This window comes from Microtus pennsylvanicus, chromosome 2, assembly GCF_037038515.1.
Source record: "Microtus pennsylvanicus isolate mMicPen1 chromosome 2, mMicPen1.hap1, whole genome shotgun sequence".
Classification (NCBI taxonomy): Eukaryota; Metazoa; Chordata; class Mammalia; order Rodentia; family Cricetidae; genus Microtus; species Microtus pennsylvanicus.
The window spans coordinates 28,084,158-28,226,358 of NC_134580.1; the positions used below are offsets into that span (position 1 = coordinate 28,084,158).

At 46.8% G+C, this 142,201-nt stretch overlaps 3 protein-coding genes and 2 pseudogenes across 10 annotated transcripts; 3 read left to right on the forward strand and 2 right to left on the reverse strand.

The window, feature by feature from the left end:
* Positions 1-4,125: 4,125 nt before the first annotated feature.
* Positions 4,126-5,657, forward strand: LOC142843357 (poly(rC)-binding protein 2 pseudogene; annotated as a pseudogene).
* A 7,089-nt stretch (positions 5,658-12,746) lies between these two features.
* Positions 12,747-12,847, forward strand: LOC142845278 (U6 spliceosomal RNA; annotated as a pseudogene).
* A 9,810-nt stretch (positions 12,848-22,657) lies between these two features.
* On the forward strand, positions 22,658-42,941 carry Tmbim6 (transmembrane BAX inhibitor motif containing 6). Of its 4 annotated transcripts, none has more exons than XM_075960623.1 (10): positions 22,658-22,779; positions 33,963-34,045; positions 34,418-34,526; positions 36,744-36,864; positions 38,140-38,188; positions 38,273-38,370; positions 38,538-38,617; positions 39,338-39,438; positions 40,403-40,478; positions 41,287-42,941. In XM_075960623.1, exons 2-10 carry the CDS (start codon positions 33,990-33,992, stop codon positions 41,308-41,310), a joined length of 714 nt encoding a protein of 237 aa, XP_075816738.1. In that variant the 5' UTR covers positions 22,658-22,779; positions 33,963-33,989; the 3' UTR covers positions 41,311-42,941. The 4 variants fall into 4 exon arrangements, with proteins under 4 accessions (XP_075816738.1, XP_075816739.1, XP_075816740.1 ...); XM_075960624.1 differs by having other exon boundaries at positions 22,668-22,779; positions 33,966-34,045; XM_075960625.1 differs by lacking the exon at positions 22,658-22,779 and adding an exon at positions 22,993-23,461.
* Positions 42,942-55,482: 12,541 nt separating this feature from the next.
* Positions 55,483-92,265, reverse strand: Nckap5l (NCK associated protein 5 like). Of its 5 annotated transcripts, none has more exons than XM_075960628.1 (14): positions 92,022-92,161; positions 72,895-72,963; positions 69,052-69,112; positions 67,531-67,657; positions 67,135-67,203; positions 67,013-67,051; positions 66,271-66,390; positions 62,297-62,410; positions 58,836-61,450; positions 57,587-57,749; positions 57,349-57,430; positions 56,773-57,081; positions 56,545-56,687; positions 55,483-56,349 (listed from the first exon to the last, which is right to left on the reverse strand). In XM_075960628.1, exons 4-14 carry the CDS (start codon positions 67,639-67,641, stop codon positions 56,140-56,142), a joined length of 3,975 nt encoding a protein of 1,324 aa, XP_075816743.1. In that variant the 5' UTR covers positions 67,642-67,657; positions 69,052-69,112; positions 72,895-72,963; positions 92,022-92,161; the 3' UTR covers positions 55,483-56,139. The 5 variants fall into 5 exon arrangements, with proteins under 5 accessions (XP_075816743.1, XP_075816742.1, XP_075816745.1 ...); XM_075960631.1 differs by having other exon boundaries at positions 55,484-56,349; positions 56,861-57,081; XM_075960627.1 differs by lacking the exon at positions 72,895-72,963 and having other exon boundaries at positions 92,022-92,265.
* An 11,526-nt stretch (positions 92,266-103,791) lies between these two features.
* Positions 103,792-110,194, reverse strand: Bcdin3d (BCDIN3 domain containing RNA methyltransferase). Its single transcript, XM_075960632.1, has 2 exons — positions 109,934-110,194; positions 103,792-106,604 (listed from the first exon to the last, which is right to left on the reverse strand). Exons 1-2 carry the CDS (start codon positions 110,174-110,176, stop codon positions 106,017-106,019), a joined length of 831 nt encoding a protein of 276 aa, XP_075816747.1. The 5' UTR covers positions 110,177-110,194; the 3' UTR covers positions 103,792-106,016.
* Positions 110,195-142,201: the final 32,007 nt, after the last annotated feature.

The window sequence follows — 142,201 nt, forward strand, 5'->3', positions numbered from 1 at the left end:
ACATTGCTCTTTTTTCAGGAGTGCAAAGCCCCTGAGGTCTCCACTGATGGCTTGGCTTAAGAACATAGACTGCAGCTACATTCCAGGGATCCTGCTGCTATATCAGGACGCTGCCACTGCTGATTCTGACGGAACCGGTTCGCTCTGCTTGTGAAATAGTCAAATGATCAGGATGGTATCCTTTGTGCCACTTCTGAATCTGACCAAGTATGTGACACTGGAAACTAGGTATTCACAAATCTGAGCCTCTGGGAACATTCTCATTCAAACCACCACATTGGCTCAAAAACAACTGTAACTCCAGTTCCAAAGGATCCAAAACCCTCTTCTGACCCCAAGCACATGCAACACACATGTGACACACATGCAGGTGAAACACGCTCACTCAAAAGTAAAAGAAATATTTTTACAAACTAAAATCTTTCATGTGATTACAGTCATTCATTTTTGTTTTGTTTTATATTTACCCAAATGAAACATACATATACCCAAAGATTTGTAATAGGAAATAATTTGAATCCCAGTAGTTGGACACAGAAGCAGACTGATCTCTCAGCCTGCTCTACAGAATCAGTTTCAGGCCAGCCAGAACGTGATGGTGAGACTCTGTCTCAAAACAAAGAAAACACCTGGGAATGATCCACAAGCCTGTCAATAGGTGAACAGATAGATATCTTACGGTAATCTGTACAGCAGAATGCCTCTCAGGAAAGAAGAAGTAATGGACTATACTATATATAGTTATACTATAATATGGCCAAACCTTAAAATACTACTGCCAAGTGAAAGAGGCCAAACCAAAAAGAAAGTACGTGTTGCATCATTCCATGTATGTAAAATTTGAAAAAGCCCAGATTAATCTATCATGATCAAAGCAGACCAGTGATTGTGCGGGGATAGAGGAGGATGAAGGGAGGAGTGTAACTCGAATTCTAATTGATATTAATAATAAAACCCGGAGTCAGATATTAGGGGGTGAAAGTTGAAGGCTCAGAGAAGCAGTGTGGCCAGCACTAGAGAGACCTTTTACCTCTCCCGATGCTCAGACCGAAGGGGCGATCCTGCCCTCAGACTGTCTCCTCAGACTGCAGCTATCTCCAATAAACCTCAGACTGCAATAAGCTCTTGTCTCCTCCTGGGATTAAAGGTGTGAGCCACCACTGCCTGGATTCTAGTGGTTTAGCTCTGCACTCTGATCTTCTGGCAGCTTTATTTGTTAAAACACAAACAAAATCTCACTACATCGGAGTAATTCCAAAGAGGCTTGAGGAAATGGAGTTATGATCATGGTTTCCTGTCAAAACTCACAAAATTGAAGTTGACATATATTTTTACCATTTGCTATATGTCCATTATGCCTAGATAAAACTATTTTTGAAAGGAAGACATACAGAAGCCAGGCAGTGGTGACACACACCTTTAATCCCAGGACTCAAAAGGCAGACAGAGGCCAGCCTGATCTACAAAGCATGCTCCAGAACAGCCAGGGCTGTTACACAGAGAAACCCTGTCTCTAAAAACAAAATAAAACAAAAGGCAGACATAGGCTTTGACTTCTTCCTTATGTGATTGTTCTACATTTGTTTTCCCCACTAAAGTGGAAACTTGGTAAGGTTTGGACCATGCTTATTTGCACAAGGCCATATCTAATATTTAATACTGCATCTGGTGCACAAGAGAGACGTGGCAAATATTTGTTGAAGAGAAGAGAGCTGGGAACAATTCCAGTCTGACCGTGGAGGGAAGGGAGAGTGTGTTGCTGTTAACAGAAAGAGACTCAATGTGAGGAGCCAGAGAAACAGTAGTTGCATGGTAGAGAAAGCTTAGAAATGACGTTGTTTTGGTATTCAGCAGTTAGAAGCACTGGTGACTGAAAGCAATAAAAATAAAATTCCAACAGAAAACAGGCTGTTTATTTCCCCCGCATACAGCATCCATTTTCTTGGCTCCCTTTGCCTTTTGCCAGTCTCACCCAAGCAAGCTCTTTCTCGTTCCCATAGTGGTCCTGTCTCTGGTACCACTCTTGTTCCCATTTGCCACAGATTAACTTGACTGGCTGCTTCAAAGCCATTCCCGGTCACAGGCCTAGTGTTCAAGTTAGAGTCTGGAATATTCTTCACTGGTTCATGGTTCACTGCTTTTGAATGTTGTCGAGCGCTTAGTGGGTGGAGCCTGGCTGGCAGAAGCAGGCTGCTAGGAGTGGGCCTTTTGAAAGTTATGCCTGCTTTTGCTTCCAGCCCGTGTTCTCTGCTTCCTGGGGGACATGATGGAGGAGGCTCTACCATGCCCACATAGCTTCTGTTGCCATGAACTTGGCTGTGCATTCCCTGCCAGGACAGACTGAAATCTTTCGGTAAACATGAACCTAAGTAAGTACACTCCCCTGCCCCACCCCTGTTCTGTAGCTGTTTCTGTTCTATATTGTGCCACAGTGATATGTAAAGTAACCTGTTCACTTCTTCTATGCTAGCCCCTGTCATTTAGTTCTCTTTACTCCAAAGGGTGGCACCTGTAATGTGTTCAAGTTTTGTTACACTAACAAGTTTAGTTACATTACAAAGGAAGTTAAGTAATAATATGAATCTTTATTTCTCAGAGGCTTGAAACAAATAAACACAAACAAAACTTTTCTGTTGTAGTTTCTGAGTCAAGAATCTGCAAAAGGCTTGGCTACCAGCTTCTGGCTGAGGATTTCCTGTAAGACAGCAATAAAGGCATTGGCTGATGCAAGCTGAAGTCTTTTAAAAAGATTATTTGTTCATGTGTATGCATGTGTGCATGTATGTGCACTTGAGGGCAGATGTCTGTGAAGGTCATAACAGAACATCAGATCCTCTGAAGCTGGGGTAACAGCCTATTTTAAGATGCCTGTCATGGTACTAGAAACCAAGCTCAGGTCCTCTGTAAAAACAGCAAGTGTCCTTAACTTTCTTTTTTTGTTGTTTTGTTTAAATATTTTTATGGTTTATTTAACTTTATTTCATGTGCATTGGTGTGAAGTGTCAGATCTTAGAGTTACAGACAGTTGTGAGCTGCCATGTGGGTGCTGGGAACCGAACCCGGGTCCTCTGGAAGAGCAGTCAGTGCTCCCAACCACTGAGTCATCTCTCCAGCCCCTGTCCTTAACTTTCAAGCCATCTCTTCAGCTCTTTCTTGACCACCCATAGATGTCTCACTTGGGCTGACAATATAGAACAGTGGTAGAATCAATCCCCACCCCCCTCCTGCCCCCCCCCACAGATGGCTGTCAATAGGATGCCCCAGTTCCTTGCAAGGTGTTGACCAACATGTGTTTGCTTACCACCCTGTCCTTTCCACGAGGCTGCTGGAAAGTCTTCCTGACACAGCAGATGTCCAGGGATGACCCAAGGGAGAGGGGAGGAGAGAGAACACTGCAGGCCTTCCACAGTCCAGTCTCAGAAGTCATACCCCATCACTTCCACTGTTCATTAAAAGCAAGTCTCTAGCTGGGCATGGCGGCACACACCTTTAATCCCAGCACTCTGGAGGCAGAGACAGGCGGATCTCTGTGAGTTCGAGGCCAGCCTGGTCTACAAGAGCTAGTGCCAGGACAGGAACCAAAAGCTACGGAGAAACCCTGTCTCGAAAAAAAAAAAAAAAAGAATGCAGAAGAGATTTAGAAGCTAGATCATGACTAATGCTAGGGGTTAATGCAGGGAACAGTGGTCACACACACGCACCATCTGGTCTACCTGCCAAACATGCCGTTTGTTTGGAATGTGAAAATGGTGACAAAGCCTGGGAGATGGCTGAGAGTTAAGAGCCCAGCCTGCTCCTCCAGAGGACCCGGGTTTGATTCCCAGTTCCCACATGGCAGCTCACAAACATCATGTTCCAGGGGATCAAGCACCCTCTTCTGGCCTCTGAGGACTTGATGTACATGGTGCATAGAACTTCCAAATATTGCCCAGACCAGCAGAGGCAGCAGCCCGAGCAGCCACAGCCTGCGCCCCCTCCCGCCGCCTTCCCGCCCTCCGCCGTCCTCCACCCGCCCCGGGGTCTCTTTCCCCTTCCTCCTCCTCCACCCCCCTCCTCCGCCTGCCAGCGGGGGGGGGGGGCCCTCGCCTTCCCGCCCGCCCCTATTGTTCCACACCCCCCCCCCCCGCCTCCCGCCCTTCCCCTTCCCGCCCGCTCCCCTTTTCCCCTCAGTCGACTCGCGCCTCCAGTTTTGGCATTCACTCCCACCCATGACCAAAGACTTGACCACTCAAAAGTCCAGCTCCCTGTAACTACTAGACATGGACACCGGTGTGATTGAAGGTGGATTAAATGTCACTCTTACTATCAGGCTACTTATGCATGGAAAGGAAGTTGGCAGTATCATCAGAAAGAAAGAAGAATCTGTTAAGAAGATGCGCGAGGAGAGTGGTGCAACATCTCAGAAGGGAATTGTCCTGAGAGAATTATCACTTTGGCTGGACCGACTAATGCCATCTTCAAAGCCTTTGCTATGATCATTGATAAACTGGAAGAGGACATAAGCAGCTCTATGACCAATAGCACAGCTGCCAGCAGACCCCCAGTTACCTTACAGCTCGTGGTCCCTGCTAGTCAGTGTGGCTCTCTCATTGGAAAAGGTAGTTGCAAGATCAAGGAAATAAGAGAGAGTACAGGGGCTCAGGTCCAGGTGGCAGGGGATATGCTCCCCAACTCAACCGAGCGGGCAATCACTATTGCTGGCATTCCGCAATCCACCATTGAGTGTGTCAAACAGATCTGCATGGTCATGTTGGAGTCCCCCCCGCCCCCCGAAGGGTGTGACCATCCTGTACCGGCCCAAACCCTCCAGTTCTCCAGTCATCTTTGCAGGTGGTCAGGCCTATACCATTCAAGGACAGTATGCCATTCCACAGCCAGATTTGACCAAGCTGCACCAATTGGCAATGCAACAGTCTCATTTTCCCATGACCCATGGCAACACCGGATTCAGTGGCATTGAATCCAGCTCTCCAGAGGTGAAAGGCTATTGGGGTTTGGATGCATCTGCTCAAACTACTTCTCAGGAACTCACCATTCCAAATGATTTGATTGGCTGCATAATTGGGCGTCAGGGCGCCAAAATCAATGAGATCCGTCAGATGTCTGGGGCGCAGATCAAAATTGCAAACCCAGTGAAAGGATCTACTGATAGGCAGGTCACCATCACTGGGTCTGCTGCCAGCATCAGCCTGGCTCAGTATCTAATCAATGTCAGGCTTTCCTCGGAGACAGGTGGCATGGGGAGCAGCTAGAACAGTGCAGATTCACCCATAATCCCTTTCTGCTGTTCACCACCACCCATGATCCATCTGTGTAGTTTCTGAACAGTCAGCAATTCCAGGTTTTAAATAGTTTGTAAATTTTCAGTTTCTACACACTTTATCATCCACTCATGATTTTTTAATTAAAAGCGTTTTAATTCTTTCTCTGTTCAGCAGTTATGCTGAGATATCCATGTTTAGTTTTATAAGCTTCTCCCCCCCCTTTTCCTTTTTTGGGGGTTTTTTTGGCTCATGAATTTTTGTTTGTCATGGAAATGTAAGAGTGGAATATTAATACATTTCAGTTTAGTTCTGTAATGTCAGGAATTTTTCAAAAAAAATTAAAAGATGGACTGGAGCTTTTTCTTTGTGAATAGAAACTGGATGCCACAGTGACTTATGTGGGTGTTATTCCTGTCTTGATGTTATTTTTATACCTTTAAACCTTCACAGAGCCCTGGCTGGGTTTGAATAGAATTAAGATTTTCTTCTGTTTTACCAAAAAAAAAAAAAAAAAACCTTCCATATATTTAAAAAAATGGTACTAGATGTGTTGGGGAATATTCTTTGAAGGTGTGTGACTTTTGTTTATGCTGTGCAACATTTGTTTAATGATGTAAAGATACGTTGCTTTTGTTTATGTTGTATTTGTTTAACTGTGTGAAGTTGTGTTACTTTGCCTGTCTAAAACACCTGATGGACTAATAAGGAGCTGAATGGCCAATAGCGAGGCAGGAGCAAGGATAAGCGGGGCTGGCAGGCAGAGAGGATAAATAGAAGGAGAACCAAGAAAGAGAGGAGCAATGAAGGAACAAGGAGAAGATACTAGGGGTCAGCCACCCTACCCAGTCAGCCATGAAGTCGGAGTGAAAGTAAGATATACAGAAGAAAAGGGAAAAGCCCAGAGGCAAAAGATAGTCGGGATAATTTAAGATAAGGAAAGCTGGCAAGAAACAAGCCAAGCTAAGGCCAGGCATTCATAACTAAGAATAAGCCTCCGTGTGTGATTTATTAGGAGCTGGGTGGTAGGCTTCCCAAAAGCCCAAAGAGTAAAATAGACAACAACATAGAAGAGTACAAATGCAGAGATCTTGGAAACGCTGAAGGAGCGGATCTGAAGTTCCACAAGACACAGGAAGAGCGCGTTTCTCATGAGAACGAAAACTCCTGCCTTTACCTCTCAAATACCAGGACTGCAGGCATACATCACTGTGCCCAGTTTACACACTGCTTGGTGTAGTGTTCTTTTTTTTTTTTTGGTCTTTTGAGACAGGGTTTCTCTGTGGCTTTGGAGCCTGTCCTGGAACTAGCTCTTGTAGACCAGGCTGGTCTCGAACTCACAGAGATCCCCTGCCTCTGCCTCCCGAGTGCCGGGATTAAAGGCGTGCGCCACCACCGCCTGGCAGGTGTAGTGTTCTTTGCACATGCTGGACAAGTGTTTCACCAAGGGTGATAGCCTTTCCCTGGGCATTTCTCCTATAGAATCACAATGCCCTTGGACCATTTCCTAAGCATGTTTTCATGATTTCTGAAAAAAAAAAAACCTTCCAGGTTCTGGTGGGAAATGGCATATATAATTTAGCTTGATATTAGTAGTTAGAATAGGAGCCCAAAAGGAGGCAATGGAATACAAAAACAAAGAATGGAGACTTAGGAATACCGTGAGGTGTTTATTTTTATTATATGTATTTATTTATTTTGTGTGTGCATGTGTATGTGCATGTTCTTATATCCCTTGGTTTGAGAATAGAGGTCAGAGGACAACCAGCAGGAGCCAGTTCTCTCCTTCCACCATTTGGGTTCCAGGGACTAAACCAGATTACGTTGCTTGGTGGCTGAGCTATCTTGCTGATAAAAACTATAGAAAGATCTAGAATAGAGTGCCTATATTAGCAGTAGCTGAATACTTTAAATGGCATTTTAAAATACTTGCCTTAGGCTGAAAGATGGCTCATCAGTTAAGAGCACTGCTAGTCTTTCAAGGGACACTTGGGTTTTATTCTTAGCACCCACACGGTGGCTCACAACTGTCCCTAACTCCAGCTCCAAGAGATCTGAGACTGTTTTCTGGACTCTACAGGCACAAAACATACATCTAACACACAGATGTACATGTAAGCAAAACACTCAAACATATAAAGTAACAAAATAGAAAATTTAAAAGAGGGTGCTTGCCCTTGTCTGTCTCTTCTCTTTTCCCTAGCAAACAGTTGCCTTCCTACTGAGTGCCTCAATGTTATTCTTTTCTAAAGATATAAGGGGGAGGAGGCTGGTCCCACGAGGGGCGAGGGGCGGCAGTCCCAGGAGGGGTAGCAGCTGGTGACCTAAGGCCTCAACAAATCCCGAGGCCTTTCCTGACCACCTTGGTGGGTGGAAGACTGCAGAGGGTGAGAGATCACCAGATAGATCATGCAGAGAGAGAGTTTGGGTAGAGTTTATTTAGTGGGTTATGAAGGGGAAAGAGGGAAGAAGAGAATGGGGAAGAAGAGGGAGAGGCACAGAGAGAGGGAGAGAAGGGGGAAGAAAGACAGAGAGAGAAAGAGAGAGAGCAGAAGTTACCTCTTCGGGAGAGAGACAGAAAGAGAGAGCTCAGGCTAGAGAAGGTGGGATATCTGCTTCCCTCAGTGGAAGGGGAGGGATTGGGAGAGAGTGGGGCTTGTCTCTTACAGGGATAGTGCAAGTCAGTAACAGGTCATAACATTCCTGAATCTCTTTCTTATAATAAAAAGGCAGGAAGTTAGGCACAACAGGTTAATGGAATTGGGACGGCAGATTGTCAAGACGGCTTCTTGCTTATTTGTGGGCATCATCTTGGGGGGGGGAACCTGAGAAAGCTGGGTGCTGGTCACATCCTGGGGTAGCTGGTCTCTTTATTCCTGTCCAGGGTTTGTGGTATAGAAATGTCTGAAGTCTCTTAGACCTGTTTAAGGTATTGGCAGAACAGAGGACAAAGTTAAGTTTAGGAAAAAAAATTGTTTTAGGACCAGGGAATTGAGAGGGGTGTACCTGACCTGTTTAAGGAGGATCCTTTAATTCAGCTCCCTGGAACTGACAAGAATGTTTTGGGTTTGTAAAAACATAAGTTTTAAACAGCAGCATATTTTTGCCAGAATGCCTGACAGATATTTTGCATAATGAAAAATATCTTTAAGACCATGAAAGGCAGCATGAAAGAGAATTTTGTTAATTTGTATCTTATAGAAATTTGTTCCGTGAGGCTGTCCTTTTAAACCACAAAACCTCTCAGCTGTCAAACTACATCAGAGATCTTTGAGAAGGATAAAATTTTACTTGAGTAATTGATTAAGAATGACAGAAAACTTACTTGGTTGGCACCTGGAGCTACTCCTCAGAGTCCTCCATGGTCGCTGAGGGTCGTATTTGCCTTTTGCTGTTTAGCACAGAGCCTGCCAGGCTCCAGAAGATCCTGTGGGCTAAGACATCTGTAGGAAGACAAGCTTACCTTGATCTGAGCAGCTAGGCTGTCGATTCTGGTGATTCTGTCCATGTCTGGAGATCTTCAGTTTATATGAAAGGCAGTTTTTCCCAGTGGTCAGCGCTTGGCAGTTGAAGCAAATTGCAGATGGACTTGTTCTGTGCCCATCTGTCTTCTGTCTTTTTAGGAGGAAGTAGAATGCTGCTGCTAGGAGTCTCTTTTGTTATGAAAAGTTTTTAATAATTAAGCAGTTAAACGTCATATTTCCCAGATCTCTGAGCAGTTGAGGGCTGTTTACCAGGTATAGATGAGTTATAACTACAGTATAGAATCTGCCTGGAGAGCTGGGTCCGAGCTTGACTGTACTGGCTCTCAACTTAACAGGTAAATTTATACTTGTAAAAGACAGAAAGAAGAAAAAACTGTTTATAATAGAAGCTAATGGTAGAACTGACAATAGTAGAGAACAGCTTAATATATTTTAAAGCAGGGTTGAATGAAGTATACTGTATTTTTTGTAAGAGACTTAAAAGTACATACCAATTTAAAACATGAGACATTGTTTTTAAATTTAGGAATGAGATACAATGAACAGACAATTATAACATTTAACAGTAAACATACGTGCATTTACACCCAGTTGAATTTAAGTTTTATACACATAGAGTTAAATAAAAAGTGAGCAAAAGGAATTGGCTAGAGGAGGGACCCCATGTGGAGAGCCTACTGCTGGAGTTCTTTGGTTAGGGGCAGAACCTCTGGCTCCTCCCTTTGTTAAGCTCAAAGAAAATGGCGGCAGCCATGGTTGTCCACATGATTTAGCCGTCTGCTGGTAGAAGTTAGAAATGTGGTTGGTTTTCCATAGCTGAAGATGTGAGAAAGGTGAAAATGGCACAAGCCCCAGGGCAGCTAGCAAGATGTCTCCAGGCCAGCATGGGGGTTGATAATAAAGTCAAGGTGATTCCTGGCCTGTTGACTCAGGAGCCAGGGGCTAGGACTGCTTGGAGCAGTCCTTATAGCAGTGAGGATCATTTATGAGAAGTCTGAAAAGAAAAAACAAAACAACACACGCGCGCGCACACACACACACTCAATTCCAAACAGCACGAGGCCCACTCCAAGTGGTCTGCTCACGTTTTTAGCTATGGGAAGCAATGAGGCAGAAAAATATCCGAGGGGCCCCGGGCCCCCAAAATGAATGCACTGCTCAATGAGTGCTTTGGGTCCCAGGATCCCTTGGATGTTTTTCTTTCTTTTGGACTGCTTGGAAGTGGTCCCCACTGTGAGAGACCGCCTGGGGCAGCCTCTAGCCTCTGGCTTCCGAGTTGCCCAGATCAGAGCCAGGCAGGCTACATTATCATTCTACCTATAGAGAGAAGACATTCCTCTACAGGCCTTGAGGTGTTCTCTCTGTCCCTGCCTAATTCTGGTATATGATTCAACCCTTTTTGCTGGATCTTGTATCCTATTCCAAGCATTTAAAGCTGCTTGGTGACATAGACACAGTACTTCATCGTCATAAAGAGCTTGGACCTGTGGATCAGCATATTCTCCTGCACCAAGAATTTGATCTTGGGAAACCTCAATACCTTTTGCTCTTCCTTGCTGTTTCATATGTTTGGATTCTTCTCTGAAATAAATTCCAAACATCAAGGAAGGTCCATTATCTAAAACTGCAGACACTAATTGATGGAAATCATGGGGGGTAGCTCTAGCATTAGAAGCTCAAGTCCTTATCATTTCCTTTACATATGCATTGTGCAAGCCAAAATTAACAACAGCTTGCTTAATTTCTTTCAGATCATTCATTGCTATTGGCGTCCATCTAGCGTCTCTGACTCCCTTTGAGCCTTTAGAAGTTGATGCTTTGGGGGCTGGAGAGGTGGCTCAGCGGTTAAGAGAACTGACTGTTCTTCCTGAGGACCCGGGTTCAATTTTCAGCACCCACATGGCAGCTCACAACTGTCTGAAGATCCAGTTCCAGGGGATCTGACACCTTCACACCAATGCACATAAAATAAAGTTAAATAAACCATAAAAAATGTAAAAAAAAAAAAGAAGTTGACGCTTTGTCAGAATTAAGTATAGGGTATGTTGTTAGAACCCTGGGTAAGCCAGTTCTAATAGCTGGTGGAGGCATTGTATCCTGTCTTTGTGCCTCCTTACTCTGTTCACCAGCTGCAATAATTTCTCCAATCTTTTCAAATCTTTTTATCATTGTCTCTCTTAAATCCTGAATCTCCTGACCTGTATATATTTCCAGTGATTTCACTGAGGTATCAATTTTTTGGTCCCCATTCTGCACCTGTGATTCCAAAGTTTTAATTTTTTCCTTCAAAGATAACATGTCCTCCTTAAACTTTTCTTGTATATCATGTAGATTCCCATCTTGGAGGTACATTCTGTCTGTTACCTTATCAAAACTTTGTGATAAAGTCTGAAGGTCAAATTCAACAGCCTGAACCCTTTCAGGTAACTTTCTAATACTCTTGGATATGGAGTCAATTTTGTCTGTCATAGTATCCACTTGTTCAGATAACCTCTGATTTTCAATAATTTTAATCCTGTCAATTAGTTGTTCATTATTAGTTCGTAAAGATTCTATCGTTCTTAGGAGTGCCATATTCTTCTGTTCATTATTAGTTTGTAAAGATTCAATCGTTCTTAGGAGTGCCATATTCTTCCTTAATGATAGAATATGGAAAAGAAAACTGAAGCCTAGTAACAAGCAAATTAAGGTATCCCCATAATCATATAAACCTTGTATGATGTAATCCATTGTATTAGTAAATATAAATTTACTAATCCATTGTATTAGTGAAAACAAAGCAGTAAAATTTGCGTTAGAAATGAAAACTGCCATATTACCTATTATCCAGCAGGTGGTGTTGTTGCCAAGTCACGATGAAAAACGGGGTCCTGTTTCAGTGCCTTAGTAGATGTTAAAAACTGGAAAATGCAAGTTTCTCAACAAAGTAAATGTAATTAAATCAATTCCAGAGACGGAACCAGAAGCCCAGAATCCAGGGGTAGAGAAGAGCAACCTGGAAGCTGCTTATGCCTCCACGTGACAGAGTCACCCTGAGCGGTTGCAGCTTTCAGCAATCGTGTGCTCTGGTTCGTACCACTTAAGAGCTGTGCTTGCAAGAGAGATTTAAAAAAGACTCAGAAAAGAGCAAACCACACAGGCAGAGACTACGCAGGCCTGTGAGGTTTAAATCCACGTGGGGAGGCAGATGATAGGGTACGTGGGGACTGGAAGTCAATCTGAGGTGTCTAAAGAGAAAATATAAAGAACTGCAGCAAGAAAAGCCAGTGTGTGATGATTTATATTAAGCTGCTGGCTCCACGCACAAGGCACAGGCCACAAGGCTGCCGCAAACAAGGTCGCCGCCACAAGGCCCAGGCCGCAGCTGAGGAAGGGAGGCTCGCGCCAAGCCGAACTTGTGGCCGGCAGCCGAGTGGGGGAAGGAGAGGTCCTAACACCAAACGTTGGGTGCCAACTGAAGGTGTAAGTCACAAACAATGCCACACCAGTTTGGAATTATGATTAATAGGGTGGTATTTATTTAAAGGGGAAAAAACTTGCAGATCTCCGTCCCAGACAACAGCCCTCTACGCAACCAGGAAGGGAGTCTAGTTGCCGGCGGAGCAGGAAGTGAAGAGAGAGAGGAGAGGGAAGTGGCCACTTTTTTAAAGGGAGAGAGACCACGCCCCAATGGGCTGGTATCTCAGCAGCTATAGGCTGGAGGAGTGGGAGGACCTCCCGCAACGAGAGAGAGAGAGACAGAGAGAGAGAGAGAGAGAGAGAGAGAGAGAGAGAGAGAGAGAGAGAGAGAAGGGGTCAAAGGGGAAAGTGAAAAGAAAGGGGGGAAGGGAGAGGCAATGGTTGCCTCTTCAGAAGAAGGACGGACAGAGAGAGTGCTGAGATGGAGGGAAGGCACAAAATCAGCTTGCCTGATGGTGGGAACGGGGAATAATTGGGGGTGGGGGTGGGTGGAGCTTGTCTCTTAAAGGGACAGGTACCCAGGTGACAGACGGCCAGAAGAATGGTAACAGACAGCACATATACTAAAATCAGAACAATACAGAGATCAGCACGGCCCCTGTACAGGATGACACGCAAACTCATGAAGCGTTGTATAAAAAAAAAAGTAGAAAATTCCCACAGAGCAGTGGTCCTAATGCTGTGACCCTCTAATACAGTTTCATGCTGCAGGACCACCAACCATAAAATTATGTTGTTGCTACTGCATAACTCTAATTTTGCTACTGTTGTGAATTGTAATGGAAATATCTGATATGCAGGATATCTGATACGTAACCCCCGTGAAAAGGTCGATCTACCCCAAGGGGTTGCGACCTACAGGTTGAGAACCACTGCCATAAAAAGATGGTGCTGGGTCACAATAAACTGCTTCCTGCAACAAAGCTCCCATTTCTCTGATAAGAAGGCCACAATGCTGGCTGGGCAGTGGTATACACCTTTAATGCCAACAGGGAAGGCAGAGGCAGGTGGATCTCTGTGAGTCTGAGGCCAGCTTGTCTACAGAGTGAGTTCCAGGACAGTCAGAGCTACACAGAGAAATCCTGCCTCAAAAAACAAAACAACAAACAAACAAACAAAAAGACAAGGGCCTACAATAGCTGAGTTTTGAGTGCACCTGGACCTTTCTTGGTCCAGTTTTTTTAAATATTTATTTATTTATTATGTATACAATATTCTTTCTGTGTGTATGTCTAAAGGCCAGAAGAGGGAACCGGACCTCATTACAAATGGTTGTGAGCCACCATGTTGATGGAGGAAGGTCATTGGCTAATAAAGGAACTGCCTTGGCCCTTTTTTATTGGTTAGGACATAGGTAGGTGGAATAAACAGAACAGAATGCCGGGAGGAAGAGGAAGTGAGGTCAGACTCGACAGCTCTCCTCTCCAGAGCAGACGCCTCAGAGAGAGACGCCATGCCCCGCTCCCAGGCAGACACACGCGATGAAGCTCTGAACTAGAATCTTCCCAGTAAGACCGGTGCTCACAGATTGTTAGAGATGGGTTGATCGGGATATCAGAATTAGCCAGTAAGGGTTAGGGCTAAAGGGCCAAGCAATGATTAAATGAATACAGTTTGTGTGTTGTTATTTCGGGCATAAGCTAGCTGAGCAGGCGGCCGGGGTGCTTAGGACACAGCCCCGCCGCTCCTTATTTCTACAAATGGCGCCCAACGTGGGGCTCGAACCCACGACCCTGAGATTAAGAGTCTCATGCTCTATCGACTGAGCTACCCGCCGCCGCTCCTTATTACTACACCATGTGGTTGCTGGGAATTGAACTCAGGACTTTTGGAAGGGCAGGCAATGCTCTTAACCACTGAGCCATCTCTCCAGCCCTCTGGTCCAGTTTTTAAAGCCAAGGACCTAGGGTGGCAAATACTCACAGCAAACAAAGATCTATCTGGGACAGTGGCTTCTGATTCATTGTCTCACACCAACAAAGTTAAAGATGCAGACTCTTTGGGAAGCAATGTGGAATGCAAGCTTTATTAAGAGCATTAAGGAGGTGCTGGAGAGATGACTCAGTGGTTAAGTTAACTGACTGCTCTTCCAGAGGACCCAGGTTCGATTCCTAGCACCCACCTGGCACCTCACTACTATCTGTAACTCTAGTTCCAGGGAATCTGAAACTTTCTGGCCTCTGGTGGCACTGCATGCAAGTGGTTCACAGACATACATGCAGGCAAAACACCCATACACACACAAAAAAATAGTAATAATAATAAATATAAGAGGTATTTAAGGAAAAGTGGCAAATTAAGGGAAATTGAGATGTTAAAGAGAGACGCTCCTGGGACAGGTTTCCAAGGGAGGAAAAAGCTGTTGAGCATCCCTGTCTAGGGGTTTTACAGAGCTGTAGAAGAAACTGGACAAAGGCTTTATAATAACCATGAAATTGGTTCATTCTCTAGGTTCACTGCTGGCTGATCCCTTGGTGGATTGGTGTATTCTTGGTGTGTTCTCCTGTTGTCCACTCAGCTAGTGATGGATGAAGCAGGTTAGACATTTAGAGACTTCCCCAGAACTATGGACTTGATGGACTAGGTCTTTGTTTTCATTTTGTCAGGTTTACATGCTTATTGTGGCCTGAATGGTACTTTCATCATGGAGTCAGCTGTGCTAAGGTCTGGGTCCCTGTGGCAATGGGTAAAGCACAGTGGCATGGTGGCTCCACAGGGGCAGGAGTATGTGGCTAAGACTTCCTCACAACATAGGAGAATAAGGACTGGGGAGTGGGGGAGAGAGGGTGAGAGGGCTAGAAGTAGGGTCTAGTTAGAGTACCTAAGACAACCCACTTCCTGTATCTAGGCCTCACCTCCTAAAAGTTCTGCTGTAGCTTCCCCAAACAGCATCACCAGCTTGGAACCAAGTGTTCAAACAGATGAACCTTTGAGGAACATTTTTCAGTAAAACCATAACACCAGCCTGTAGAAGATACACTGTAATTCCCCACTCCTCAGTTGTGGAAACAAGATTACAGTTTTGTTTTTAAAAGGTTTATTTATTTTTACTTGTGTGCACATGTATAGGTGTTTTGCCTACACGTATGTGTGTGTATTTTATGAGAGGGCAGGGAGACAGACAAGGGCCATGACAGGTCCTGCTAGTAGCCCTCCCAGAGACCAGTTTCAGTTTACTGGATCCAACTGGAGGAGAGCAAGCAGTTCTTGGGAAAGCTGCAACCCAGGGCAGCCAATCAGAGGGTGCCCCACAGCTTGTGCAAGCTTAAGATAACTAAAGATAGCTTCTCCCGCCCTGCAGCTGAATTAAGTCACCAACCAATTCTATAGCAACCCATGAGCTTTTTATTTAAACCTACCAATCAGCCCCAGACTAACTTCACCTCCATAGAATTCCCCTAATCTTCCTTGAAAGGAGCCTGCAGGCTTCTTTCATCATCGCCATGTTGGAATTTTAATAAAACGCTCTTGCTGATTGCATACGTGAATGGCAGTCTTCTATGGGACTTCTCACAGATCCTAACATTATGCTTATACACTACCTACCAGGACTAGAAGAGGGTATTGAATCCTTTCAAACTGGAGTTGTAGCCCATTGTAGCAACCAAGTGGGTGTTGGGAATAAAGTCAAGGTCCTCTGGATTAGCAGAGAGCTTTTAACCAGAGTCATCTCTCCATCCTCCCAAACAGGGTTTTGTTTAAGGTATGTGAGGCTTCAGGAAAATGATTTGTGAACCCAATCTATATAAATATTTTTAATTAAAATGCATTTTCATTCTTATACATGTCATATAAAGCTATCAAAGAAAAAATAGATTATATCAAAATTAAACTTCTTGCATTGATGAACCATCAGCAAGAAAAAAACCCATAAAATTGGAGATAATACCTGCAAACCATATATCTGACAAGTACCCAGACTATATAAAGAACATTTGCATGACTGGGGATCTGGGGCAGTGGGAAGGGTGCTTGCCTAGCATGTTTGAGGCCCTGGGTGTGATCTCCAGCTTGGCAAAATTCTAGTGCTTAAGAAGCAAAAGTTCCAGTTCATCTTTGAACATAGTAATTTCAAAGCCAGCCTGGAATACATGATATCCTGTTTTCCACAAAGAAAGACCATTTTCAACTCAATCATAAAAAGGGTAAATGAGTTACTATTAAAATGAGAAAAGGATTTGAATAGGCATTTATCCCAATAAAATATTCAATGAGCAGTAAGAATATAAAGAGATATTCAACATAATTAATCATTAGCAAAATAAGCCATAGTAAGATATCATTCACAAGTCAGGTGGTGGTGGCACATACCTTTAAACTCATCAGTTGGGAGGGAGAGGCAGACCTCTGAGTCCTGTCTTGAAAAACCAAAATAAAATAGCAGCTCATATCATGTCTTAAGGTTTTTATTACTTGTAAAGAGACACAATGACCGTGGTAACTCTTATAAAGAAAACATTTAATTGGGACTGGTTTACAGTTTCAGAGGTTCAAGCAATTATTATCATGGCAGGAAGCATAGTGGCATGCAGGCAGACGTGGTGCTAGAGCAGTAGCTGAGAGTCCACATCTTTCAGGCAACAGGAAGTCAACTGAGACACTGGGAGTATCCTGAGCATAGGAAACCTCAAAACCTGCCCCCACAGTGACACACTTACTCCAATAAGACCATACTCCAACAAAACCGCACCTCCTAATAGTATCACTACTGCAGCCAGATGGTGGTGGTACACACCTTTAATCTCAGCACTCGGGAGGCAGAGGCAGGCTGATCTCTGTGAATTCGAGGCCAGCCCTGTCTACAAGAGCTAGTTCCAGGACAGGCTCCAAAGCTACAGAGAAACCCTGTCTCGAAAAACCAAAAAAAAAAAAGTATTACTACCAATAAGATTATGGGGGCCAATGACATTCAAACCACCACAATCTACTCCCTGGATCCCATAAGCTTGTAACAGTAACATAATGCAAAGTTAATTTAATCCACTTTCAAAAGTTCTCATAGTCTATCACAGTCTCAAACTTGTTTCAAAGTCCAAAGTCTTTTCTGAGACTCATGGCAGTCTCTTATCTGTAATCCCCTCGGAAAAGCAAAAGCAAAAAGCAGATCATAGGCACAGGATATACACTGTTGTGGTAGTTTGAATAGTGTCTCTTTATAGCAATAGATGCCCTAGCTAAGATAATTACTGTTTCAAAACACAGGGAAGGGACCATTGTGTGGAAATACTGGACCAAAGCAAGACTGAAAACCAGCTGGGCAAACCCCAAACTCTGTATCTCAATGTCTGATGTCAAAGTGCTCGTCAGATCTTCAACTCTATTCAGCTTTGTTGACTGCAACACACTTCTTTCTCAAGCTGGTTCCATTCCCTGTTGGCAGCTCTCCTTGACAGGTATCCCACAACTCTGGCACCTTTAATGTCTTGGGTTCTCCAAGGCAATCCAGGCTTCAACTTCACAGCTTCATGCAATGGCCCCTCTGCTAGACCTCCATTCAGGGACACCCTTGACAGGTGCCTGGTCTCACCGGCTTTCTTTAGGCACAGGGCAAATTCCATAACTCCTTTCTTCTATTCTTTTTTTTTTAAAAAAAAAAAGATTTACTTATTAATTATATATACAGCATTCTACTTACATGTGTCCCTGCAGGCCATAAGAGGGCACCAGATCTCATTGCAGATGGTTGTGAGCCATCATGTGGTTGCTGGGATTGAACTCAGAACCTCTGGAAGAACAGTCAGTTCTCTTAACCTCTGAGCCATCTCTCCAGCCCTTCTATTCTTAACTCTAAAGCAGGAACCCCAATGGACTGTCTCACTTTGCCATTACAAGGCAAACAGATCTTCAAATTTCCTGCTTTGTGGAAAAGTCTGCTGGATACTATGGGCCTGCAGGCAAAAGAATGATGCTCCAATGTTATAAAAAAAAAACTATGTGTGACTGTCCAGGCAGCAAGATATCTCTGTCATTTCTAGAGTTTTGGAAGTTGCTTACAATGCACTTCCTGTTAACTTAGAAAATACTGTATCTTTCTGGGGTCTTTGATGGAGTTAAAGAATAGATAGTTATAGTTTTCTTTAGTTATGATAAAAGATGAAGTAGATATAAATATTGTAACTAATTCTTGCTTGATACCTGTTTTGTTATATGTAATTTTACTATGTTAAAATTAAAACCTTCCTTTTTATTTAAACAGAAAAGGGGAAATGGTGTGGGAAGTCCTTCTGTATATATGTTACTTTTATTGGTTAAAAAATAAAGCTGCTTTTGGCCAATTGTTTAACAGAGTAAAGCCAGGTGAAAAACAGAGATGTAGAGAAAGGAGAGAGGAGGCAGAGTAAAAGAGAAGCCATGTAGCCACTGCAGGAGACAGATGCCCCGAGCTCACTGAAACTTTTCCAGTAGGGCCATGACCTTGCGGTGATGCACAGATTAATAAAGATGGGTTAATTTAAGATATAAGAGCTAGCTAAAGTTCCAGGACAGGCTCCAAAATCTACAGAGAAATCCTGTCTTAGAAAACAAAAACACACAAACAAAAAAGAGCTAGCTAAAAATATGCTTAAGCTATTGGCCAATAATTGCAAATAATATCGTTTCTATGTGATTATTTCAGGTCTGAACAGCCAGGAATGAACATCTACAAGTATGAACACTAGTAACCACATGACAGAATCTATACTGTTTTGAGATTTCTTCTGCCAAGGGAATTAATCCAAAATTCTCCACTTTTAGCCTCAAGTAGACTCTTCGGACAAGGATAAAAGGCAGCCACTTTCTTCACCACAATATCACAAGAATGATCTCTAGGCAACATATTAAAATTCTTCTCCTGTGAAACCTCCTGAGCCGGGCCCTCACAGTTTATCAGGTCACACTTAGCAACCACTGTCTTCCACTCTTCTACTTGTGACCCACTAAGTGTGTAAAGCATGATGCTGCTTTCACAACCACAGTACCAAAGTCCAAATTCCTCCGAACATAAACATGGGCAGGCCTGGCACAGAAATACCTCAGTCCCTGGTACCAACTTCTGTCTAGTTAGGGTTTATATTGCTATGAAGAGACACCATGACCACAGCAACTCTTATAAAGAAAACATTTAATTGGGGTGGCTGGCTTACAGTTTCAGAGATTCAGTCCAATTATCATGATGGGAGCATGGTGGCTTACAGACAGGCATGGTGCTGGAGTAGTAGCTGAGAGTCCTATATCTCCCAGGCAATAAGAAGTCAAATGAGACACTGGATGGTATCCTGAGCATAGGAAACCTTAAAGTCCACCCTTCCAGGGACACACTTCCTCCAAGAAGGCCATACCCGTCCTAACAAAATCATACCCCTTAATGCCACTTCCTATGAGATTATGGAACCAATTTCATTCAAACTACCACATATCTGTTAAAACAGCAATAAATCAAAATGCTTGGCAATAAATGTTGGCAATGATATAGAGAAATTGGAACCTTCATGTACTTCTGGTAAGAAAGTAAAGTGACTCTCTCTCAAACAAATACATGTAAATAATGAAGTTATAGCCAAGCAATTGAACTTTCAATTGGTTTAGTTCCTTCTGTGATATTATAGCAAAATAATAAAAGCTTTTATGAGGAAAAGATGTTTATTTAGTGCAGAGCTGTTCAAGGGCTCACATCTGGTGATAGTTTTCTAGAGCGCATTGTAGTGGCATTGTTCATAGTAAATTGCCAGGGAATAGAAAGTACCCAAAGGTTGATCAACAGGTGAGTAGATGTGGGGCATAGTGGCACTCACCTTTAATTCCAGCAAAACAAACAAACAAACAAAACACACATTAATGGTTTTTTAGTATAGTGTTGGCTACTTTTAAGTCAGCTTGACACAAGCTAGAGTCATTTGGAAGCAGGAACTGAGAAAATGCTCTCACTACATTGGCCTGTAGGCAAGCCTGTGATGCATTTTCTTGACTGATGATTGATGTGGAAGAACCCAGCCAACCTCTACCCCTGCCTTTCTGCCTGCTGCCTGTTGTGGAATATTCCTTTACACTGTATAAATATATGCCGTCATGATTGGTTTAATAAACAAGTTGACTATTCGAGAGCCACTGTCAGCCCAGGAAAACTCTGCCTACAGCCTATGATCCGAATGTGAAGCTCTTAACTACTGCTCCAGCATCATGCCTGTCTGCTTCCTGCTATGATGATCATGACTAACCCTCTAAAACTGTAAGCAATCCCTTAATTAAATGCTTTCTTTTCTAAGAATTGCCTTGGACATAGTGTCTCTTCACAGCAATCAAACAGTATCTAGGACACTAAAGCTAACCTTGAACTCATAATGGAGCCAAGGTTTGGGCTTACTACCACACTTGGCCTTCAAGATTTTTTATGGCTATATAATATTTTATAGTATGAACTATACCATATTTTGTTTGTCTGTTCACCTGGGGTTTGTTTGTTTGTTTTTTTAAGACAGAATTTCTCTGTATAGCCCTGGCTGTCCTGGAATTTACTCTGTAGACCAGGCTTGCCTTGAACTCACAGAGATTCACCTGCCTCTGCCTCCTGAGTGCTGGGATTAAAGGCATGTGCTACATGCCTGGTCTGAAATATGTAGTTTTGAAAGATGTACTTGCTCTAGCTCAGTGTTTGCAACATGCAGTTAAGCAGGTCTCAAAAGCACCCAGATGTAGGGTTTGTAATCCCAGTACTAGGAAGGTGAGAAAGGCTGATTCAAGGCTAACCTGAGCTACTCACTGAATTTGTGACTAGCCTGAGCTACACAGTGAGATTCTATATCCTTAGAAAGAAAAAAATCTTTCTTGTTTTGTTATGGAGGTTGAGACGCCTAGGAAAAGCCCATAGACTCAATCCGATTATAGTTAAAATCATTAAGTACTAGCAGGACGATCAGTCGTGGATCTGAATTTGAGACTGCTGTGAAGGAGAGGGGCATGGGGAAGTGCTGGGGGAGGCTGCTACCTCATTTTCCAGCTGCCCTGACTCGAAATAATCACACAGAAATCTGTATTAATTGCATTGGCCAATAGCTTAAGTGTATTTCTGCCTTTTTTTTTTTCAAGACAGGGTTTCTCTGTAGCTTTGGTTCCTGTCCTGGAACTCGCTCTGTAGACCGGGCTGGTCTCAAATTCACAGAGATCAGCCTGCCTCTGCCTCCTGAGTGCTGGGATTAAAGGCATGCGCCACCACCACCCAGCTTCTGCCTAACTCTTATATCTTCAATGAACCCATTTCTATTAATCTGTGTATCGCCACTTGACTGTGGCTTACCGGCAAGGTTCTGGCATGCCTGTCTCCGGCAGCAGCTACAGGGCTCCTCACTGACTCCACCTATTCTCTCTCTATATCTTTTCCAGTCTGTCTGTATTCTGTTAAGCTACTTTGTTAATAAATAAAGTAGCTTCTTTATTCATTAACCAATAAAAGCAACACATATACAAAAGGACTTCCCACATCAGGGAAGGACTTTCAAAGGGGAAAACCACATGGAGACCTTCACTATCTATGCAACTAAATAAAAACTGTTCCGTTCTGCCAATCTAAGTGATTAAGGCAACTCAAAACAATCTTTGAGTGTCTGCTTAAGCAAGTTACAGAAGCAAAAAATAAATTAAAAAAATAAAGCAGTTGCCTTATCGTAACAAGTAGATAGTCACGGCTGTACATTTTTGGGAGACAAACTACTGGTGATTACCAAGATGGAGGCCTAGCATAAAATGGAGCTTCTTTAGCCCTAACAGTTTAATCCAACAGAGAACATTCTGCTGTGTAATCAATGCTGGCTAAGAACTGGTTGTGTTCCGGCTAGAGACACGCCTTAAAGAACAGGCCTGCTCTTTGACCTCCCTTGGCCAGGTCTCCAAAGAGCTGGTTAGGACTGCAAGACCAGTCTTTGCTGCCCGGTTCACACCTGACTTGCAGAGCCCTTGGTAATTATAAAGAACCACCCATTGTCAAGGAGGTTAATAGGAAAGCTGTCGTCATAGCCTGTTTGCCTGGGGCTCCAGGACCACCACGTGGCCTTACAGAGTGACCTCCAGGCTGGGGTCCTAGGGTTCTGGTGGGCTGGACTGTATTCACTGTTAAAGGTCCCAGGGAGGCAGTTTTTCTGGGCAGCCTCCGTTTTCTCTCTCTACTATCCCACGAGAAGCCTAAAAGCAGCATCTCTGGACTTTTTAGCGCTGTGGTCGTTAAGTGTCACGGGGTCTCACTAGGCAGCGGCCTCAGGACTGACACACCCCACTTCACTGCCTCTCCCGATCGGGCGTCAGACAGACAGCCTTCCTAGGGGAAAGAGGGCGGAGGCCTCTGGCCACCGAGCCGGTTGGTGGCCACAGCCTTGATTGACAGAGCATTAGCCGATGACGCTGACGTAACAGCTGCTGTTTATGAACGTACAGCCAACGGAAAGGCGGTAGTGCAACCAAGGACCAATAAGAACTTGCCTGGCCGGGATAGAGGCGGGGCTTCCCGGGGGGCGGGCGTGGGTAGAGCTCCAGAGCCACCGCCGGGAGACTCAGAGCACATCCGGTTTTAGCCGAGCTGGGGAGCTCCTGAGTCGCGGACCGAGAAGGTACGTGCGAAGCTAGGAGTAGGCAGACCCGGGTGAGGGGTGCGAGGGAGCAAGACCGGGCTGCGTAGGAGCTTCCGTTTCCCGACCGCCCAGTTCCTCGGAAGCAAGGCCGGCTCTGAGTCGAGATCGCAGCCGGACCGGCAGGGTCGCGGAGGAACTAGTGCCGCGCATGCGCAGCAGCGCCGGCGGGGGCGGGGCGGGTGGGGCGGGGGCGAGTCTGCGGGGTCTCCCGGGCGTTTGGGGGCCTGGTTTTGTGGCGAAGGCCTCGTAGGGACCTCGCTTGCGTCCCTTTCAATTTCCACCGTCTTCCCCTCAGCCGAGTTCAGGGCTTGAATTCGAGACAGGTCCCCCCACTCCTGACTTTGAGGAAAACGAAAGGGAAAGCTGTGTTGTTTGTGTCACTCCCGCCCCACTCGACGATCGCTGCTGGGCAGCGCCTTCTCAGGTTCGCTCAGCCTGGCCTGGCTGAGCTGCCGGGGTCGGGGACTCGGGTTAGGCCTGGGTAGGCAGACCGCCCTGTCACGGCGGGCCGGGTGATGTCACACTTCTCTGTGACACGCGAGATTCCTTAGTTACTTGGAAGCCAACGGTAGAGGCTGGAGGTGAGAGGACCCGGGCTTGGCCTGGCTTCCTGGCTCGACGGAGCGGCCCCGCTCTGATCTGCTAGATTACCTCTGGACAGGTGAGGCGGTGGTGATTGCTCCCACAGGTCCCGAACCAAAGTCTGGTCCGGAAGGGTGGCGATGGGCGGGTTTTCCCTTGGACCCACTGCTGAACCTGTGATAAGCAGGCTTTGACGTTTCTTTTTCCTCCTTGTTTTTCTTTTTCTTTCTTTTTTAAACAACAAGAACAGGCTATCTCGTTGCCAGACCAGGTTGCATTTCCTGTCCAATCAGGCTTCTGTTGACCAAACCACAACAAAACCACTTTGAACTCGAGACTCGAGTTACACAAACACTTGTGAATATGTAACACTTTAGAAGAGCTGACTGCCTGAAACACAGACAAGGAACTCAAGGTTAAAGGTTAATGGCAGAATTTCTAGTTACTTATTGATATTTGTGAATAATTTATCTTGGGGCTGTGTGGGTAGTTTAAGAGATATGATTCAAGAAAGATTTCCCTGGCTTGCATAATCCCGTTTTCAGCGCTTCTGCAAACACTTAAAGTCTGTAGTGGTTGCATTTATTTTCTTCAGTGTTTCTTCATTGTCTAGAATTGTTTCTGTTCTAACCTGGAGAATAAGTTGACATTTAGAATCCCGTCGGTTTTTCTCCAGTAGAGAGAGGCTTGAGCCCTTAAGAAATGATGTTCATTATTCATGTGGAAATACAGTTTCACAGCCTTCTTCTCTCCATTGATCTGAATGAAGCCTTGCTTTCCCAATGACTAGGAAAAGGAAAAATTGAATGTTTTGCATTTCCTGTTTTCTTCCTCGTTACACATACAGTTTCATGTACTGGGTGAAAGTGCTAAAAAATACACGAGTGTGGTAGGAATCAACATATGCTTTGGAGAGTTATGAAATTGCCTTTTTGAAAGCTTACTTTTCTATTGTGGGTGTCAGGAGACCTGAGGCTTTCTGATGTTGGTCAAGTCAGTACTAATGTCGGTTTGGTGCCTTACCAAAAAATACACACTTACCATTTATTTATTTATTTGTTTGTTTATTTATTTATTTATTTTTGAGACAGGATTTGTCTATGTAGCCTATGTAGAACTTGCTGTGTGGACCATACTGGCCTCAAACCCAGAGACCTGCCTGCCTCTGCCTCCTGAGTGCTGCTGGGATTAAAGGCATGAGCCACCATCACCTAGCATACATATTTTTCTAATTGAGAGTCGGTAGAAGTGGTATTAATCATATGTGTGTTGCAGTTGAAGAGGAGATTGGATTAAGTAAGATTTTCTTCTAGAAGTTATGTGGTAGAAAGGGTAGGATCTGTAACTATAGATCTATCTGGTTCTCTCTAAACAACTTTAATGTGGGGCTGTTTCCTTTTTTCATGGACTAATTGTGAGGATAATAGGGGTTGTTCTTAAGTGTATACAATTTAACAACTAAAGTAACACGTCAAACACTTTCACATATTTAATTAAATATTAGATTGTAAACTACATGTCAGTCTGCCCCCCCTCCTTGTTAATTCAACCATCTTGGAGTCTGTTCCTGCACATTAGAAGGAATAAAATTGATACTTATTATCATTGGAGATAATGTACTGACTTGAAGAGTTTCATTTTATTTCATAAACTACCCATGGGTATTAATCTCCTTTGGGGAAACCACTCACAGTGTTCTCACGTCTTAAGATTTTCTTTGCTACTTTGACTTGGCTATATGATCTGGTACAAATGTCTTCTTTTTCATCCAGTTTTGTTCCCCTAAAGTTTGTAACCAAATTTCAAGGTAGCACAGATTCCCCAAAAATGGTATTCAAGACCAGAGAGAGGCTGTGGAGATTGGATTGCATTTGAGTAGGTTCCGCTCTGAGTGGCTAGCTAAGGAATGTTGCAGTTGTAGGACTCTTATACTTGTTTTTTTTAATAATTCATTTATTTTTATGTGCATTGGTGTTGTTCCTGCATGTATGCTTGTGTGAAGGTGTCAGATCTTGGAGTTAATGACAGCTGTGATCTGCCATTGGGTGCTGTGAATTGAGTCTGGGACCTCTGAGAGAACAGCCACTGAGCCATCTCCCCAGCCCCTATGCTTTTTCTTTTTGGGGGAGACAAACAAGGTATTAGTGGGGGAGAGACTACTGGTTTCTAATGGAAGATGACGTGTTTAGGACATTGAAACGTCTTGGGTTTCACTTCTGTCAAAGAGGTATGGCTTTAGAAAGGGAGATTCAATCGTTTCAGATTTGGTTACAAAAAAAGAAATTTGAGCCAAGTGTAGTAGTGTACAGGTTTAATCCCAGCCCTCAGGAGGCAGAGGCAGCCAGATCTCAGTGAGTTTAAGGCTAGCTTGGTCTACATAGCATTTCAGAATGACCAGGGATACCCTGTCTGAAAAGAATTGACAGTGGAAGGCATTCCTTTAGAAGGCTGAGCCAGCCCTCTCGAGAGATAAGTGCTGTGCTAGTTTAGCCCAGGGATTTGGGGTCAAGTTAAGAGAGCTCTGGAGCTTCCGGTCTCTTTATGATGTTGGCCCAGCCCTCACTTGAAACTGAGCTGACCAGCTCCTAGAGCAGCACAAGTATCCAGCTAATAATGAAGGTGACTTGAACAAACTCTGCCATGGTGGCCTATCAGTAGGCTCTGTAAGCACCTCGTGGCCCTCTGGGCAGGAGGTGCAGTGAGTGTTAGAGGGAAGGTACGCCGGCTTTATCAGGATCCTTTTTAGACGTCCTCCTTACCTGTTTACCTTCACTTTTTTTTTTTTGAGACAGGGTTTCTCTGTGGCTTTGGAGCCTGTCCTGGAACTAGCTCTGTAGACCAGGCTGGTCTCGAACTCACAGAGATCTGCCTGCCTCTGCCTCCCGAGTGCTGGGATTAAAGGCGTGCGCCACCATCGCCCGGCCTTACCTTCACTTTCTCCATAGAGAAGTGTTAAGCCTTTGTGATGCAGTTGCTCAGAGTTACAGTTGTTGGTTTTTGGTTTTTGGTTTGTTTTGGTTTTTCGAGACAGGGTTTTTCTGTGTTGCAGCCCTGGCTGTCCTAGAACTAGCTCTTGTTGACAGGCTGGCCTTGAACTCAGAAAGATCTGCCTGTTTCAGCCTCCCTAGATTAATGGCGTGCACCACCACTGCCTTGTAAGTTATGTATTTTTTAAACAATTCACATGATCACTTTTTGGTGAACATGCAGTGAGCTGCACTGCCCCACTTAACAGTCAACCCCGTGAAGTAAAGAGTGTTGTAGTTCCTGTGTGGGAAATGGTGAGACTGAAGCAGAGCGAAGTCTAGTGCCAGAAGCTTGCTGTGGTTTTGTGGGGTGCTTTGGCTTGCTTAGAGCTACACCTGCAGATACGGAGGCTGAAAACTCGTCGGAAGAAAACAGTCTTGCCCCACCCTTTAAATTCTATCTACTGGGAGCTGGAGAGATGGTTCATGCATTAAAAGCACTGACTGTTCTTCAGAAGATCTGGGTTCAATTCCCAGCACCTACTTGGCCCCTCACAACTGTCTGCAACTCCAGTTTTAGGGGATCTGATACCCTCACACCAATTCACATAAATAAATTTTTAAAAAATTACATTTACTGTGGGGATGGGGGGAGAGTGTATAGAGGTCAGAGTACAGCATTCAGGGGTTGATTCTCTCTTACATGTGGATCCAGGGAGTCAAACTCAGTTTGTCTGGTGTGGCAGTAAGCACATTTAATCAGTCGTCAGCCCTGGGTTCTTGTTTTTCCTTTACTTACTTACCAATTTGGTCCCCTATGGAGGTACAGGGAGAGCAATCAAGCTAGTTGAAGGTTTACAGGATAGCTAGTTTATAGGAGGGTAAAACAGAGTAGTTCACTATCTAGTGTCTAATGTGTATCTAAATAGCGTTTGTCATTCATGTTAGCTTGTGTACCTTGAGGCAGCTCCTGTAGTTTTCAGCTGTGATACTTTCTGGAGTAGATTTAGAAGCTTCTGCATATTTCATTTGTACTGTATTTACTATATGTATTGAAATAAAAATTACAGTTTTTTTTTCAGTGATGGGTAGGACCTTTTACGTGTTATGAAAACATTCTATCACTGAGCTGTTCCCAGTGCTTGTTGGTTTTGTGTGTGTGCGTGCACGCTTTGAAGGCATGACCACTATTAGATAATAACCTTTTGTTTCAGGATGAGAGTAAGAAGGGTCCCTGGAACGGAAACGGGATTTAATAAGACAGGCTAGACTTTATCCTGCCAAGCTAAAGGTGGTCATGGTGAAACTATGCAGTAAATTTGGGAGTTTTTGTTGTGCATGCGTGTGCTTGTGTGTGTTTGTATGAGTCCTGAGGATTGAACGCAGGGCCTTGATCAACTCAGCAAGTGCTTTGTCACTGAACTGTGAAAGGCGGGGCTGCCACACTCCCGCCCTGTTTCACCTCCCTTCTGTGCTGGGATGAGTTGTGTTCTCTCAGCTCCTGGTTTTTGTTTTGTAACTTGGGGTGGCTCTAGCGGAGGAAGCTACCCCTGTCACTTCAACCAAACTAGCAATATGTGCATAACAAATTTTGATAGGTTCTGTTAATATTTGGAGTTCCGTTAATATTTGGAGTTCCTGCTGCCTTAAAGGTAGGCCATATAATGAGGTGCAGAATCAAAGGATTTTGGTTGTAACGAAAACATGAGCATTTTTTTCTTTTATACATGCAGTCTGAGCAGATTCCCCAATGCTCTGGAAGGCACTGCCATTTAATTTTGTGTGAATAATTCCTCAACTCTTTCACAGTTGAGTGTTTCTATTACTAGGAATCTGTTTCTAAGTTTCTGTATGAACTAGAGTTTATGATGAGATAGACCAAATGATTTTCTCTTTAAGATCATGCTTCATTAGATAAGTTAAATTTATCCTGAGAAGTCTTGAGATTATAGAGGTGTGCCACCATGCCTGATTTGTTGACTTTTGTAATAGTCTTAGTTATGTGTCAGATAAATCACAGTGAATTTTGGAGCAATTTGGACCCCCCCATATACACTGGAATGATGCTTATTTTTGTAGTGTCTGAGATTGACTTCACTTGTGCTAGGCAAGTGTTCTATTACTGAACTATATCTCCAGTCCAATATTTCTTTTTTCCCCATGGCAAAAAAACATAAAGCACTGCATCTTTAAAAACAAAAATCCAAGACCATGATGGGAATACCCACTGAAACAGCTTACCTTGAACTAATGGGAGCTCAGCGACTCCGGCATGACAATGGGGGAACTGCCATAGGACCAGACTAGGCCCTCTGAAAGTGGGTGACAGTTGCTTGGCTGGGGCAGACTGTGGGCCACTGGCAGTGAGACTAGGATTTATCCCTACTGCTTGTACTGGCTTTTTGGAACCCATTCTCTTTATAGGGATACCTTGCTCAGCCTAAATATGGGGGGGGGGCGGTCCTGCCTCAAAGTAATGTGCTAGACTTTGTTGACTTCCCATGGGAAGCCTTACCCTCTCTCAGAAGTGGATGGTGGGTGGGGTGTGATGGGAGCTGGAGGAGGGGAGGGAGTGGGAACTGGGATTGGTATGTAAAGTGAGAAAATTTTTTTTTTTTTTTGGTTTTTCGAGACAGAGTTTCTCTGTGGTTTTGGAGCCTGTCCTGGAAGTAGCTCTTGTAGACCAGGCTGGTCTCGAACTCACAGAGATCCGCCTGCCTCTGCCTCCCTAGTGCTGGGATTAAAGGCGTGCGCCACCACCGCCCGGCAAGATTTTTTTTTTTAATTAAAAAAATTCTAACACATTGCTCAATGCAGAGGAGGTCTGGTGCTGAATAAAACATCCTTTTTTTTTTTTAATGTATATGTCAGGGCCAGGCACAGCGGCACACACCTTTAATGCTAGCACTTGGGAGTCAAAAGCAGGTGGATTTCTTTGGTGAATTTCAGGCCAGCCAGGGCTGCATAGTGAGACCCCTGTCTCAAAAAGAAAAAGGGAGAAAAAAGAACCTTGGGGGGAGCACTTTATCTCTATTTCTACCCCCATTCTCCCCAGTTTGGACAACTCTAGAGCAGAGCTACATTTCCTTCCATCCAAGACCTGCTTCCCCTTACATTTTACCTTTTCCAAAATGAAATATGGCATATACTTTAAGTATATACATTACTACTTTTTAAAAAGAAAAGTTGGACATTTGTATTACTTTGTGTCTGTGTGTGATGGGTGTGACCATGGGTGTGTCACAGTGTGACACAGCAGTGTTTGGAGCCAGAGGACAGCGCTGAGAGCGCGAGTCAGCTCCGTTTTCACTGGGAATGGATCTGCTTTAGTATCAGCCATCTCGTGGACCCCTCTTACTAACAGTACAAAAATTGCTTTAATTAGCATATTTCACTTAAAATTTGAAATAGACTGGGCGTGGTGGCACAGGCTTTTAATCCCAGCACTCCGTAGGCAGAGGCAGGCAGATCTCTGAGTTCAAGGCCAGCCTGATCAACAGAGTGAGTCCAGGGCTGCACAGGGAAACCCTCCCCCCCCTTTTAATTGAAATAGGTAGTGAAATAAACAAACATATATATGGAAGTTTTAACTGATGTAACACATGCAATCCCAGTACTTGGGACACAAGGATTGAAGGTTTCACTTGCATAGTGAGACTGTATTTCACAACAGTGTATATTTTAGTGTTTTAAACTGGAAGTTACTTATAGGTCAAGGAAAATCTAAGTATTTGATATCCTCATTCTTGTTTTTTGGGTTTTTTGTTTTGTTTTGTTTTTTTGGGTTTTTTTTCGAGACAGGGTTTCTCTGTAGCTTTGGTGCCTGTCCCGGAACTAGCTCTTGTAGACCAGGCTGGCCTTGAACTCCTCATTCTTACACAAACTGTCTTAACTTTTCTTCATAAGATTAAGTGTTTTACATGCAAATATGTCTATGCACCACATCTGTGCCTGGTGCTCTCAGTTCAAAGGAGAGCGCTCCATCCCCTGGAGCTGGAGTTAGCTGCCTTGTGGGTGGTAGGATTGAACCTGGTCCTGTGAAAGAGCAGCTAGTGGTCTTAGCTGCTGAGCCCTCTCCAACCCCTATCTTTGTGTATCAACTGAAAGCTCCAGAAGGAAGCAGTCAGTATCTTCTGGAACACGTCAAGGAGCAAACTGGGAAAGAGTTCTGTCATTGTGCTCTCACAGTTTTTCCTCAGAGGGTCTGGTTACATGAGTATTGCCCCTTTCTGACTAATAACCCCCTGGGTATTTAAGGCCCCCTCCCCCTATTGCTGATTGAAATTGGAAGCAAGAGGTAGTATAGCACTTCCACTGTGAGTGCTGAGAAACCTGGCTGTGGAGGTTGCAAGTGCTCTCTGGGGACATCATTAGGAGTGTTAATGGACGCCTTAAAGACACTTTCCAGTTGCTGGATGGTACCGTCCTGTAAGTGTGCTCTCTGGAGAATGCATCATCATGGTTGTGGAAGACTGTTTGGCCTTGCAACAGCCTGCAATAGTTGCACCATCTAGACCAAGCGGGCGCAGAAACCAGTGACTGGAGAGGAGAGCAGCAGTTCCGGTAGGGTCTGCACTTCTCATCAGATCTGTGCTCGAACTGAACTGATAAGAGTCAGGGTAAGTAGGGGTGAGGAAGGAGGCGGCTTGAGAAGGCCAGCCTATACCCAGACTGCATCTTTGTGACTTTAGGATTGTAACTTTGATTGCAGGCTAATGGTTGTTTGCCCATCCCCTTTTGTAGATTGGGAATAGAGTGGGCATTGTGTGTTTAGTAAGACTGGTGTGTGTGTGTGTGTGTGTGTATTTAGGAAAGCTGACCGCTCTTGATCAGATCTTAGTTCTTAGACTAGATGTGTTTATTTGGGATTGCACGTGAGATAGAAGAAACTGGATATGGTTTCCTTGGGTTTTGTGTTTGCTTTTAATTTCTGTGGTGGGAGGAGTTGCACTGCCCGTATATTAGGCTCGTGAGGGTCACAGTGGAAAGGGGGTGGTACATGTCCTGCTTTGGTTCCAAAATGCTGTCTGACATTTTGGAACTGTTGGGAAAATCCGAATAAGGTCTGTATCATAATCCTCTCTTTTTGATGAGTGTTTTCCAGCTATACACACTTAAGTATTAGAGCATTGTCTACACAGTTTAAGAAAAAGATTTTAAATCTTTATATTAAATATTGTTATATGTGGAGGAGGGAAAAGGCAGATACTAATATTTAAGAAATCTAAGAGGAGAATATCAAGTAGGTGGTGAGACAGCTCAGTGGGTAATATGCTTCCCATGAAAACGTTAAGGCCCCGAACCTCAGAACCCACGTAAAAGCCAGGCACGGTGGCTCCCATATTTGATCCCAGTGCTCTAGAGGGAGATAGGAGGCAGAAACAATAGAATCCCTAGCAGCCCACAAGCCAGCTAGCCTGACATGCACAGTAATGAATAACTATTGACTGTCTCAGGTGGAAGGTGAGGACCAATACCCAAGCACATCCTCTGACCTCAGCATGCATGCTGTGGCGAGCACATATCCACAATTGAGAGAGCACACATACACGTATACATTCAGATTTTGAAAAGAATATAGAAGGCCAGGTGGTGGTGGCGCACACCTTTAATCCCAGCACTTGGGAGGCAGAGGCAGGTGGATCTCTGAGAGTTTGAGGCCAGCCTGGTCTACAGAATGAGTTCCGGGACAGGCTCCAAAGCTACTGAGAAACCCTGTCTTGGGACAAAAAAAAAAAAAAAGAATACAGAGGGAATATTTATATGATTACAATCTTTATATAGGAAGGCTTCCGTGGGAGCCTAAGCATGGTGGCACACGCCTTTAATCCCAGCACTTGGGAGGCAGAGACAGGCGGATCTCTTAAATTCGAGGCCAGCCAGCCTGGTTTATATAATGAGATCCAGTCTAGTCAGAGCCTCTAGTAAGTCCAAGTCTTAGAAAAATGATTCGGAGGGAGCTGGAGAAGTGACTCAGCAATTAAAAGCACTTAAGAGCAGCTCTTAAAGAGGATCTGTTTGGTTCCCAGCATCTATATCAGGTGACTCACAATTTCCTACAACTACAGTTCCAGGTAATCAGATCTCCTCTTGTGGCCTCCTTGGACTACATGCATGTGATGCTCAGATGTATATGCGCACACACATACCCATAAAGAAAACAGTAACATTTTTAAAGTTCTAATAGTATAAAAACAATAAAATTCTTGTGTACTTTATGTTCATGGAGATAAATTTTTTAAATTGTGACTTTCCATTGAGTTTTTCAACTGTGTTACTGTAAATTGCTCTAGAACAAGGATTGACTCCATTCCTGGGTGGTGCCGCACTTTCGCCCCAGGAGATTGCTGTGGAAAGGAATAAATAAATGGCCTTTTTTTTTTTTTAATCTTTGAGGTAGTTTTTTTCTTTCTTTTGATTTTTTTTGAGACAGGCCTTCTCTTAGCTTTGGAGCCTGTCCTGGAACTAGCTCTTGTAGACCAGGCTGGCCTCGAACTCAAAGAGATCCACCTGCCTCTGCCACCTAAGTGCTGGGAATAAAGACATGCCACCACCACCTGGCTGAGGTACTTTTTCTGAGAGAATTGATTAGTATCTTGAAGCAGTGACATAATTGTTCCAAGGTAGATGAAGCCCTTGCTATGCAAACCTTGAGTTCAACTCCAGCGCCGAGTACCATCTGTGGAAGGTGAGAACTAACTCCACCACATAACAGTTGTCTTATCCACACGTTCAATACAGACAAACAAAACTCGATGAGTTCTTTGAATTCTTCTGTAAACTATCTTTTGGTAGGGGAGGGGTGTTCAAAGTAGGGTTTCTCGGGCTGGAGAGATGGCTCAGCCGTTAAAGGCTAGGCTCACAACCAAAGTAGGGTTTCTCTGTAGCTTTGGAACTTGCTCTGTAAACCAGACTGGCCTCAAACTCATAGGCCTGCCTCTGCCTCCCAAGTGCTGGAATTATAAAGGCGTGCACCGCCATTGCCTGGTGTAAACTATCTTTTCAAAGATAAATCTGCCCTTTAAAAATTGTAAGTAGGGCTGGAGAGATGGCTCAGTGGTTGAGAACACTGGCTGTGCTTCCAGAGGACCTGGGTTCAATTCCCAGCACCCACATGACAGCTAACAACTGTCTGTAACTCCAGTTTCTGGGGATCTGATACCTTCACACCAATCCACATAAAATAAAAAAGTTAAATAAATTATAAAAAAAAATAAAAAATAAATAAAAATTGTAAGTACTGCCAGGCAGTGGTAGCACATGCCTTTAATCCCAGCACTCAGACAGAGGCAGGTGGATCTCTGTGAGTTCAAGACTAGCCTGGTCTACAAGAGCTAGTTCCAGGACAGGCTCCAAAGCTACAGAGAAACCCTGTCTCGAAAAACCCAAAATAAATAAATAAAATAAAAAATTGTAAGTATTCTTTAAAATAATTGAAATCAAATGATAGTAGTTTTGGAGAGAAGAGGAGATGGTTTTATGTCTTTTGTCTTTTTTAAAGGAGTTGATGGGGACTTTTAATTTTCCAAAGCTTGTATACTGCCCCCCCCCCTTTTAAATATACCTGTGCTCTTAAGTGTCCCGGTGTCTATAAAATAATCTTTTCCTTCTTAGCAGGTGTGCTGAGCAGACTTCGGAACCATGAACATATTTGATCGGAAGATCAACTTTGATGCCCTCTTAAAATTTTCCCATATGTAAGTGATCTAACCTTGACCATTGTCCTTTGCTGCATTTCTTTTCACACCTAGTTTCTTTTCTTAGTTGGGTAACTTTTCTTGGTGACAGTAAACAGATTGGCTAGATTGTGAAGCCTAGCAGAAGCAGCGAAATCAGGGCTACTGTGTAGTCACTGCGACTCATCTGTTCCAGTTGGGCACTGATTGCACATATGTTTGGGATTTGGGTTCTTCTCTAGCAGGTTCTCTTAACCCATTTTCCAAACATTCTTTTTTATTATAGTATGTTCTTCCCAAAGTATCTCAGACTCTTCATAACTTTTTACAGAGAAATGATTTGTAGCTTAGAGATACGTCCAGACATGATGTGCTGTGAACACTCTTTTCTAGAACTCCCTCGACACAGCAGCACCTAAAGAAGGTCTATGCCAGCTTTGCACTCTGTATGTTTGTGGCGGCGGCAGGGGCCTACGTCCATGTGGTCACACATTTCATTCAGGTAAGAACACGTTTCTCTGGGGTCAGTGGCACAGACTCCATTAGGAAGAAAACAGCTTAACAGGGTAACCTATTTCTATGCGCTTTCTAATATTCTCATCAGTAGTTTGATATCAGAATTCAGCTAGACATCATTAAAACATACAAGACCCCGTCCTCAGACGTGAGCCAGGTGCTGGCACTCATGGCATGGTGCCTGCCCCACCTTTTCTTCTTTGTTGCCTCATTGACTGTGGAATGCTTAGAGCAAAATACCAGTTATATAATTAATTGTCAGATTAGGCAGGGTTGGGACGTGTACAGATTTGATCCATTTCATTATGTTCATGCCTAGGAGAAGCCCTCAGCAACTTACTGGTCTGGGGAGGAAAGTTTGGGTTTGACTGACAGAAGTAGAAGGTTCATTTTTTATTTTTATTTAAAGAATAACCAAAAAGTTTGAAATTTCCCTAGTCGCCAAACTCCAGAGCGGCTGTTTTTAGCATAAACACAGAGGTGTATTTGTGTTGACATTTGCCACTGTGATTAACTGTCCTTTTGTTCAGGCCTCTCCTCCCAAGAGTTGTATGAAAAATTGCTTTTGGCACTCAGAAGGGCAAGGCTGATCCTTGAGTTCAAAGCAGGTTCTGGGTCTTTTTTTCTGGTTTTGTGTTATTTTTGCATTTTTTTTAAATTAATTAATTTATTTATTTATTTATTATGTATACAATATTCTGTCTGTATGCCTGAAGGCCAGAAGAGGGCACCAGACCTCTTTACAGATGGATTGTGAGCAACCATGTGGTTGCTGGGAATCGAACTCAGGACCTTTGGAAGAGCAGGCAATGCTCCCAACCACTGAGCCATCTCTCCAGCCCTATTTTTGCATTTTTGTTGTTTGTTTGAGATAATGTAAAATGCACTTAGTTCTCAGTGCAAACTGACCTTAGTTCTCAGTGCAAACTGACCTTTTCATTTGGGGGTTCAACTACTCAGCAATCACTGCTTAGTACTTTTTGTAAGCATGTAAATAGTGAATACTTAGATTCATCTTTTACAACTTGCATGCCCCGTGGAAGTTAGGATCCTGCTTCACTGACATGTTACTTCCTCAGGCCCAATGCCACCTTTGTGCTTTTTTGTGTGCCAGGGATTGAACCCAGATTCATATATGCTTCTTACCACTTTTAGCTAGGCCTTTACATAGATCTGGCTGGACGTTCTGCCTGTGCTGCATTGCAGTTAAAGGTGTACACCATTGCAACCTACCCTGTTCTGTGTTTTTGTTCCTGATTTTGTCAAAAAACGGCATGGTGCTTAAGTGTACTGTCTTAATACGGTGGTTGATTTACTTCAGAGAGAAAATGTGCTTGTCTTAGCGGCTCTGTGAATCAACAGTGTATGTCAGATAAGTGCCTTAAAAAGCAACAAATAAAGTAAGGTTGTGTGTTCGTCATTTTGTGAAAATGTGACCAGAGAGGTGCAGAAACCTCTCTATATCCCCCTAGGAACACTCAGTAATTCCACATCCAGTTAATAACTGTGTAACCTTTTAACTGCTCTCAGTGGTAAGAATGGAACTGTACCTTTCTTTAACAGCAGGAACTTCAGTGCCCGTGTTTAGCCTCAGTAATTTCCTCCTAACACTTGTGGGTGGGTTTTCCCCTAAAAATTTTTATTTTTATTAGAAAAGTAATGTTACTGTAGGAAATTCAAAAATAGCTGAGTGATGTTAAAGCTCTAGAAGCCAGATAACATTGTGTGTGTCTGTACTGCCAGCACGGCAACAGGCGGCAGGATCCGAGTACAAGCCTCTGTAAACACCCTCCCCCCGCCTTCCACAACAGAGGCGGCAGGATCCGAGTACAAGCCTCTATAAACACCCTCCCCCAGCCTTCCACAGCCCTGTGTGCCTGTGCTCATGGGTGAGCCTGGGTGTACCACAGTGCACATGTTGCTTTCTTTAACCACATGGGTCCTTAGGTCAACTGGTATTTTTTGTTTGGGTTTTGTATTTCTCTGTCCTACAGATACAGTGCTTCTAGCACTTTTCTGTCTGCCTTAGTAGTTCTGTAATTGAAGCCCCCACCTCCAGGCCTCTGGTTTCTCTCCCCCCTTCTCTCTGAGAACATACTACCTTCTCCTCTGCCTCTGGATTAAAAAACAAATGTTAGAAATTTCAGATGAGTATTTGAACCGTAAACATGAACTTTGAAATGTTTGTGACTGGCTCTCACAGGCTGGCCTGCTCTCTGCCTTGGGCTCCCTGGGCTTGATGATCTGGCTGATGGCAACACCTCATAGTCATGAAACGGAGCAAAAAAGATTGGGACTTCTTGCTGGCTTTGCTTTCCTCACAGGTATGTGAAGAGGTTGTTGGGGACAGAAGAGGTTTTTTGTTCGTTTGTTTGTTTTTGTCTGTGTACAATTCTTTCAAAACAGTTTTTTGTAGAGTTTCCCTAAATTCTGTCACACTGCTGTGATATCTCTTTTCTGGTCTCCTTGCTCTGTACCCACCAGTCAGTCACACATATTTGAGCATTTTTGTTTTGCTTTGTCCTCCTTCCTTGTTGCATATAGACTGTTCCTGTCTTGCATATAGAGTTAAGCACTATCTAACTAGTACTTGATAGCTAGCAACTATGACCTAAAAATGGGTGTGGCTCGGGTGAGGTCCATGACTTTTTAAATGGTAGACATGAACTAAGAGTCAGGTTAAAAGTTCATTTCTTGCTGGGTGTGGATGCGCACACCTTTAATCCTAGCACTTGGGAGGCAGAGGCAGGCAGATGTCTGAATTTAAGGCCAGCCTGGTCTACAGAGGGAGTTCCAGGACAACCAGGGCTACACAGAAACCCTGTCTCCAAAAAAAAAAAAAAAAAAAAAAAAAGTTAATCTCTTTTAGAATTCTCATTGAAGAAAACAGATTGGAGCTATATAATAAAGTACTTTAAAATGCATGGGTTTCTTCTGTACAGTGTTAAGGAAATTTTAGAAAGGAAGAGATTTAGGATTTAAGACTTGGCTCAGGGAACACTAATTATTGGAGGTGTTGGGGGATTATCAGGGAGGAAATAGCCAGAGTAGAAAAAATGCTGGGTTGCTTGCCAGTCACCGTGTGATTACCCCGGAAGACTGGTCTGGCTGCCTTCATTGCAGGCCGCAGGTCACTGGCTACCAGGCTCTGTTCTGTCCTCCTACCGTGCCTGATGCACATTACAATCTCAAGGACACATGACATTTGACATTTCTGCTTTTGTGTTGTTTTCATTTTTATTCTTTCTTAAAACATCCATGGTTTTCTGCTAAGAGGACTGATATACCTTGAATTAACTCAGTTATATATTCTCTTGAAAATAAGGAAAGGGTTAAGTAAAAGAATTGCTTTGGTTTCTTTGTTTGTTTGTTTTTCTTTTTCTTTTTCGAGACAATTTCTCTGTGGCTCTGGAGCCTGTCCTGGAACTAGCTTATAGACCAGGCTAGCCTCAAACTCACAGAGATCCACCTGCCTCTGCCTCCCAGGTGCTGGGATTAAAGGTGTGCACCATTACTGCTCAGATTACTTTTTCTTTAAAATAAGAATGCATGCCTGTGATCAGAATCAATGGTAATTGGTTCTGGGGTTTGTTTTGTAGGGATTGGCCTGGGCCCTGCTTTGGAGCTGTGCATTGCTATCAATCCCAGGTAACTGTTTTACTGTGTTTATGAATATGCCTTCTAAACAGACCGCATAGTTGGAGCTCTCCCTCATGGCCTTTTCTTTCACAGCATCCTCCCCACTGCCTTCATGGGCACGGCCATGATCTTCACCTGCTTCAGCTTGAGCGCGCTCTACGCCAGGCGCCGGAGTTACCTGTTTTTGGGAGGTATGGACTGGAAAGCAAGCCCTGGGCTCTGTTCTGGTAGAGCTGTTAGTAGACCGCCTTTTCTACCTCGAGTCTTCATTTGGGGAGACAGCTAGAAATGACCTTAATGGGGTTGTCTCTGCCCAGCTTTGGCTTTTCTCGTGACAAGGTTTGCCCTCTCTTGCTAGGCATCTTGATGTCAGCCATGAGCCTCATGTTCTTGTCCTCCCTGGGGAACCTTTTCTTTGGATCCATTTGGCTGTTCCAGGTGAGATTTTATACAGTTTCCAGGAGTCATTTGTTCCATTTTTCTCACCTAATTCTAAGTCAAAGAGGTGACTCCTTGGCTTAGAGGGATGGCTCAGAGGTTAAGAGCACTGGCTGCTCTTTCAGAGGTCCTGAGTTCAATTCCCAGCAGCCACATGGTAGCTCACAACCATCTGTAGTGGGATCTGGTGCCTTCCTCTGGCATTTAGGCTACACACAGGCAGAACATTGTATGCATAATAAATAAATCTTTAGAAAAGAAAAGGAGCCAGGCATGGTGGCACACACCATAATTCCAAGACAGAGGCAGGCAGATATGTTAGTGTGAGGCCAACCTGGTCTACAGAGCATGTTCCAGGACAGGCTTCAAAGCTACACAGAGAAACCCTGTCTCCAAAATCCAAAAACCAAACAAATAAAGGTGTCTTCTCTAGAACCCTCACTTTCTTTGGGCAGTGCCCTACAGACTTGAGGACCTTCAGAGGACATGGCCTCCCACCATGGTTAGACACTGCTGAGGAGAATCGACTTGCTCAGAGACTGTTTCTCTCAGTCCAGATTAGTGAGCTGGAGTGAAGACAGAATTGTCTCTAGAAGTAATATGGACTTCACTGTCTTCTGAGTTAGCATGTGATATGTTTTCAAAGGGTAAGAGGCAGGAAGTAGACTGTTCTTCCACTACTATATCTACCACATGTAACTGTCTCTTTTCTTTTCTCAGGCAAACCTGTACATGGGGCTGCTGGTCATGTGTGGCTTTGTCCTTTTTGATACTCAGCTCATTATTGAGAAGGCTGAAAACGGAGATAAGGATTACATCTGGTGAGTGAGAACTGGTCCACATTGAAGGTTGACACAAACTGTTCCATTCCATGGCTCGACATACATATGAAAGTTTGTTCATTTTTTCTAAGAGGCAAGGTCTTAGCCCAGGCTGGCCTTGAACTCACTATGTAACAGAGGATGACCTTGAACTTGTGATCCTTTACTTCCTGAGTGCTGGGATTATAGGCTTGGTATAAACCAGCTAGCTGGGAATTAGATACAGGGCTCTAGCAGTGCTGGGGAAGCACTCCAGACAAGCTGTATCACTGGAGCCAAGCTTGGGACTCCAGCATGGCACAGCTTTAACATCTTCCACCTGCAGGCATCCAGGAGTAAAGGTGCTTTCTCTTTTACTCTGTTTTTAGTGGTAACAATGAGAGGATCTCCTCACCACTGGTCACTGGTACTTAGAAGTTCCAGGTTCCGACTTGGTCTCTGTTTAGTACAAAGCCTGGTCTCCTGGTCCTCATGGATTTGTGTATTTGGAGGAGGCTGTTTGTTCGTCCTGGCCGCCCAGAACCAAAATAACTACACAGAAACTGTATTAATTAAATCACTGCTTGACCCATTAGCTCTAGCTTCTTATTGGCTCTTGCATATTAATTTAACCCATTTTTATTCATCTGTGCATCAACACGAGGTTGTGACCTACCAGCAAAGTTTCAGCATATCTGTCTCCAGCGGCAGCTCCATGGTGTCTCTCTCTCCACCTTCCTTCTGCCAGCATTCAGTCCAGTTTTCCCTGCCTACCTAAATTCTGCCCTATCAATAGGCCAAGGCGGTTTCTTTATTCATTAACCAATAAAACCAACACATAGACAGAAGGACCTCCCACACCAGATTTGTTGAGTTGACTGTTTCTTGGGGGGTGGGTGTTGGAGGGAGTGACTCACAGGTGGGCACTTGGGCTTCCTGGGGAAGGAAGTGAAGGTACTGTGAGTGACTAGTTCTTCTCTTTCAGGCACTGCGTTGACCTCTTCTTAGATTTTGTTACACTCTTCAGGAAGCTCATGCTGATCCTTGCTTTGAATGAGAAGGTTAGTGAGTCCACAGCCTGCACATGAGAGGGTGGCTCGTGCTCATGTCTGTGGATGTGAGACTTTGAAAAGTTGGTCATTCACTGTGTAGGGCAAAAATACGTGAAAGGCAGGCAGGTCCCTCAAGCAAGAGGGGAACCGAAGTCTATGCTATCGGGAAAAAAAAGACCAAGTGGAAACAATTTCCTTACATCTTAACTAATCCTGGAGATGAATTTCAAATGGCAGACAGCTGTGGTGACTGCACTTACAGAGAGTAAGGCTGCAGGGATCGTGAGGACTCAGAAAGGGCTGGGGAAGACAATGTATACATGTACATTGACTGCATTGGGTCCCCTGGAACTGCAGTTACAGTTATCCCAGAAGACAGTTCTGAGCCACAGTGTGGGTGCTGGCAATCAAACCCAGGTCCTCTGCAGGAGCAGCCAATGCTCTTAACTGCTGAGCATCTCTCCAGTCCCATCCATTTGTTAATCTTAATTTTTCCTCAAAAAAGAATCAGTCTAGTCTAGCAGCAGAGAAGCCATGAACCTATGAGTTTTCCTTTATAAGTCTGACTCAGGAGTACAAGTGAGTGGGGGGGGCAGTGACAGGGTAGGATTGTGGTTCTGTTTGGGCCGTACCACAGTTGTTCCTCTCAGCTGCTGAGCTCTGTTCCTTTTCTGTTTGGGGCTTGCGCCTAATAGAAAGGACTCGGCTCACGCAGGTTTCTCATCCTTCATTGTCCGGATTCCCTCACACCCTTTGCCAGCACTCGCTCCTTTGGATTTGCATGTCAAGTACTTAGGTGGTTCTTCTTCATTTGTAGGACAAGAAGAAAGAAAAGAAGTGATTTGGGCCTCGGCCTCGCAGCTCGACTCCTCTCCCACCCTTCATTTCTCTGCACACATTACAGGTGTCGTGTTCTATGATAATGAAAAGCATCAGAAAAGCTTTTGTACTTTGTGGTTTTCTCTATTTTGAATTTTTTGATCAAAAAACTGATTAGTGAATATAGTTTGGAGTTTGGCTTCACGTTCCTGAGGTTTCCACACTCCCTTTTCTGTCAACCTATCCATAGCCTATTGCTCTGCTCAGGCAGCCAGTGCACCAAGATGAGGAGCGAGGAGTAGATGTCTTCCTGCCAAGCCTCCGCAGATGGACCCTCCTGGACTCTTGCTGGAGCCTCTTTGGCCCTTGTGTTTGGTTTTCACAGTCCAGTGATACTGGGTAGCGTGTTTTCCTTGAGAAGGAGCTCACCTGTCCTGTCAACCTGACACCTCCTCTGCCTGACTTGGTCTGGCAAATGCCTTTCCACCTTGCCATGATGAGAATGTGGATTTGTGGGTGTTCCCTTTCCACCCGAGTGACCTGCTTTCCATCTGTGGGGTGGGAAGGGCGGCTGTTGTCAGGTACCTGTGAAGCGCTCTGAGCATGTATGGCAAGGGAGAGGTCACAATTTTCAAGTATCCCTATTGGATTTTGTTGTTGGTTTTTAAAATTATTACCTTTGTTACTGATTGGCTTCCACTAGGTGACTGGTTAAATCTTGGGGGAAGGATAGGAAAGAGGAATGATTGAGCCTCAGGGCTAATTGTACTAAATCTTTTTAGAAAAACCTCTGTAAGGACTGCAGCAAGGGACAAGTCTCCACCAGCCGAGCACTTCCTTTCAGGGAGTCTTGACTGCTACTGAAGGTAGCAGTCCTAACAGCTCTTCGGTGCATTTGTGTCTGTCTGCTTGGACACTGTCAGGGAGTCAGGCCAGAGATTTGAGGCAGTAGGTCATGTTCACCTACAGATGCACTTTAGTTTGTTTTGTTGACCTGTTTGAAGAAATTTGTTGGTCTAGGCAGAAGCCAGGTGACCAAACTATGGGCCACCAGTCTGCACAGAAGGGTTCCATCAAAAGCTGCCGTGGCCTTGGCTACTTGTGGTTTCTATTCAAAAGAACCAAACCACTGAGAGCCCATTACCAGCAGGATGGCGCTTTTGACTTTCTCTGCTCACAGCAGTACAGTTGAACACAGTGGCTCGTGGTTTACTGTGCCATGACACTGCTTCTGCAGTGGTGTGCCCCAGAGTGGCTCAGCGCCACTGGGGTGCTGCCCTGTTTGCCTGTTGCCCTCTGCCCTGGCTTGGACACCAGCCACTCTCCAGAACAGTGATTCTCTGCAAGCCCTACGGAGCTGACGTAGTTCCACCTCTTGAAGCCAGACTCCACCTCTTGTGCTTTCTTGCTTGGGATAAAGGAATTTTTCTTTAGAAACAGTGCCAAGAATGATAAGATATAAACTACTTTTAAAGACAATGCCTAACAGGTTTAATACAGTGTCGCGTCATTTCCGCTCTGTCCTAGCTCTTTGGTTTTCCAGCTCAGGCTGCATTCTCTAACTCATACTGTGAAGACAAAGGTGTTTTTGATTAAAAAAATATATCTACATAGTCTTAATTTGTAAAAAATAAAGAAAATTCCTTAACCTTTCCTGTTGTCTAAGTGCGTTAAATCAAGGGCTTGCTGGTAGGGGGCTGGGGTACCGTTTGGGATATTGCTGGTGGGAGCTGGAAGTTAACTGTATGCTCCTCATAGAGACAGAAACAAGGACCAAACTTAGGCCTCCCATTCTGGAAGCCCAGCATGCCCAGCCTCCAGAGCCCTCTCCTCACCCTGGCCTTTGCTGGTGGTAGTAGCCAACACAGTTAAGCTGTGGGCCAGCTTCTGGATCGGGAATGAAGATCACTTATCCTGCAAATACTCAAGTTCACTCTCTGGCCAGGCCCTGTTCCAGGTGCATCAATGAATAAGTCCTTGTAAGTGTGCTTGTGAGATGGGCTCAGTCTGCTCTGATCACCCTGGCTAGCCAAACTCTTAGATTTAGCTACACAGGAGGATGTTGTTGCTCCTACCCATCCAGGGTGCTTACAGTAGATCTGTTTGAACCCCATAAACCACCATCTGCATTAGTTACTTTGCTGTACTGTGATAAAACACCATGACCATGTCAGCATGGAGAAGGAAGGGTTTATTTGTGCTTACAGTTACTGGAAATGGTGAAAATATTTTAACTGGCAAAGCCTACCTCCAATAACATAACTCTCCTAACAAGGCCACGCCTCCCAAACAGTTCTACCCCTGAGGACCTGGGGAACATATCAGACCACCATACACTGTCCCCGCTAAACAGCCACTTTTCTCAACTTGAGACAGTTCCTCTCGTACTCCTGGAAGAAGGCTCATCCTAAGGACTTTAAGGCCTAGCTTTATTCTCATAGGGAAGGGAGGCACAGGTACACTGTATTTCAAAATAGGAGTCCCTGGAGCTGAAATTACAGACAGTTGTAACTGCTTGATGTGGGTTCTGGGGTTTGAACTAGAGTCCTGCAAGAACAGTACGTGCCCTTAACCTCAGCATCCTCCCCTGGCACAAGCACGCCGGATTTGACTGCCGACAGATGCCAAGCCTCAGGACAGATGCCATGTCCTGAGACGGTTTTATTTTAAACATTTCTTTCGTTTTCAACATTTTTAGTTTATTATTGGGGATGGGTTGTGGCATGTTTGGAGATGAGAGGGTCACTTTGTAGAGTGGGGTTCTCTTCACCTTTGTATGGGCTCCAGGGATTGTGTCTAGGTCTCCTTTACCGATTAAACCATCTCACTGACCCTGTTTTATTGTCTTAATAGCCAAAGAAGGTGATACATTTACTACACGGGCTCAGTTATTTCCAAGGTCACACCATCAGGTAGTAGTAAATTGTCTGCTCAGAAAGGAAAAAGAGGCAGTTGATGCCGGAGCCCCTAATGTCTAATGTGTGCAGGAGAGTTCTGGAGCATTGCCGTTCTTTGTGTCCTGAGCTGAGTGTCGCCCTTCAAGTCAGAGGGAACGTACATCAATCTCACCAAAATCTCTTCACCTCAGATCTTTGCAACCAGTATAAACTGCAAGCACAAACGCCCTTTTTATCTTCCCTGACTGAACTGAGCAGCACTAATGGTAAAGGGAACTTCATCTGAGCAGAACCAGAGCGAGGAAGACGTGGGCTGCAGCAGTGGATGCTTCTGCCCTGGAAGAGGAGCTTCCCTTTTGTGGTTTGGATGTCATGGCCCCCATAACCTCAAGGAGTGCCACTATTAGGTGTGGCTTTGTTGGAGTGGGTATGGTCTTGGTGGAGGGAGTGTGTCACTGTGGTGACGTCTGTTGCCTACAAGATATAGGAGACAGCTACTTCAGACCATGTCTGCCTGCACACTGCCATGTCCCACCATGAGAATGGACTGAACCTCTGAGCTGTACGTGAGCCACCCCGATTAAACGTTTTCCTTCGTAGGAGTTACCATGGTCATGGTAACCCTAAGACACTCCGAACAAGTGTGGATTAGGGGTGTTTATTCCCCCAATGTTTTGATCTATTACGATGATTCCCCATTTTGGCAAGTCATTGTCCACTAGCACAAGAGAGCTACTTGTAAATTTCTCACGTTTAGGAGGCTCAATATCAGCACGTGGAGTGCAAGCTGGCTGGACTTCAGGCCCTCCAAAGGAGCTAGTTCCAGGACAGCTAAGACTCGCAGAGAAACCTGCGCAGCTCCTGGGCGGCAGAGCTGGAATCGCCTGGACAAGTTGCCTGGGTGGCAGTGCAAGCTTCGTAGAGTGAAGAGCAGTTGAGGAAGACAGCTGACTTCAGGCCTCCACATGTACACACAAAACTGCATGTTTGCAGGTTACCACTGTGGGGTTGCAGTGAGCGACAGTCCTGCTGGGTCGGGATGCTCAGGAGTGCTCTTTGGAGAGGACCAAAGCTGAGTCCTGAAGGTTGAGTTAAAGTGAGAGGAAATGAAGAGAGATTAGGCACAGGCGTGGCTCGGTGTGGAGAGCACAGGTTTTGGTGGGTCAAGGAAACCAAAATGGGAATTAGGCTTGTCAATAAGTAGAGCAGCAGTTACCAAGGACTTCAGTAGGAGGCACTACGGAGTTGACGGCCCTGAGGGCACTTAGCGAGCAAGAGAGGGTAGACTTGATTTCACACCCTGCCGATTTGAGATTAGCAGGCAAAGGTCTTTTCCGGTCTAATTCTAGCCCTGGTACCAGCTCGAATGAACTAGTCTGCCTAAGGCACTGGCTGAGAGGTCTGTGACAAGGAAAGAGCGTGAGATGATGCTCTGTCCAAAGCAAGCTTAGCTGAGCCCCACCACCTGGTCTGGGGTTAGGGGTCAGCCTAGGCTACATAGTAAACTCGGTTAAAGGCAGCTCGCACCAGACTCCAAGGCAAAAACCTAAGGAAGATGCTGAGAGCTCAACATGGAACAATTTAGGCATCAGTAAGAATTGTAACTAAACTAAAAAGACAACTTTTTGCTTTTATTTATTCATTTTGATTTTTTGAGACATGGTTTTGCTATGTAGCCCAGGCTGGCCTTGACCTAATTATCCTCCTGCGTCAACCTCACACCTCACAGATGCTAGAATTAGGACATCATGCCTGTTTGTTTTTAACTGAGTTTTTTGTTGTTGTTGTTGTTGTTTTGTTTTTTTGTTTTTTTTGATTTTCGAGACAAGGTTTCTCCGTAGCTTTTTTGGTTCCTGACCTGGAACTAGCTCTTCTAGACCAGGCTGGCCTCGAACTCACAGAGATCTGCCTGCCTCTGCCTCCCGAGTGCTGGGATTAAAGGCGTGCACCGCCGCCGCCCAGCCCAAGAAATATTCCAATAAGGGATGAAGGGATTACATTGTTAATGTGTCCCTGATGTGAAGCCCTGTGCTGTATGAAGGCAGGAGATGACAGCCTTCACTAGTGACTTGTTAACAGAAGCAGTGAGACATTACAATACTACCAATAAAGTATTTTAAAAAATGCTTATTTATTATGTATACAATATTCTGTCTGTGTGTATGCCTGCAGGCCAGAAGAGGGCACCAGACCCCATTACAGATGGTTGTGAGCCACCATGTGGTTGCTGGGAATTGAACTCAGGACCTTTGGAAGAGCAGGCAATGCTCTTAACCTCTGAGCCATCTCTCCAGCCCCCCAATAAAGTTTTTTTAAATAGCACTTAAATCAGAATCATAGGGAGTTCTAGATCTAAGTACCATTTATAAGAAAGACATTGCATGAACATTAAACCACCACCCAGGAGGTCTGAGGAGGGGGTGCTGCTGGAGAGCTGGCTCAGCAGCTACTAGCATTTCCTGCTCCTCCAGAGGACCCAAGCTCCCAACACCCATGTCCCATAGATCTGACGCCCTCTTGAGGCCTCTGTGGGCGGGCACTGTACTCCTGCGCATACCCACACACAGATGTACACATATACATATAATTAAAAGTAAAATAATTAAAATTTTAATTAAAAGCACTAAGTGGTAAACTAAGAAAAATAGAGCATTGAACACATAGTTGGATGGCAGACAGTTGCCTGTTATGCCTAGGATGAGACCAGAGGTTTTGTGATTTTGTTCTACAATGTATATAGACGTCATTATATAATTTATTTGTCAATTAAAATTAATTTTAGGGTTGCCTAGCATGTGTGATGCCCTGAGTTCAATCTTGAATTTTAAAAAAATTAAAGTTTTAGCCCAATGTAACTCAGGCTGGTAATCAAAGTATTCAGGAAGATAATTTGGGAGAACTGCCAGGGGTTTGGGGCTATCCTGAACTATACAGAAAGTTCTAGGCTAGCCTGAGCTGTAAATCCAGCACTTGGGAGGTGGAGGGAGGCCAGATATCAGGAGCAAGGTCAATCCAGATGTCATGGCAAATTAGCTCATCAAACATTGGGGAGATCCAAATTAAAGCAGGCATGAACTATAGCTAATATGTATGTATGTATATATGTGTGTGAATGTTTGTGTACATATATGTAGGCATTGATAAACTGAGTGCTGTTGAAAGTGTGCAGCAACGGGCACTGGTGTATGTGGGGGGAAGGATGCAGTCTCTTATAAAATCAAACAAATTAGACCTCGAACTCAGAACCTCTACACTATGAGACTGATTGGTGTGCTGTCTGTTTGCTCCATGGCCATTTAGAGGCCTCTAGAGAAGTGGTTATGAGTTTAAGAACTTTTATTGCTCTTGCAGAGGATCTGAGTTCCTTCCCAGCACCTGAGCCATGCAGCTCACAACCCAGCTCCAGAGGATTTCTTTGTTTTTTAAGGCTCTTACTATTCAACCCAGCATTTGCTGGATATCCTAGAGAAAAAGAGAAAAAGAAATTACATTCTCATAGATGCTGCACCCTATACCGAGAGAGAGAGAGAGAGAGAGAGAGAGAGAGAGAGAGAGAGCGCGCGTAGGTTTGAGTTATCACATCCAGTTGTTGTGTTACCAAACTCAATCCTCTGCACGAACAGTGTGTTCTTACAACTGCTGAACTGTCTGTCTCTCCAGCTACCTTTCATTTCGGGACAAGGTCTCATAAGATCCAGGCTAGCCTCAAACTCACTATGAAGCTAAGGGGGACTTTAAACCCCTAACCTTCCTGCCTCCACCTCTAAGTCCTAGAATTACAGGTGCTTGCCACCAGATCTTGCTTTATGCAGAGCTGGGAACTGAACCCGGGTCAGGCTTTGTGCATTTAGACAAGAGTCCTACCAAATGAACTACATCCCCAACTCCAGCTTTTCTAATAACCCCAAACTGGCAACGATCCAGTTATTCTTCCCTTTTGACTGAATAAACAAACGGTACATCCTTGGGATGGAGATGAATCATGGCATACGCAACAGCTTAGATGCGTTTCCAGAAAGCTGAGAACGTGAGGACTCTTGGGAGGGGAAGGCAGAGGGACAGATTTGGTGGCTGTGCTGGGGCTTTCATGGCACCCTGGCCTACAATGCTGCTCCATTCAGTGATCACCTATGACTGCCCAGTGCTTTCCACCTACTGGGTGCCCAGTGAGCATCTGTTGCAGATGTAACAGGACTGGATTTTTTTTAAAAAAAAAAAAAAAGAAGAAGAAGAAGAAGAAGAAGAAGAAGAAGAAGAAGAAGAAGAAGAAGAAGAAAAGAAGAAGAAGAAGAAGAAGAAGAAGAAGAAGAAGAAGAAGAAGAAGAAGAAGAAGAAGAAGAAGAAGAAGAAGAAGAAGAAGAAGAAGAAGAAGAAGAAGAAAAGAAGAAGAAGAAGAAGAAGAAGAGATGAAAGGATAGGTATGGCATGGAAGTTCACCAGCAGAATGTCCTGACCTCACGAGGGTTGTCCAGCTGCTTTGCCAGCCTCGTCTACATTGAGACTGGCTGCAGGAAATGTGTCTCCTGTGATGCAAGGCTGGTAGAGAACTGGCAGGGATAGTTCCAGCCCTGTGAGATGGACAGGGACAAGTTTCTTCTTTTCATGCTCCCTGTGCTTTGTCCAAAACCTGTATTTCCGCTTATAACCACAGGGTGGCAGTGCAGCCCCGCAAACCATGAAGCTGCCGCCGTTGCACCATCTACTGGTAGCATTCTCTCCATTGCCAAGAAAGGACTGTTTTATTGTTGCTTAGAGAATGAGAGCCTCGTGTGGTGGCCCTACACTTTGAGGCCTGGAGAGGCCACCGCAGGGGCAAGAAGATTGTCATGAATTCGTGGCCAGCCTGGGCTACATAGTGAGCTCTTGTCTTCAAAAAAAGAAAGAAAGATAAGTAATATGGGATGCCCCCCCCCATGCTGTGATTACTGTTAATGAATAAAGAAAGCTGGCTTGTGAGGGCAGAACAGAGGTAGGTGGGGAACACTAAACTGAATGCTGGGAGAAAGAAGGCAAAGTCAGGAGATGCCATGTAGCTGCCTCTGGGAACAGACGAGCAGGAACCTTGCCTTGCTGGTAAGCCACAGCCACGGGGCGGCCATATACAGATTAATAGAACTGGGTTAAATTAGATGTAAGAGTGAGCTAGAAATATGCATAAGCTAATAGGCGAGGCAGTATTGTAATTAATACAGTTTTTGTGTCATTATTTTGGGGCTGAGAGGCCGGGAACAAACAAGCAGCCTCCTACAACAGATAAATAAAATAAATGTACTCCAAGGAGTTCTCCTACCTTAGAGAAACACCCTACTCAGGCAGTCTCATGCTACCTGCTTGGCTTCCACTAGGCAAGGACTGAAATTTAATTTCCTGATGGCTCTTGCACCGTAAGACCCTAGTTGCCTTCTTCCTGCCCACGCACTTGCCGCTTCACCTCTGGGTTTCCTCTGGCAGTTTTCACCTCTGTCTCATGTCAGCAGCATGAGCTGGGAAAACGACATCCCTCTGGTTCACCGCCCCTTCTCTTCTCACCCATACTCCGCTTGCTTCAGGAACCCAGCCCAAGTTTTCTTCTCTTCCCCTCCTTCATCTTTCAGCATTAGGGATCAAGCTCAGGGCATTGTTGCTAAGCAAGCGTCATACCTCTGAGTGACAACCCACATGTGTATGTGCATGTACATGTGTATATATGTGTGTGTGTATATGTGTATATATATGTGCATGTATATGTGTATATATATAGATATATAAATTATTTTGCATATGTGTATGTAGGGGGAGGGATTGCACGTCAGTGTAGATGCCTGGAGAGGCCAGAGACAGCAGATCCCTCTAGAGCCAGAGTTACAGGTGGTTGTGAGCCATCCAGTGTAGGTACCAAAGTTGGTCTTCTGGAAGAGCCTTGTTCAATCTTCTCCACTGATCCATCTCTCCAACCCCAGGGCAGGGTCTGGCTTTGGTTTTGTAGTTCAGGCTGGCTTGGAACTCTCCATCCTCCCCTCAGCCTCCTGAGTGTTAATCGGTTGTAGTCTTGATGTTCTCTGGAGTCAGAGTGTCTGGGCTTAAATCACAGCTCTTCTACAGACAGGCTTTAACCTTTCGTGTTCCAGTCTTTATCAAACCAGGGTAACAGGATCACCCACATAAAGAGATTGCATCTAAGGACAGCCAAGTAGCCACATGCGCAGCTGAGGTAGTGCTTGGCCTATCATAAACGGTGTGTGTGTGTTTGCTCTTCTTTAGCATCTGTGAAGGAGAGGTCGCCTCCACTGGCCCTTAGTTCTCTCCTCAGCAACACTTTTCTAGTCCTGAAACCAGGTGTCTGCACCTACTGAGAGAAGCAGCCCCACTCCCTAAAACCATTTCCCCAGCAGCTGGGTGCCAGAGACTCCTAGTCCCCACCCTCCACTGGCTCCAGCTTCCTGTGAAGACCCTGGGAAGTCCTTAGTCTATATCTTTGGTGATTTCTCCCTGTCTTTACCACTTTCCCTCTCCACAAGGTATGAAATCAAAGGCTCAGGCAGTGCCTGTCGGGCAAACTGTGAACACGGCTGCCATGTTTGGTACTCCTCTAGGGACATGTGACGACTCCCACGACCTGGTCCTCCTATTGCCCTGCACCTTCCTCGTCTGCTGTTTCCTGAGAGCTGCCTCTGAGCCTTCTAGTCTCAGGCCCTTTATGGCTCTCCTCCCAGTGACTAAGCTTGTGTGTGTGTGTATGTGTGTGTGTGCACGTGCGAGCGAGCAAGCATCCTGTATTCACCAACTCTGCTGTCCTGCTCTGGTGTCGATGCCGGACTTCTTACAAAGACCAGACTCTGTTCCCTAAATTTCCTCAGCTTTGAGTGTCAAGTCCTTGGTCTACGCCACTTACTAGGCCTCCCTTTCCACTCATCTACCTCCTTGCATTTCTTATTTTTTTTAATCTTTTATTTTTGAGATTGTAATTACATCATTTCCTCCTTCCCTTTCCTTCCTCCTAGACTTCCTATGCTCTTTCAAATTCATGGCCCGTTTCTTTCATTGTTCTTATACACACACACACACACACACACACACACACACACACACACACACACATATATATATACCCCTGATTCAAGTGGACCCTCCTGGGCCTTCTCTAGTTGAGCCTTTGTTTTTGAGACAGTGTCTGCTATCCTAGGCAGGCCTCGACCAGCTTCTGCCTCCAGCGCTGGCGTGCTGGGACTCCGGGTGTGCGGTACCATGCTCAGATCTGCTGCTGCTAGATGCACTCCCAAGGCCTCATGCATGCCTGCTGGGCACTTAGCAGCTGAGCTCTACTCCCAGCCTTCTGCTTGCTTTTACTATGAGCATGGCTATACCTGTGGTGTGTGTGCTGTGCAGGCCACAGTGTGTGTGGTAGTCAGAGGGGAACGTTCAGAGGGTGGTGCTCTCCTTGCACTGTAAACCTGGGTCCTGAGCTCACGCTGGGCTTGCACAATAAGCACTTTTACCCACTGGGCCATCTTATCAGCTTTCCAGACACTGGGTTGTTTTTTTGTTTTGTTTTGTTTTTGGCTTTTCAAAACAGGGTTTCTCTGTGTAACAGTCCTGACTGTCCTGGAACTTGCTTTGTAGACCAGGCTGTCCTCAAACAGAGATTCGCCTGCCTCTGCTTCCCAAGTGCTGGGATTAAAGGTGTGCACCACCACTGCCAGACTCCAGTCATGTTTTTAAACTAGATGACTAACTCCCAGTGTCCCCTCTCCTCTCAAACTAGGAACTCATCGTTTCTTTTAGTAGAACTTCAAAACCATTTTATTACATTGATTAAATAACTAATTAGCTAACTTAGTGATGTTGTTGTAGAGAGGTCAGAGACAATTTGCAGGAATCTGTCTCCTGCTACCACGTGGGTTCCAGGGATTGAACTCAGGTCATGAGGCTTGGTGGCAAGCGCCTTTACCCAGTGAGCTATCTTGCAGGCTTGTTTATTCAGGACATTGGCCTAGTATGTGACTTGGGATCAAATGATTTTCCTGCTTTAGCCTCTTGACTGGCTAGTGCTATATAGTGCGTGACCTAAGCCAGGCCGGGGGGAAGGGGTCTGCCCAATATTAACTCCTGATGTAGATGGAGTCTTGGTGTACTTATCAAAGTGTCCTTGTTTGTAGGAAGTAAGCACCATGGTGTCTGAGGTGGTGCAGCAACAAGCTGGCGACCCATTTGCAAGTAGTTTGGGAGAGAAAAAGCTCTCTGCACCACATGTGAAATGCCCATGCACGCCGTCACTTCAACTTAATAATGTGTGTACCTTACTGTAAGTCTCACTCTGGTGAGGCAGAGGCAGGATTTCAAAGTTGAGGCAAGCCTCTGTTTCAAAAAACAAGTAAAAAAACCCTACAAACAAGTCTTAAAGCTCTTAAGATCAAATTTCTTTCTTTTCACTTTTGAGACAGGGTTTCTATGTTTAACAGCTCAGTCTGTCCTGGAATTTATAGACCAGGCTGGCCTCGAACCCAGGGATCCACCTGCCTCTGCCTCCCAAGTGCTGGGATAAAAGGTGTGTGCCACCACGGCCTGGCCTGTTTGCCTTTAATTAGAAAATTTTAAGAAAAGGTTTCCTAAAATCACAGACTTGCCAAAAAGTACTTACCATGAACTTGTGTCTTTAAGAGATTATATACTGGAAGAACCTCAGAGAGGGAGGAGGATGTCTAGAGGAAGGAGAGCGTCCAGAGGGAGGAGAGCATCTAGAGGAAGGAGGGCATCTGGGGGAGGAGGGGATCTGGGGGGAGGAGGGCATCTGGAGGGAGAGGGGATCTGGGGGGAAGAGGGCATCTGGGGGGAGGAGGGGATCTAGGGGGAGAAGGGGATCTAGGGGGAGGAGAAGATCTAGGGGGAGGAGGGGATCTAGGGGGAGGAGGGGATCTAGGGGGAGGAAGGGATCTGGGGGAGGAGGGGATCTGGGGGGAGGAGGGGATCTAGGGGGAGGAGAGCAACTGGGGGGAGGAGGGGATCTTGGGGGAGGAGGGCATCTGGGAGAGGAGGGAATCTAGGGGGAGGAGGGAATCTAGGGGGAGGAGGGAATCTAGGGGGAGGAGGGGATCTAGGGGGAGGAGGGCATCTGGGAGGAGGAGGGGATCTGGGGGGAGGAGGGAATCTGGGGGAGGAGGGGATCTAGGGAGAGGAGGGGATCTAGGGGGAGGAGAGCATCTGGGTGGAGGAGGGGATCTAGGGGGAGGAGGGAATCTAGGGGGAGGAGGGGATCTGGGGGGAGGAGGGCATCTGGGGGGAGGAGGGCATCTGGGGGGAGGAGGGGATCTGGGGGGAGGGGAGTATCTGGGGGGAGGAGGGGATCTAGGAGGAAGAGGGGATCTAGGGGGAGGAGGAGATCTAGGAGGAGGAGGGGATCTAGGGGGAGGAGGGGATCTAGGGGGAGGAGGGCATTTTGGGGAAGGAGGGCATCTGGGGGGAGGAGGGCATCTGGGGGAGGAGGGGATCTAGGGGGAGGAGGGGATCTAGGGGGAGGAGAGCATATTGGGGAGGAGGGGATCTAGGGGGAGGAGCAGATCTGGGGGAGGAGGGGATCTAGGGGGGAAGGGGATCTAGGGGGAGGAGAGGGTCTAGGGGGAGGAGGGCATTTTGGGGAAGGAGGGCATCTGGGGGGAGGAGAGCATCTGGGGGAGGAGGGGATCTAAGGGAGGAGGGAATCTAAGGGGAGGAGAACATCTAAGGGAGGAGGGCATCTGGGGGGAGCAGGGCATCTAGAATTTGCTGCTGAGCCTTACTTTCTTTTTTTAACTTTTTTTTTTTTTTTTTTTTGGTAATGGAAAGAAAACATACTATTTGTGGGGGGAAAAAAGCTAGGTATAGGAAAAGAAAATAAAACCACTGCAGCCCTGAGAAAAAGTTCAGTCCACACTTTTGGGACGACCTGCAAAGGAAGCACAGCAGTGAGCATGTCTTTCTTCAGGCCTTTGCTAAGGCCTGCTGGTCAGGGGCAGGGCAGGTGTCTGGCATCAGAGCTTCCTGTGTTGGGCTGAGCCAGCCAAGGATTTGCACTATGGGAAGGTGAACATTTGCCCATTGTTCTTGAGTTAGGAATGAGGTCACACTCAATTTACGAGCAGCTGTTGCACACTGAGATACCAAGTGTTCTGCCCCAGCCAGGATCAAGGAGGTTTTTAGCCAAGGCCTTCCTTGAAGTCCCAGAAACTGGATTCCCTGGAGTATCAATAACCGCACCCACACACCCATCCCCAAACTGTTTCAGTTGGAACCGGGCCTTCATCGGGGGCGGCCATAGTAGAGCCGTGGGCTGCAGCTGTTCAGTGCAGAAGCCTGCAGAGGATCAGGGAGGAGAGCCATGGCGGGAAGGGCTGCCTCTGGGCATCGTCAGCTCACCCTGGTCCAGGGAGCGAGAACAAAGCCCAGGAGCAAACTGACTGGACCCTGGTGAGAACGTGGATGGATCCTTTGAAGGGAAAAAGATGAGACGCAAGCCCACCATGCCAAACTGCTTTCCAGAAAGGAATGGCCACTTGAAGGCCAGGGTAGTTCTAACAGGAAATGATGTAATACATCAAGCTTAAGGCAATAATAGGCCCAGAGACAAGTCAGGAGGCTGCAGACTTCCTTCAGCCCACTTATGAAGAGGCAGGGACATAAAGGCTGGCAAACTTAAACAAAACTGTTAGCATCGCCCTGTTCTGGCTCTTGTTAATGTCTTCAGTGATGGGATAGGCCAGACATGGATGGACTGCAGGACGGTCAGGAGGACGTAGCTGACGGGACTACCTGGCTTAGCACAATCTAATAGACAGGTGAGGAAGACCGAAGTTTGTAGTGATTCAGCTTTCAGAACGATCCTTGACTTCTGGTCTAGCACTCTGCAGCCGTAGGGGACGGTTTGCAAGCCACGAGGGCGGGAAGACGGCAAGGTTAGCATTCCCACCAGGCTCATCCCCTCTCTGCCTGGGCAGTCACTAACTTTCCCTCTGTGCAAAGCCAGTGAGGCTGCTCATCACCTGGCCTGTCCCCCAGCTGGCACACAGAGGGGCTTGAGTGCACGATCAGTCTTCTTCCCCATCTCTCTCCAAGGCTGCCCAGCCTTGTGCCTCCCCTGGCCTTGGGGGCAGCCTCAAACCTCAGATCTAAGCAGGGCCTCGTTCACAAAACCCTAAGTCACCTCCTAGAGGACTAGCCACATTCTCTGGGTGGAAGGCAGGCACAGAGCCTCGTAAGAGCATCTGGGATCCCCTCGACCTGCCCCCCTGTCCACCTCGGGGTTATGTACAGAGAAGCTAGCAAGGCTAGATAAAGGGAGACGCTGTCACAATAGTCACAGTGGGGAGAGGCCGCCACGTTTTATTAGGGTACCGCAGAAGCAGAGGCTGGAAGCAGAGCAGCCGCTTTAAACATCAGATAAATTAACCGCAGTGGGGCTGGGCCAGGCGCTTTTATATGTGTGTGTATATAAAAACAAAGATGAAGACAGACCAACAGACCCCAAAGACATGGGGAGGGGACGCAGCACCATTCAGACAGCAGGGAGGACCAGGGCAGAGAGAGAAGGCAATTTGTCCCCCTCACCCCAAGCTCCACAAGCCTAGGGCTTCCAAAATTGGCCCCATGGGGCTTCTGGGGCAGGGTTGCAGCCAGGTTGGGCAGAAATGGCGGGCAGGAAGCCCAGCACCACAAGATGGCTCCGTCCAAGGTGGGAGCTGGGACAAGCAGTCGGGGCCCCCAGTCCCTCAGAGAAGAGCCCGACTCTGGTGAGTTAAGGGACCAGGGGTGAGGTCTCTCCCTGAGCTGAGCTTGGTTGTCTCATCCACAGCAGCAGTGGGGTATGCCAGGGACCCCAGTCACTTCTTATCCACCTTCTCCTTGGTCCCTTTACATGGAGCCTCACTGGCTCCGAGGCAGGGAGCATGAAAGCAGGCCCAGTCTGGGGTCCCCAGCTCTGGAGGAACTGGAGTGGGTGCCGTCCTTCAGCCCTGACTCCCACAGGACGACAGCGAGTCATAGAGTGAGTCACTTAGGGACTCGGAGGTCTCCAGCCCGGGAGCTCCCCCACTGGCCACTCTGCCTTCCTCGCCCATGTCCGACGTGCTGGGGGTACGACTGCCCCCAAATGCTGGGCCCTGAGGCGTAGCTGTGCGGCTAGGCTCCAGGCTCTGCTTCCGGTCCACGGGCAGGGCCTAAAGAAGAAGGACCTGCTGAGAGGGCCACAGAGGCAGACTGGCGTTCTGACTATACACAGTCCTTCCAAGGTTCTGGGGAGCAAGGAAGCCCTCTCCCAAAATGGGCCCTCACTCCTGGATGGGCAGGCTGTAAGTACCTTACCAGGCACGTCTGTTTCCCGGTGTCACTCCCTCCTGACCCCAGACCCTTACCATGGTGGTCCTAGGCAGGCCCTCCAGTTGTCGGGGTGGGCACAGGAAGGGGTCGCTGGAGCTGCCTGCTGCTCTGGTGTTGGGGAAGGTCCAGTTCTTGGCCAGCTGGACAGGTGGGGGAGGGCCTGGATCTTCACAGGGATCTGCCCAAGAGAAGGGGAAAGTGGCTGCATCTGCCCAGCGCTAAGCATCCTCTCGACGATGTCCACTGCCTGCTAGGACACTCACCATCAGGACAGGTCTGATGGCTTCGGTGTCCTGAAGGAGCAGTGAGCAGTCCAGGAAAGGCTGGCATGCTGGGGTGCCGCCCACTCACCAGCAGCTCTTCAATGCCTGGCACCTCCCGCTCCAGTGTGTGGGCACGACGAGGGACTTTGGTGAGGGCTGGAGGCCGAGCTGGGGGTGCCCCTGGCGGAGGCTCTAGCCGCAATGACTTGGTCTTGGGGAGATTCTTGCTGGGGGTTCCACTGCTGCCATGATCTGGCGGGGGGAAGGTCCCAATGCCACTGTCCAGGGTTCGAGTCAAGGAGCCACAGGCTGTGGAGAGAGTACACGAGCATGAGGCTCGGGCTCAGCCCTTCGCTCTCTCCCAGCTCCAGGCCACCCCACCCAGTCTTCTCGGCCCCAAAGGATGGTCTCACAGAACTCACCCCCACCTCTGCCACTCTCTCAGCTTGACACAGGTGCCCCTAGGGCAGGGAGAATTATCCCTATGCAGCCACTGAGATCTACATCTCCAGCAGCTATGGCTCTGCTGGCTCCGCTGCAGTGGCGGGCAGTGAGGAGGGAAGGGACTCTGCTGACCTGTGAAGTGTGCGGTGGAAACTGGCTCCGCCAGGCTGTCCTCCGAGGGCATCTCTTCCCGCCTACCTGGCTCATTGCTGGGCTGTGTGGGTACAGAAGATATGGGTGTCCATTCCAGTGACTCCCAAGTCTCCCACAGTGCCTCTAGGGGTACAGGAGGCTGGGTGGTCGGCCCTATGCAGACTTCCAGGTGCCCAGGAAGCCAGGCCCTTGATGCAGCCCCTGCCTAAGAACTTACCTTTCCAGAAGGTTTTCCGCAGCCCTCAAGTGGCCCTACCAGGCCATTCCGGGGTCCACAGGCAGGCCAGGGACTCTTGGGGTCAGTGGACGCTGGCTGGAAATCCCCATACTCAGGCTTGGGCTCCCGCCAGCTCTTGGGGGGCAGCTCCTTGCCATCCACCCTAGGAACAGCACAACGGACGTGAGGGAAATTGGTGTTTCCCAAGACTTGAGGCGTTGAAAGGCATCGTTCCTAACGAGGTATTAAGATGGAAATGCTGGCCAGGTGGCAGTGCTGGCGCACACGTTTAATAGGCAGATGCATCTCTGTAAGTTCAAGGCCGGTCTGATCTACAGAGTGACTTCCAGGATAGCTGGGCTACACAGAGAAACCCTATTTTAAACCCCATGCAAAAAGATGGAAACGTGGTCAGGCACGGTGCTGCACACCTTAATTCCAGTACCAGGCGGAGGCAGGTGGAGCTCTGAATTTGAGGCCAGTCTGGGCTACACAGGGAGTTTCAGGACAGTCTACATATTGAGACTCTGTTTCAAACAGACAGACAAAAGATGAAGATGCTTCCAGAGGCAGGACCTTTCGGCAAATAGCAGTACCAGGTATGGCCATTAGGGTGCAGTCCGGAGACTGCCAGACACCAACAGGGCCACGTGTGCACACTTTGGGATTCTCTGGAAGCAGAAGGCAATCACCAAATATGACCCATGGATCTCTAGAACCATGGTCCAAAATGAAACTCTTTATAAGAGTAGTTTGTCTTAGATACGCATTTAATTAGTGATACAAAATATCTAATATATCAGCCACGGAACCCTCCAACAGAGCTAGTCCTAGAGAGGAGAGGTACTTTCTGCCATCCATCCTGGGGAGACAGCCATATGGATGACCCCTCCTCCTGAAGCTTATGATGGGCAGGGTGGGGGAGGGGAAGCAGGGAAATAAGGAGGGGCAGGAAAAAATGTGTGTGGGGGGGGCAGCTTCAAGTCCTCCCAGGATCGTCATGCCCTAGCGCAGTGGCAGGCCAGTTTACATACGGGACTGGATACAACAGTCCCGGCCTGCTGCCCTGGGAGGTGGGTCAAAAGTCTGAGTCTGACACTAGTCAGCATGGAGGGAGATAGGGATGGAAACCCCACACTTCTGGATCCTAACCCTCCTCCTTGGTCAGGGCACCAGCGCAGAGCTGCATTGCCTTGACCTCTGGGAAGCCCCAGCACTCTGAGCACTCCCACCTGGCCCAGGCCCTCACCTGTTCAGGAGCTGCTGCATGAAGGTGTCTGCACCCTGATACATGCCGGCAAGCTGGCCTTGCACTTGCCCCAGACCTGTGCCAGGCATGGTGGCTGGGCCTGCAGGCCGCGGCCGGGCTCTGCTGCTCAGGTAGGCCTTCTCTTCCTCGAGTGCTCGGCGCAGGTCCTCTGCCTTGGCCATCAGTTTGGAGATGTTGAGACTCTCAGCCTCCAGCTTCCGGGCGTCTGTCTTGACTTCTTTCCGGAGTGGGGAGCCCCCACCAGCCCCTTCCTTGCTCTTGGTAGCCTCTGTGCGGCGGTTCAGAGCCGGCAGTTTGCTCTTTTTAAGGCCAAACCAGCTGGCAATGCTGCTGGTGTTGCGGTGCTTGACTTCGGAGCCTGGCGTCCGTTCCTGACCTTGAAGTCGCAAGACGTTCTCCTCGATGCCCTTCATCACCTTCTCCTCGATGGCTGAGTGTGGGGCTGGCCCTTCTGGACCCTGGCTTGGATCCGTGGGGCCAGGTACTGGGGACGTAGGCTGGCCAACGGTGCTGCCGCAGTCCGCCCAAGGAGGGCCCTTCCCTTTGTCAGGCTTGGAGGGCTCCTTGGTGGCTAAGGGTGCCACAGGTCGGGGTGCCATCTTGGTGGGTGACTTGGAGGGTAGCTTTGTTGGGCTGCTGTGAGGGCTCTTGGGCTTGTTCAGGCTAGGGGCTGGGGTTGGCACTTTTGCAGGGGTGCGTGGCACCTGGGGACACAGAGCCCCTGCCAGCCTACTTTTAGCTAGCTCCACTTTGGTGAGGCAGCTCCTTGGTGAGATGGGCTCCAGGTCCACTCGAGCACCCATGGAATGGGAGGAGTAGACCCGGGCCCCAGGATCTGTCAGTCCCAGTTCCTGCTGCTTCAGGCTGCTTGTGCCTAAGGCGACTGCTCCCCTCAGGACGCCCTTAGCTTCTGGCTGTTCAAGAGGCCTCGTGGAGGGAGGCACGTCTCCAGTATTCTCGCCTGACCGCCCTAGTCTGGCCTTCTCCGTGCCAGGCCGGACTGGCACTCCGTTCTTCTCTAGACCCAGAGGCCCCTCAGGGCCTGTCTTCAGTTTGCTAAGGGCTGCCAATCTGTCCCGCAGAGGTGTGTGGCTAGGATCACCAGGTCGCCGCCCCGATCCCTGGCCAGGCTTCTTGGAGGAGCCGCCTGAAGTCCTGCGGCTGGGGTGAGGAGACTCAGAACCTGCCTTGTCCAGACCCTTCTCCTGGGGGCTCCCATATGGGCAGGGTTCTGAGAGGCCAGGGCTGGGAGCCCCGGGGCTCCTGAGGACCTCAGCGGTCTGGGGTACCTCCAGAGTCAGTTGTGAGTAGGTGGGCACCTGCAGCGGGGATGGAGGTGGCTCTGGGGAAGAGCTTCTAAAGGCGTTCCGGGAGAGGTCCAGGATGTTTTCAAAGCAGGGAGATGCTACTGGTCCTGGAGACAGTGTAGTGGGCACAGCTGACTGCGAGGGTCTGCACTGCACAGACTCTGGGACTGCAGAACAGGGCGAAGGGCTGTTGGGCAGGCCCTGTGCCCCGTCTGGGGACAACTCTCCTCCACCCAGACCCCTGCGGGCCAGTAGTGGAGAGGGGCTACCATCTGAGCCACTGTTGCGACAGGGGATTCGAGAATTACGGGGGAGCTGGGGGCTGAGTTGGGGGCCTCCTGGGCTGGGGACCTTCTCTGAGGCTGGAGGCAGTTTGAGGAACTTGAGACCTCTGGCTGGCGAGGGCAGAAGGGGTCCCTGGGCTTCCCCGGGAGAAGGGGGCCCAATTTGGAGCTTGCTTTTCACCTGAGATGAAGAGTGGGAGTGGCCAGGCCGTGAGCCCAGTGGGGCATCCCCTGCACCCATGAACATGCTGAGGAAGGGAAGGGGCCCCTGGCCCTCTGAGGTAGCACCAAATCCCAGCCTGTTGACCTCTGGGGTACCCCCACCCCAAGCTGACTTTGGGAGGCCTTTGGACTTGGACAGCTGTGGGGGTCCTGGATCTGGTGAGGATGGCTTCCCAGCACCCGAGTGGTCACCATTGAGAGGGCCCGCAGCCCCAGCCAGGAAAGCCTGGAGATAAGTCTCTGTGTCTTCGAGAAGTTGGCCCAGGTTCACCTGCTTGTGGGCCAGGGCACCTAGCAGGCTGTCGGGGCTGGGTGCCTCATTGGGGTCGCCTGCTTCATCGGAAGAGGAGGAGGAGCTACTACCGGGGGCGCAGTGTGGGCTAGAGCTGGGGCCCTGAGCTTGTGGGGGAGCCCTGCTAGGTGCCCAGGGTTGCCGGGTACCTCCATCTTCCTCAGAGCCCCCCAGGAGACGCTCCCAGTGCAGCAGAGCTCCTAGGCTCCCAGGGCCGAGCAGCAGATAGGGTGCCCAGGGTGAGGGCTCAGGCTGGGGTGGGCCACAGAGCTCGCCATTGATGGGCTCTGGGGAGCTGGGGCCCTGGCCTGGGGGCCGCCAGGGGGTGGCCGGTGAGCACGCGAGCAAAGGGTCAGTCTCCTCCAGGGCACGCAGCACCTCTAGAATCTGGGCTTTCTTCCGAAGAAATGGGGACAGGGCATCCAGTGCTGGAGGTGGAGTGGCTGGAGTTGCCGGGCCTCCTGGCCGCAACTGCTGTTCCCAAAACACCTGGGGAGAGATGGCATGGGAAGAGGCTCTGTGTAGCTGGCATGCAAGGCCCAGGCCTTAAGATAAATGTAAGAGCGTATCCTAGGGACAACCTCACCTGGCTGTCTGTCCTCATACTCTGAGTAGACTGGTTACCCCATGCCCAGCTTTCCATCCCCACTGCTCTTCACATTGCCAGGCCCAATCAGCTCCTGTTCTGACCTCTGTGTTTGTTCTGGGATGGAGGGAAGCCTGCCTGTTTTTCTGGTTCCAGAAAGAACAGACATTCAAGAGGAGGGTGTATCATAGCCAAGACCTAAGTCACTCGCTGCAGGCAAGCCTGGGCCTTCCACAGCCAGCCGACCAGCAGGAAGGAGTGCCAGCAGAAGGGACCTGTGGATGACTCCATGACTCTTCTCTGTGACCCAGATCCTTGTTCTGGTACAGTGCTTAATTACATGCACTCTGGAGTCAGAGGGGATCAAGTCCAGGTCCCTTCATTTACATGACCTTCAGCAAGCTGTCTGAGCCCTAAGTTTCAGGGTGTCCACTGTGAAATGAGATAGTTATTACGCTTCACCCCATAAAAGAGCCCCGAGGTGTCCTGCACAGTTGGCACCTGGCATGGAAAGGTCAGCAAGTGTGAGCGCTGACCCAGCTGCACGACTGCAGATATTGGCTTGCAGGCCATGGCTCGGGGAGGGCAGGCCTGTTTTTCTTGGTCTAAGGCTGACAGCTGAGGGCTCCCACTTCCAGCCTGGACAGGAGTCTGCACATAGGAAACAGTCCCTCCCCTCAGACTCGCTAAGAGCCGGCAGTGGAGCATCTAGTCACTCAGACACAAGCGTCAACATCAGTTCCTCCTACCTCTCTTTGCCCAGCACAGTGTCCTAAAGGCAGGGAGGTTGCTGGCCCCTCAGCAGCATTCAGGGACGGGGAGGCTGGTGTTTCTGATGGTGTCTGGAGTGGGGTGAGTGGGATCTGCAGACAGAAGGGAGGGTTGCATAGCTGTCATCAAGCCCCCACAGAGCCAGGCATCCCACCTACCATGCCCCTCCAGAGATGTCTCCCAGTCAGGGAAGCCTAAAAGCAGGAGACCTGAAGACAGAACAGGGCCAGGTAGCATGGAAGTCGACTAGCACAGCGGATTTGGGTTGGGAGAGACGTCCTAGGGCCAGGGCAGGAGTGGGTCTAACCCAGTGTGCCTATCTCAGCTACAGTACCACCTTGCTTCCCCGCTTACAAAGGAAACTACCATGAAGGCCCCTTCCTGTTCTGACCACCTAGGATCTGAGAATGCAGAGGTGGAAGGGCTTAGAAAATGAAGGCAGGATGGATAAGATGGCTCAGTGGGTAGAGCGCTATGCAAATGTGAGGACCAGGACTCGGATGCCCAGCATCCGTATACATGCCAGGTGGGCCATGAGAGGCTGGAATTCCAGGATTCGAATACCCAGCATCTGTATGCATGTCAGGTGGGCCATGAGAGGCTGGAATTCCAGGATTCGAATACCCAGCATCTGTATGCATGTCAGGTGGGCCATGAGAGGCTGGAATTCCAGGATTTGGATGCCTAGCATCTGTATGCATGTCAGGTGGGCCATGAGAGCCTAGAATTCCAGGATTTGGATGCCCAGCATCTGTATGCATGCCAGGTGGGTCATGAGAGCCTGGAATTCCAGCCACGGGAGACAAAGACAGGGGCTCCCTGAAGCAAGCTGGCTACCTACACTAGCCAAACCATCCGGCTCTGGGGCCAAGTGAGATCCTGTGCCTCAGCAGAAGGTAGGGAGAGCAACTGAGGAAGACACACCAACCTTTGGCCTCTGCCTGCAAGTACACACACATACATGTGCCCATCCTTACACACGCATGCATAACACACACACGCACACGCACACACACACACAAGACCAAACTAGAGAAGACAGGCTGAGCAGGGGAGACAGATCAGTAAGTAAAGTGCTTGCTATATAAGCATGAAGCCTAAAGTTTTTGATCCCCAGGACCCCCTCCCCGCCACACACACACACACACACACACACACACACACACACACACACACATAAAGCCAGGCACAGCGGCATGTCCTTATTCAGCGGCTTGCAGTAGCAAAAGGTCAGTGAAACATCCTCTTCCTTTTCTGTGTTCCTCCACAAGGTGGACAGCATGCGAAGAATGGGTCACAACCAAGGTTGACCTCTGGTGTGCATGCTCACACATACACAGGAACACACACACACGAAAAAAGCCATCATTCTGTGTTCCCCAGTGGTTCCATGTGCGGAATGGGAATGAGTCAGTTTTAACCCTTTGCTCACTCTGTCTCTCACAGCCTTCAGCATCCGCCTTGCCTCTGGCCATTTGCAGCCCAGAACTTCCCACTCTGGCCTGGACAGTGCCTGGCATTCCAGTGAGTCCCCTAGACCCCATTCAGTGGCCCTTTAGTCTGGCACAAGGAAGCTAACACATTCGTTTCCTAAAGTGCCCTCGTGCTACAGAGCCTCCTTTCCTGGCCCTTGCCCACCGTAGATCTTCTCCCCTCCAGCCGGCGCTTCTCAAGACAGCTGCTCCAGCTTTTGTCACCTGTGTCCTTTCACACAGCCTTTGCTCCAGGCAAGCCGCCAGCGCCCCTGTCTAGTGTTCAGAAACGGGGGATTCCTTCTCTGTCTTTCTCCTTTCCACCTACACGCAGGCCCAATAGCATTTCCTTATAACCTTGTGTGTGTGTGTCTGTGTGTGGTGCTTGCACACGCGTGCACGTGTGCATGTCGGTGCTTTTCCTCAGGAGTCACCTGCCTTGTTTTTGAGACAGGGTTCATCACTGGGACCTGGGGCTCAGTGAGCAGGCTAGTGAGCTCCTGGGACTCAGTGAGCAGGCTAGTGAGTCCAAGGCTCTTCCTGTCTCCGGCTCCCCAGAGCTCGAATGAAAACTGCACAGCATCTTGCCCAGCGTTTTACATGGGGCCTGCAGATTAAATACAAGCCGTAACATTTGCACGAGAGCAATAAGCCACTAAATGAGCCACCTCCCCAGGCCTCGAGGCCTTCTCAAGGGCTAGCTGTCCCCATACTGGGATAAGTAGTACTGCCACACTCGACTGTAGCATGGCTGTCCACAGACTGCTCTTAGGAGTCTCAGTCTTCCAGGGCCACACCCACCCTGCACAGGATGTGACCCCACAGGGCCTTGAGATGCAGTTCAGTTCCTCAGGCTGTGGCAAAGGCGTGGCTCACGAGAAAAGCTTGGCGTCTGCTGACAGAGGTTCACCTGGAGAAGCACACCCTGGGAATCACATCAGCAGTACAAACTGCTGCCACTTACCGACTTCTGTGAGCCAACCACTACATATTATCTCATTTAATCCAAGCAACGATGTGTAACTAAGCATTTATGCCCATTTGTAAGGGGGAAACCTTTAGTTTATCCAGTTTGATACTCTGCCCAAGGTCACACTTAGCTAAGAAGCAGTTCAGTTAGAAATCCAACCCCAGTTTATCTGAGGCCAAGGTTTGTAATTTTCCATTGCATCATGGTAACTTGGAATAGAGAGATCTGCTGGACAAAACCCTCAGTGGTCCCAGGGTTCATCTAGGTTTTCTAAAAATCTGACTTAAGGTTGCTCCCTGTTTTGTTATCAGTCACTGAAATGGAGGAGCTTGGTGACGGTAGGCCTTGGGGTTCTGGGGGATTCTGCCCAGCAGTGACACGGTAGGGTAGGAACAACTACAGACTCTCCCCTGCTGGCGGGGGCCCAGTTCAGGGGTCAGGCTCTAGGCTGCATTATTTGGCGAGATACACAGGTTTAGACAGACAGACAGACACGGCTCAGCTCCTCCCTGCTATAGTCCTTTTCTTGTCAAGATGGGGAAGGGCTAGTTGCTCCTCAGAAGTAATGTTCTGTTCTCCTCGACTTCCAGATTGCTCTTTATCTTCTCTGTGTCTCACCCCATCTATGGGGTCCCTGACAGGTGGTACCAGTGACAACTGAACCCAGGACCCATGCACAGAGCCCTCCACTGTTCCCAGGGCAGGTAGGATGCAGGCTGCCAGGAGAAACCACTGCCTCTGAAGGTACTAGTCAGAGGCAGTGTGTGCAACCATACACATCTGGTTACCAGGGTGATGAGCCTTTTTGTCCTCTCTGTGACACGAAACCACGGGTTGTTTATGCTTAGCCCTGCCCTAGCCCTGGCCAGAAAGAAGCCGCGTCAGTGGCCACAGGGCCTCTATGGAGCTAGAAATAACTGCATGTCTAGCCTCCACCCAATTCTCCACAGAGGGCTGGAGCAAGTTTGAATTTTCTCTGTCAATAAGAAGGGGTACACTGGCCAGGTGATGGTGGTGCACGCCTTTAATCCTAGCACTCGGAAGGCAGAGGCAGGCTGATCTCAGTGAGTTTGAGGCCAGCCTGGTCTACAAAGTAAGTTCCAGGACAACCAGAGCTACACAAAGAAACCTCAAAACCAAAAAAAATAAGGGGGGGGGTTCCCTGAGAGTGAGGGCCATACTTATAATCTCAGTACTCAGGAGAATTGCCTCAAGTTAAGGTCAGCCAGGGCTACAGAGTAAGAATCTGTTCAACAACAACAAAGATGCTGGCTGGCTGGCTAGGGAGAACCTAAGAATGGGTAGCAGCTAAGTTTGTAAGGGGACTCAGTTTTCCCTCAGCTAAGGTACGAGTCTGTTAGTCTGGGTAGGCCTTCCCTGCATGGCCCTGCAAGCCCCTGTGCTGAGAACAACTCATGCCCTTCTCCTATGAGGTGAGCAGAATGGAATGCTGATGCCAACAGGGCCGCAGACACTGGCTCCAGGGAGAAAGGAGAAGCATTTTGCCCACCTGAGGGAGGGAGTTGGCCGTGAGCTGCAGTTTTTGCTGTAATAGTGTGCTCAGCATCTGGTTCTGTCGCTCCAAGTCAAACACCCTCTTCTTCAGCTTGATACACTCTTCCCGCAGGTCCTGTCCACCCAGGAGGTACAGGAAGCAAGGGTGGGGAGGCAGGAGAGGAACCGTGAAATGAGCAGGTGTCAGCCCAGTCAGCTGTATTCCTGGCTACCGCCTCTGGGGACCAGTTCTCTAGGTTTACTAGTCTAGTGGACCATAAAGGCCAGGGTCTCTGTCCTTTTTTACCATTTCTGGGGCTGGCTTCCTCCTGCCTAGAAATCGTGTCAAAGAAAGGTCATAAGACATGGAAAACCCCGAAGTCAAAGAGCTTCATAGTACAGTTATCCGCAGCTAATGTTTCCAGGCCACTGGGCCCCACAGCGTCAGCACCGCTCTCAACGCCATTCCAACCTAGAGAAGCCAGTGGGCTCAGGCTAAGGGAAGGCGCCAAGTCCAAATCAAAGTTCCCACAGTTCAGAGACCAGATCTGGCCTTACCTATGCCCCCCTTGTCTCCTGATAAAGATGGTCCTGCCAGCGGCAGCAGAGCAGGGCCAGGTGGAAGAGCTCCTCCCCTAGTCCCTAGTGGAGACTTAACTGAGCAGGACCTGGAGTCCCAGGATAGCCCTCCTGACTACATCCTCCGTCTACCTCGGGGCAGTCAGGTGAGAGTATGAGATGGTTCTTGAATCACTCACCTTCTGGTTCAGTAGTGCCTGCACCACATGGTTGGCAACCTGGAGACAGAAAGCCGGAAGCTGAGCTGGCATCGTGTCTACCCATGCCCATCCCCAGCACTGTCGTTGGCATACCCACAGACCTCATCCAGACAGCGTTCGTAAGTCTCCCGCTGGTTCTCATTGGCCTGGGCAAGCGCTGAGTTCTCTGCCTACAGGGGGAAGAGAAGGGAAGTGTTGGAGCTCATTCTTACCACGGGGAAAGGGCTTTGCCTTGTCGGTCAACTGGGCCCTAGGTCACCTGACTGTTGTATTCAGTTGTCTCTGAGACCACCGTTTTCCCTGGAGTCAGCAGGGCCATAAAAGTGAAGGGGCAGGGAAAGACACTTGGGGTATAGGATAGTTCACCCCTTTGCAGTGTCTTCTTTCCCAGCTTCTCAGGGGAACTGCACTGAAGCTCGGCAAGCTCTGGGTGGGCAGCCCTGACTCCCCAGGGTCCTGGCCAGCACCACTGCCCCACCCTGCCTGCCACCACACACCTCCAGCTCCCGAAGTCGGTGCAGAAGCTCATGGCAGGTGCCCAGCTCCATGCTGCTGTCGTCCCCGGCCGCTGGCTTCAGGCTCCCAGTGCCTACGGCCGGCTGCTCCATCGCCTTGGGTCAGGCCCTGGGAACAAGAGAGCAAAGCCCTGGCAGGCTACTCACAGGCAAGAAAAGAAATAAAGAGGAGGACAAAACTCTCTGACTTCTGTTACAATGCGACAGCTCAAGTCAGGCTGGTGACCCGTTTGCTCTTGGGGCAGAGGCTAAAGAAATCCCAGTGTCCCCATGCCCTGCCTAGGGGCCTGGACCTCATATTTTCCACTAGGATTCACCACAAACTGGCAACTCAGTCAGCTGCCCTGTGACTCAGTGTCCCTGGTTACAAACTAACATCAACTTCAACTAATCTTACCCGCTGTTGACACATAAAGATTAACTCTGCCAAGGTGATTTGAAAGGTAAAGGCCGGAGGAGACATGGCTCAGCTATTAGGAGTGCTGAGTGCTCTTCCAGAGGACCGGGGTTCAGGTCCCAGCACCCACACAGCAGCTACGCTGTCACCTCCTCAACACAGTGAAAAGAATCCTGTGTCCCCCCCAACACTGCCCAGGTACTTCTAATGGCCCAGGTACTAAGCGAGCTTAAAGCGCAGCCACTGGTCCCAGTGCGCCAGCTGCTTTGCAATGGGCCCTCTCTGCAGGCGCCTCCTGCTGCTGCCCAACAGCAGGTCTGGGCTCTCGCGGCCAGTCTGTGATCAGTGCTGCTCCAGCAGTTCTGTAATGGTCCCCTGACCAAGGCTGTCGGCTTCTGAGCACAGGGTACAGCACTTCCTTCCCTGCCCAAGCTCACACTGTCCTCGTGAAATCTGGCATGCAGCAGACAGGCTGAGGACAAGAGACTAGTCCACCCTGGGCTACACAAGCACAGCAGAGCTGACTAGCAGTGTGTCGTGTTCCTCCTGTCCACGAGGCTCTCGCCATTGCTGATAGCTTTAAATGCCAAGTCTTCATCTCTCGGCTGGACTATGAAATGCCCCCCTACCCCCACCCCCAGCCCGTCCCCGTCCCTGGGCTCTCTTGAGCACGCAGTCCCTGTCTGGGGGCAGTGCTCCGAGTCTTCAGGACCTTTGGAGGACACAGCTCAGTCCCTGTGCTCACCCTCCCCACCTCCTGGTCAGTAGATTTTGAACGATTTTTAGCTCCCACTTTTGCCACCAGATGAAGCCACTTTGCACTGTCCTCTTTGCCGAAAGTCAAAATTCCTCTCCCATTAAGACGTTCCTGCCAGCTGTTTTGGAGCCAGTGACACCAAAGCCGTGGGGAACCTTAGTGGGAAGGGGCTCCATCGCTTCCTTCTTAGCCGATTGAAGGCCCCATAAAAGGGAATTAGAAGTTGTGGATCACAGAAGAGGGAGGATCCCAGGGTCCAAACTCGCTCTCCTCCACAGTGCCGCCTTTCTTGTCCCCAGCCCTTTCTCCAGTCCCTCTCACCGGCAGGCACAGGCCTTAGGCTACTCACTGGTCTCTGTCCCTCACCCAGGCTGGCACCCTCACTCTGGCAGCCGGATCGGTCACCTCACCTGTAGAGAAAACAAGATGATGTGAGTGACGCCCTCTCTCGGTACTTGTGGGCCGTGGCTTCATGCCAGGTAGAGAGCACAGCTGCACGCTGAGAGCCCTGCCATCCGCTTTCAAAGCTTCTACCCTATGGACAACACAAGGCACAAGACAACACGAGGGGCTGACCATACACAGAGGTCTGATCGGTTTTCTCAAGGTAAAGGACCTGCCGCAGTCACATGACTGGTCCACACAGCACACTGGACAGGCATGGATGCCCCCTCCTTTGTGGTCTCAGTTTTACTGTCAGCTACATGGAACAAACTCTGCCCAGCCCTGGGAGCACAGTAGGTAGAACCTGCTGTATTCCTGGAGTTTTACAGTTAGGCCGGCTTGCGCTAGATACTGACCCCAGAGAATTACTTTCCTGGCTTAAGAAATGGGGATAAGGCTACTCCGTACAAAGGGCAGACAGAGTCGCAGGAGATAACAGATGCAGTGTTAGCAGAAACTCACTCGACACTTCCAACACACACGTGCTCACCAGGCAGTGCAAAGCCTGCTGTGGCCTGAGTTCCGGGCCCTCCGACTCGAGTCTTAGATGCAGGGCATCTACATGTCTTGGGTGCTGCCTGGCCTGGCCTGCTCTGTCCTCGGAGGACCTTCCCTTTGAGTCCCTTAGTATATATAAGGCTCTGCCTCATACACTAGAAAGAGTCAGCTGACAGTTTTGAGGGTAACAAGCAAAGGAGAGAAGCCTTTCTGGTGGTTTCTGGGCAGGGCGGGAGGGCAGTGCCAGAGGCCTTGGGGCATGTGAAGCAAGTCTCTGCTGCTGAGCTACAACCCCCAGGCCCGAGAAGTCTTCCTTCTTAGCTGTATGCATGCATTCCTGAGCGAGCAGAAAAGGAAGAGCTATGTAATACTTATTTTTAACACTGCACAAGAAAATGTACAGTACTGGCAGCTGGAGGGGTAGCGCAGTGGTCAGGAGCACTCGTTGCTCTTGTAGAAGATAGGTTGTTTCCAGCACCCATATGATCGCTCATAAGCACCTGTAACTCTAGTTCCAGGGGGTTCGTCACCATCTTCTGACCTTCAAGGGCACTGCACACACGTGCAGCATTTACACAATGCAGGCAAAAACATTCACACACATAAAATAAACATAGTAAGTCTTTAAAGAAATAAAGCCCTTTGTTATTTTAACATTGTCAAATGAGCTGAGTATAACTTGATTTGCTCCCGACATTATCTCATTTGATATATTTAGAAATGGGGGCCTGGGAAAAATGAGAACAACTTTAAGAAGTATTTCCCTTCCCACACATGTGTAAGGGTTAAGACTCAGAAGGCCCCAGGTTACACCCACCCTTCGGCAGTTCTGCGCTCACCCCTCAACTCTGGTGTCTGCAGCATCCCCCAGCTCCAGTCTGTGGTCCTGATGCCCAGTGGTCACCAGCTTTCCCTTCTAGCTTGCACTCTTTGTTTCCTCAATAGCAACTCCCAGGGAAGAGCAGCTGGCATGTATGCATACCTCTGGGCACTGGGATGGTGAACGAGGCAAATGGGATGAACTGGACAGGGTCCAGCGTCCAGAAATAAAGCTAAAGCTAGCGGAAGTCCAATAGCTTGTGCTCTTTACACAGAAACAAAACCCCAAAGAGGACAAAGGTAATTTACTGGGATGGCTCTTCATAAACGATAAGGAAGCATCCCAGGCAGGAGTGAGGGCCAGAACTTGAGGTCACTGGAGTTTTATCTGCTGAAGTAGGTGGAGACCCACATACCCCAAAGGCAACCAGTACCCCTCTCCAAATATGAACCCTACAGACGAAAAGGCAGGGGTCAAGTTCCACGGGAATACACTGGATGACCTGACGTTTCATTTTCCCTTTAAGATTTATTTACTCAGTGTTCTGTCTGCATGTATTCCTGAACACCAGGAGAGGGTGCCAGACCTCATTACAGATGGTTGTGAGCCACCATGTGGTTGCTGGGTATTGAACTCAGGACCTCTGGAAGAGCAGTCAGTGCTCTTAACCTCTGAGCCACCTCTCCAGTCCCAACCTGATGGTTCTAAGCTAATAGTCATAGTCTCTCCTGTAGCTCTCTGCAAGTATTGACACAGGAAGACTGTGAGTCATTCCCACTGAGGGAGAAATGCTGTTGTTCCCTTCCCCAGAGGCCTTGGCAACTCAGGATGGCGTCGGCAGGCTTCCAGCAGCAGAGAGCAGGGAGCTATCAGCCCACTCTGGGAATGGTCATGGGATGAGCCCTGTGCTTAGCCTTGGTGGTGAGAAGCAGTGCATCAGTACCTATGTGTGGAGCCAGAACGCAAGCAGAATCCTTTTTTTCATTGTATTTACTACATTTGTGTGTGTGAGAGAGCAGGCCGGAGCGTGTGCCGTATCTCACACTGCAGGGCAGTGGATAACTTGCGGGAGTTGGTGCCCTCCTCCTACCATGCGGGCCTAGGTTGGCAGGCTTGGTGGGAAATGACTTCACCTGCCTTGAGGTGTAAAGAGAGTTAGTGTGCGGGCACAATCCTGGAACACTTGGGAGTCTAGGCAGATGAATCGTGAGTTCAAAATCAGCCTGGCTGCATCCTGAGAGCCATTTATTCTTGAAAACTTTTAAAGATTTTTTTTCCAAGAAACTTCCTGTGGCCCTCTAGGGAACACCAGAATGCACCAGTGACATATTATCTCCAGGCACACACCAAACTCAAACAGGAAATCCGCTGATGACAGTCGCATTAAGACCAGAGACTGTACACATGGGATGTCCCTGTGCCTCTGGGGCCACGCACGCTCCTCCTTCCTTGGTCCCACACAGGGTCCCACAGCACATCAGAAAGGTTGTATCGGGTCACTCCCTGCCAACCAGGCGGCTGGGTTTGGAAACTCTTAGCTTGAACTGGAAGCTTCTGAATTGCAAACAGGAGGCCCCTACTCTCAAGATGGCTGGTTCCCAGGAAGTGACCTCAGTGGAGAGGGAGTGAAGGGAGGGCGAGCAGAGAGCTCTCAGGCAGCGGGAGACAGGGAAGGGGAAACTGGGCTAGAGGTGTCTGGTCAGCCAGGTGTGTGGCTCACTCCTGTAATCTTGACCCTGAGGTAGGAGGACAGCTGGGAGTTGAAGGCGAGCCTGGGATATGAAGTAAGATATACCACACCAGCTTGGATCAGAGTGAAAACCAAAAATAAATAAAGGAAACAAAAACCTTAAACCCAAAGGTATGGTGGCTCATGCCCGTAATCCAGGGATTGGAAGAGAGGGGCAGGAGATTAGGCCAACCTGGGCAAAAGGAAACCGGCCACAGACAGACAAAGATATGGCTGGGTAACCTGGGGACTTTTCTCGGTGAACTGGGTCATGAAACCGCCCTTACCTCCCAATCCCAATGGCAGGTCTGCTGCATGCAAAGCCTGGCCTCCCTTTAAATCTAGGAGGTCAGGATGGGCAGAAGTCCCGCACCTCAGGAGATCTTGCCCTACTGGCCTTTATTCCTTTATTCAGCCCCATCCTCTTTTTCTCTAGTCAGGGCCTGAGTCTCTCTCTCTCTCTCTCTCTCTCTCTCTCTCTCTCTCTCTCTCTCTCTCTCTCTCTCTGTGTGTGTGTGTGTGTGTGTGTGTGTGTGTGTGTGTGTGTGTCTTCACCTGGGCCATCAGCCAAGGCCTTCTGGCCCTGAGGAGCCCCTCATTTCCCAGCTGTTCCCCCAACAGTCCTCCTGGGAGAAAAGCCAGGGGCAGGCGGTGGGGGCGGGGCAGGCAGCTGCAGCAGGAAGGCAGAGACAGGGACTTACTTAAATAAAAGAATCCTCTGGGACACCAACCAGCTCAGCTCCCCGCCAGCTGCTTTCTGGAATCCCAGCCTGTAACACCCAAGAGTTCACTTGTCAACAGCCAACCTTGGCACCCACAACAAGCTAAGAGGAGCCCTGGGCTGCGCAGGGTGTAAGCAAGGACAGGGCAAGACCTGAGAGGGTCCACATCATCTCTGGCCCAAAGTACCTAAGAATTCCAACTGGAACTGGGAAAGCGGGCAGACCAGAGTGTCGTCCTGTCCCTGTCATCCCCCGCGCCCCCCACCACAAGTGGTACAGAGACACAGTGGTCTTCCTGCAGTGATGCCTACCACAGAGGTGCAAGTTCTTCCAAACTCAACTCAAAGCAGTACCAGGCCTACTGGGCAGGGTGGCATGTTATTAGCCCCCTGAAGTCCTCTGGATTTCAACAGTCCTCACCTCTGCTCAGAGCTCTGCTGTTCCCTGTCCAAGGCATAACCAACAACAAAAATAGCAGCTGCTGGAGGTGGGGCAAGGGAAGGGGTTTCCACACAATGGGTTTATTTATAGGACCACACTCCAGGGGCTCAGCAGCCAAGCAGCCTAGGCCCCACTCCCAAAAGGCCAGCCAAGAGCCTGCCCAGCCCAGCTAAGGAGATGGGAAAAACCTCAGACCTGAAGGCAGGGGCATAGCTTAGCCCAGCTCCACAGTTTAGCTGCTTTAAGGAGACAATCTCTCAGGAACAAGCCCTTTCCCACTACAAGGAGACTGTTCTAGAATAGTGATTCACAAAGAGTAGCCTGGGGACCCTGAAGCCTTGTCAAGCAGTCCACAAGGTAAAAACTATTTCACAGTAAGAAGACACTGTCTACCTTACTTCCTGGCCTTCTCTCTTAAGTGTCTCCAGTAGCATTTCCCAAAGACTGTGCAGCCCACTATGACAACGACGATGACAATGGAAGTGACGAGACTCTCTGCTCTCTACCAAATCAGACACCAGATTTGCAAAAACTGAGAAAACTGATATCCCCCTTTTGTTACAGAATATAACTGCTTTTCATAATATATCACTTTTATTATTTCTTAAATTTTTATTTTACTTTGACTTACTATTTTTTGTTTGTTTTTGGAGATAGCCTTGGCTGGGTTATGGTATTGTGGAATATTATTATAACTAGGAAAAGATGCATTATGTTTATTTATGCTGCAGAATATCACTTTAACTGTGTAAAGCTGTGTTACTTTTGCTGCATTTGCTTAATGATGTAAGAATGTGTGTTTAATTATGTAAAGATGTGTTGCATCTTCTCACCTTGACTGCCTAAAGCACCTGATTGGACTAATAAAAAGCTCAATGGCCAATAGCTAGGCAGGAGAGGGCTAGGCGGGGCTGCTACACAGAGAGAATAAACAGAAGGAGAATCTAGGCTCAGGAGAAGAAAGAGTGAGAGGAGAGAACGAGGCAGCCCCCAGCCAGCCAGAGAAGCAGTGAATGTAAGATATACAGAAGAAAGATAATAAGCCCAAGGCAAAGAAAACAGGTTAATTTAAGTTAAAAGAGCTAGCTAGAAACGAGCTAAGGCCGAGCATTCAAAACTAATAATAAGTCTCTGTGTCATAATTTGGGAGCTAGTTGGTGCCTAAAAGCTTGGTACAGGGTGGAACTTGCTCTGTAGACCAGGCTGGCCTTGAACTCAGAGATCTGTCTGCCTCTTGAATACTGGGACTAAGAGTCCAGCTAGGTTGCTGCTGCTGTCATTATTATTATTATATTATTATTTTTTTCTCTCCTCTCCTCCTTTTGGTGCATCTGTGAAGATCAGCACTGACTCCCAGAAGTAGCAGTTTCTCTTCTACCACGTGGTCCTGGGTATCAGGTGGCAAGTGTCTTTACATACTAAACCTTCTTACTAGACCTGTTTTTACATTTACGTAGGCAGCATGCATGCATGTGGAGGTCAGAGGACAACTTCTGGGAGTCAGTTCCCTCCTTCCCCACCAGGTTTCCAGAGATCCAACTCAGGCTTAGTGTCAAATCCTTTACCAGGACAAGCATTTTACTGCCTTAATTTTTTTTATAATTTATTTACTTATATATGAGTGCTCTATTAGCATGTGTGATGTGTGAATATCATTGGTTAATAAAGAATCTGTTTCAGCTAGTGGCTTGGCAGAGTAGCTCTAGGCGGGGGAGGGAGGGAAACTAAACTGAATGCTGGGAGAAAGAAGGTGGAGTCAAGGAGATGCCATATAGCCATCAAAGGGGAAAGACGCAGAGCTGACAGATGGAACCTTGCCAGAAAGCCAGTCACATGGTGATACAGTGATTGATAGAGATAGTTCTAGATGTAAGAGCTAACTAGCAATACACTTAAGCTATTGGCCAAACATTGTTGTAAATAATATAGTTTCTGTGTGATTATTTCAGCTCTAAGGAGCCGGGAACAAATGAGCAGTCTTCCACTTCTCATGTGTGCCTGAATGACAGAAGAGAGCACTGGATCCCATTACAGATGGTTGTGAGCCATTATGTGGGTGCTGGGAATTGAACTCAGGACCTCTGGAAAGTCAGTCAGTGCTCTTAACCATTGAGCCATCTCTCCAGCCCCCACTGGCCTTATTTTTAAAAGAATGAAATAAATATTTGAAACTCTTAGTTCTAACAAAGAACAGGAAGGTTGGCGATGCTTCCCGGACACGCATTTCTATCCTGCCACAAGTCTAAAACCAACAGTCTGAATGAAGCCCGTGAAACTAGAGACTAAATAAATAAAAGCATGGAGCTCATACACCAAAAGGCTTGAGAATCACATTTGGTTGTTTTATCCATTTCATTCTACTTTTGCAGTGTTGGTGATCAAACAAAGGGATGAGCACTCTACCAACTGGGCTGCTGCACAGCCCCTGAGCATCACCTGTCCAGGGCTGAGAGGAAAAGCTCAGTTTATCACTGTTACCACTACCTACAGGAGGGAATAACGACTAATCTGAGAAATTAAGCTCTGTCTGTCTGTCTATCTATCTATCTATCTATCTATCTATCTATCTATCTATCTATCGCTATCCATCCTTCCACTGGATCCTATCTATCTGTCTATCTATCTATCTATCTATCTATCTATCTATCTATCTATCTATCTATCTATAATTTTACAGTAGCTGAGGCTAGCTTGAACTCCTAATCCTATGCTTGGTGAGAAGATTCTTATAGGACTAGAAGAAATGTCATGGCAGGAGACCAGAGATTAGCCTATTGTTGGCTTTTTACCCCCTGGGGATGCGGGATGGGCAGCTGACAGAAGTCTGAGGAAAGTGGAGAAAGAACGGTGATGAGACCAACCCCGCTGGAGGCCTTGATGGGTAGCTGGCAGGGCCCAGGCACAGCTAAAATGACTCCTTTGGTCGGGGCAGAGAAGAGTAGGTAAGCAAAGGAACGTGTGGCCGTCCTTTCCTTTCCCTTTCCTGTGGACCTAAAGTCCTCAGCTACTAGTGGCTCTTCAAAACTGATTCAGTCTGAGCTTGGCTTCTGTAACCCTGGAATCCCTTGACTAGGCATGATGGCACACATCTTTAATCCCAGTGCTCCAGAGGCAGGAGGATCAATCGGTCTATGAGCTCATGGCTAGCGTGGTCTACACACTGAGTTCCAGTCCACAAGGACTACATGTCTCAAAACAAATAACAAAGGAATTCTCCCTACCTACTCATCACCTAGAGTAAGCAGTAAAAGGTGGGCCCTCTCGGACTCAGACTAAGTCCCTCTCAGAGTTAAGCGGCAATGAAGACTCTCAGAGCAGAAAAGCTGCAAAGACGCAGAGACCAGAGAGACTGCTGGGAAGCAGAAAACAGCCAGCTGCTCGCAGAGTTAAACCCCGAGGCACCTGGAAGGGACACTCCCCATCCTGCCGAGCTTCCTGCAGGTCGTGCAGTGTGCTCCAGGTTCCAAGCTGTCATTCGCTGGGGTTGGCTTCCTTGAAGGAGCTGTCTGAGTCATTTCTGCTCCTGTAAGGAACCCCAATAAAACTGAGTGCTTCACCAAGTTGGGCCTTGGTGGTATCCATGCTCTGGTCTGTTGTGGGCTCCCTATCTGGGGCAGGTAGATGTGCGTGTTGTCTCTCCAGAAAAAGTGTTGTCATACAACACCAAGTTTCTTTAAAAAGAAAGAGAGAGAGAAAAAAAAAGAAAGAAAAAGAAACACTGCAGCAAAGAACAAAACCAAAACTAATAGACAGCTGCTTCTCACGTGCGTATTCTTGTCCTGAGGAGCAGCATCACACAGCAGCAGATCCCACTGGCCTTTCCCAGTCTTCACTGCTTCTCCTGTCCCATCCTTACTGTTCACCCACTCACAGGTGCATGCTGGGCTTGGGGGTACACCACCCTGCATGCTCGGACAGCACAGATGAGGAGCTATCAAACTGAAGGCCAGTCTGAGACGAGACCAGCCTCAAAGAACATCTAGGGATTACAGCAGGTACAGATGATTCAATGGGGCTCACTCGGGTAAGTGCGCTCATAACATCCATTTTAGAGCATTCTTTACTCTTGCCTTTCTCCTTAGCAGCTTCCACCGGTCCAGCCCCGGGGAACCATTGACTGTCTTCTGTCTTCATGGTTTCCTTATTCTGGACATCTTGCTTGAATGGAGTCACAAGTAAGTGGCCTGTTGTGACCGCCTCCTTTCACCCTCTTTACAGTATCCTCAGAGCTCACCTGTGTGGTCAGCTTTAATGCTGTCAATCTTGTCACGGCTCAGTCTGTGTGCACAGCCCCCGTTCCGTCTGTCTGTCCACCTGAAGGTGAGCGCTGGCATGCCTTCAGTCTTGCCTAATGTGAATCAGATAATCTACAGGCACTTTCATGTTCTCTTAGGAATCTACAAAATTGCTGGTCCATGGACCTAAGTCTAGTTGTCCGAGGAAACACCTGATCGTCTTCCAAAGCAGACACCGCGCACATTTCACCGAAGGACGAGGATTGCGGCTTCTTCACAACCTCACCACTTGTTACCTGATTTTCCTTTGTTCTTCCTTCCTTCCTTCTCTTTTGAGACAGAGTTCTCTGTAGTTTTGGAATCTGTCCCGGAACTTGCTCTGTTAGACCAGGCTGTCCTCGAACTCACAGGGATCTGCCTGTCTCTGCCTTCCAAGTGCTGGGATTAAAGTCGTGCGCCACCACTGCCTGGTATTACCTGGTTTTCTAACCCTAGTCACTCCCAACAGCGCGAACCGCTGTTTCACTGTTGTTTTGTTTTGAGAGTCTCGCTATAGCTCTGGCAGGTCTGGAACTTGCTATGTAGACCCTGGCTTTGAATTCACAAGAGATCCTCCTGCCTCTGCCTTCTGAGTGCTAGGATTAAATACGCAATCCACCATACCAGTTCTTCACTGTGGTTCTGGTTTGTAATTAATTCCCAGGTGATTTAAAATGTTGGTCCTTTCTTCCGGGTCCCCTGCCCCGCGATTTAATTGTTTTATTTTATGTCTGTGGGTGTTTTCCTGCACATTGAATTTGTATATCACATGTGTGCAATGCCCGGGGAGGCCAAAGAATCAAGTCCTCTGGAACTGGACTGGCTGTGAGCCACCATGTTGGTGTGAGCCACCACATAGGTGCTGGGGACTGAATCTGGGTCCTCTGGGAGAGCAGACAGTGACAGCTGAGCCATCTCTCCAGCTTCCCATATTCAAAGTCTTACTTGGAGGAGTATTTATTTGATCCTCTGTCCATTTTCAAATTGGGTTTTCTAGACATCAGTGTTTACATGCCCTAGAAACACACATTTCACCCCATTCTGTGGGAGAACAGTTATTTCCCTGAGGGGATCTTTTTGGTCCTGGACTTGTCTCAGCTTTCCAATTCCTCATATTATTCTGTGCACATGTGCGTGTGTGCATGCTTGGGTGTGTTTGTGTGTGTACACTTAAAAGATACAGTAGCATGCCGTTGGGTCTCTTTAGCAGAACAAGTTTTAGAAGATGAAATCACAGAATTTATTCACATCCTACCAGCTTTCCTACTGCTGTCCCAGAACCCCACAGAGGTCATGGCAACTCTAAGTCCTGCCCCGCCTTACAGAACCTGGACATCTTCCCCATTGGGTTTGTCTGATACTTACTCTTGCTGGTCAAGCGTCATGCTCTGGGAGGCCTAGCAGACAGTGCCTCTCAGTGTGCAGTCATTTCAGGAGGGAGGTGCTCTCACCGGGACTCTCAGCAAGGCGGGGTCACCTGCTGTCTTTACTGCACACAGAGTGACTTATTTGTACTTGGATGTGATCCCCAGCAAGACAAAAGTAAAGCCTGGCTCAGCCTGGCTAAACACCTTTGATCCCAGGCCAGAGGAAGGCAGATGTCTATGAGTTTGCAGCGAGTACAGAGTAGACAAAGCTACATAGTGAGACTCTCAAAAACTAAAAATCCAAACCCAAACAAAACAAACATAAAAGTCTATATTTTCTCTCTGCAATTAACATTTGGAAGGCAATACATTAAGATTATACAACCATTCAGCTTCTTATATTTCCACCTACTGATTTTAGGTTCATCAATCGGCCTTGCTTATGGGAAGTGCTATGGTTCAATTTCTCCCATCCCTTGTACATTCATTACCTGGAAGCTCTTCTGTAAGGAACAATTGTCCCTCTATCTCCAATTATTTAAATATATACTTTTATTATTGTGTATTAGCTAAGTTTTATTATTTGTTTCATAATCCACTAGTACATCACTCCTCAAATTCCCACCTGATACTGAGTTCCAGGTTGTCTCTTGAGTTCTTTCGGAACCCCTACTCCCACCCCACCACACCCTTACTTTCTGGCTGGGAATACAGCCAATGGCAGAAGTGCTCACTTAGTATGCACAAGGCCCTGGATTCAGTTTCCAACATTGTGAAAAGCAAAAACACAAAACCAAAAAGCTCTGAGCTCCTGCCTGTCTCAGTCACCCCTCCAACAAGGCAAGCAGATCATTTACATGAACACAATGCCGGGCGGGCTCCTGGGCAATCGACTCAGAGTTAGATCAGCTCTTCTGAGATTCCTTGGACTCCTACAGCCCAGGGGATGTAACATACATATTTATGAAAACCAGCAGCATTTTTTTTCCTGGTTTTTCGAGACAGGGTTTCTCTGTGTAGTCCTGGCTATCTGGAACTTGCTCTGTAGACCAGGCTGGCCTCGAACTCACAGAGATCTGCCTGCCTCTGCCTCCCGAGTGCTGCGATTAGAAGCTTGTGCCACCACCGCACAGCTACCAGCATAATTTCTCTATCATGACACAGAAAATGAGGTAAGGGCTGGTGAGACGTGCGTGGAGCAGGCAGCTCTGACTGAGCAACCCTGACGAGGAGAGCTCAACCCCAGGAAACATCATAAGAAGTGGATCCCTGTGTACTCCAGGCTAACCAGGGGCAACCAGTGAAACCCTGTCTCAATTTCTCACCCCCAAAAATTCAAACCTCATAAACTCATTTTTTTAAAAAAAAATGTTTAAACCTTTAAAAACAAGTAAAGGGTGCTGGAGAGATGGCTCAGGGGTTAGGAGTACTACTGGCTGCTTTTCCATAGGATCTGGATTGGATTCTTAGCACCTACACGGCAGCTCACATCTGTCTGTAACTCCAGTTCAGGGGATCTGACACCCCGTTCTGTCCTCTGAGGGTACCAGGCAGTCAAGGAGAACACAGACATACAGGCAGACAAAACACCCATACAATTAAAATAAAATGGTAACTACAAAATAGTAAAATACTTTGGAATAAACTTAACCAAGAAGATAAAAGACTTCTACGCAGAAACCTATAAAATGATGAAAGAAACTGAAGAAAACACAACTAAATGCAAAGACAGCATCTGTTCACGGGCTGCACTGGTGAAATCTCCATGCTAGTCGGTAACGACAGATTCAAGCAACCCCTATCAAAACTCCAATGATAATTTTCACAGAAACAGAAAAAAAGTTTATGTGAAACCATAAAAGACTGAATAGACAAAGCAATCTGGAGCAAAAAGAACAAAACTGGAGGCTTAACTGAAAATTCTACTCCAAAACTACAGCAATCAGAACAGGATGGTGACGGCATTTAAAAAGAAAAAGCCCCACAGAACCCATGGGTAAGGAGTTGAGGGATTACGATGCCTCAAACAAAAGTAAAATTAGGCAGCTGGGATCCTATTAAACTAAAAAGCTACACAACAATTAGTAATGTGGGAAGATAACTCACACAGTAGGAGAAATGCTTGCAGACCACACATTTCACAGGATTAATACGGGAGCATAAGGGCTGGCTATTCCTCAGAGGGCCCAGGTTGGAGTCCCAGCACCAACACAGATGCTTACAATGATCTGTAATTCCAGTTCCAGGGGATCTGACATCCTTTTCTGTCTTCTTTGGCCATCAGGTATACAGTGGTACAGACAAGACATTCAGGCAAAATCCCCATAAATATATAAGAAATTAAAATGAAAACACTTAAAATATAGAAAGAACTCAACTCAAAGTAAACAAATATGCCCTAATTTAAACGTGGGTAAAAGTGGGCTGATAAGATGGCTCAGTGGGTAAAGGTGCTTGCCACAAAGCCTGATGACCCCGAGTTCAGTCCTGAGAACACAAATAGATATTAAAAACAGAATTAAATAGACAAAGGACCTGAAACGGCACTTCTCAAGAGATGTTCAAATGACCAATAAACATATAAATGATGCTCACTGTCACTAACCACCAGGGAAATAGAAATTGAAACAGAAGGAGACATCAACTCCTATTATAATAGCTTTATGAAAACAGTGAAAGATAAGTGTTGACCACTGTGGAGAAGAGGGAGTATGGCTGGGAGGATGTAACTAGTACAGCACTTCCTGGAAGCAGAACAGAAGCCCTTCAAAATATCAAAATAGAAATACCTGCTAACCCAGCAATCCCATTACTGAGTACACAGCCGCCAGACATGAAATCACAAGTCAGAGCTGTCTGCACCCCTGTTGACCGCACATCACGCATGATAGCCAGGCTCAGCCTCCTATGGATAAATGTCAAACCAATCGATACACACAAACACGCTGAATACTATTCAGTCTTAAAAATGAAAATCTTGTCATTTGCCACAACATGAAGAATCTGGAGACATAAGGTTAAATGAAGTAAGTCAGGTGTACAAAGATAACTACTATGTGCTCTCCTTTATAAGTGAAACTGGAAAGTGAACTGCATAGAGTTTGGAGTAAGATGGCAGTCCCCAGGGGCTAGGGTTTGAGGACAGTCAAGTACAAAGTGTTTGCACTGATCAAGCTGCACCAAATCAGTTACATAGGCGGCAACGCATATGCTAATTAGCTTGATTTAGTGACCCTGAAAACACATCAAGCTACCGTGCTGGGCTGGGCCTGTTGGCACAGACCTGTAATCTCAGCTATTCAGGGGGCTGAGGCAGGAGGACTGGAAGTCCATGGCATTTGAACTATAGACTGAGGTTATGGCCAGCCTACCCAGGCGAGGCCCTAAAACTCTTAGCTAGCATTTGTAAGGCCCAGCACCACTACAACAGCAACAACAACAAAACCAAAACAACAAGGAGGCTGAGGCAGGTGGATCTCTGTGAGTTCAAGGTCAGCTTGGTGTACAGGGTTCCAGGACAGGCTCCAGGGCGACACACAGAGGAAACCCTGTCTAGAAAAATAAAACAAAACCAAAAATGGTGTCTTACACCCCAAATGTACATATCTTTGATGGTTGACCTTTGTTCCCCTGTGCTGCAGAAGTGCACACATGAGAAAGGAGGCAGGAAACTGGGTGTGTGTGCAAACAGACGACTCGGTGCAGCTGGAACTGACGGCGCCCAAAGTATTTTTCATGTTCTGATCTAGGGAACACTGACTCTTCTCTCGTTCCTGGGTAGGAGCCAGTATGTTTTTAAGATACTGGACATGGGATGAGGGACCACAGGAGTGTTTGCCACCACTCACACATGAAGATCTGGCTTCGCATCCCCAATACATGCATACAAACCAGGCATGGCCACATCATGGCCACCTCTACCTGTGACCCCAGCACTGGAAGAGTAGGGATGTGTGGATCCCAGGAGCCCCGTGGCAAGCCAGACTAGCCAACACCAGTGTGCGTCAGGTTTAATGAGAGAACACATATCAGGGGAAGAAGATAGAAAGCGACAGACAGAAGGCCTAGGAATATGCACCAGCATACACAACAAAGTGGAAGTGCTGGGTGTAACCAGACACATGCTGGGGCTTTCAGGAAGGCCAGAGGCAGAGGCCTCTGGAGGTGGCAGCAAACAATGACCACTGACCTTAGGTGACAGTGCTGGATGGCTGCTCAGCTGATTCAGGTTCCCCTATGGTCCCAGGAAAGCTGGTCAGAGAACTTTCCAGCTCCCCACACTTGACCCCAGGGTCCACTCCTCTGAGCTCTGTACCCAGGTCTCTTTGTAACAGGAACAAGCTCTGACCAGCCCTCTGCACCAAGTAGCACCAGTGGGCCAAGCCCAGATGTCCCTTCCGAAGCTGGCAGCTCAGACCTGGAGGGGACTGTAGGTCACTTCACCGACAGCTGCTCCTTCCCATCTGCCTACAAATGGAAGTGACCTGAGAGGAGACTGAGAAAGGCCATCAACACCTCTGGGCCTGGATTTTACTCTCTGTAAAGTGGGAGTGAGCCCTCTTCTACATCTCTCCCAGCTGGGAACAGAAGGTTGGTATCATGGAAAGGGCTGTGGATGGGCGGATCCTCTGGACCACGAAGGATGGATGGTGTTGTGTTTTGTGTGCCACTCATGGTACCTTTGGGAACTAGCAGCTGCTTTGAAGGCTTTCCAGGAAAGCGTTGGGAGAGAGGAAGGGATGGCAGAGCCAAGAGTGTTTACAGCCTTCTGGGGAGGGGGTGCAGGAAGTGAGGTGCTGTCTACAGAGGAAATGAGAAGCAAACACCCCTGAACTTCCCTCAAACCGCAGGGAGGGAAAGCAGGCTTCAACTTCAGCAGAACTGTGGGCCCAGGGTTGGGGAAACCGAAGGTGCAGCCCAGGGTCGAGGAGAAAGGAAAGAGAAGGGGAAGTCTCTGCCTCGGACACAGAGGAAGTCAGGGGCCGAGGACGTCCCCACACTTGGGAAGTGGAGAGAACAGAATCACTGAGCCAGGCTGGGAAAGCCAGCTCACGTGGTGCAGATCTGCGGCCTTGGCCAGACGCCTGCTTCCAGCAGTGCCCAGCCACACAGCTCGGCACGTGCCTCCGCTCACATGAATACACACCAAGCTGGGGCAGGTCTTGCGAGTGCTTACTCTTCCAGTATGTGCCTTTTCTTTAGAGTTAACACAGATTTGTAATGATTTATGAGGTACAGTGTCCCAACGCAATCCATGTACACAGTGTGACAATCACATCAGGGCTGCACGTGGCTTTTCTTTGCAGCCCGCCTCACAGCTGCATTTACAAGTGTTCAGTGGCTGATGAGTGTGGACTTCCTTGCTAGGAAGCTCTAAACTATCTGCTGGCTTTACGAGTGGCCTTGCATAGCTTAAAAACTCCTCAGCAGCTGGACTGGACGGGAGTCCTGGCATCTGAGTGAAGATCAGCATTTGGCCAATAAACTCTGACCATCATTTGCAGTCCAGTGAGGGAACCAGAGGAGGCCATGGCTGCAATGTCTGCAAACAACTCCCCACGAAATCATCGGTTTCAGGGTGAGAGTATACGGAGTCGGGGTCACTGAGAGGTGTGGCGAGGGGTGGTGTCCTTTAGGACGAAATTAGTGCCCTTATAAAAGAGGCCATGAACTCTTTTGCAGTGGTGGCTCACGCCAGCAATCTCAAGACTCAGAGGGCTGAGAAAGATTACCAAAGTTCAGGGTCAAGGTCATCTTGGAATACAGTGAGATCTGTTTTGAACAAGAACAAAAACAAAGAGGCCTTAATTACAGCCTGGCTCCTCAGGCCTCTTTCATCTTCCAATGTCTAACTCCTGGAGAAACCTCTATGTTTTCCAGCACAAGAGAACACAATGGGAAGGCTTTATCGTCGAACCTGAAATCTGTCCTTTGCAAGATACTGAATATTTGCACAAGCTTGATCTTGTACTCTTCGCCTCTAAAGTTGTCAGAATGAAATGTGTGTTGCTTGTAATATCTGAAGTTCACGTGACTTTGCTATAGCAGCCTGTAGCCAGAGGCTTGGGGAACCCCTCCAACACTCAGGGGTTGCTAACCAGTAAGAGAACAGACGCATAGCGTAGGTGAAAGAGGGGGAAAGAGAATACACACTTGTGTGTGTTTGCTTTTGCATAAAGAAACTCTGCAGAGGCAAGCATCATGACACAGGCCTGTACCACTAGCACTTGGAAAGCTGAAGCAGGACGGTCCTGTTGCCAGGTCAGGCTAGGCTGGCTATACCGTGAGGTCAGCGAGAGACTCAGCTCAGTGGCAGGGGATTTGCCAAGCACAAGCCAGGTGCTAGGTTTGATCCCCAGCAAAAACAAAACAACTGGATGATTAAGTGAGAGACTAGTAAGATGTTATCTATGAGAAGGAGGGATGAGGATGAGTAGTTCTCATTGCATGCCTTTTAAAAAAACTACTGATTTTTCAACTTTGTAAAAAAAAATCAAGTGAAAAATAAAACTCTAGGCTGTATGTGTGGTGGTGGCGCACCCTTTAATCCCAGCACTGAGGAGGCAGATGCAGGCAAATCTGTGAGTTCAAAGCCAGCCTGGTCTACAGAACTAGTTCCAGGACAGCCAGGGATACACAGAGAAATCCTGTTCCAAAACAAAAACAAAAACAAAAAAAACCAACCAACCAACCAAAAAACAACCAAACAAAATTCTAAGCTTCAAATGTAGCATACACCTCTCATTCTATGACCCCAGTACACGGCTACTTAATACCAGCTCTAAAATACATGTTTTTTTTGGAGACAGGGTCTCACTATGTAGCCTCATTATGTAGGCCAAGCTAGCCTCAAACTCACGGGGTGTTAGAAGTAAAGGCATGGCCACCATTCCTAGCTAAAATAGCTTCGGAGCCGGGCGGTGGTGGCGCACGCCTTTAATCCCAGCACTCGGGAGGCAGAGGCAGGCGGATCTCTGTGAGTTCGAGACCAGCTGGTCTACAGAGCGAGTTCAAGGACAGGCTCCAAAGCCACAAAGCAACCCTGTCTCGAAAAACCAAAATAAATAAATAAATAAATAAATAAAATAGCTTCGGAGATGTTATAAGGAGTCTGAGGTTGGGTACACGTCTTTAATCTCAGCATTTGGGAGGCAGAGGCAGACAGATCTCTTGAACTCAAGGCCAGCATCACCTTGAAGAGTTACAGGACAGCCAGGGCTACGTAGAGGGACCCTGTCTCAAGGAGTCAGTGGATGCAGAAGGGGAGAATAACCCTTGCCTGGGACATGTCCTTAAGGCCCTGGGTCCAGTCACCAGCACCCCAGAAATAAAACATATGCAAGTGGAGAGCGGCTCACACTCGTACTTCACTACTTGGGAGGCCGAAGAAAGACTACAAATTTGAAGTCATTCCGGGTAACATAGTGAGTTCCAGGAGGCCAGCCTCAGCCACAGAGTGAGCCTCTGTTTAAAAAAATAAAATAAAAACCAATTTAAAAAAAAAAACAAAACAAACTGCTTGACCAAGTGTCCTTTAGAGACAGAGTCTTGCTAGCATCCCAGGCCCGTACCATCGTCCTAAAGCTTCTCCCAGCTATGTCCATCTATAGTCCTGCACGAAGAAGCAGAGGAAACATCCCAGGAGCAGGTGAGGCAGCATGGCCAGATGTGTGTGGTGTGGGGGGGGGGCTTTGACCATGGGTACCAAAGCCTTGGCTCCCTTCTTCCCCAGGGTAAGAGGAGGCTTCTGTGTCCCTGGTCTATGGCAGCCACTTCTACTTGAGTAAGTGAGTGAGAGAGAGAGAGAGAGAGAGAGAGAGAGAGAGAGAGAGAGAGCAAGCGCGAGCAAGAGAGCTGAGTGCCGTCTTGACGGGCAGTTCTCAGCGGGGGCCCAGACCCCTGTGAGGGGAAGGGTCAAATGACCCTTTCACAGGGGTTGTATATCAGATATTTACATTACAATTCATTACTGTAGCAAAATTATAATTATGAAGCAGCAACAAAAATAATTTTGTGGTTGGGGTCATCACAACATGAGGAACTGTATTAAAGGGTCACAGCGTTAATAAAGTTGAGAACCACTGATCTTGACCCTTAGGAAGGAGCAAAGTCTAGCCAGATAGCAGAAGCAGATGACCCTCCCAGTCTATACAGAACTTGGAGGCCAAGAGGTAGGAGGTTGGTCCAGGGGAGACTTTTGAGTCAGGTGGGAATAAGAAGGGCAAAGGAATGTCTGGAAATGTCCAGAGCTGCTGTGAGCAGTTTCTAGGGGAAATGTATCAAGAGATCCCTGCACAAAAGGACCAATTACAGCCCCTGTATCAATCCAGCTGGTGTAAAGTGAATCAGTCTTTGGAAACTTAGTCCCTAGGGACCCCAGGGGTTCCAGGGTCTATCACAGCTTCCCCCTGGGGGTCAGAAGCAGATTTAAGCTGAGATGGAAGAAATGCAGCCAGCAGCACCTACTGTTCAGGCCCTGCAGGCAACAATACAAACACCAGCGTGGACCAACCCTCCTTTTAAGGGAGCAGTTTAAAAACAGACAAACAAACAAAAGCAGTGTTTGAGATGGAACCCAGGGCTTCTCAAGCCCTTTACTACAGGGTTATACCCCTGACCCTGCAATTTTTGTTTTTTAAGTAAAAAGCTCCCAGAGCTCAGGGACCAGCACAAGGTTCAGGATGCTGTGCCTAACTGGGTTCTGCCAAGCACCTACTGGGTTTTTAGAAATCAGTAATAACAGCAATGATAATTCACCTTAATAACAGCCTGCCCCCCTCAGACCTCTTTCATCTGCGTAACTCCCAGAGCTGAGAAAAACGGTAATTACGGAGCAGAGACACACCCCAATGATGATGTGTTATTAATTTAGGAGTTCTGCTGGGAAACTGAGGCCCGGGAGAAGGATCTTACTCCAGTGGAGCCGAGCTGCTGGGCGGTTGGGAACTGGAGGTCCCGGCTGCACTCCTGCAGTTTTGGGAAGATGTTCTAGCGAACTGCATTCACTCCACATGTGGGTGGTGAAGATGGTGCAGACAGACCGGATACGTGTCCAGGACGGGCGGGTAGCCCTGGCAGGGAATTAGGGACTTTGTCTTTGAGTCCCTGCTCTACTCTCCTGGAGTACAGGGAAGCAGGCCAATGGTTGCCTGAGCCATCCCTAGACAAGGGGTCACAGGATAAGAGAGGGCTGGAGTTCCATAATTGCACATCACAAACACAGTACAAGAAGAGGCAATGAAGTGTCAGGGGGTGGGGCAACTGGTAGCTGGGTGTGGGAACCTAAGCAAGAGCAAGTCAAGAAGTGAGGAGTCTAGTTCAGAACCTGGCATCCGTAAGGCCCTGGGTTCAATCCTTAGCACAGGAAAAAAAATGTCACTGAAAAACGCAAGCTTCTCGTTGTAGCGCCCACCCACCTTTGGGATGGTCTTCTTCTCACAGCAAGTGGGACGTTGCAGAGGGTGCCCCTGCCAGCCTGACACTCAAGGGGGTGGGTGGAAACCCACAGCAGAGCTTTCCAACTTGTATCCAAGGAGGGAAGCAGTGAAAAGTCGAACTAAGATAGCAGATAAGATTCCACAGCTATGAGGATAGCCTGCTGTGAGCCTAGCACCGTGCTGATGCTGGAAACAAAAGCAACTCACGGGGAACCAGAACCATGGCAGGAAGCCATCCCTGATCTTGTCTTCTGCTGCTCCAGTGTTTCTCCAATCAGTCAGAAAGCTGCCCAAAGCACTCGAGGAAGCCTAGGCTAACACTCTAAATTGTTGAGTTCAAGAACTGGCTTTCTTTGATTTAAGCATGAATGAGAGACTATGGCAGAAAACCATGTAAACCAGAGGCCTGAGGTTTGAATCCCACCTCGGGCACTCACTGCCCCATGAATCACTTCCTCTCTGCCAGTCTCCCCGTTTGGGATAGAGGTGTTGAGACAGGGTCTTACTATGCAGCCCTGGATATCCTGGAACTCATGGTAGTCCAGGCTGGCCTTGAACTCACAGAGTTCCGCCTGCCTCTGCCTCCTGAGTGCTGGGATTAAAGGTCATGGGCCACCATACCCAGCTCTGTTTCCCCATTTTGAACTTGAAGGTGGGCCTCAGATTAGATTTTTCTCTCGGATTCCTTCCAGCCTGTGGAGGCTCGACATTGTTTTGATGTGGTGGCAGATCTCAGGTTGATTTACATAAATTTGCATGTTCAATCAAAAAACTCCAAACTCCAAGTATAGAAAATCCAATCGCTCTATTAGCGCAGCCAGACAGGCTGGAGGGGCTGCCAGGTTCAGGAGAGCGTTGTCAAAGCAGAGAGTGATAGGGGTTTGGGGGAGTGAAAAAGGGCACCTGTTCTGAGAGAGAGGGGGAGAGATGGGGGGGGGAGGGAGAGGTTGGGCAGTGCCAGCGAGTGCCCTGATGACTCAGGTCTGCACACCAGGGCCCCTCACCCCTCACTCAGGCTGTTGTTCTTTCCCCTCCACAGGGCCCCTGGCTGACCGCCTCACAGCCATTCCGCCATTCCTCAAGATGGGATTGCCGCTTCTGCCTAGCAACAGCTGCATCCTTCAGTCTGATAGGAACTCCACCAGTGACAGCTTCTGGGAAAGTGACCTCCCTGGGAGTTCCCATTACCCACTTCAAGGGCTTCACAACCTACAAGCCTTCAGTAGAAGCTCATCACTTAGGGTAGCAGGGCCAAGGCTAGAGGGCGCCCCAGGCCCAGGGCAGGGGACAGAGTACACACAATGCAGGAGACTGTGCCTCACAGCCCAGGGCCTCTTTAAGCACCACAATCTCCAACAATATTCCCCATCACCTGGGAGACCAAGGATGAAAATAAACAAGAACATGAAGCCTCGTGGCTCATGGGCTGGAAAGCGAGTCCTAACCTGGAGTCCCAGCGTCCTGAGAGCCTACCTCCAAGAGGTAAGGGGGCTGGGAAAAACAGGGCTGTGGCGCATCTCCTTGCTGCCTGGGAGCTGGGCTGAGCACAGAGGAGCAGTGTGTAGAGCCAGCAGGCAGGATGGGCAGCAGGGGGCCCTCCCTGCCCTCTTCCCACAAGAGGGTGGATGAATGTGCTGGGCTCCCTGGCTCAGATCCTAAGACAAGTCCCAACAGCTGAGATGCAAACTGTCTCCTGGGAATCTGCCTACCCCGCTGGCCCTTGGCTGCCTCCTCCTCTCCCTCAACCCCTCCCCAAAGATCCCACCCAAAGCCCGGCCCAGTCATGGTGTCTCACCTGAGCCAGCAGGAGTTCATATCCCAAGGCGGCAGGGTAGGCAGAAAAGCACTATTTACAGGCAGAACAGGATTCTGTTCTCTCAATCCTAAAGTCCAATCCTGACACACTGTGGCCAAGCATTTTAGCTCTCTTAATGGAGTCACCCTGATGGAGGGCCTCTCTCCCCTCTCCAGGGACTTTTAGATCTTTCTGGTCCTACTGATGAGTTCCAAAGCTGAAGGAAACTGAGCCTCAGAGAAGCAAACTATCTTGCTCAAGGTCAGAGCAGGCTGGAAGCGCAAGGCCAAAGCTCCTAACTCCAGCCATCTTGACAGCAACCCAGTGCCCACACACAAACCTTCTCTCCCTTCTTCTTTGCAGCCTGGGCCAACAGCTCCCTGTCTAAGGCTGGAGCTGGTGGAAGATACAATAAAGTCAAAGACACCTTAGGTACAGACCACAGGTGCTGGAAGCAAAACCAAACAATCTCTGTGAGGATCCCTCTCTTGACAAAAATGCTCCTGGTTTCTCTGGAGCAAGAAACATTCATCTCACACTGGGCTTGGGGTTCAAAATCTGAGAGCCAGGCTCTCAGGTCAGAACTGGGGGGGTTGTCTGTAAGATGAAAGAGGGTCTACAACAAAGCAATTGTGCAATGCTCACTTCCCTTCAAAGGACCGGGCACACAATGGTTAGACAGATTCTTTCTCCATGGTTCCTCAAACCAGTTCTGGTCCCAGGCCTCTGTCTCCAACCACTTCCTCTGGCTGACAATTGTGTAGAAGCAGAGAAGCTGGAGAAGGGAAGAGCGAGTTCGTGGACAGGGGAATAAGAGATTGCCTTTAAAGCTAAGGAAGCCCTCAAGCCTAAGACCACTGGCTCCTAAGGAGGATCTTAAAAAAGCAACTGCTGGGCAGACCGGGTGGCTGAGCCCTTTGGAAAGCCAGACCTATGGGGAGGTGAATGCCTTCTGCGCCCTTGGGACAGCGCCAAGGCTAGGGAGACAAGAGGGGCCTTCCGCCCTGGATGTAAAGAGCGAGTTGGGGTCCCAAGAGCCGCTTTCCCGGGCCTGCTAAACCAAGGGGATATCAGGCACTGACAAATTCTCCGCATTTTTTAGCACCCCAGCCAAAACCCTGAAAGCCTTTTCTGTTGGGGCTGCCCTGTCCCTAGTCCAGCCCAGCCATTCTCCTCCATCAGCCTCTATTCAGCAGGCAGATTGTCGGGTTCCCTCCATCCCATAACCCCTCAGAGCTTCAGTAGGGTTGTTCCCAAGAAGACCCGGTCACTCCGCCTTTCCCCGCCTCCCCCACGCCCTACAGCCCCGGGCCACGGGGACCTGGAAGGAGTACGAAGGGGTGCCCCAGGCTCCAGCCTGCGCCTGCGCTTCGGGGGAGAGCCCCCTCCCTCTGCAACCCAGCACCGCTAAACAGTACCGGGACCGTGGGATGCCGGCCGGGTGGGATGCGCAGTGGGGGCAAGGTCAGTGCTTTCAAAGAGGGAGGGAGACCCGCCACCGGAACATCCCCCACTCCCGAAAGTTTCCCTTCCGGGGCCACCGAGTGTGCGCAAGGATGGCGCTAGGGGCGGGAGGGGGTAGGGTGGGGGTGGACAAAGTCACAACAGGACCCCTCCTGGGAGAGTGCGGCTGGAGGGACTGGCAGGCGACGAGGTGTGGGCCGGAAGCCTCGCTGCCCCTTCAAGCCTAAACTGCCACGAGAGCCTTTCACTCCTCACTCCGCGGCCCCCGCCCAGGGCGTACGGCCCCCCACCTCACAGCCCGTTAAATGCCAAACAGGCCTGAACTCACCAAGATCAGGTGCTGAGCTGGGCAGGCCTGGTCCTCCGGGTCCATGGCCGCATCTCGGGTGGGGGGGGGCAGAGAAAGGGGGGTACCGGAGCCGCCTCTTGATGTCAAGGCTTTAAAGGGGCCAACGAGCCCCGCCCCTCGCCTAAGCCCCGCCTCCCTCCTCCCGCGCAGCCAATCCAAGCTCAGCCTGGATGCGCTCCCCTCCCAGCTCTGTCCAGATGTTCCCAGGACGAGAGCTAAGTCTGCCCGGCCGGCGCGCGCCGCTTCCGCCCGCCCGCGCGGGTGGGAAGGGCCTCCCCTCCCCCTCTGCGGAGAAACAGTCCTCGCCGGGCGGGAGCTGACCTGCCAAACCTTCCCAGGGCCGGGGTTGGGGATGACAGGCTTGGCCGAGTGGGGCTGAAAAGGGGGCATTTAGAACAGAGAGAACTAAGTAGGTTCCCGCTGGCCCACGGGCATGCGCGTCTGCTTCTGTGGGTCTGGGCGTGCACGTGTATGTGGTTGAGAGCGTGTTTGTAATTTGCCTTCCTGCTTACGTGTTGGGTGTAAATCTATGGGAAGAATCCTGAGTGTCTCCTTGGCCTTAAATACTCCCGTCGCTCCCTTCTCTAGGTCAGGGTCTTCCTAGATACCCAGAAACTGGGTGAGGAACAGTCAGCATTTGTAGAAAGCAAGGCAGACCTGGGTATGATTGCTCATGCTTTTTAATCCTCACACTCGCGAAGCAGAGGCGGACAGATCTCTAGTGCAGAAAAGGATAGGGCCTTGATTTTTAGCCACTTCCTACCGGGGAAGAGGGAAGTGCAGTTCAAACTGTTGGAGTAGCTAATTAACTCACTCAGGCCTTTGCATCCTAAGAGCTCAGTACCATTCTCACTGGTCTATTTGTTACGTTGTTGAGAAAGGGTCTCTATATAACCCTAGCTAACCAAGAACCCATAATACAGGCCAGGCTGACCACAAACTTCCCGTGATCCCATAGCTTCTGCCACCATTTTGGTCCTGAACAGCTTTCTTTTTATTCTGTGAATAATTTATAGCCTTCACAACCTGCCCTGTACTGACTGGCCTGGATGTACAGGTTCTGAACTATATCGCACATTGGACACAATGTGTATTTTACTAAAATTGCTTCTGTTGTAGGTGTACAGGATTAGCCTTAAAGTGGAATAAGTCCAGTAAAGGAACATAAACCATAAGGGAACATAAGGTGGTCTGGTTGGCTGGGATTAATCTAAGAGTTCCTCTCTGAAGAAGGCCTCTTACTTAAAGTGGGATTCTGAAGACAGAGACCTGGAGCAAGGTCTAGACGGGACAAGAGAGAGTAAAAAGCTACTACCGGCCTGGGATAGCAAGTGAATGGGTAGGGAGTGGGGAAAGATAATGCAAGAAGTTTTGTATAGAAAACAGAATGAACCTATGGATAAAGGAGTTGTTTTGGACTTAAAAACAAAAACAAACAACAAACAAGGGTCTCACTGTGTAACCTAGGCTGACTTCAAGCACTCTGTCTCCTGGGTATTAGGACTACAGGTGTGCCACCATGCCACCATGCCCAGAGGTTTACACACATCAGGCAAGCACTCTATCATGGAGCCAAATTCATGGCCTTCCATTCCCTTTTCGTCATATTTCTTGATGCTCGATTATGGCATTTTTGAAATACTACAGGACTGATTAATCCTTGCTCAATCACCCAATGTTTATTGAACAGGGATCAATGGGCTAATCCTGGAGAATAACAAAAATTAGACGCAGTTCTTCCCTCAATGGGCTTTTTTTTGGGGGGGGGGTTCAAGACAGGGTTTCTCTGTGGTTTTGGAGCCTGTCCTGGAACTAGCTCTTGTAGACCAGGCTGGTCTCGAACTCACAGAGATCCGCCTGCCCTCAACGGGCTTTAAAGTCCAATAGGAATGATGTGTCTGTTGCATTCCTGTGCCTTGGGATGGGAATCTTGAGTCTGCCAGGCATTTTCTAACTGTTTTTGAATGTTTGTAAGTGACTGAATTTTTGGAGGCAAACAACATCTAGATTTTAAAACTTTGAGTATTTACCCTTATTTAACAAACACAGGCAAAACATTTGCATGTCCTCACCACCCTTACAGGCTCTCACACACCTGATATTTGGGCTATCAGATTTTGGCAAACTTTATTCATCCTTAGAGACAAGATGTGAAACTGTAGCAATGTTCCATCATTATTTTCTTTAATGAGGCTTACTAAATTTTGATTCAGTTTTATCAATCAGTTTATTAAAACTTTGAAGTCCCAAAGTTGATTCTCCATTGTTATTATGCATCACCAATCACTTCCTGTCCTTGTTTGTAATAAGACAAGCTAGACTTCTTGGGTGTCTGGCGCTGCGGGCTGCTGCAGGCTGCTGTTTACAAACCCGTGTGATGGCGTAGCATAACAATGTGTCTAGTAATGGTGACCTCGGAGAGCCACGCCCTCTCTACTCATGCCAGCATTTCAACTGCACACTCTCGCTGTTTTTCAAAGATTTATTTACTTTTTGAGAATGGGTGTTTTGCCTGCATAGAAATCTGTGCACCAGTTGAGTGCTTGGTGCCCATAGAAGTCAGACGAGGACATCAGACCCCCTGGAACTGAATTATGGATGATTGTGGGTCACCTTGTGAGGGGTGAGACTTAACCCTGGTCCTCTGCAAGAAGAAGTGCTCATAAGCAATGAGCTGTCTTCCCATAGTCCTGCTTTAATACTGTGTGGTCAGCCATCAGTGGTTGACATAGTCACCTTACTGTTGTTGATAAGAGGACCCAGATTTGGGACTCCTGGCATTAAGATGTGGTCCGGTTGCTAACTGGCTCGTAGAACACCCTCCCCTACCTATTCTTCAAGTTGGATCACTCCAGGACACAGTCTAGATGTTACTACTGCCTAGTGAGAGGAAGACAGGAGCTGGCTAGTTTGGTCCATTTTCTCAGTAAGAGTAAGTCATTGCCAATATACTTTGAAATCTCTCACCTGCAAGATATGATGGATCCGCTCATATCCTTGAACTTCTCTTTTTGAGTTGAACCCTGTGATCCAGGCCTGTAGTTGTAGCTACTTGGGAAGATCACAAGTTCAAATCCTGCCTGAGCTACAGAGTGATTTCAAAGGCCAGTCTAGGCAACTAAATGGGACCCCCATCTCAGAATAAAAGGTAATTAAAGGGCTGGGCTATGATTCAGTGGTAGAGTACTCGCCTGGTATGTGTGAGGTCCTGGGTTCAGTCCCCCCATTTTTTTTATAATTAATGAATCGGGGTTTTTTTTGTTTTTTTATTTTTTTATTTTCTTATTTTTTATTTATTATGTACATAGTATTCTGTCTTTGTGTATGCCTGAAGCCAGAAGAGGGCAACAGACCCCATTACAGCCGGTTGTGAGCCACCATGTGGTTGCTGGGAATTGAACTCAGGACCTTTGGAAGAGCAGGCAATGCTCTTAACTGCTGAGCCATCTCTCCAGCCCAGTCCCCCAAATTTTTGCTGAGTCTTTTTTTCTATGCTGGGTACCGTGCATAGAGTATTAGGCTCAGCAGCAGGGATGACTTTGGGAAAGTGAGCAGTGTCAGACTGTACTGAGCCCTAAGAACGCAGCTGAGCCTTTGCGTGCTTCTAAGTGAGGCTGGGTAGAGCTGGGGGGATGATGATTAGATTTGTATGTTGTATCTTGTTTTTCTTTTTTGAGAAAGGGTCCCTCTGTGTATGTATCCCTGGCTGACCTGGAACTCCCTCTGTAGCACAGGCTGGCCTCGAACTCAGAGAAAGCTATTTCTGCCTCCTGAGTGCTGGGATCAAAGATGTGCCACCAAACATGGCTTCAGATTTGTATTTTGATTTCTATGTTTCTTCCTTCCTTCCTTCCTTCCTTCCTTCCTTCCTTCCTTCCTTCCTTCCTTCCCTTTTTCCCCCCCACAGGGTTTCTTGTATCTTTGGAGCCTGTCCTGGAACTAGCTCTTATAGACCAGGCTGGCCTCAAACTCACAGAGATCCTCCTGCCTCTGTTCCCCGAGCGCTGGGATTAAAGGTGTGCTCCATTACTGCCCAGCTGGTTTGTATTTTGGAAAAGCACTGTGGTCACAGTGTAGACAGAGGTAAGACTGAAGTCAGGGCCACCGGACAGAAAGCATTTCAAACACCCGGGGAGAAAAATAAGAAATGATGTGGTCTGGGGTAGGAACATAAGAAAGTGATGGCGTAAAGTGATGGCACTTCTTTATCGCCATTCTCAGGAGGCAGAGGCACATGGATCTCTGGGAGTTCAAGGTCAGCTTGGTCTACAAATGGAGTTTCAGGACAGCCAGGGCTTCATAATAGAGAGACCATGTCTCAAAACAAAAAACAACAACAACAACAACAACAACAAAAAAACACCAAAAAACCCAAACCAAACAAAAAAAATGAAATACATAGCAATAGTCATTGGATCTTGGGATTGGAAGTGGAAGGAAGCGAGAGGAGGCCAAGACCTTTAAACTGGGTACTTTGCACATAGTAGGACCACACACTGAAATAAAAGATACTGGAGAAAGAAGGATTGGGAGATGAGATGCTTACTTCCAAACAGGTTGGTACTGAGATGCCCGGAAGACGTCTACTGGAGATGCCGCTCCACGGATGAGTACTTCCTTCCCAGCTGCTGCTGTTCCTCGGGAGAGGCTAAGATGAGCTGTACACAAGCCTCAATCTTTAGGTCAGTACAAGTTCCCGGAGACAGCGTAAGACAAAAGCAGAAGAGAGACTGGGATAAAGGAGCCTAGCAAGAGTAGGGGGAAGACTGGTGTGGAAGGGTGAGTAGTCAGAATGCGTGTGTTTTATGATATCCAGCATCATGTACAATGAAAATATTCCAGCAGGGGGAAGGAAGTTGGGGGGTAGGTCTGGGTAGATGGTTCAGAGGCTAGGAGCACTAGCTGCTCTTTTAGAGGACCGGGGTTTGATTCCCAGCAGGACCCACATGGAGGCTCACAACTGTCTGTAACCCTAGTTCCAGGGGATCTGACAGTCTCTTCTGGCCCAGCAGGCACCAGGCGGGCATTTAGTGCACAGACACACATGAAGGCCAAACACCTTCATACACATAAAAAATTAAAAAATAAAGAATGAGAAGTGATAATGCTGGCTTTGGATAAATAATTTTGAAGCTCAAGAGAGGATCTGGACTAAAGAAATCTATGAGTCATTAAAACTGGGGCGCCTAAAGCTACAGGATAGAGAAAATTATGCAGGAGGTGAGGGGGTACTGTAACAGAACCCCAAGGAATGCCAGCATTAGACAGGGGTCTCCAGAGGAGAAAGAAAACCAGAGGAATTTCATCACCAGAGTCCAAGCCAGATGTCCAAGGACCAACTAATTTCCAGTGCTTCAGAGGTTGGGTCAGGACAGACATTCCTTGTTGACTTTAGCCACACATCACTAGATGATGGAGGAAGGTCATTGGTTAATTATAATAAAGAAACTGCTTGGCTCTCATAGGTTAAAACATAGGTAGGTGGAGTAAACAGAACAGAATGCTGGGAGGAAGAGGAAGTGAGCTCAGACTCGACAGCTCTGCTCTCTGGAGCAGAGACGCCATGCTCCGCTCTCCTGGGCAGACGCACGCGATGAAGCTCCGACCCAGGATGGACGTAGTCTAGAATCTCCCTGGTAAGCCACCTCGTGGGCTACACAGATTATAAGAAATGGGCTAGTCCAGGTGTGAGAATTAGCCTAGAAGAGGCTAGATAGAAATGGGCCAAGCAGTGTTTAAATGAATACAGTTTGTGTGTTGTTATTTCGGGCATAAGCTAGCAGGCGGCCAGGGTGCTGGGGACGCAGCCCTGCCGCCTCCTATTACTACAACTGAAGACCCGCAAAACCAGATTTTGAACGGTTGAGAAAGAAAGGCATACATAGTCAGTAATGGAGACAGGAAGTGTTTAAATCTTGCAGGCATCTTGGCTGTGAGAGAAAAAACTAGACAGATATAGGAGAACATGAACGAGGCGATAGGATATCCGTGAGAGTTGTTTAGTCAGTTTTAGGAAGGCATTGCTTAATATAGAAAATTATTTAAATTTAATCTTTTAAAAGGAGCGGTCAGCACAGTGCCTGCCACGCTCACGTGAAGCCATCAGCCTCACACAGAAGAGCATGGGATGGTGGTAACATCGGTAACAGCAGCAATGTGGAGGGATGGACCCCTGCAGCTCGCTGACCAGCCACCTGGTCGACTAGTATGTTCCAGGTTCAATGACAGCCTTTGCTTCAAAAAATAGGATGGAGTGATCAAGGAAGACACTTGATGTCAATCTCTTTCACCATAGGCGCATGCATGCACATGCACACACACACTGTATGTGTGTACACCCCACATGACTCATACTTAAACCAAACATACACAGTGCATACAGGGACTCGGGGAGCTCTCTGTCAGTGCAGGTATGAAGACCTGAGTGTGGAGTCCACAGCACCCACATAAAAAGTTGGCTGACGCCTTTAATCCCAGCACTTGGGAGGCAGAGGCAGGCGGATCTCTGTGAGTTCGAGGCCAGCCTGTGCTGTGGGAACACATTCCATTCCTTCAGCCAGTAGCCTTTAAGAAACCAGCCCATGTGGGTGTGGTCTCTGATACTCTAAAAACAGTTGTAAAGCGTGTACTCACTCTCTTGCTTCCAGCTGCGGCTTCCGGCTGCTAGATTCTGTTCCAGTTAGCTCAGAGGACTGTTATCTAGGACAGTGATCCATAAGTTTTCCCCTTAAATAAATAACCCTAAAAAATAAATAAATAACCCTTTTATTATTCATAATTCTGAATCGGTGTGGGATTGTTTTGTGACTTCCTTCATCAAACCTGGTCTACAAGAGCTAGTTCCAGGACAGGCTCCAAAGCTACAGAGAAACCTTTGTCTCGAAAAACTAACTAACTAACTAACTAACTAACTAACTAAATAAATAAATAAATAAATAAATAAGGTAAGTAATTGAAGAAGACACCCAACATCAGCTTCTGACTTTGTGTGCATGTACATGCCTCTATCTATCTATCTATCTATCTATCTATCTATCTATCTATCTATCTATCTATCTATCTGTATATATATATACACACACACAGAGTAAAAATGAGTGCATATACTTTAAAAAAAAAACACTTGCAATCTTTTGGTTGTATTTTCCATCTCCAGCAATGAGCCATTTTCTCCTTTCCTTGATTCTTTAAGATGACTAAACCTGTTTATATGGGTGTTTTGATTTTTTTTACTACCTTGAATGTGTATATTCTTTTCAATTTTTTCTTACATTTATTTGTTTATTGTCATGGAGGACTATAGTGATATTTTGTTTGTGATCTAACAAATAAAGCTTGCCTGAAGATCAGAATGCAGAGCTACGTCACTAGTTAGCCATAGAGGCCAGGCAGTGGTGACACACACCTTTAATCCCAGGACTCTATGAGTTCAAGGTACCCTGAGCTACATGATTGAATCTCTAAAAGAGAAACACAAAGGTGATACCAGCACTTGGGAGTTACACGTCTTTAATCCCAACTCTAAGGAGGTGGAGACAGGAGTGATATGGCTGGGCAGAGACAGGAATATAAGGCAGAGGGAACGGGAGCTAAAGGTAGTCTGTGGATTCAGTCTGAGCAGGCAATTTAAGGTTTCCTAGAAACAGAAGTCTGAGGATTTGTAGAGTCAGGATTGCTCCTTCAGTCTAAGGAGTCAATAAAAGTAAAAGGTCTTTCTAGCGGCTGGCTGCTCTGCTTCTCTGATCTCTCAGCTTTCACCCCTTAACATCTTCTGAGTTTTTATTTATTAAGAACAATTAGAATTCATGCTACAGAGGACACATGCCATTGTGCAAGTGTGGCCATCGGGACAACTTCCAGAAGTTAGTTGTCTCTTGTTGTTGGTTCTGGGGCTGACTCAGGTTGTCGGGCTTGGTGGCAAGTGCCTTTACCTGCTAAGTTCTTGTCTGGCCTGGTTTGTTTGTTTTCAACATTGAATATTGTTTTGTAGCTCGGTGGCCTAGCCTTGGACTCACTGCCCTGCCTCTTGAGTGTTAGATTATCAGTGTGAGCAAAATACCCAGCTTGGTATTTTGGAACAGGATCTTACTATGTAGTCTTGGTTGACCTGGAACTCTATATGTAGATGAGGCTAGCGTCAAACTCACTGAAATCTACCAGCCTTTGCTTCCCACATACATGGGACACTAGTTGTTGCAACCTTATTATTTTTAATTTTAAAATGTGTGTCCATGTGTGAGGGTGGGCCTGCAGACACCGTGCCATGGCAGTGCATGTGGGGCTCGGAGGACAAATTTAAGAAGTTCCTTCTGGACTTCCACTCTGTTGAGACAGGATGGCTCTTGATTCATCTGCTCCCATCCCACCTTGCTGCCTAAGTCGTGGGAACACGTGAAACTTTTCTTACATGGGTCCCAGTGACTGAACTCAGTAGTTGGGCTTGCAGGGCTTGTGCTTTCTACAGCTGAGCCATCTCTCCCGCCCTCCCACGCCCTCATCTTGGTTTTTAAGACAGGGTCCCATTATCTAAGCAGAGCTTGCCAGGTGGACTAGGTCGGCCGGCCAACAAGCCCCAGGGATCTCCAGGTCTCTTCTTCTCCATCACCGAGATTACAAGTGTGTCATCACTGACTTTTGTAGGGGGTTCTGAAGATCAAACTCAGCTCCTCCTAGCTTGCATGGCAAGCAGTTTACTGGGCTGTCTCCCAGGTAGATATTTTCCCTTTACTATTCCATGGTTTGCTTTCAATTATCCACTCATGTCAAGTAACTGTAATGTTTTAACATTACATATATACCCTTGCATGTGTATATATCCACAGGATAACTTCTTCACAATGTAATTTCTAAGTATAGTATACATTTTGATAAACATTGGACAACTGCCTTCCCTAACTACCATGTCAACTTACGTTCCAACTAATGGTACACAATACAATCTATTTTCTCAGCTTTATGCAAATGAATGTTTTGCTTATGAGTGCACCACACACATACCTGGTGCTCATGGAGGTCAGAAGAGGGCCTCAGATCTCCAGGGCTAGAGTTACAGGCAGTGTGAGCTGCCATGTGGGTGCTGGGAATGAGCCCAGGTCCTCTAGAAGAGCATCCAGTGCTCTTAAGTCAACAACAACAAAACCCAGAAGCCTGTCAGTACTGCACTAATCAGATTTTTAGTCAAGTGTTAAGTTCTTATCTGCTCCCCCGCCCCCTCCCCCCAATTCTATGTAGTTCCAGCTGTCCTGGAGTTTGATATGTAAAATAAACTGGCCTGGAACTCACAGAGTTCCATCTGCGTGCGCCACCAAGCCCAGCCTGCCATTATTTTCTGTGAATGACATTTTCTGAGATTCACAAATTGTGTATGAGATTAGTCTTTTGTCAGATACATTAGAAATAATTTTCTTAGTTGGTGTTCATGACACTTTATTTTCCCCTCTTTTTAGTCAAATGCCCGTGGCTCCTGAGTATTTTGTTATGTGTGGAAACTATTAAAATATTGCATTGCTCTATGCCGACACCTGCCTGTCACCAGCTCATTCTGTCCTTGCTCTGGCCACAGGGTTCACAGGGACTGCTCCTGGCATCGTTCCACACCCTCTCACTGACAGCTGTCTCTCTTCTGTGTCTCCGGTGCCCACTGCAGCTATAGACGCCCTTCCCTGAAGCTCCACGCTCACATTAGCTGCTGTAGACATCTTCTGGTCAAGCTGAATTTGTAAAACAGGCTGAATTTAACCTTGGAAGTCCAGGGCCGTTTAGTCTGCTTCCCGGCACTATCCCGCAGCAGCTAAGGGCATGAGAGGCAGATGGAAGGACCTGGACATGGAACCTCCTCATTTGCCACAAAAGTACGTGAACCAGCCACATGCTAATGCGCATCTGAAATATGGCTGACCCAAATGGAGATGAACTTCATAGGTATTTAAATGCCAGAACTGGAAGCATCAGTGTAAGGGATGGTTGGTGGGTCTCACTCTGCTGCTAACTGAATGGAAACACTTTGTAGATATTTGATTACGTATCTAAATTTGTTTGTGTTTGTTTTTCAAGACACAGTTTCTCTGTGTAACAGCCCTGGCTAGCCTCAAACTCAGAGATTCGCCTGCCTCTGCCTCTCGAGTGCTGGGATTGAAGGCGTGCGCCATCTTCACCCAGTTTGATTACATATGTAAAATTTTTTTGGATACGCGATCTTTGTCACATAGTGTAAGTCGGCCTGGAGCTCTGTTCTCAAACTCAGCCCGAGTGCGGAGACTGTGCTGGAGTGCCCCTACACCCAGCTTGTGTCTTTTTTAAAGTGCTGAGGTTTATTCAGCTCATTCTCTATTCACGTCTGTCCCGAGGCCTGAAAGGGCTCAGCCGACTTGGTGCCATGCCTCAGACACACTGGTTTGATATAAAGATGATCTCTTCTCAGAGAAAAGGCATTTTCATGGTCTTCACAGCTCAGAGGCGATTAAGCAGCCATTGTTTGCATGGCCTCATCTTTATGAGCACTAATTACACATGTTCTTCTGGAAGTACAGCGGTTCCTCTGACTGATCAAGCAACTACTTGTCCTATAGCGTGTCCCTAGTGAGCAGGCAGCCTGCACCCGCAGGCATTCATGGCTGACATGTGCTCACTGTGACTGTGGAGATGGAGCCCCTCCATATCCTTTGCTCTCTGAGCTCGTTCTCTGCCATCAAGTCGTTTGGGACAGCTGGGCATGGTGGCACACACCTTTATTCCCAGCAGATGTAGACCTATCTCTGTAGGCTGGAGACCAGCCTGGTCTAGAGTGAGTTCCAGGACAGCCAGGGCTGCAAAACCAAGAATGAAACAAGTTATTTGGGCCAGGTTCTGAGGCCTTCAAAGCCAGTCCCACGGAAAGAAGCTCCTGTGTTCGTGCCGTTCGTTGCTGTGACAAGTCACAAGTTTAGAGGCTTGAAACCTATGCTTATTCTAGAAATCTCAGATTAAGGTCTCAGCAGGCCGTGTACCTTCTAGGGAATAAAGGAAGACTGTACCCCCTTGCCGCTCTGACTTCTGGAAGCTACCTGCATCCTTTGGCTTGTGGTCCTTCCTCAGTGCCACCCAGTCTGCTGTGGTTAAATCTCTGCTTTCCTCTTAAAGGGGAGTCCAGTTAACTTCCCTAGGTTAGGGTCCCTAATCACACCAGCAAGGCCCCTAGCGCGCTCTAACACTCACAGGCTCCCAGGACAGTATGTGGACATGCTGGGATCTAGTGTGACCCGACACAGTGACAGAATTCTTTGTACTGTCCTGGTGATGGGTGACAGAGCGTGCCCAGCAGAGCCGCATAGTAGAGTTAAGATATAGAGAGAAGGCCGGGCGGTGGTGGCACTTGGGAGGCAGAGGTAGGAGGATCTGAGTGTGAGGCCAGCCTGGTCTACAAGAGCTAGTTCCAGGACAGCTAGGACTGTTACATAGACAAACCCTGTCTCCAAAAAAAGATATACAGAGGAGGAAACTTAGCTCTGTCTCCAACTGCGACCATTCTGAGACCACCCCAACCTAGCTTTGTTTCTGTTCTTCCATTCCCACTTCTCCACCATTTAAAACGTCCAGTGGCCTTCAATCAGAGCTCCTCATTTTACACTTCCTTCTCCTGAAAAACAAAGAAGAGTCACATTTTCTGCCATTTTCCGCTGTAAGCCTCTCTACAACAAGCGTAATTGTAGGCTGCAGCATGTGCTGGAGCAGAGCGACGTCACAAAGTAGCAGCACCTTATTTCTGTTTAACACTTTATTCCGAAAAATTCCTTCTGATTTCAGGAAAAGGAGAGCGCTATTTCTGGTGTGTGGGAATGGCTATGGCTGAAGGCAGGGCCCAGGACCCGCATCCTGCCTTCAGAAGGCAGGTGCTGCCGCATGGGTGCAGTGAGTGGGGTAGACTACGGGCCGGACTACACCTATTTCAGCGCGGGGAGCAGACAGGAGCCAACTGGAGTCTCTCGTGTGTGCAATAAATGAGCGCCAAATGGGATTAGGTTGGAATAGGATTAGTTTGCTTTTGGGATCTTTTGAATCTGAGATGCCTAATAACTACTTCGGGGGATTATGATTACAAAACAGGACAGCATTAGTCTGGAGCCTTGGGGGTGGAGCTGCCATCGGGGTAAGTTAAAGCATCAGGAAAGGAAGGCCTGTTAGCAGAAGGCTAGAGAGAATCCCAAGCCGTCAGTGGTCTCTCTTCACTTGTACCAGATCAAAGTGCCTGCTAAGAACAGAACCTTCACTGTGAATGTACTTAATGCCACAGAATTGTATGCTTAAAAATGGCCAGCTCCAGTTCCAGGGGATCCGCTTCCCTCTTCTGGTGGATTTGGGCACTGCATGCACATGGTGCACAGACATACATGCAGACCAAACAAAATACACATACCATAAATAAATTAAAATGGCTACCATGACAAATATTGTCACATAAATTTTGCTGCAATAAAGAAATTCAAGGCCGGGCATGACAATGTAAGCCTTTTGTTGTTGTTTTTTCGAGACAGGGTTTCTCTGGAGCTTTGGAGCCTGTCCTGGAATTAGCTCTTGTAGACCAGGCTGGCCTCGAACTCACAGAGATCTACCTGCCTCTGCCTTCCAAGTGCTGGGATTAAAGGTTTATGTTGTTGCCAGGTGGTGGTTCAAGGCCAGACTGGTCAATATAACAATCTCCAAGACAACCAAGACTACCTAGAGATGCCTTTGGTCAAAAAACAAAACAAAAATTAAAACAAAATCAAACCAGGCTGGGATGGACTCAGTGGCAGAGTCTTGCCAGTGGGTACAAGGTCCCATGTTCAATCTGGTCCTGAAAACTAAAGAGAGACGGCAAAGGAAGAGGAAGAGAAAGCAAGATTGCTGAGCTGTATTGTAGAACCAAATCACAAATCACTACCTGTCTTAGGGTTCATAATTAAATTCTTTTTGTTGTTTTTTTGTGGGGGATGAGAAGGCTAGGGATCAAACCTTATAGGTACTGAGTAAACAGTCTACAGTTAAGCTTTACCCTGAGCCCTAAACATCTGTTGTCATCACACTGGTTTTGTTTTTTTGAAGACAGGAGGGACTCATATAGGCCAGGCTGGCCTTAAAGCTGTCCTTGAACTCCTGATCCTCCTGCCCCTGCCTTTCAAGTGCTAGCTAGCATCTGCCACTCTACCCAGCTTCTAAGTATTTTTTAAAATGGTGTGTGTCTTTTAGTGCATAACTACTGCGTGAGGCTTGGCCTCCTCTAGAAAGATGAAATGCTTTCCCTCCTGACCACTCCCTGTAGCCAGTCCAGGGCCTCTCGCTGCAGATTTCATCACGAGGCTCTGTTTCAAGGCAGCCAAGCAAGTCCAGAAAAGGCTGGAGATCCAGGGTGGATTTAAGGAGTTCAAAGAAGTGGCAGTGTGCAGCTCCGGAGATGGCTCAACACTGAAGAGCACTGACTGCTCTTCCAGAGGACCCACATTCAATTCCCAGCACTCACAGACCCGACACTCTCACACAGACATACATGCAGGCAAAATGCCAATGCACATAAAGTAAAAATAAGTAAATAGAAGAGAAGACACAGTTTACTAACCCGGTCTGACTTTTATAAACACCCCACAGAGCTGGGGGTGTAGCTTGTGGGTAGACTATGTGACTAGCACACACAAGACCCTAACTTTGGTACCCAGCAAACAAGACAGCTTTCAAAGGCAGTTTCACTCCCCAGGACAATCTCCATCCAGACGCCTAGCTCACTGCTCTCTGAATTCATTCCCCTCAGGGGCTATCCAAACATCGGGAACACAGACACTAATTCTTTCAGTTGCTTGCTTCAGACACTTTGCCAAAAGTTCCTGCCAGGTCTGGAGCTCGATTGCTCCAGGATGTGAATGCGATTCTCAGTATGAAAGCGTTACATTGTGTCCCTGGTGCTCTTCCTGCTTGCCCTCCTATTCAGAATTCCCATTTCTTCCTTTCTGTCTCTTTGTCAGCGGTTCAGGGTTGATGAGTCTCCACGGTGTGCTTTGCTCTGAAGAGCAGAAGGCTTCGGTCCCAGCTGGTGTTGCCGAAGCAGCGCACTAATTCCATTGCATGGTCCTGCGTCAGGATCCGCACGATCTGACTGGCCATATCGCCTCGGATGGTGAGAGAGCTGAAGTGATCAAAGTTATGGAGTCCCAGCTTTCGGAGGCGCCTTGCAGCAGCCCGGTAACACTTCCAGGGCTGTGGTTCCACAAGGAGGTAGTGACAGAGAGAGGAGAGATGGGCCAGGAACTCCCACAGACCACGGTCCCCATGGTTCAGATGAATCCACATGGTTACTGACATGCAGAAGACAATGTCAAAAACAGAACGTCCAAACTGGCCTAAGAAAGAAGTCAAGGGAACCTTCCTGTTCCTTTGATCCATGATGTCCAGGGTGATAAAGGTCAAAGCATCGGGAAAAGGGCATGCTTTTTCGGCTCGTTCCACAAGGACTGGATCTATATCACAGCAGAGGAGGCGGAGGTCTCTGGAGGCACCTGAGCAGGGCTCCCCATCACGCAGGGAAAGGAAATGTTTGCACAGAGCCACACTCAGGTCCTAGAGGAATCCAAAAGAGTCTTGTCATTGCAGCTCTCAAACACTGAGCCGAAAAGATATCTCTCATCCTTTGAGACTGCCACTTAGCTCTTACTGTACCAACGTGAGGCTCTTAACTTAATAATCTAAAGAGGCTACGGGTTTTCATGCGCAGACTCTCAGCGCCCTCCAGAGGCTGACGGCTGTAATGCACCTGCCCTAGATCCTACATTCTATTTTTTTTTTTTTGAGTCACTCTTAAGTGGTTCATGCTGACCTCAAACTCATTATGTAGCTGAGGATGGTCTCGAACTCCTGCTCCTCCTGAGTACTGGATTACCTGTGTGCACCATGCCTGGCCACCTATATCCTGACACTTGTGTAGTTGGAAGTGTAGCTCAAATGACGTGACAAAGGTAGCAAAGAGCCCGTGGCAGATGCATTTTCTTTTTCTGGGTGTCTCATATCCAAAGGCAAGGGATTCAGAAGTGTGAGTGGGGTCCCTTCTCTCTGGAAGGTGAGGACTACAGTAAGCATGACCTTGTGAAAACCTGTTTCTTAGACGTAGCTGGCAAGGTCCGGATTCTAGCAATCCAGCCTTCGTTCCTACTGCCCGAGCTTTCACCACCTCAAGTCATTGTGAATGTTTCTAGCTGTGTCTCATGACATGATTCTTACCATCTTAGCAAACTTCTGACTCAAACGAGACACCAGCTCATTCCTTTGAAACTATTATAGTTATGGAGGCACTGTAACTAATTCAAACATCTTGTTTTATATAGTTTCTCCAAGGTGTTCCCTAGTCTTTTCACGCAGGTGAAGAACATGCACAGAGGAAACCACGCAGATGTCCACTAACGAGGCAAGTAAGAAGAACATCATTAAGACGGAATAATAGCTGGCGGTGGCGCACGCCTTTAGTCCCAGCACCCAGGAGGCAGAGGCAGGCAGATCCCTGAGTTTGGGCCAGCCTGGTCTATATAGCTAGTTCCAGGACAGCCAGGGCTACACAGAGAAACCCTGTTTCAAAAAACCAAAGAGGGGAAAAAGAAAGAATATTAGTAACATTGTAAAGTAGAGGATCTTGGCTTAACACACCAAAATAGAGTATTTTTACCTCCACTACTGACTGAATTTTCAGTTCAGTGCTGCTGACTAGAAAGTCAAGCCACAATGAAAATACATGGCAAGTTTTCCTTTTTTGTTTTTTTGCAAACAAGTCTCACTATGTAGGTGAGGCTGGTCTCCAACTGTGGCGCTCCTGCTCCAGTCTCTCAAGTGCTGGCATTACTGACATGTACCGACAGAGCGGACATGCAGGCTTCCTTTAAAAAAAATCCCAAAGTGGGAAAACTAAACTATATTAATTACGGACAGGAAAGGAGTAAGATAGAAACAAAAGCAAATAATAGGCTAGTTGTTCCCTGTGGGTGAAGAAGGGCTTTTATAAATAGGAAACGGCACATAAAGAACCTCTGGGGTAGATAACGCTTTATTTATTTATTTATTTTTTACTCTGACAGTGGCCATAAAGGTTGCCTTATAATCATAAAGTATAGGCATGTTTGTGTACTAGTATGAGGGTATAGAATAATTAACAAAAAACTCTGTATTTTAAAAATTATGGCTCAAGGAAGACTTAAGCTACACTGAGTTCCTTTTTCCACAGTAGACTTTCCTGACTTTTAAAATTTTACTTTTATGTATGTGTGTACACATGTGTCTTGGCGCTTACATATGCCATGTGTGCAAGTGCCCGGAGAGGCTGGAGGAGAACATTGGGTCCTCTGGAAGAGCGGCAAGCACCTGGTACTTGCTGTACCTCTAGCAAGTGCTCTGAAGGTGCTTCCTCTGGCCTTCCTACCTTTTTAAACGGTACCTAAGTCATCTGTGGAGTCATCTTAAAACATAGATGCTGACTTAGCAGACACGGGAAAGGCCAAGAGCCTGCACTTCATATAAACATCAAAGAAGTCATGCTAACGCAGCTCAGAGTCATACCTGAAGGCACAAGAACCCACACTGCGCTACTAAGCCTGCCTCCTTCCTTCAGTCTGACCCTGTGTGTATGGTCAACACGCATCCAGGGCAGTGTAGCTACTACAGTGAGACCCTAGGTAAAATAAAAAAATAAATCGTATTTGGGAACAACTGCTTTAGCCCATCACTGCTGTGTCCCTTCTATTGTGTTTTTATGTAGGATGTTTTCAACTTTAAAATCTTCAGTGGGGGCTAGAGAGATGGCTCAGTGGTTAAGAGCATTGTCTGCTCTTCCAGAGGTCCTGAGTTCAATTCCCGGCAACCACATGGTGGCTCACAACCATCTGTAATGGGGTCTGGTGCCCTCTTCTGGCCTGCAGACATACACACAGACAGAATATTGTATGCATAATAAATAAATAAATTAATAAATAAATCTTCAGTGGCTTCCGGGTTCCTTTTAGGAAGTCTTTTTCTGTTTTTCTCCCACATTCTAATGAAGCTGGCAAGGGACACAAAGCCCCATCTGCTTATATCCGAAGCTACTCAGCTGAGCCCTCACGGTCTTCAACCATCTACCAACGTTTCTTTCTTTCTTTCTTCTTCTTTTTTTTTAATGGTTTTTGGAAACAGCCTCACTGGCCGGGATCCCACCCTTATCTTTTGGGTGCTAGCATCACACCGGGGCCACCCGAGTCTCTTCTGCCACTCTGGAGTGATGGGCATGGGTCCTAACTTTGGCAATATTTGTAGTCGTGGGGTAAAACTGCCTGCTCCATTAAGACATCCGTGGCTACAAAGAGGTGAGATTGGCATTTCCTTGTTTTGCATGTGGTTTCGACTATAATCATTACACACCTTAAAACACTTTGCGGTGGGCAGGATGGTTAAGGCCTCCCTCCTCTGGCGGAAGGATCTGTTTTGTTCCTTGATCCTCTCTAGTGTTCACTGTTGCACTCTGTCAGCACAAGTTTAAGTAAATACATAGCTGGCTCCAGGTCTGGCCTGCACTGGATATCTGGAGCCTTACATTTCAGACATGATTCTGTCTCCCTGGCTCTTTTCTTCTAGGAACCAGTGTTCCCAGATGTGGGCCCCGGTTCCCCAGCCAGGAGGCCAGCAAACCAGGAGAGGAGGCAAGCGCCGGAAATCCAGATAAGCCGGTCCTCCTCCCCCACGGTCCTCCTAACTCGGTGGCGGGGGGGGGGGGGGGCAGCGGGAGAGCTGGGAAGTGCACGTGTCCGTCAACGCTAAACTTTAAAAGCCCGCTTCGGGCAAGTTCTGATGGCACGCCCAGGTCAGAACCACAGGGGACCTGGAGGCGACAATTGCTTGGCTCCCAGCGCTCCGATCCCTCCCGTGTCACTCACCCCGGAGTTACACCCCACGTCGAGCCCTAGGATCGGCCTCCTCTCGGGACCCTCGGGAGGGAAGAGCTGTCGAAGAAGCTCCCGGGGTAGAAGGCGGAGCCTTTGCTCGGGAGGGTGGAAGCGAGAATAATGAGGGAAATTTCCGAACGGGGCGGCTCCGGGTTTCAGAGCTCCCGGATTCTCAGTCTCCACAGCCTCTTCTGCTGCCAACTTCTCGGCCCCCAACTTCTCGGCCGCCGCCATTAGCCTCGGTCCCTCAGTCTGGGCGGAACCGGAAGCCCGGAACCTGCGGCGGGTGCAGGCGTGCGCCAGTGCGCGTGCGCTTAGGGGAGAGGTCAGGAGGATGGCGGGCCGAGGTAGGGAAGAAAGACCCCAGAGTGTAGGCAGTTGGGGCTTGCGGCAGCCTACTGAAGGCCGGGATCATCCCTTCTTACTTAATAGAGTTGCCAAAATTGAGGCCAACTGACCAAAACAAGAAGTTTTGGGGGTCTTGGAAATCAAGTTGGTCCAATTCCCTTTTGTTTCAAATGCACAAAGCAAGACCCAAAGGAGAGTCTGGGGTAGGGTGGGGAGTATGTGTTTGGCTTGTGACGGGAGTCACCCGGTGAGCCTGTGACACAGGAACTTGAACCTGGTTTTAGTAAAAGGTAGCTGGGAGCTGTAGATCACTGCAGTGCTAGGAGACCTGGTGGCCCTGCCTGTCCTTCCTGAGGGACAGGCAGACATAACAACTGTAGACTGTCCTCCGAAGGATGGCCTTGCAGCACTGATATATTTCAGCCTTGAAACTCCTATACTTTCCGTAAACGCTGGTGCAGAGATGGTCTATAGATTTTTGTAGGATGAAAACTGCCGGATGCAAAACAGTACCCACACAGTATCCGTCTAGGGGAAAATAAAGTGGCCGGGAGAAAGGAGTTACGTTAAAGAACTGTGATGATATGGAGTCAGACAAAAAGTGGGTGGAGGGCTGGAGAGACGGTTCAGTCAGCAAATGCTTGCTCTGTAAGCGTGTGGACCTGGGTTCAGATCCCCAACACCCACATACTAAGCTGCTATTGGTGCATGCCTGTAATCCCAGAGCTGGGAGCGCAGACTAGTGGATCCCTGGGGTTTGCGGGCTAGCCACCCACTTGGTAAGCTCCAGTTCACTGAGCGATTCTGTCTCAAAAGATAAGGTGGGAAGATCACAGAAGACGCCCTACGGCAACCTCTGGTCTCCACACACATGTACACACATGTAAGAAACAGTAATACTTCAGAAGATTTAAATGTGGTCTAAAGCAGAGGTTAGGGATGGGGAAAGCTGGCGAGGGGAGAGACTGAGGAGTCATCGGTCTTAGTCACTGCTCTGTTGCTGTGGAGAGACACATGACCACGGCAACTCCTAGATTAAACAAAAAGCATTTAATTAGACACTTGCTACAGTTTAGAGGGTTAGTCTATTATCTTCATGGTGGAGGTATGCAGGCAGGCACCGCAACCGTAGCTGAGGGCCGCATCCTGATCCACAGGCAAAGAGAGAAACCTCTAAGCCCACCCCCAGTGACACACTTTCTCCAACAAGGCCACACCTAATCCTTCTAACCCATCCAAAGAGTTCCCCTCCCTGGTGATTAAGCTTTCAAATATATGAGCCCATGGGGGATGTTCTTATTCAAACCACCCCAAAGCCTAAGCAGCAAGTTCAAGTTAGGAGTGAGGATGGCCCAGCATATCGGACAGAGTCAACCAGTGGAGCTGTGTTCTGACCAGTCTGTCTTAAGGAGACCTTCCACTCTATTAGGTCAAAGATTTGCTAAACTTCTAAGAGATGTCTACAGAAGTGCCAACAGCATTCAAATAGGTCTCTAGGGACACCTCACCCCTATCCCCACCCCTGGGAACAAATATGTTTTTTTTTGTTTTTGTTTTACTTTTTTTGTTATTTTGGTTTTTTGTTTTTTTTTTTTTTTTTGAGACAGGGCTTCCCTGTGTAACAGCTCTGGTTGTCCTGGATTTTGCTCTGTAGACCAGGCTGGACTTGAACTCACAGAGATTCACCTATCTCTGCCTTCCAAGTGCTGGGGTTAAAGGCATGTGCCACCACTGCCTGGCTGCATGTTTTTTTTTTGTTTAAAAAATTTTTTTGACCAAGTCTCATGGTGTAGTCTAGGTTGGTCTTGAATTTGTTATATAGCAAAGGCTGACCTTGAACTTCTGACCCTCCTGCTTTTCCACCTCCCACATGCTAGGATTATAATAAGCCACCATGTCCAGCTGAGATCCTATTTATTTTTCCCAGTTTTTACTTTGTACTTCCATCTCTGCCTGGTTTCCTATTTCACTCTTTTAAGACTCAAAGACACAAAGTAATGACCAAGCTTCACAGCGGAATTGAAGTAAAGTGCAGTATTTTGCACCACTTCCAGAAAAATTTAGGGAGAAACCCATCAGTGTTCTCTCTGTCCTAGACAAGAGTGGTTTGATTTTTGGGGGGTAGAGTCTTGTTCTATCTTCCAGTCAGTCCTGAGCTCACTCTGTTGCCCATTCTGGCTCTGAGCAACCCTTCCTCTTGTGTGGGCACCACATCCTGCGCTGGACAGGTCTTTGGTAAACTGAGTTAGCCCTGTTCTGTCACTAGATGTCACTGTCACAAACTCTTAACCCTCAGTTCTTCAGGTGCCTGAGTCACCTTCCCTACACACTTTTTGTTTGTGTCTTCAAGCACTTTGTGGAGGTGCTGGCTGGTCTTTGTTTTTGTCAGTAAGGATTTAATTTCACTAGGAGGTGGGCACATCTTCGCGTTCTCAGAGTACTGTTGGCCAGGAGATAAATGGGCATCAGGCAGGTGAAGGGCAGGGCTGTAGATAGGCTTTTCTTTCCGGCTGCCAGTTCTCAAAGAACTCACACAGAGTTGTATAAGTTAACTCGATTCGGGAAATAACCAGGCCAGCTTAAAGATAAACAGTTATATTTTTACTTATTATAAGGGGAAACTCATGCCACAAGAATAGGAAGTCTAAGTCCTGCTGTGTCCACAGGAATCACCCAGAGAGAGCGAGCACCTGGTCTATCCCAGTTTCTCTTCCTGGGTTCCAGGTAGCCACGGTTTAACTAGGTTCTACTTCTTAAAGATGATTGGTTAGCAAAGCTTCCCCCATCACAGAGTCTTGATAAGAATTATAAATGCTCAACCAATAGCTTAGGCTAACTCTTATTTCTTATCTATGCTTTGCCACGGGCTTGGTACCTTTTCTCAGTAAGGCATGCCCGTCTTGCTTCCCTCTGCATCTGCTGGCGACTCCTCAGATCGTCCTTCTTCCTCCCAGCATTCTCTGTTTGGCTCTCCCGCCTAATCTTATCCTATTCGGTTACTGGCCAGTCAGCTTCTTTATCAACCAATCACAGCAACATATATTCATACAGTGTAAAATAATATTTCACACAGGGTCTTCCAGAAGGAGAGACGGATGTTGGTCTGATGATGCTGCCTGTGATCTAATGCTTTAGGGGTTCCCTATAACAAGACATTTAATTTGACCCATTCTGCTAACTTTATTTTTAATGTGTGAATTGTGTGGAGTCTGACCAGCCCAGGTTTCTGGTCCTGCTGTATGAAGAACCAGTCTTAGACAGTTGTAGCAACTCCTGGGAGTTGTTCTGAACTTTGGTCAGCTAGATTTGTGGCATCTGATTTATGCCTTAGGCAATTCTCTAGGTCAGGGGTCAGGACTAATGACAGAGGATGTGTCCTCCGTGAGAAAAACACAAACCACAAAGTTATAAATATCAAACCATAGAAGAGTAAACTTATGTATAATAATTACATAGTTTAAACATTAGCATTTATCAAAAACGTCATAAAAATTCCTATTATAGTTGGAGCAATGGTTGCATTAGAATGTTAACCCCCAAATTTTGCTGAATCCTATTTGATACGTGTGTGTGTAGGCTGTAGGTTGATGTTAGTGTGCTATCCACCTTATTTTTTTTTAAAGATTATTATTCTAAACATTTACTCACTTGATATCTGAGCATATGTATGTGCACTATATGCATGCAGTGCCTGTGGAGGCCAGCAGAGGGCATTAGATCTCCTAGAACAGGATTTATAGGTTGCTATGAGCTGCTTGATGTGGGTGTTAGGAACCAAACCTTGGTCATTTACAAGAAAAACAAGGGTTCTTAATTGCTGAACCATCTCTCCAGCTCCAAAGTCTTTCTCTCTCTCTGTGTATGTGTATATGTGTGTGTATGTGTGTATAGTACAATGTGAGTCTGAGTATGTGCCATGTGTGTGGATGCTCTTGAAGGTCAGGAGAGGGTGTCATATCCTGTGGAACTGGACTTATGGGCAGTTCTGAACTGCCTAACATAGATGCTAGAAACAGAACTTGGGTCCTTTGGAAGAGTAGCAAGCCCTCTTAACTGCTGAGCCATTTCTATATCACATCTACCTTGAGTTTGGTTTTTTTTTTTTGTTTCTTTTGTTTTTCTAGACAGGGTTTCTCTGTGGCTTTGGAGCCTGTCCTGGAACTAGCTCTGTAGACCAGGCTGGTCTCGAACTCACAGAGATCTGCCTGCCTCTGCCTCCTGAGTGCTGGGATTAAAGGCGTGCACCACCATCGCCCAGTGAGTTGTTTTTTTTTTTTAAGCACTGCCTTAGTTAGGGTTTTATTGCTGTAAAGAGACACCATGAACCTGGAAACTCTTTTTTTTTAAAGATTTATTTATTATATATACAACATTCTGCCTCCATGTATGCCCACACACCAGAAAACGTTGCCAGATCCCATTACAGATGGTTGTGAGCCACCATGTGGTTGCTGGGACTTGAACTCAGTACCTCTGGAAGAGCAGCCAGTGCTCTTAAGCACTGAGCCATCTCTCCAGCCCCATGGCAACTCTTATAAAGGAAAACATCTAATTGGAGCTGGTTTACAGTTCAGAGGTATATCCATTGTCACCATAGTGGGAAGCACGGTGGCATGCAGACAGACATGGTGCTGGAGAAAGAGTTGAGAATTCTACGTCTTGATCCACCGGCAGCAGCGGGAAGAGACAGTGACACCCTGGATCTGGCTGAGCTTCTGAGACCTCAAAGCCTACCCCCAGTGACACACTTCCTCCAACAAAGCCACACCCACTCCAACAAGGCCACACCTCCCGACGGTGCCAGTTCCTATGAGCCTATGGGCCGTTTTCACTCAAACTACCACAATCCCTTACTAAACCTGGAGCTCGCCAACTGCCTACATCAACTGCCTACCGAGATCTCAGGATCCTTCTGTTGCCACTCCCAGTGGCGTGCAAGTGTGTGTCACACAGCTGGCTTTTCTGTGGGTGCTGGGGATCCAAACTCAGGTCCTCATGCTTGCGCAGCAGGGACTTTACCATAAGGCACCCCCAGACCTGGTATCTCTTTGATATTAAGTATTGTTTGAAAAAAAGAAAAAAGGTTAGAAAGATAATTCAGCCTTTTAGCATAATGGGTCAAATTTCTCTTCATGTTTGAGTTTTTGAAAGTTTCTAGTACTAGGAACATAACTCTGTTGGTAGAGCTGATGGCATGCGCAGGGTCCTGGGTTCAAGTCTCGTTGATTCTTGCAATCCTAGCACTCTAGCAGAAGGGAAGAGGAATCCAAAGTTCATGCTCATCCTTGGCTTCATAGTGAATTTGAGTCCAGCCTGGGCTACAAAAGACTCTGTCTCAAAAAAACAAATCTCTTTTAGGGCTGGAGATGCAGTCCCTTGGTAACACATGCTCATCTAGTGAGCACAAAGCCCTGGGTTCCGTCCCCAGCACTCCAGAAAACCAAGTGTGATGGTGCACACTCATCATCCCAGAACTCAGGAGGACATGACTCATGTCTGCACAGTGATCTCAAGGCCAGCCTGGTTAGGAGGCCTTGTCTCAAACAGAACGAAGGCTCAGCAGTTAAAGCCCTTGCCCTTACAGAGGACCTGGATTCAATCTCCAGCATCCACATGGTGGCTCACACCCATTCGGTTCCAGAGACTCTGGTGACAGGGATCCAATGACTTCTTCTAACCTGTGGTCCACATACATAGGTGCAGGCAAAACACTCACAAGTATAAGATAAATAGATCTAAAAATGTAATTAAATTTTTTAGTCTATAACTTCTTTTTAAAACAAATATTTACATTGTAATTTTAGTTTTATATACCTATGTGTATGTCTGTACAGCATGTAGTCTCTGGAGGCCAGAGAGAGTATTGGATGCCCTGGAGTGGCACCCATGGAGTTACAGACAGTTGTGAGCTGCCTGCTGGGGTGCTGGGAACTGAGCCCAGGTCCTCTGCAGGAGCTGTACCATCTCTGCAACCCTCTCTCTCTGCATCCTCCGTCTCTGCAGTCCTCTCTCTCTGCATCCTCCATCTTTGCAGTCCTCCGTTTCTGCAGGAGCTGCGCTGTCTCTGCATCCTCTGTCTCTGCATCTTCCATCTCTACAGTCCTCCGTCTCTGCAATCCTCTGTCTCTGCAGGAATTGCGCCGTCTCTGCAATCCTCTGTCTCTGCAGGAATTGCGCCGTCTCTGCAATCCTCTGTCTCTGCAGGAGTTGCGCCATCTCTGCAATCCTCCGTCTCTGCAGGAGTTGCGCCGTATCTGCAGTCCTCTGTCTCTGCAATCTTCCATCTCATTTGCACCGAGAGAAGTATTTTGTGCCAAGTCATAAAACATTTGAACACAGGAATTCTTCAAAATTGAAAAAGATTTTATTTTTTTAAATTTATTTACTTATTAAAGATTTCTGTCTCTTCCCCGCCACCGCCTCCCATTTCCCTCCCCTTCCCCCAATTAAGTCCCCCTCCCTCGTCAGCACAAAGAGCGATCAGGGTTCCCTGCCCTGTGGGAAGTCCAAGGACCACCCACCTCCATCCAGGTCTAGTAAGGTGAGCATCCAAACTGCCTAGGCTCCCACAAAGCCAGTACGTGCAGTAGGATCAAAAACCCATTGCCGTTGTTCGTGAGTTCTCAGTAGTCCTCATTGTCTGCTATGTTCAGCGAGTCCCGTTTTATCCCAGGCTTTTTCAGACCCAGGCCAGCTGGCCTTGGTGAGTTCCCGATAGAACATCCCCATTGTCTCAGTGTGTGGGTGCACCCCTCGCAGTCCTGAGTTCCTTGCTCATGCACTCTCTCCTTCTGCTCTTGATTTGGACCTTGAGATTTCTGTCCGGTGCTCCAATGTGGGTCTCTGTCTCTGTCTCCTTTCATCGCCTGATGAAGGTTAATATTCAGGAGGATGCCTATATGTTTTTCTTTGGGTTAAGATTTTATTTTTGAAGTGTGTGTATATGGGGTTGGGGACAGTTTGTGCACACAAGGGTAGTGTCAGAGGAGGCAGGAAGAGGGTATTCTATCTCCTGGAGTCAGAGTTAGAGTTGGTTATGAGCTGCCTGACATGAGTACTGGGAACTGAGCCTGGGTTCTCTGTACAAACAGTATATTTTCTTAACCATTTAGCCATCTCTCCAGCTCCTGATTTTTTTATTGCACTTTTTAAAAGCCACACGTGCCATGGTGCACACGTGAAGGTCAGAGAACAACTTCTGGGAATCGTTTTCTCTGTCCAGGTTTGGCAGTGAGTTCCTTTACTCGCTGAACCCTTGCTAGCCCTAAACATAGGAATTCTGATACATTATATTTTGCATAATTTCCATAAAAAAGGAAAAGGATGAACCAGATGTGGTGATAAACTCGGAGACCAAAGTGGGAAGGTTAAAACTTGGAGGCCAGCCTGAGATGTATGAATATATAACAAGCTATAACAAGACATTATCTCAAAAACAATGAGAGCTGGGTATGCTTGCCCAGCTAGCCAACACAGACCTTGGGTGTTTGATTCTCAGCATGCATGCACGTATGCACACACACACACACACACACACACACACACACACACACACACACACACACACACACCACAGTGCTTAAATAATTATATGTGCTGTGTTATTGAGTATATTGCCAACAGGATAAACTTGGTTTCACTGATGTCAGTATGGAATGGAATTCTCTGCTAACAATTCTTCATGGCTGATGATTGGAAGATTTTTCCTCAGACTAGATTCTGGCTTCATTTCTATTAAAACCTTGATTCTTCTCCACTCCCACAGACTTCCATTCCTAGGTGCTGTTGGACACGTTTAATGCCCTGACTTGACCTAGATGTGTCCACACAGGCCACAACCCCAGGTGATTCACCACTGTCAATGAGGAGTAGCTGTCACTGTAGTAATAGCCCAGATGGAGGGCATTTCCGACTCAGCTGACCTGCCCTGGATGCCAAAAACGCTCGTGGCCACTGCTGTGCCATCCAGCACAGGGAGAAATGTGAGCAAGGGGAAATGAGTTGCCTTAGCCAACTGCAATAAAACAGCTAAGTTTTTTTTTTTTGTTTTGTTTTTTGAGACAGGGTTTCTCTGTGGCCTGTCCTGGAACTAGCTCTGTAGACCAGGCTGGTCTCGAACTCACAGAGATCCGACTGCCTCTGCCTCCCGAGTGCTGGGATTAAAGGCGTGCGCCACCATCGCCCAGCAACAGCTAAGTTTTTGACATCTTACAAACCCTAATGACTTTTGGACCATTGCTACTAGACTCTTGGAGATTTCTCAGGCTATAAAGACCAGGAAGCTTGAGCTCAAACAACTAGCTACACAGGAAGCCTGTGTTCGCCCTTCACGGGCCATGCACTGAGTATCGCTTAAATGAAGAGGTACCATTCTGCTGTGCTGTGTTGTTGGTGGGAATATGAGTTAGTACCACCATGATGGAGAACAGAATGGAGGCTCCCCAGAAAGTTAAAAACAGGGCCAATGAGATGGCCCAGCAGGTGTTAAGGTGCTTGCCTCCAAGCCTAAAGGCCTTGGTCTGATCCCTGAACTATAGGTGGTGTAGGAAGAGAGAACTAACTCCCACAAGCTGTCTTTCACACACACACACACACACACACACACACACACACACACACACACACACTAAATAAATAAATAAAAATGTAATATTTGAAAAGTTAAAAATAGAATTTTCAGTCTGGTGTGGTGGTTCACACCTTTAATTCCAGCATTAGGGAGACAGAGGCAGGAGGATCTCTGAGTTCTAGTCCAGCCATGGCCACATAGGAAAATCCTGTCTCAAAATAAATAAATAATAAAACTCTCAGTCAGGTGAGGTGCCACATAAATATAATCCCAACACTCAGAAGGCCGAGGCAAGATGACTGCTGTGAGTTTGAGGCTAGCCTGGGCAAGCAAGACCCCGTCACAAACAAATGGGGAACAGAACTGCCGTGTCTCATATGTACGGCATTTCAGTCCATTTTCATTACGGGGGGAAGCATGGTGGCAGGCAGGCAGGCATGCTGCTGGAGGAGTAGCTGGGAGCATTCCATCTCGATTCACAGGCACTAGACAGAGAGAGACCTGGGCCTGGCGTGGGCCTTTTAACCCTCAGGGACACACCTTCTCTAACAAGGCCATACCTCCTCCATCAAAGCCACAACACACCTCCTAATCCTCCCAAACAATACTCATCTGGGGACCAAGCTTTCGAACATATGAGACTGTTGGGGGCCACTTTCAAATGCTCTCAATAAACAATACTTGAACAATTAGATATCAATAGACAGAAGCAGAAGAAGAGACAGAGAACTTAAACCCAAATTTCCCCGAATTTAAGAAAAACACTGAAATCAAGGATGATGGCACATGCTTGTCATCCCAGTGCGGGGGAGGCAGAGACAGAAGGGTCCTGGGCCTGCTGGCCAGCTAGACCAGCCTAAGGAGAGATGTGGAGGTTCAAGCGAGAGACCTTGTTTCAAACTACAAGATGATGGTAGGTGTCAAGGCCTGTGCCTTTAATCCCAGGCCTCGGGAGGCAGGTGAAGGGTCTCCATGAGTTCAAGGCTAGCCTTGTCTCTATAGCAAGTTCCAGGCCAGCTGGGGTCCTGAGGAGTAACACTTGAAGTTGACCTCTGACCTCCACATTTGTGCATACATATTCATGTGTACCTACACATGCATACACACGAGTACACACAGATACATATTGATTACTTGATCAAGAATATAAGTTAAAGCTGGGCAGTGATGGCGCACGCTTTTAATCCCAGCACTTGGGAGGCAGAGGCAGGCGGGTCTCTGAGTTCGAAGCCAGCCTGGTCTACAGAGTGAGTTCCAGGACAGCCACCAAAGCTACACAGAGAAACCCTGTCTTGAAAAACAAATAAACAAACAAAAGTGTAATATGTAAAACCTAACATGATTCACAAACTAAAAAATCAGGTCAGTCTATAATCCAGTGTGTCGGAGGCAGAAGCGGGTGATCTCTGAGTTCAAGGCCAGCCTGGTCTACAGAGTGAGGCCTTGTCTAAAAACAGAAGAAAAATCAGTGAATGACAATTTTAATTTGAGGAAAGCTCTGTTAAGTGGATAAGTAGATGGACTACAACCAGGGAAAAGGCACCTGCAAGCCACATACCTCAAAAGGTTTGCGCCTAAAACAAACCTTTTTAAACTCTATACAAAAATCTTCAACAAAATCAACTAAAATATGCAAAAGTTTGGGAGACAACTCACTGAAGAGGATACACTAAGTCAGATAAACATACAGAAGTGTTTTAGACGTAACCATTCCTTAGGAAAAGATAAACTAAGACCTCCACGGAACATCCCTCCCCATCAGTGAAGACGGAGAATGAAGAAAACACTGATGGTTCCACATGCTCGATTGTCTCAGGGGAGAAACTGAGTGTGTCACCCTTCGTTGGTGAAAATGTCATATGGCAGAGACACCCTGAGAAATATTTGGATAGATTCTCTTTTAATTTGTTTGCTTTGTTTTTACAAAATAGGGTCTTGTTTCCTAACCCTGGCTGGCCTCAGACTTGTTATATAATAAAGCATGGAAATTTCGTCTCAGATGCCTGAGTCCTGGGATCACAAGTGTGCACCGCTATTCCTAGCTCGACAGATTACTATTGCTTCCTTTTTTGTTTGTTTTGAGACACAATCTCTCGGTGTAGCCCTGACTGTCCTGGAACATCCTATGTAGACCGGGCTAAGGATGTGCGCTACCACCACCTGGCTATTTCTAATATATATTAATAATAAGATTACATATATTATACTATTATATATACATATATATTAGAAATAGTAATCTGTCAACTAGAACAGATAAAAATAAATAACACATACACGAGCTGGGCATGGTGGTGCATATCCCGACTATTTGGGAGGCTGAAATATGAAGGTCACTTAGGCCCAGGAGCCTGGAACCAGCCTAAACAGCATAATGAGAGTCTGTCTCCTGAAAATAGTAAGCAGGCTTACAGATTGCTTGTTGAAGGCCATTTGAGCCTGAGTTATCTGCTTTCTGGAAAATGTGAGCTGTTTAACTGAATTCTCTGTCTGGTGTTAATATAAGCTGTTGGTTTAGCTGAGGCTTGGGTTTGGCAGGATAGGTTATTCCCTAGAAGGACTGCATTTTCTATGGTTTTACTCTTTGTTTCTTTCCCTTGACCTTCCTTTATGGGCAGGGCACAACAGATGACAAACAGAACACAGAGTCTTACAGAAAATCGTCCTTTTTTATTGTTTACATGTATGAGTGTTTGTCTGCATGGACGTCTGTGCACCATCTGCATGCCTAGTGCCAGAGGAGACCAGAAGAGGGCACTGAAGTAATAGAAGGCTGTCAGAGGTGACATGGGTGCTGGGAACCGAACTGGGGTTGCCAGAACAGAAAGTGCTCTTAATCACGGAGCTCTACTTCCAGATCAAAGAAAAATTATTTTTAAAAGTAGGTTTTTGGCTGGGAGTGCAGCTCAGATGGCGGATTACTCGCTGAACATGCACAAGGCCCTGCGATTGAACCCTAGGACTACATGAGCCAAGTGCGGTGGTACATGCCTGTCATTCTAGTTTTCAGGAGCTGAGGCTGGAGGATCAGAGGTTGGCCATCCTTGGCTACATAGTGATTTTTAAGGCTAGCCTGGGCTACATGAGACTCTGTCTCAAGAATCAAAACAGACTTCACAATCATAGTAACAATGGGCTCTTAAACAGAGATGCAGGCAGCATGGAACAGCAGGACAATGCTCTGATAATTATGTTTTATTTTTTATTTTTAATTTTTATTTATTTTGGGTCCAATATGGTGATGTATGCCTTTAATCTCCGGAGGCAGAGGCATGCAGACGAAGCCATCTTGGTCTATGCAGTGAATTACAGGACAGCCAGAACTACATAGAGGGATCCTGTTTTAAAAAAAACAAGAGTTACTTTTATTTTATGTGTATTGGTATTGTCTGCATGTATGTTTGTGCACCTTATGCATGCAGTGCCCACAAACACCAGAAGAGGGCGCTGAGTCCCTTAGACCAGCAGTTCAGAGACAGTTTCAGCTGCCCTTGGGTGCTCGGAATAGAACTCCGATCCTCTAGAAGAGCAGCCAGTGTTCTTGATTACCAACCATCTCTCCAGTCCCAGCTCTAACAATTCAGAAGGAAAATGATTTTTTTTTTTTTTTTTTTTTTTTTTTTTGGTTTTCCGAGACAGGGTTTCTCTGTGGTTTTGGAGCCTGTCCTGGAACTAGCTCTTGTAGACCAGGCTGGTCTCGAACTCACAGAGATCCGCCTGCCTCTGCCTCCCGAGTGCTGGGATTAAAGGCGTGCGCCACCACCGCCCGGCTAGGAAAATGATTTTTTAATGCTTCATCTTGCACATAGTCAAATGATTAATAAGTGCAAAAATGCATTGAAGACATTCCTAACATGGAAGGAACTATAGGCATTTTCTTCTGTAATTTCTTTCTGCAGAAGCTGCTGCAGAATGTGTTCCCCCAAAATGACTCAGCGAATGCGCTGGGGAGAAGGCTCAGTGGATAAAGTGCTCGCTCTACAAGCATGAGGACCTGGTCTCCCCAGAACTCACCTGGGTGTCGATGACTCATCTGTATTACCAGTGCTCCCATGATGAGACAGGAGCAGAGGCAGAAACTTGAGAGCCTACATATGCAGTGGAGGATAAGTGACCTTGTCTCAAACAAGATGGAGGGTGAGCACTGACATTCCAGCTTCTCCTCTTATCTCCACATGCTGAGGTATGCACACTCCCTGCACATGCATGCATGCATGTGCATGCACACGTACACACACACACACACACACACACAAAATGAAAACTAAATGGATTTTGACTTACAAAACCAAGAGTTGACAACCACAGGCTCTAGAAGAAGGCAGTTTCCAAGGAGAATGGTGAAGTTTCCAAGGAGGAGAATGGTGGAGGAGAGCCACAGAGTGGAGAGGACAACAGCGAGGTGCAGACCTACAGAGTGACCAGCACAGGTCATGGCAGTCAAACGCATCAGCACACGCAGTTAACAGAGCATCAGAGTGTCACACATGGAGAGAACAGTCACCCACTTAGAGAAGCGCTACCTACTAGGCTGTTGGTAAGGAAGGCTTCAGAAAATTAAGAAAGTGAGCAAATATTAGCAATAGGGGTTAACATTCAGAAGTGCAAAATTGTGCCAAAAGAAAGGTTGATGCTTGATGAAGGAAGGTCATTGATTAAGTAATAAAGAAACTGCTTGGCCTCATAGGTTAAAACATAGGTGGGAGGAGTAAACAGAACAGAATGCTGGGAGGAAGAGGAAGTGAGCTAAGACTCAACAGCTCTGCTCTCTGGAGCAGAGAGGCCATGCTCTGCTCTCCCGGGCAGACGCACACGATGGAGCAAGCTGCCAGGTCAGACATGCTGAATCCTTCCCGGTAAGACTGGTGCTACACAAGTTTATTAGAGATGGGTTGATCAGGATATTAGAATTAGCCAGTAAGGGCTAGAGCTAATGGGCCAAGCAGAATGGGCCAAGCAGTGTTTAAAAGAATAAAGTGTCCGTGTAATTATTTCGGGGTATAAGCTAGCCAGGCGGCCGGGGTGCTGGGGACACAGCCCCGCTGCTTCTATTACAACAGATGCTGAATGCATCAAATAGGGGGAACACAAGTCAAGTACCCAAAGATAAGTCTGAATAGAGTATTCTAAGGATTCTCTTTATTAAAAGGGAAAACTCAGCTGGGCGATGGTGGCGCACGCCTTTAATCCCAGCACTGGGGAGGCAGAGGCAGGCAGATCTCTGTGAGTTCGAGGTCAGCCTGGTCTACAAGAGCTAGTTCCAGGATAGGAACCAAAAGCTACGGAGAAACCCTGTCTCGAAAAATTCCAAAAAAAAAAAAAAGGGAAAACTCACAGAACAGGAACATTCAGGTGCGGAGTGGGAAGAGAGGGGCAAGCAGGCAGGATGGCAGCTTTATGGTACCCTAAAGCCACACCTCAACCTGGTCCAGGCTCTCAAAGGTCATTGGCTGAAGGCAGTTCCCCATCACCTCCCCCTTTTGTTAAATAAGAGAGTTCCAAACCCAATACAAAACTGTATACTATAAGAACAGATATCAAATATAAAAATTAGAATTATAACTAGCATAAATGATATTGAGCAAGGAACATATGCTAAATAATCATTTTATCCTAAGTAGTCTAAGTCTTGTATTAGAAATAGCTTGGCTAAATCATAAGAGGAAGGTAACTATGATTATTTAGTCTTCAACTCCATCGAAGGCCTGAGAGGGAGATAATATTAGTTGAGTAGGCAGGAAGTGCAATCAAGCAGCTTCCAAAATGGGCATTATATGACAGAGACAGCTGGCTACCTGAGCAATCACCCAAAGTCTTATTTGCAATGTTGGAGCAACCAACTTTAGCTAAGGTCTAGAGTAACTGACAGACCATTTTAAGAGGCAGGAATTTCTTTTAAAAATGGTCTTACCCTGTCTTGGCAAAGTTTGGCATCCTTTTTTTAAAATCCTGTTTGTCTAGTCCAGACAATGTATATTTTGTCAGTGGTCAGTGGTTGAGGCATGGGCAGTTTCTTGCCAAAAGACCAGTTTTGTCAAGAAGAAAACAAACTCCAAATGGAGTGTCTTTGGTGCTCATCATTCTCTCAGGAATAGATCAGTGCTGCCAGGAGCAATTGTGTCTTACGTCAACTGAACCCTAAGTTATTTAAATTCTACAATTTTTTTGAAGTGGTTGAAGATTACCTATCTATGTAGAATACAATCTCTATGCATCTAAAAAACCTGATTAATCTAGCTATAACTATGACAAACATAAATGACTACTGACCTATAATTCTTAATACCTATATAGATTAAAGACCAAGATTTTATATTTGAATATTAAACAATCTTTAAACAACAGTACAGCAAATTAAGACAATGACTTCAAAATGTAAACAATGTACAAGTATCTTGATCAAAGGTAGAAATGTATAATGCATTATGATAAATATATCCTAAAATTGTATCAATATACAAAATGTCTTAAACAAAGGTAGAAACATTTTTGCATACAATATGACAAAATAACTTTGCACAGGTGTACAAATATTCTAAACAGAAATAGGAGCTTATTCAACATAACAAATATAATTTGAACTTGTATCAATATACAAGAATCTATACCAATGTAAATTGTCCATAAATAATAGCTTACAAGTATTTATTTTATTATTTACTATTATTGTGAGTAAGCTCACACTAATCTATTATTTTATTTAATTTTTCCTTTTTTTCAAAGAGATCTCTGAATGTGTGTGTGTGTGTGTGTATGGTAGTCATTGCTCAGTGTGAGCAGGGTTTAGAGTCTCGACCCTGTACACAGTCATTGTACACAGCACAGCTCAGTGTGAGCAGGGTTTAGAGTCTCGACCCTGGACACAGTCATTGTACACAGCACAGCTCAGTGTGAGCAGGGTTTAGAGTCTCGACCCTGGACACAGTCACTGTGCACAGTCATTGCACACAGCACAGCTCAGTGTGAGCAGGGTTTAGAGTCTCGACCCTGTACACAGTCACTGTGCACAGTCATTGTACACAGCACAGCTCAGTGTGAGCGGGGTTTAGAGCCTCGACCCTGTACACAGTCACTGCACACAGCACAGCTCAGTGTGAGCAGAGTTTAGAGCCTCGACTCTGTACACAGTCACTGCACACAGCACAGCTCAGTGTGAGTGGGGTTTAGAGCCTCGACCCTGTACACAGTCACTGCACACAGCACAGCTCAGTGTGAGTGGGGTTTAGAGCCTCGACCCTGTACACAGTCACTGTGCACAGCACAGCTCAGTGTGAGTGGGGTTTAGAGTCTTGACCCTGTACACAGTCACTGTGCACAGTCATTGCACACAGCACAGCTCAGTGTGAGCAGGGTTTAGAGCCTCGACCCTGTACACAGTCACTGTGCACAGTCATTGCACACAGCACAGCTCAGTGTGAGCAGGGTTTAGAGTCTCGACCCTGTACACAGTCACTGTGCACAGTCATTGCACACAGCACAGCTCAGTGTGAGTGGGGTTTAGAGTCTCGACCCTGTACACAGTCACTGTGCACAGTCATTGTACACAGCACAGCTCAGTGTGAGCGGGGTTTAGAGTCTCAACCCTGCAAACACAGCTCTCCCCCGCAAACACAGCTCTCATGCATGCGCAGCAAGCCCTTTACCGGCTAAGCCAGCCCCTCAGCCCCTGTAACTGCTCTTTTGTGGTTTTTCTTTTCAAATATAATATTTTTGAGCCCTCAGTAATGGACATATATTAGTTTATAGTGAGAAAAACAGAAGCTCAATATAAGATATGGCAAAGAAAATGTTGGGGACCATGTCTTTGGAATTCTCAGCTACCCTTTCTGATTCTGATGTTTTTTTTATTTTTTTTTTCAAAACAAGGTTTCTCTGTGGCTTTTAGAGCCCTGGAACTAGCCCTGTAGACCAGGCTGGCCTCGAACTCACAGAGCTCCACCTGTCTTTGCCTCCTGAGTGCTGAAATTAAAGGTGTGCACCACCCGGCCTCTTTTTGATTCTTATGGAAAATATCTGTGGATCTTTCTGAATGTTATTTGAGCCTCCCTGTGTCTCCAGTAAGTGCTACCCTCTTCTGGCCTCCATGGGCTCCTGAACACAAGTAGTGAACATAAACTCACACATTCACACATGCACACACACACTTTAAATACAGTGTTACAAAGGGGACAAAAAATAATACTCAGGAAAGGATACTTGTATACCAAGACACTTCTCCCTGTCCTCTTTCTCTCCTTCCTTCCTTCTTTCCTTCCTTCCTTTCTTCCTTCCTTCCTTCCTTCCTTCCTTCCTTCCTTCCTTCCTTCCTTCCTCCCTTCCTTCCTTTCTCTTTTCTGTTTTTTATTGTTTGTTTTGTTTTATTTGTTTTATTGATTTGTGTGTATATGTTTTGGAATCCTTGTTGACCTGGGACTACTGTTTTGCCCAGGTTGACCTTGAACTCACAATCTTTCCACTTCAGCTTCTGGTTACTAGAATTATAGGCACAAGCCACCACATCCAGCTGTATATATGTAATTTTTAAACTTCCCTTTAGAGTATACTTTACTGTGAATTCAGTATAGAAACATTAATAAATCCTTTAGTAAAAATTATAAATTCAGGGGGCTGGAGAGATGGCTCAGAGTTTAAGAGAGGTCCTGAGTTCAATTCCCAGCAACCACATGGTGGCTCACTGCCATCTCTAAGGAGATCTGGCGCCCTCTTCTGGCCTGCAGGCATACATGCAGACAGAACACTGTATATATAATAAATAGATCAAAAAAATTAAAATTTACACATTCAGTATAGAAAATTTAGTAGACAGTATGCAGAAAAAAAACTAGTTTTACTTTCTGCAGATAACCATAGATGTGTATGTTTGTGTGTGTGTGTACAAGTGTGCACATAGGTGTGTGTGTTTGTGTGTGTACATGTGTGCACATAGGTGTGTGTGCATGTAGAGATGAAAAGTCACCCTCAGCTCTTGTTTCTCAAGTGTGCACATAGGTGTGTGTGTGTGCATGTAGAGATGAAAAGTCACCCTCAGCTCTTGTTTCTCAAGTGTGCACATAGGTGTGTGTGTGTGTGCATGTAGAGATGAAAAGTCACCCTCAGCTCTTGTTTCTCAAGTGTGCACATAGGTGTGTGTGTGTGTGCGTGTAGAGATGAAAAGTCACCCTCAGCTCTTGTTTCTCAAGTGTTGCCTACCTTGATATTTTTTTTAAAACTTGTTTTATGTGTAGGGATGTTTTCCTGTATGTGTTTCTATGCACAACACGCATGCCTGATGTCTGTATCTGTGGAGCTCAGATAGGGCATCCAATCCCCTGGACTGGAGTTACAGAACATTATGGTCACCCTGTGGTGCTGGGAATTGAACCCAGGTTCTCTGGAAGAGCAGCCAGTGCTCTTAACCACTGAGCCATCTCTCTAGAGTGCATTCTTTGTCTTTTTTTCTTTTCTTTTTTTAATATTTATTTATTTATTTATTTATTATGTATACAATATTCTGTTCGCGTGTATGCCTGAAGGCCAGAAGAGGGCACCAGACCTCATTACAGATGGTTGTGAGCCACCATGTGGTTACTGGGAATTGAACTCAGGACCTTTGGAAGAGCAGGCAATGCTCTTAACCGCTGAGCCATCTCTCCAGCCCTGTCTTTTTTTCTTTTCTCCCCCCCCCTTTTAGGTCCACTATGTTTTTTTTTAATTTATTAGATTTTTAAAAAATACAAATCCAAGTTCCCACTCCCTCCCCTCCTCCCATTCCCTCCACACACCCTCTCACCCCACCCTATCCCATCCTCAGAGAGGGTGAGGTACATTGCTTTATGGAAGGTCCAAGGCCCTCCCTACTATATGTGGGCTGAGCAAGGTATACATCCAAAGAGAATAGGATCCCAAAAAGCCATTACATGCAGTAGAAATAAATCCTGGTGCCACAGCCAGTGGCCCCTCAGTCTGCCCAGCTATACAACTGTCAATCACATTCAGAGGGACTAGTTTGGACCTATGAGTGTACCTTCCCAGTCCGGCTGGAGTTGGTGAGCTCCTATTAGCTCAGATAGACTGTTTCAGTGGGTGTCCCCATCATGGTCTTGACCTCTTTGCTCATATTCTCACTCCTCCCACTCTTCAACTGGACTTTGGGAGCTCAGTCCAGTGCTCCAGTGTGGGTCTCTGTCTCTGTTTCCATCAGTTGCTGGATGAAGGTTCTATAGTGATATTTAAGATACTCATCAGCCTGACTACAGGGCAAATCAAGATTGGGCCCCCTCTCCTCTATTGCTTAGGGTCCTAGCTGGGGTCATCCTTGTGGATTCCTGGGAATTTCTCTAGAGCCAGGTTTCTGCTAACCCTATAACAGCTCCCTTAATCAAGATATCTCTTTCCGGGAAATAGAAAAAGACAAGATCTCCTGAGTAAATTGGGGGCATGGGGACCTTGGGAAAGAGTTGAAGGGGAGGGGAGAGGCAGGGAAGGGAGCAGAGAAAAATGTAGAGCTCAATAAAAATATAAAAAAAAAATCTCTTTCCTTGCTTTCATCTCTGTTGTTCCTCCATCTCGACTATCCCATTCCCTCAAGTTCTCCTCAACCCTCCCTTTCTCCCCCCTTTTCCTCTTCTACCCTCCCTTCTCGCCCAACCCCCATGCTCCCAATTTTATCAGTTTTTATAGGTTTTTATCCCATTTTTGTCTGTTTCCTATTTCCAGTAAAAAACAATGACATTTTGGGCTGGAGAGATGGCTCAGTGGTTAAGAGTACTGACTGCTCTTCCAGAGGACTCGGGTTCAATTCCCAGCACCCACATAGCAGCTCACAACTGTCTGAAGATCCAGTTGCAGGGGATCTGACACATTCACACTAATGCGCATAAAAAAATGAAGTTAAATAAACCATAAAAATATTTTTAAAAAATTACATTTTGAATTTTGTATGTAAATAGATGAAATTAGAAAACACTATCCTGAGTGAGGTAACCCAGACCCAAAAAGATGATTATGGTATGTACTCACTCATAAGTGGATACTAGCTATAAACAAAAGCCATAGAGCCTATAGTTCATGAAACTAAGTAGTAAGGTGAACCCAAAGAAAAACATATACAGATCCTCCTGGAAATTGGAAACAGACAAGATCTTCTTTGTCTTTGAGGCAGGGTTTCTCATTGGCCTGAAACTCACAATGGTCAGTCACCTCCAGGGTCCACACGTCTCGGCCTCGCCGGCTCTGGACTTACAAGACCACACCCACGCCATCTTTCTTATGTGGGTTCAGGTCCTCTTGCAAGCACTTTACTGACAGAGCTCTCTGCAACTCCCATAATTAACATTTCAATGTGTATCCCTCTAGCTTTCCCTCTATTTGTAAGCAAATATAAAATGTGTGTGTATTCAAGAAACGTTAAACAATTAATATTATTCAAATACAGCTGTGGGCTTATTCTCCTTTGAAGACAGCATCAAAAAAATTTTTTTGAGGGTTTCCTCTTGGTGTATGTTCTAGAACATCTTTGAGGAATATAAACTAATCAGCTGACAGAACAGACTTTATTTGGTTATATCTAATGCTTCTTGCTGGCGAGACACAGACTTTGCATGTGTTGGTGGAATTATGTTGTATTGAGTTTTGTTTTTCCAATGCTGAGATTGGAGCTAGAGATGTGTGTGTGTGTGTGTGTGTGTGTGTGTGTGTGTGTGTGTGTGTTCCCAGGCCTTGATTCTCTGAAAGAAGATCTCATCACATAACTCTTCTGGAACTCATGCTCCTCCTGCCGGTGCACCTGGAATGACGGACTCATAAGTACATGCCACACTCCCCGAAGTTATTTTGTAAGTAGACTCATGTCTTTTCCAGCACATAGATCAGAAGGCACATGGCATCAACTTGTATCATTATTTTTCAAAGATCTATTTATTTATTATGTATACAGTCTTCTGTTTGCGTATGTGCCTGCAAGCCAGAAGAGGGCGCCAGATCTCCTTATAGATAGCCACCATGTGGTTGTGGGGAATTGAACTCAGGACCCCTGGAAGAGCAGCCAGTGCTCTTAACCTCTGAGGCCTTAACCTCTCCAGTCTTTGTGTCATTATTTGTGGTGTTAACTTAGATTTGTGATTATGGTAGGCTCTAGTAGATTAGTATGAGCTTGCTCACATTAATAATAATAGTGAGTAATAGAGTAAATACTTGTGAGCTATTATTGATAGACAATTTACATTGGTATAGATTCTTGTATATTGATACAAGTTCAAATTATATTTATTATATTGAATATGCTCCTATTTCTGTTTACAATGTTTGTATACCTAGACAAAGTTATTTGGTCAGATTGTATGCATGCATGCTTCTACCTCTGCTTAAGTCATTTTGTATATTGATACAATTTTAGGATATATTTATCATAATGCATTATACATTTCTACCTTTGATCAAGATACTTGTACATTGTTTACATTTGAGGTCATTGTCCTCATTTGTTGCATAGCTGTTTAAAGATTCTCTAATATTCTAATATAAAGCCCTAGTCTTTAAGCTATATAGGTATTAAGAATTATAGGTCAACAGTCATCCATGTTTGTCATACTTATAGTTGGATTAATAAGGTTCTTTAGGTACATAGAGATTGTATTCTACATAGATAGGTAATCTTTAACCACTTCAAAGAACTGCAGAATATAACATTTAAATAACTTAGGATTCTGTTGATGTGAGACACAATTGGTCCTGGTAGCACCAATCTATTCTCAAGAGAATGTGGAGCACTGAAGACACTCCACTTGGAGCTTGTTTTCTTCTTGACAAAACTGGCCTTTGGGCAAGGAACTGCCCATGCCTTGACCGCTGACAAAATACACATTGTCCAGACTGGACAAGCAGGATACAAGAATAAAGATTGCCAAACCTTGCCAAGACAGGGTAAACCGGTTTTGAAATTTTTCCTGCCTCTGAAAATGAAATGGTCTGTCAGTTACTCTAGGCCTTAGCCAAAGTTGATTGCTCCAACGTTGCAAATGAGACTTTGGGTGATTGCCCAGGTAGCCAGTGGTCTCTGTCATATAATGCCCATTTTGGAAGCTGCTTGATTGCACTTCCTGCCTACTCAAGTAATATTATCTCCCTTCTCAGGCCTTTGATGGAGATGAAGACTAGATAGTCATAGTTACTTTCCTCTCAAGACTTGGCCAAGCCATTTCTAATTCAAGACTTAGACTCCTTAGGACAGGTTAATTATTGAAACATTTAGCATATCTTTCTTGATTAATATTGTTTATGTCGCTGTAATTCTAATTTTTATACTTGGTATCTGTTTTTATTGTATATAGTTTTGTATTGGGTTTAGAATTCCCTGATTAGACAAAAGAGGGAGGTGCTGGGAAACCTCCTTCAGCCAATGGCCTTTGAGAGGCTGGACCACTCTGGCCATGGCCTTGGGTACTATAAAGACTGTGCAGCCTCTCTCTTGGCAGCTGGATTCGGTTCCTGTTCCCTGCTCATGCAGAGGACTGTGATCTGTGAGTCTACCCCTAAATAAAGAATGCTTTATTATACTCCATTCTGAGATAGTGTGGGACTACTTCATCATGATCCTCTGCCTGGGTACAGGAGGATCAACAATTCCAGGTTATCTTAGCTATCTAGTGAGTTCACAGACAGCCTGGACTAATGAGATGCTGCTTCACAAAAAAAAAAAAAAAGGAAGGAAGAAAGAAAGAAAGAAAGAAAGATAAAGGAAGGAAGGAAGGAAGAAAAGAAGGAAGGAAACCCCTGAAGGCAGAAAATAAATTAGTGGCTTCCAGTGGTTGAGGAGCATGAGGGAGGGATCAGGTTCTAACTGTAATGAGAATGGGAACAAAAACTTTCAAAAATTAGGTTGTCGTGATGGTTTCAGTCTTTGAATATACTGAAAACACTGGCAGAGCATGTTAAATGGATGGAGTATCAGTATGTGAATTGTTTGTCAACAAAGCTGCTTAAGACGGTGGTGGCGTGGTGTAGGAAGGTCTTCTTTCTATATGTTGCTTTCATTGGTTGAATAAAGAAGCTGCCTTGGCCTTTTGATAGGGCAGCCCTTAGGTAGGTTGGGGTAGACAGAACAGAATTCTGGGAGGAAGAAGGCAGAGAGAGAGCCGCCTGCCATGAAGCTGCCGGGTCAGACAAGCTGAATCTTTCCCAGTAAGCCACGGCCTCGTGGTGACATACAGATCATTAGAAATGGGTTGAATCAAAATGTGAGAGTTAGCCATTAAGAGCTAGAGCTAATGGCCAGGCAGTGTTTAAATGAATACAGTTTCTGTGTAATTATTTCGGGCATAACCTAGCCGGGTGGGACAGAACAAGGGGCCCACGCACCAAATACAACAGTGGTGCACACCTTTGATCCCAGCACTCAGGAGGCAGAGGTAGGTGGATCTCTGTGAGTTCAAGGCCAGCCTGGTCTACTAGAGCTAGTGCCAGGACAGCCAAGGCTACACATAGACAAACCCTGTCTCGAAAAACAAAAACAAAACAAAAAGTAGCAACAAAGCTGCTTAAACAAGAGGAAATAGCACTTCTGTAATCCCAGCACTCAGGAGGCAGAAATGTGAGGTGTGTGCGTTTAAGGCCTGTTTGAACTGCATAATGAGATCCTGTCTCAAAGAAACAAGAAAAAGCAGAGACAGAAAAGGAGTAGAGTGCTTCCTGGCTCCGTCCCCAGCATCACACGGAGAGAAATAAGTCTCTATCAATGTTTGACCCACAAGCTTTCACATCCATTGATGAGTCTTGTGCAAGTTAGTCATTACTGTGATACTTTGATTATTGCAATGTGACAATTTTCTAATTATTTTCTTCCTTCTATATTATTAGTTGAAGGGATCAAGAGGATGGCTCTGAGGTTTAGAGCACTGACCGCTCTGCCAAAGGACCTGGGTTCAATTCCCAGCACCCACATGGCAGCTGACAATTGTCTAACTCCAGATCCAGGGAACACGCTCACACAGACATACACACAGGCAAAACACCAATGCACCTAAAATAACTTTTAAACTTTAAAAAAGAATATATAATATTAGTTGACATTTTATTATAAGGAAGAGTTACAACATATTTTTTTATTAAAATGGGACCATACATAATACTTTGTAATGTTTTTTATTATTGTTATTTTATGTATATGTTTTGCTTGCATGAATGCTTCAGCATCATTTCGGTGCCTGATGCCACAGAGGCCAGAAGAAGGTGGCAGGTCCCCTGGAATTTGAGTTACAGAGGGTTGTGAGCCACCACGTGGACACTGGAAATTGAACCCATGTCCTCTGAAAGAGCAGCTGGTGCTTTTAACCACTGAGCCATCTCTCCAGCCCCTTGTAATTTGCTTTTAAATTTAACATCATTCAGTATTGTAAGTCTGGGCTAGTTCCTAGTCACTGACTAAACACCTGTCACAAGCATGCCAGAGGGAAAGACAGTTGTTTGGCTTCAGAGGTTTCAGTCCACGTCAGGGAGATGATGGCAGAGGACAACTCACCTCACGGAGGCCAGGAAGCAGAGAGAGAATGCCTGCGGTAGCTGGATGCTTCCTCTCAGGGACTCCTTATTCTCTCCAGGTCCCTGGACAATGGAATGCTCCCACTCACACTCAGTGTGGGTTTTCTGATGTTAACTCTCCTGGAACACTTCACAGACCCTTCAGATGCATCTTTACTAAACTCCTGGGTACTTCTCTAGCCAAACAAGCTGTCAGTCAAAGCTAACCACTATAAGTCTATTCCCTTGTCAACTTGACATCAAAATGCACCTCTTTAAAAAGCAGCATCCCATTCCTGTTTCTCTGTTAACAGCCCTGGCTGTCCTGGAACTCACTCTGTAAACCGGGGAGCCTCAAACTCACAGCGATCCACCTGTCTCTGCCTCCCGAGTGCTAGTTTTTTGCTTTGTTTTTTTTTAAAGATTTATTTATTTATTATGTATACAACATTCTGCCCGCACACCAGAGGAGGGTGCCAGATCTCAGTACAGATGGTTGTGAGCCACCATGTGGTTGCTGGGAATTGAACTCAGGACCTCTGGAAGAGCAGCCAGTGAGTGCTCTTATCCTCTGAGCCATCTCTCCAGCCCCCGAGTGCTAGGTTTAAAGGCGTGCGCCACCATCGCCCGACTCAGGTCTCTGAGACTTTAAAGCAAACTGTCTCAGCTATAAGTCACTTTTCTTTTTCTTTCTTTTTATTTATTTTTTTTTCTTTTTTGATTTTCGAGACAGGGTTTCTCCGTAGCTTTTTAGTTCCTGTCCTGGAACTAGCTCTTGTAGACCAGGCTGGCCTCGAACTCACAGAGATCCGCCTGCCTCTGCCTCCCGAGTGCTGGGATTAAAGGCGTGCGCCACCACTGCCCGGCATCACTTTTCTTAGAAAAGAAAATGTGTACCTTCAAAATTCTGTGACATGATATTTCCATTTGAAAAAGGATGAATAGGGAATGGCAAGGAAGAATCCGGGCAAAGCAAGATAGACACACCACATGACAAACGTTAGGACCTGTAGTTCCAGGGCACACAGTGGCATAATGTGAGTGCCAGAGGACTTGGCTCTCCCTGCTCCTGAGCCTCCTGGCTGCTGGCCCTCTTGTCTCTTCTCCCCAGGAGACATCCTGTTTCTGGCATTTTCTACTTCCTGGGGTTCTTTTGAAGCTTAGGACCCACCCTCTCAGCAGAGCTTCGTTGTAGAATATCATTTTAAAGTGTGTTACATTGTTTATGCTGGGGAATATTTGTTTTAATGATGTAAAAATGTGTTTCAGTCTTTTATGTTACATTTGTTTAACTCTGTGAAACTGATTCTTTGCCTGTCTAAAACACCTGACAGTCCAGTAAAGAGCTGACTGCCAATAGTGAGACGGAAAGGCTAGGCGGGGCTGGCAGATGGAGAGAACAAATAAAAGAGAAAAAGAGGAAAGCAAGAGAACAAGAAGAGGAGGGCATCAGGGGCTACCCGTCCAGCCACCCAGCCGCCCAGCCGCCCAGCCGCCCAGCCGCCCAGCCGCCCAGCCGCCCAGCCGCCCAGCCTCCCAGCCACCCAGCCAGCCAGCCACCCAGCCACCCAGCCGCCCAGCCACCCAGCCAGCCATGGAGTAAGACTGAAAGTCAGAATAGGAAAAAGCCCAGAGACAAAAGACAGATGGGATAATTTAAGAAAAGCTGGCTAGAAACAAGCTAAGCTAAGGCTGGGCATTCATAAGATACAATTAGACTCTGTGAGTGATTTGTTTGTGTAGCATAAAAAATAAAAACCTAGAGACAGATATTGGGCTTCAACATGAAGATCAGAAAAGCAAAGCAGCTAGCTACTGGCTCTTATCTCTACCGCAGACCAAAATGGTGATCCTGCCTCCATGAATCCTCAGAATGAGACTGAGCTGAGAGCTGTCTCCTCCCATCTTAAATTCCTCTCTAGTTCTGGGATTAAGAGTGTGCACCACCACCACCTGGCCTCTATGGCTAACTGGTGTGGCTACTGGGATTAAAGGTGTGTGTTACCACTGCTTGGTCAGTATAGCTGACCAGGGTGGCTGTTTTACTCTCTGATCTTCAGGCAAACTTTATTTATTAAAACATAAATAAAATACCATTACAAACCACTATATTTCCCCCTTTTTGTCTAAAATAAAAAAGAAGGCTATAACTAATATAAAAACTATATACAATAAGAACAATAATTATATACAATATATACAGGCAATAAATACATCAACAATTGATAAATTGAGAGAAAATACTCCATATCTATCCTATCTTGTGAGTCAAAAGTTTTGTACCTAATTTACTTTCTATCACAACTTGCATTGCATCAGGTAAACAAGGAAAACTATAACTATCTAGTATTCAACTCCCTCAGAGACCCAAGAAGGAAATAATATTAACTGATTAAGCAGGAAGTGCAAGCAAATGACTTCCAAAAATTGTGAGAAATGACAGAAACAGCTGCTGCCTGGACACTCCCCCAAAGTTCTTCTGTAACATTGGGGCATCTATCTTCAGCCTACTTCAGGCCCATAGTATCTGGCAGACTTTTCCATGAAGCAGGAAATTTGAAAGACTGTTTCATCTATATTGGCAGTTTTTCAGTCACTTTTTTCTGTGTCTTGCAGAATGTCCAGCAAACTCTTTCATGAAGCAGAAACCCTGAAGGACTATCTCACCTTCATTTAGCAAGTTCAGCAATTATTTTTTTGTGGGCCCTGCATGTATAATATACACAGCATACAATCAAGCAGCCCAGGCAAGAACAGTTTCTTGCCTTGTCACATTGAAGTCAAATTCCATAACGAGCTTCTTCAATGCCCATCAACTTCTATGAAGTAACTGGTGCTTCCAGAAGCAGACATGTCTCACTGTCAAGAAAAGTCTAAATTTTTAAAACATTTTAAATGCCATATTCTGTAGGTCTTTGAAAGGTTTGAAGAATACCTATCTATCTGAAATATATTTCTGTACATCTGGAAAACCTAACTAACATGACTACAAGTTTGACTATTATGACTATCTATTAATCTATAATTTAAAATTATACATTACATTTTTAAATGAGTTGCACAACCACAATACCTTAAACAAAGCAGAAGTACATATATATAGTGTAACAAAAATTGACCTTAAATTTGTATCAATAGACCAAGATCCATACCAATGCAAAGTAGTCATCTCTATATCATATCCCCTTTTAAATGAAAACAAACATTTATAAACAATCATTTTGGGGATTTGGGCATAGTTTTCTCCAAACTGTTTCCTGCTGTTTGTTGGTTAAAGTATTTTTAGGGTTCATGGACAGCTTTTGGGGGGGGTCTTGTTTCATCAAACCACATTAGCCTGGAAGGAATTCACAGGTTTTTATCCTTTGTGGAAACAAAAGCAGAACCTCTTTTCCAAAGCAACATATCCTTAAACCCAAATTTTGAAGTCAAGATACCTTTATGTTGGTTTAACTTAGCAGCCCCCTGAATCAATGTCTCTCTGCAGTCAAAAAAATTAAAAGAAAACACAATAATATACATAATCCAGACTCTCTGTGTATATTCCATCTTTATGTGGCTTATTTTTCTTTGCTCCTTTAATCTATGACTGTTTGTACATTTTATATTATTTCTCTCCCAAGCCTATGTACATTTTTAAAAACACACTATGACCCATTCAGAGGTTTATTTTGTCTGAATCTGTTTTTACTGCATATCTGCAATCATTTTCTGACCAGGAGCACTGGTTTTATTTAATGCTAAGTGGGCATGGCTAGGACCAACTCCATGGCCATGCCTGTTGGCTCCACCCCATCCAACATGGCAGAGATATGTTCACCCCCTCTGCTAGCCATACTCACTGCCCCAGTTCTGGGAAGGCAGTGGGTCTATGTCACTGTTAAGCAACTAGTAGCATGCTGCTCACAAACCCCATTTAAATTCAGGATCTCCCAAAAGAGCCAGAGAGTTCATGCTGCCTGCATAAATCAGGAAGCCATCTCTTAAAGAAGCCATGAGGTTTTTGCTGCTAATTCTGAGTCAGGATGCCTTCTCTTAAAGGGGCTTCATCTCTCTTTGCTGCCAGCAAATAGTCTATCTGAAAAAATGTGACTACCAAGAAGCTGAGCTTAACTCTGTTCTTTTGTGTCTAGAATTTCTTCCCAAGCTCTCTCAGATTTTATGTGGATGTAGTTGACCCTCATTGGTGCCATTTTGTAAACAGAGATTGCTTTTTCTTTTCCTGGCTGCCCTGACCCAAATAGTCACACAGAAACTATATTAATTACAACACTGTTTGGCCAATAGCTTAAGTGTATTCCTCTTTCTTTCTTTCTTTCTTTCTCTCTTTCTTTCTTTCTTTCTTTCTTTTGATTTTGTTTTTTGAGACAGTGTTTCTCTGTAGCTTTTGAGCCTATCCTGGAACTAGTTCTTGTAGACCAGGCTGGACTTGAACTCACAGAGATCCACCTGCCTCTGCCTCCCAAGTGCTAGGATTATAGGCATGTGCCACCACTGCCCAGCTAGTTCCTAGCTAGCTCTTACATCTTAAATGAACCTATTTCTATTAATCTGTGTATCACCATGAGGCTGTGGCTTACTGGTATGGTTCTGGCATCCTTCTCCTTCAGCAGCTACTTGGTAGTTCCTTGACTACACCTACTCTTTCTATGTATCTCTGTTCAGATTTCTGCCTGGCTATATTCTGTCCTGCCATAGGCCAAGGCAGCTTCTTTATTAACCAATGGTAGTAAGACATATTCACAGCATACAGAGGAGAATCCCACATCAACTACCCACTCCAATCAGTAGGAAGTAGCCTAGAAAGCTACACCCACATTCCCCTCAAATGAATTATGGATGTTTGTCTTTGTTTAGAGATAATGGTCAGGAAAAAAGCTAAACAAAGGAGATTAGATTCTGAGTTCTTGTTTTGAAAAAGAAAAAAAGGGAAAATGCTGTGGGATAATGCTCTTGTACATTGTAAAGATTTGTCACTCATAGTAGTTTAATAAAATACTGATTTGCCAGTAGCCAGGTAGGAAGTACAGGTAGGGTGACCAGACTAGGAGAATTCTGGGTAGAGGAAAGGCAGAGGTACAGTTACCAGCCAGACACAGAGAAAGCAAGATGAGAATGCCTCACTGAGAAAAGGTATCAAGCCACATGGCTAAACATCAACAAGAATTATAAGCTAATTTAAATTGTAAGAACTAGTTAATAATAAGCCTGAGCTAATAGGCCAGACAGTTAATAATTAATATAAGCTTCTATGAATTTCTTTGGGACTAAATTACTATGGGACCAGGTAGGACAGAAAATTCTGTTTCCATATTTGGGAGCTAGGTGGCAACCCCTCAAAAAGGTAAAAGAACCCAAAGAGCATAAGAGTAAAAACAACTAACAACAGAGCTTCTTCTCCATTCCCTCCTTGAGCTTCAGTGGGTGAAGTCTGGCCAATTCCTGTAATGAGACCAAGGTATCTTTCCTATTTACCCAATGCAAATACCTAATTTCTTTTTAATGGCCCCGACCTCTTCAGCCATCACACATTTCTTTGGTACCAACTTTATACCTCTCTTTCTTTCATTAGGTTTTTGATCAAATAGGCTGTCTCCATTTGCTCTTTATGGAATGAAGCAGGTTCTAAAAGTTAATGCAGCAGGCTTTTTTTCTTCTGTGATGTGTTCCTTTTCTGGCTTCTTTTCAGTTGCTAGTTTCTCAGAGGCTGTAACCTTTCCCTCTCTGCTTGTTGACATGTGCCCATACCTTTCCCTTTTTGCTCTCTGAAGGATTCCAGCTGAAGGCCCCTTCTCTGCTCCGTCCGCTGCTGCCACTTCCACCCTCATCATCAGTCTGTGATTTCTGACCCGGTGAAGAATGGCGTCCTGTTGTAGTCTTTGCATACAGGTCCAGCTGGTGAAGAATGGCGTCCTGTTGTAGTCTTTGCATACAGGTCCAGCAGGTGAAGAATGGCGTCCTGTTGTAGTCTTTGTGCCCAGGTCCAGCAGGTGAAGAATGGCGTCCTGTTGTAGTCTTTGCATACAGGTCCAGCAGGTGAAGAATGGTGTCCTGTTGTAGTCTTTGTGCCCAGGTCCAGCTGGTGAAGAATGGCGTCCTGTTGTAGTCTTTGCGTACAGGTCCAGCAGGTGAAGAATGGCGTCCTGTTGTAGTCTTTGTGCCCAGGTCTAGCAGGTGAAGAATGGCGTCCTGTTGTAGTCTTTGTGCCCAGGTCCAGCTGGTGAAGAATGGCGTCCTGTTGTAGTCTTTGCATACAGGTCCAGCAGGTGAAGAATGGCGTCCTGTTGTAGTCTTTGTGCCCAGGTCCAGCTGGTGAAGAATGGCGTCCTGTTGTAGTCTTTGTGCCCAGGTCCAGCTGGTGAAGAATGGCGTCCTGTTGTAGTCTTTGTGCCCAGGTCCAGCTGGTGAAGAATGGCGTCCTGTTGTAGTCTTTGCGTACAGGTCCAGCAGGTGAAGAATGGCGTCCTGTTGTAGTCTTTGCATACAGGTCCAGCAGGTGAAGAATGGCGTCCTGTTGTAGTCTTTGTGCCCAGGTCCAGCTGGTGAAGAATGGCGTCCTGTTGTAGTCTTTGCATACAGGTCCAGCTGGTGAAGAATGGCGTCCTGTTGTAGTCTTTGTGCCCAGGTCCAGCTGGTGAAGAATGGCGTCCTGTTGTAGTCTTTGCATACAGGTCCAGCAGGTGAAGAATGGCGTCCTGTTGTAGTCTTTGTGCCCAGGTCCAGCTGGTGAAGAATGGCGTCCTGTTGTAGTCTTTGCATACAGGTCCAGCAGGTGAAGAATGGCGTCCTGTTGTAGTCTTTGTGCCCAGGTCCAGCTTCAATGTGATTCTCAGGTTTTCAGTGGATTCTTCTTCAGGACTCTACAGTGAATCTTCTCACGTGGTACGTAGAGGGCTCCTTGGATCTCTGGGCTTTTCAAGATTCTGCTCAGGTCTGTGTTTGTCATCATATACACGAGGAAGTGCCCATAACACTTGAGGAGAGCCACTCCATACAAATGCTAGGAATTCCTCTAACTTCTGGAAAGCTCTGTCCAAATGCAGGACACCACACATGCCCACCAGCAGGAAGTTTCACAATGTCTGGTTTGCTCACATTAAGCAGAGTAACACCAGGGATGCTTCCGATGACTGTGATGATTACCACTGCCTTCACTGTAGATGATGCAAGGTCGCCTGCACTGGCCATGACATCAGTTTCTCCTCTACTCTTGCCAGCTCTCATTCGCAGAGAAACATGGACCTTGATGATGTCATCCCAGGCTTTGTGTTTCTTAAGCAGCAACTCAGCCTCCTTGGTCTTCTTGTAACTTTTAAGCTTTTCTCCAAACATAGAAGACAGTTCAGGGACTTTCTCAACATGACAAATTTTAGCTATCACTGGAAGCTAGGGAGGTTGAGGCAGCCAAGGCAGAGAGGGCATATCATTCTGGGGTTGCGTTCACTCTGCAGTGTCAATGAAGCTAGGTTTTGGTTAGTGCAAACATGTGACCTTTTTTTATTAAGGTACCCTGGCCAGAATAGTGGGCCCCAGCACCTCAGCCTCTAGGAATGTGAACCATAGCTCTGCCAGTACTGCCCTAAAGCTTAGTGCTGGTCTGCACAACCTGCCAGTTCATTCATGGCATGGGGCTGTTGTTTTTGCACAAATTGGTGTGAACAAAGTTTACAATATGTGTGAAATGGGAGCATGAAACACACAGTTGGCAAAGTGATTTCTGACAGGTGACTCACCTTCTCAGAGTACACTGATGTGAAGGGGTGGTCACATGACATGGCAGCGAGACACTTCTTTTTTAAAAAAGATTTATTCATTTATTATTTTATGTGTGAGTGCCCGGGTGTATTGTG

Coding starts and splice junctions, on each gene's coding strand:
- Tmbim6 (XM_075960623.1), top strand. CDS start 33,990: ATGAACATATTTGATCGGAAGATCAACTTTGATGCCCTCTTAAAATTT. Junction 36,865..38,139: donor TGGCTTTGCTTTCCTCACAG/GTATGTGAAGAG, acceptor TTTGTTTTGTAG/GGATTGGCCTGGGCCCTGCT. Junction 40,479..41,286: donor TCCTTGCTTTGAATGAGAAG/GTTAGTGAGTCC, acceptor CTTCATTTGTAG/GACAAGAAGAAAGAAAAGAA.
- Nckap5l (XM_075960627.1), bottom strand. CDS start 67,641: ATGGAGCAGCCGGCCGTAGGCACTGGGAGCCTGAAGCCAGCGGCCGGG. Junction 66,391..67,012: donor AGGCACTACTGAACCAGAAG/GTGAGTGATTCA, acceptor CTGGGTGGACAG/GACCTGCGGGAAGAGTGTAT. Junction 56,350..56,544: donor GCCTGCCTAGGACCACCATG/GTAAGGGTCTGG, acceptor CTTCTTCTTTAG/GCCCTGCCCGTGGACCGGAA.
- Bcdin3d (XM_075960632.1), bottom strand. CDS start 110,176: ATGGCGGCGGCCGAGAAGTTGGGGGCCGAGAAGTTGGCAGCAGAAGAG. Junction 106,605..109,933: donor ACGTGGGGTGTAACTCCGGG/GTGAGTGACACG, acceptor GGATTCCTCTAG/GACCTGAGTGTGGCTCTGTG.